The 144,179-nt window shown below is 46.9% G+C and overlaps 1 protein-coding gene across 15 annotated transcripts; it reads right to left on the minus strand.

Moving 5' to 3' along the window:
- Nucleotides 1–26,984: 26,984 nt before the first annotated feature.
- On the minus strand, nt 26,985–115,837 carry ZNF644 (zinc finger protein 644). Of its 15 annotated transcripts, none has more exons than XM_084759799.1 (7): nt 115,592–115,837; nt 74,956–75,016; nt 45,973–48,989; nt 45,199–45,804; nt 43,477–43,599; nt 29,794–29,896; nt 26,985–28,323 (listed from the first exon to the last, which is right to left on the minus strand). In XM_084759799.1, exons 2-7 carry the CDS (start codon nt 74,997–74,999, stop codon nt 28,131–28,133), a joined length of 4,086 nt encoding a protein of 1,361 aa, XP_084615925.1. In that variant the 5' UTR covers nt 75,000–75,016; nt 115,592–115,837; the 3' UTR covers nt 26,985–28,130. The 15 variants fall into 15 exon arrangements, with proteins under 15 accessions (XP_084615925.1, XP_084615922.1, XP_084615923.1 ...); XM_084759796.1 differs by lacking the exon at nt 115,592–115,837 and adding an exon at nt 110,338–110,590; XM_084759797.1 differs by lacking the exon at nt 115,592–115,837 and adding an exon at nt 109,982–110,316.
- Between the last annotated feature and the right edge of the window lie 28,342 nt (nt 115,838–144,179).

Consider the following 144,179-nt stretch of genomic DNA (forward strand, 5'->3'; position numbering starts at 1 on the left):
CAAATCCTAGGATTTCTTTTTCCCAGTTATCACCTGCCACACCCCACATTGCTTAAGCCAAGGTCAACTGGGACAGGGGAGAGGCCCTAGACCCCAAGGAACAGCCTTCTGGGAACAGGCCTAAGTGGAAGGCAGCATGGGCCAGAGGCCCTTGTCCCAGACACACAGCTCTGAGAGTGAAACGTGGCTTCCTAATGAACGTTAAATTACCACATCGCTAAACTCTCCCTTAATAGACTTGTAAAGATCTGCTCGCTACCTTCCCCCTTCATGTAGAATTTGTAATCAAGAGCCCAATTTTGTCATTTGGAAATACTAATTATCTAATCACGGCATGCCGCATAACGTACTTGTCTGCCCAATTAGCTAGGACAATTATTAAAATTCAGAGGCCTAATTATGTCTCAATTTAATGCTGGCAAACTTGCATACAGAGCAGTAATTAAAATCCTCTCTTTCCCTCTGCCTTTAGGGCACAGGATGATTAGGCCCTGTCAGGGGGTGTACTGAACCAAACCACTGAAGCGGATGGCGCCGCATGACCCTGCATTGTTAAGTGTGTCAACATATTAACCTGAATTCCCTTCAGCCCCCACATAATCACATTTGGTGCAGGAATAAAGGAGCTAAAACATGAAGCATTTTATTAAAAAAACATAAATTCTTTTTAATTAATGCTATGAGGGTTCTGGTGAATTCCGTGTTTCCTAGTGCTGGAAGACATGAGACTGGCTCATCTAATTACTAGCAAATTTGCTCTTGTTAAAACTCTTAAAAAAAAAAGAAAGAAAGAAAGAAAGGAAAGGAAAAACCTCATTTAATAAAAATTATTTTGGGGGGTTAGAATGTATTGGGGGGACCTAGTTAGTCAGCTTCCAGTAATACAGTTGGGTACTAGCTTTAATGAGAGAATCCAAGTAAATGTTGACTTCCAAATGGTTCAGCCCAAGACTGCAGGCACCGAGGCGCTATACTTTAATGCTTGAAAGATGTTAATAAGAGTGGAAAATTAAAAATCATAATATTGAAACAAATTCAAAATGTTTATCTTTGGAGCTCTTAAAGTTTGATATGAAAGCCAGCCAGCATAGGGGGGCTTCCTGTGACAGGCTGCGATGCCTCGGAGGCCCCTCGGGGTGCAGGACCCCGGACAGCACGGCCCTCCACTGCCTTTCCATCCTCTCCTCCGTGAATTAAGGAGCAGCACAAAGCCCGCGGAGACTTCCGGTTTCTAGGTATCATCCACGGTGGCCTTTTAAGCTCATTTGTATCTTAACCACCTGTTCTCAGCCTGGGACTCAGGACCACTTTGGGGGGTGAATGACCGCCTCACAGGGGTCTTCTTTCAGAGAGCCTGCATACCAGATATTTATACTACAACTCCTAACAGTAGCAAAACTATGGGTATGGAGTAGCAACAAAATAACTTTATGGCTGGGGCTACCACAACGCCGGGAACTGTATTTTTGTTTTGTTTTGGTTTTTGGTTTTTCCAGACAGGGTTTCTCTGTGTAGCTCTGGCTGTCCTGGACTCACTATGTAGACCAGGCTGGCCTCGAACTCACAGCGATCCGCCTGCCTCTGCCTCCCGAGGGCTGGGATTAAAGGTGTGCGCCACCACCTCCTCGTGAGGAACTGAAATAAAAGGGTTGCTGCATGAGGACGGTGGAGAACCAGTGTTTCAAATGAATGAAGGACAGTGATCAGTCTAGCTCCTAAATTCCTAATTTGCAACAAGATTTCTTTCAGTTGATTCCAAACCTTTCATCACAAGACAGCTTCTACAGAGTAACACACACAAGCATGCATGCACACACACACACACACACACACACACACACACACACTCACACACACAAATACACAGTCACTCACACACACAACTGTGGTGGGTTGAATGAGAAATGTCCCCCACCCCCATCCCCCTGTCGTCTCAGGCATCTGAACACTTGGGCCACCTTTGGGGTGCAGCCTTGAGGACGGGAGCACGTCACTGTCACTGAGAGCAGGTTCTGAGACTGAACGCCTCACAGGACTTCCAGTGCACGCTGCACACGCTGGTTGACGTGTGTGAGCTCTCAGCTTCCGGCTCCTGCCTCCATGCCTGCTCCTTGCTGCCACCCTTCCTTGGCTTGACAGACTCAGCCCAAGCTAACTTCTATAAGCTGCCTTTTTCACGGTATCACAGCCATGTAATTGTACCCAACATGCACACTAACCTTGCAGGGTCCTCTGACTCCATCTCAACTCTGCATCTCATGACAACCTTGTGACATGGTGGGCCAGGCTCTTAACATACTTGCCCCAGGATGGGCTCAGCACTCTGTGCCCCACTTGCCTGACCTAACGTTCACAGCCTGCACTGCTCCAGACAGAGGGCTGCAGAGAAGACATTGCACAGGGTGGCTTAGTTTGGTTAATGTCACACTGAGACCAAAGTGTGATGACATCATATTATTCAACAAGGTAGTGACCCTGTGCGGCACGCTAGGGGACCCGCTGTCCTCAATCCGTAACTCCTTTGCATCATATTTAATCAGGTTGGCCAGACTGCCCCGTTTTCTCCCTCTTTTACATTTTAAATACATTATGTGTATGCGTGTGGTGTGCGCTTGTGTATGTATTCGTGTGTGCACACATGTACATGCGCATGTGGAAGCCAGCCTTTGGGGGTCTTCTGTCACTCTCCACCCTATTTTTTGAGACAAGGTCTCATATTGAACCTGGCGATTTTGGATTCATCAAGAATAGCTTGGGGCTGGAGAGATGGCTCAGTGGTTAAGAGCTCTGGCTGCTCTTCCAGAGGTCATGAGTTCAATTCCAAGCAACCACATGGTGGCTCACAACCATCTGTAATGAGATCTGGTGCCCTCTTCTGCTGTGCAGGCACACATGCAGGCAGAACATGTAATATTTAATAAATGAATCTTTAAGAAGAATAGCTTGGGGCTGGAGAGATGGCTCAGTGGTTAAGAGCCCTGGCTGCTCTCGCAGAGGACCCACATTTGGCTCCCAGCGCCTACACGGCCGCTCACAAGCATCTGGACCTTCAGTTCTAGAGGCTCTACCACCACTTCCTGGGCTTCTTCAGTCTATGCACACATGAGGCGGAACACACAGGCACATGCAATAAAAGTAAATCAATCTTTATCAAGAAAGAGAGAGGGGCAGACAGACAGACAGCAAAGCTGGCCAGTGAGTTCCCAGGGCACTGCTGTCTTTGCCTCTCCAGCACTCACTAGAACTGCAGGTGTGCACCCCCATGCCTGGCAGGTGTGCACCCCTATGCCTGGCAGGTGTGCACCCCTATGCCTGGCAGGTGTGCACCCCCATGCCTGGCAGGTGTGCACCCCTATGCCTGGCAGGTGTGCACCCCTATGCCTGGCAGGTGTGCACCCCTATGCCTGGCAGGTGTGCACCCCCATGCCTGGCAGGTGTGCACCCCTATGCCTGGCAGGTGTGCACCCCACACCTGGCAGGTGTGCACCCCCATGCCTGGCAGGTGTGCACCCCCACGCCTGGCAGGTGTGCACTCCTATGCTTGGCAGGTGTGCACCCCATGCCTGGCAGGTGTGCACCCCCATGCCTGGCTGTTCACTGCAGCGCTGTAGCTTGTGGCCTCAGGCTTGCACAGTAAGCACTTCCTGTACCCACTAAGCCACTCCTCTTGCCTACTCCTTTCGGGTGTTTATATTCTGAAAATATGTCCAGTTCATCTGCAGCAGCAGTGGCAGGTTCCTCCCACCGGCCCTGCTCTGGACACCGTAAGTCCGCTTAGGGACAGCTCTGGCCAGTCCCCTCACCCGCTGGCACAGGGACAGACTACAGGGAAGTCACTATAGAAGCTGTTTGCCAGAGCCAGGCCAGGCCCTTAGGTGCTTGTGGGATGAAACCAGAGGGTTCAGCCTGCCCCGGACCTCCCAAGGAGTATGCCCTCTGTCTTGAAAATGGCCTTGCTCTGAATCTCCTCAGATGGCAGGGTGAAGTGCAAATCTGTGTTCTGACTTGTCCCGGTGCCTGTCAGCATGTTTTCCTCCTGTCAGCAGCAATTGACTGGTCAGGCTCACCCCTGCACAGCAATTGTAACAGCTCATTGGCAGACCAGTGACCCAGCTGGACCTGATAATGGAAAACTATTGATTTTCGTGGGTTCCACAAATCTCAAATGAACGGCCGATGTAATGTCATCAATTGTCTCAGGCTCTTGATAACCCAGGGGGAAAAGTTTCAGAGTTGCCTGGAATTTTTCTGACAATGGTGTTTCAAAACCTCACAGAGCGCCAGGAAGAAGCGGCCCATTTCCCCCCGTGGTTTCCTTAGGTGATCCCTATTAGCCCAGCAGAGCGCCCGCCCAAGGCCTACGGACACATTGTCAAAAGGGGGTTAGCGGTTAAGCAGCTGGGCCGAAACCTTATAGGATACTTAGTAAAGGAACCAGCAGTGCTCGTGTAGAACCCAGGGCCCCCGCTAGGTGGGCATCTTACAAATGAACTACGCCACCAGCCCCCCCCCCCCACCATTTGTTACAAACCTGACACAGGAAGAAACGAAGAGTTGAGAGAAACACAAAACATATCACCTCTCTAATGGTCCTGATGTGTGAAATCGTGACAGAACTGTTGCTTTGCTTGCCTTTGTTGATTTGCTTGAGGTAGAAAGGCCTTCTTGAAAAAAAGTGCATTTAGGTGCTTTGTACGGGGCATGGGAAACCACCATTTAGTTTTGATTTTCAAAACTTCCTTCTTTCATCATTAAAAAAAAAAAACATCAAACAGGGGCTGGAAAGATGCTTCAGCTGTGAAGAGCACTTGTTCTTCAAGAGGCTCCTTGTTCACTTCCCAGCGCGGTGACTCACGACCATCTGTACCCTCAGTTCCACAGGACCCCACGCCCTCCTCTGACCCCTCAGGCACCAGGCATGCACACAGCACACAGACACGCATTCAAGCAAAATGCTCATGCGCATAAAATTAAGTAAATCAATCTTTAAAAATTAAAAAAAAAAATAGAGTTAAAAAAATTCCATCAAACACTGCTCTGTGCATTTGGAAGAGTTTTTTTCTTTCAAGCCAAATTAGCAGTTTTTCCCAGTAGGAAAATGGAGAAAACTCCTTCTTTTATGCTGAGTTCTCACGGCTAGACAGTGCATTAAGGGCCTCTGTCAACAGAGCTCCCTTGACAGAGAGAGAGAGAGGAGAAGCTACTGGTCTTCAGTGCTGACCCAGTGCACTTAGTTCACAATCGCTTGTCGCAAGGAGACAATCGTCCCGCGGTTCTGATCAGACTCAGACACTGTGAGACGGTTCTCGGGGAGCAGATCAGAACATGCAGAGGTAAGCAGACTGGCCTCCCTGGCTGTGTGCTCAAAGCAGGCTGGAGACAGAAGTCTCAGCAGGGAAGCCAGAAAACACAGACCTCGGGGTGATGAGCCTGCCTGTGGCAGGGCCTGATTCACAAGGCTCTGCTGCCTTCACTCCCTCCCCTAAGGTCTCTGTATGGCCTGTGATTGCTTCTCCCTAGGTTACACTTGGGCCTCCAGCACCACCCAAGCCAACACTGCTCACTGCCTGTCGCTCTGTAAAGACATAAGAGGTGGCGGCCTAAAAGGAAGTTAGGGCAGGCTAAAGACAAATTCAGCAGCATCCATTATGTTTAGAAACCATACGGTACTCAGTGAAAAAGAGCTCACGGTGGTCCAGTGCTGCGTTGTAGCTTATGACAGTAGGTCGGAGATCGGAGCCACATGATCCAGGCTCTGCAGCTCTGTGGGGCCGTACAAAGTGTAGACAGTAGGATCCAAAGCAGGAAAGACCTTTTTAAAGTACTTATTTCTGTTGCATTTGCTCTTTGGCAATTTCACATGCACGCAAATGCATTCAGGCGCAGTCTTTTGATGGGCACCCTTTTTCCTTAAGTCTTTAGAAACTCTTTTCAAGAATCCCTCCTGACTTTACTCCCAGCTGTTATCTGCAGCTGTGCCTCAAGTCTACGCCTAAAGTAGTTTCCGGCAGAAGGAAAATTCTTGGTTTTGTGTGTCTGACTTGGTTATTGTGAATCCTCTGGAGATACATGCAGCCTCTACAGGGAACGCCACGCCTAAAGATCACCTACCATGGGGGACATGGGGGGGCTCTGTTAACAAGGAAGAAAACGGGGCCCATGAATTCAGAATACTGTGTGAGTCACAGTGGCTCATTGAAGCCACTAAGAAATTCAGGACACCATGTGATAAGCAAGCCTGGGCCACATGGAGAAGCACTGAGGCACCAGTGACAGCCTTGAGACCTGATTGGACTTCCCATCTCTGTTATAGACAGTGAAAGCCACAGTAAAAGACCAGACCTGCTTTTGTTGACCAAAGAGTCCTAAGAGATAACGCCGGATGTGGTGGCACATGCCTTTAGCCCCAGCACTTGTGAGTTAGAGGCCAATTCCAGCATAGCCAGGGCCATGTAGAAAGACCCTGTCTCAAAACAAACAAAACTAAACAAACAATAAAAAGGCTCTTAAGAGACAGACGGTTGTTTTAAGGCTATAAGGTTCTGAGTAGTTTATCACTTAGCAATAGACAACCAAAGCGTACTAAAATGTGAATCAAGGATCAAGACAATTTAAATATAAAGGCGCCAACAGGCTCAGCAAGAGTTTCCTAAATCTGTGATCCTTTGCTGCAGCAGTTCCTCACGGTCTGGTGACCCCCGACCATAGAGCTTTTTGTGTTTTACTTCACAACTGTAATCTTGCTACTGTCACAGGTTAACTACCTGATATGCAGACGGTCTTAGGGAACCCCTGTGAAAGGGACACTTGACCCCAAGTGGGTCTCAGCCCACAGGTTGAAGGTCACTGCTTTAGACTAAAAGATGGGAAAGTTAGATCATATCGACCGCAGCTGTGTGGCAAGTGGAGTTAGCAGATTAATGTCAGACTGAAATAAACTCAGACAAGCACGACTGTCACAGTAAAAGAACAATGTCTGCATAATAATAAAGGCTCTGTTCACCAGAAAGATTTTACAGGTGTGTATCAAAATTAGAGTTTCAAACTACACTGTGCAACAACTGCTACAACTAAAGAAAAACAGAACATTGAGGGGTTTAATTAGAGACTTAATACCCTCTCCCAAGTTGGCCTTGCCAAGCCATTCAGAATGCTGAGGGAATGAAGCTTGGCACACGGGCATTCACAGGACACTACGCCCAACAACAGCAGCTGCAAGGCTTTCAAGGTCACACAGAAAACCCTCGCACCATGAGGGTCACACAGAACACCCACGAGCCATGAGGGTCACACAGAGCACCCTCTCGCCATGAGGGTCACAGAGAATACCCTCTCGCCATGAGGGTCACACAGAACACCCTCTCGCCATGAGGGTCACAGAGAATACCCTCTCGCCATGAGGGTCACACAGAACACCCTCGCACCATGAGGGTCACACAGAGCACCCTCGCACCATGAGGGTCACACAGAGCACCCACCCGCCATGAGGGTCACACAGAGCACCCACCCGCCATGAGGGTCACACAGAGCACCCACCCGCCATGAGGGTCACACAGAGCACCCACCCGCCATGAGGGTCACACAGAGCACCCACCCGCCATGAGGGTCACACAGAGCACCCACCCGCCATGAGGGTCTGCCTGCTAGAGCATAAAGCACACCTCAATACATGCGAATAGAGTGAAACCATACAAAGTAACTTTCTTGAGTAAAATAAGAAATCTAGGACATTTTGTAACTGTCCCAATATTTAGCAGTTAAGTGACAAACAGCTGACCCTTTGTAGCCGGGTTTATGCATCTTGGATTCAATCAACTGAGGTTTAAAAAAAAAAAAACATCTGAAAGGACGTTGTGTCTGTGGTGACTGTACACAGGAGGGGCTGGGACTTAGCATCTGTGAAGCCGCTGGGTCTGTCCTTAGCACTCCGTACCCTGGGTGTGGTGGCATGGCACGGGTCTACAGTACCAGCCCCTGGATATCGGAGGAGACGGATCACAAGTTCTGAGTCATCATTACCTACACAGTGACTTTGAAGCCAGACTGGCTTACAGGAGACCCAATCTCAAAAACAAACAAACAAAAAAAGTATACAGGATGATGCACATATGTTACATGCAAACACTATGGCAGTCTCTATTCTGAGCAAATAAATGATGTAATGGTGCCAAGTGAAGCAGAGGTGGGGTGGTCCTTAGGGGCTGGCTTGTCACATGACACTGGGTAATTGGAACAAGACGGTAGTTTTAATTTGCATTTCCCTGACGACTGATACTGTTATTTTCCACATGACAATTGGCCCCGTTGAGTGTTCTCCGGTAAAGTAGCTATTCACATTTTTGCACATTTTAATTAAACACTATTTTTCAGTTAGTTGTAAGAGTTCTTTATCATTCTGGATTCACGTCATTTAAAAATATGTGACTGTCTCTAAGACTGTCCAGTTTTCTTCCTCCCTACCTGTCGTCTCTTTCTTTCTTTCTTTCTTTCTTTCTTTCTTTCTTTCTTTCTTTCTTTCTTTCTTTCTTCCTCTTCCCCCTCTTCCTTCTTCTTTGGGACAGGGCGTCACTATGTCACCGATGCTGGCTTCTGATTCCAGCCCTCCTCCTGACTCTGCCTTCACTGTGCTGAGATTACAGAAGCATGTTACCAAACTTGGCTTAGAACTCTTAATTCATTTATTCATATATTTAAAACTATCTTATAAAGTAACTGGTTTTAAACAGGCTTTTGTATCTATCTCATCTTAGCTGACTCTCCTCACCTCTCCCTGCTCCGCTTCCTGCCTTACGCTCTCATCTCCAGGCCCCCTCCCCTGCTTTGCTGTCTTCTCCCTCCCTCCCTACAGTCTCTTTTCTCCCATCTCATGGACCTCTTCCAGTTTTCTGGCCTCTATACGTGTTTTCTCCCACCTGGGTATTTAACAGTTAGAAGCTTGGACATTAGCACTTGTATTTCTGAGCACACATTACCTTTCTTAAAATACAGTTTTTCCGTTCCATGCACTAGCCCCATGTTTTAATAATTTCATTTCTTTACAGCTGAATAAGATTCCATTGCACACGTGTGCTGTGTCTTCAGTGTCCACTCATCCCTTGGTGAGCATCAGGCTGATTTCACTTTCTTGCTACTGTGAAAACAGCCAGGTGATGTTTAGCTGAGACTGTTGACACAAACGTAAAATCAGAGAATCTCAGCGTGGAACTTCCTAGATCAAGTTTGCCCGTGGGCGAATCCGTGGAGACCACATGGACCACGCTAACCGAAGCAGGAAGACCTGCCCAGGGTGGGAAGCCCCGTCCCCCACGCAGCGGACCCTGAATTGTGGAAGACTGGGGAAAGCAAGCGGTCACAAGCACGCGTGGCATCAGCCCGTTCCTCTTTGTTTGTGGCTGTGGGTGTGATGTCCTCTCACAGCCTTGTTACTCTGAGTTCTCTACTGCGTGAACTATAATCTGGAACTGTGAGCTAAAATGATCACTTTCTCCCTTAACTTGCTTTTCCTCAGGATATTTGAACATAGCAACAGGAAATGGAATTAAATAAGCATAGATAAACGTGGGCATGCAGCTGTATCTATAGCAGACTACAGGATCCTTCAGCCATATGCCCAGGGTTATATAGTGGAGTTACATGGTAATTTTTTCTCATTTTTAAAAAAAGAAACCTCCACAGATAGCACTAGCCTCTCCCTCCCCCCTCCCTCTCTCTCTCTCTCTCTCTCTCACACACACACACACACACACACACACACACACACGAGAGAGAGAGAGAGAGAGAGAGAGAGAGAGAGAGAGAGAGAGAGAGAGAGAGTTGCCTGCATTTTTATGTGAATACCATGTGTGTGCCTGGTGCTCGCAGAAGTCTGCAGAGGCCACTGCATCCCCTGGAGCTGGAATTAAGGTGGTAGAGAGCCACCATGTGCATGCTGGGAACCAAGTGCATGCTGGGAAGCAAACCTGGGCCCTCTGCAAGAGCAACTAGTGCTCTCCGCCTCTCCAGCCTGTGGTGGTTTTGTTGTTGTTGTTGTTATTTTGAGAAGCAGGGTCTTACTGTCTCTGTAACGCTGGCTGGCCTCAGCTTTACAGACCCACTAGCTTCTGGCTCTCGACTTTGGCATTAAAGGAGTGCGCACCACACCCTGTAAGCCCCGGGCTTACCTGGCCCTTTGTACTTGACGAAGTACTTTTCTTCACCCACTCCTTGATTTGGTGGAAGCACACACTTTAGCGTTCTTTTTCTACTTACCTCCTGATGTGTCGTCTGTGGCTTTCCTCCTGGGTGGCTAGTCTTCAGCAGCAGCCTGCCTGGATTTAGAGTGACGTGAAAACCCACCTCTGGATGATCCCAGAGAGGCTGATCCAGTTCTGAACAAAAAGGAGAAGTAAGCTCAGCACAAGCATTCGCTTCCCATGGCTTCCTGACTCTGGACATGTGACCAACTTCCCTCACAGTCCTGCTGCCCTTCAAACCCTGAGGCAGAATTAACCCTTCCTCCCTGAAGGTGCTATAGTCAAAGACTTCATCAAAACAAGGGAGTGATGATTACTAGACCATGTCAACTTAACGAGTCCTTCAGTCTCTTGGATAACCCAGCCGTGCTGCAGATGACACTTGCCAAGCAAACAATGACTTTATCCATCATTCGCCCTCAGAGCAAGCTGGCTGGCCACACTAGCCGGCGTTGGCAGGTTCCAGGTTGAATGAGCGGCCCTGCCTCAATAAGGCGGGCCTCTACACACACACACACACACACACACACACACACACACAGAGAGAGAGAGAGAGAGAGAGAGAGAGAGAGAGACAGAGACAGAGACAGAGACAGAGAGAGACAGAGGGACAGAGAGACAGAGAAAGAACATTTTTTTGTGAACTAAAATAAGAAATGCACATAGCACCACCTGGTAGTTCTACACCCAGCTACGGCCTCTATTTGTAAAACCTGGGATATTAGAAGCAGAGTTACAGCTCTGAATTTGGCTGTATCACATTTGGAAATTATATACCTACAATTATTTTTCCTGGCAGTGGCCCACCTGACCTTGTGTTCTAGAATTGAGGGAAACTGCTTGTTGTGGGATACCCTCAGGGAGGTAACGTGGTGTGTGTTTAAGAACTGACCTCGAGGACTCTGCAGAAGCAGTAAGCACTCTCAACCACTGAGCCATCTCTCCAGCCCATAGCTTGGCTTGATAGAACTCCTCGTAACAATATCCACTAAGGCTCAAGAGAGGACAAGTGCTGCAGAGACACCGGGGTTGTCAATACAACCCTTGGCGCCGAGGAGAGCCAGAGAGAGAGAGTAAAATCACCCAAGCCTAACAGCAAAACTGTACGTGGACCAGCATGTAAAGATCCGTCCTTCCAAGCTTTGTGGTTTTGAAATGGGGGTCTCCCTATGTTGCATAAACAGGCCTCATATTGTAGATTCAGGTGATCCCCCTGCCTCAGCCTCCTTTGCTTACTGCCTGTAAGCACCAGATCTTTTGATTTGTAAAGTGCAGCGGTTTCATTTTCCTCAGTCAGACACGGTAAAGATTGGGTGACATTACCACAAATGCTCACCCCACAACAGAGCTCGTAGGACGTCAGGACCCACAGGAGTCAGGCTTCTAGCTTGCATTTGCAGCTTTGTCACATGTGCGGAGGCCACTTGGTGTGGACAGGAGAGGCCACTTGGTGTGGACAAGAGCAGCAGCTGCTGACACCAGTGGACACACAAGAGGCCAGCCTGCACAACTTCCCAATGGGACAATGTACACCACTGAAACTGACACATGCTACAAAGCAGGAACCTGTAACCAGAGCAGATGGGAATCCACACATTTACTATTTACCAGCACATCACTGCACAGGGCCGGCCCCGGATACTCTCGGAAGTCTCTAATTATTGATTCTTAAGGTAGAAGGGGGCAATAAATTGCTTTCATGACACCCAAAATTTCTAACCTAACACAACACAAATACCTTCCTGGATCCACAGCAGCAGAAACTTGCCCCTCTTGGGCATCCCAGCTCTCGGGATCCAACGTCTTGAGGAAACCCAAGCCCTCAAAGCTACACCCCTGGCTCTAATACTCACAGGTCTTAGTGCTCAGGACTGTGATTTTTTACTGAGTCAGTGGGCATTCTGTGAAAGGTATACAGCCCAGGGGAATCCAGTAAAGAGAAACAAGGCTGGTAGCTAAGCCTTCTCTCAGCCTCCATTAACCCTTTACACAGAAGGCGGAGACCACCACTGAACAGCAGAGCTGGCCAGTTAACTGGCTAAATCCTAGAGCATGCCCAGTGGGCACATCCACAACACAATCCCTACACCCAAGGCTCAGAGAACCCCGTGGAAAGACTGTGGAAAGAGGCAGAGGATCGGATGCCTTCTGCACAACAATGTCACAAACAGGGAGAGGACTGCGCCCATGAAAACTGATGACACAGCTGCCCAAAACAGGACACAACCAGTCGACACGCCAGCATGGGTGGAGGGAAGAGATACCGGCAATTAATTGCTGACTGCTGAGAGGGGGAGACTCAGATCTCCTCAGGGATGAGTCCCCCCCTTAGTTACCCAATACTAGGTGGTGATCATCCCTAACATATACTCAAATGGGCAACACTCAGCAGGTGTTCACGTTTTTATACTCACATGTAACACTTATGAAAAGTTAACAAGCCGCAGATTTGCGAGGGCGTAGGGAACATACATAGAAGAGGAGGGAAGCAGCAATTCTCAAAACCAGATTCTATTGATGTCAAGTGTTTGCTTAGAAATATTCCACTGGAGGCAGCTCAGCGCTGTACAGAGAGGAGATCCCAGGGAGGACTAGATTTAATTCAAAACTGTGGCAACCAAGAAAGCCAAAAGTTAAGCTTCGGGTGCTCTCTAAAAGCACTTTCCCGGGAAGCTGCTTAGCTAAGGTCCCCTGCCTTCGCTCTCTTTTGGCGTCTGTACTGACGGTCCATGCCACAGACTTTCTAGTTCCTGTGTGACTTGTCCTGCTACAGGGTTCCCAGCCAAAGAAAGACTCTGACAGACTGAGTGTTTTTCAAAAAAGGTTTTGATAGAAACCTTAGTCACTCACTCTCATTCTTGGCCCAAATCCCTGGTACTAAGCACGCATCCAGATCTTACTGTTTGGAACTCGGGGGAGGCCAGTGACCAGCTGGGCCCCGTCCTCTTACCACGCCCTTCATATCTGTAACTGAGCAGGGGGTGAGAGGGGTTGGTTTACGCTCACAGCAGAAGTCCAGAGGCTAGTACTCATCTGGCCAAGGCTTTATTCAAAGTTGCTACCACCCAGCCCACTGCACTTGAACTTCTGCTCCCCACACCAATGTCAGTGGTTTTCCAAGGCCAAGAGATGACATCGTACGGAGACCCTCTCCTGCCGTCTCCACTCACCTCATCAGCTTTATCTTGTGGCTCCAGGTTTGTGGGTCAGTTCTGTCAGCACAGTACATGAGGCAAGTTATCCGTGGCTGTAGCTCCAAAAGCAGCCCAGCTCCTGAAGGCTTCCTCCTGGGTACCAGCCTACTTACTTCATCAGTCAGGGGCTCCACCGCTGCTGTGCCCTCATCAGCCATGCATACGAAGTAAACGACACCGAGCATCATTAATGGTTGTTTTCTCATCTGGTTCTTTGCCTCTCATGACAACTTTCTTTGAGTCTGACGTGCTTACAAAATACGGTTTATATTTTCCTTTGCTTCTGTTAATTGCAGCGCGGCTCCAGTGTTATACGGCCCTTCTACAAGAAGCTGGTCACTCTTGCCCCACAATGGGGTGGAGGAGCACTGCTGACCATCACAAGGCCTTCTAAGGGCTGACTGGGAATCTGTAGACTTGGGGTGCTTCCTAAGTAACAGAGGCAACGTAGCGTCATCCTTCCAGCGGTCAGTGAGATACTCAGCTGTCTGACAGGGGGAAAGGCCAAAGGAACGTTACTTTCCATGCAGCAAATCATACTGTTGCTTCTGAAATGTACAAGGAAAGCCAGAAGATCCATCTCAGGGCCTGAGAGACTGGGTCCTGTAGCCTTCACTGTGAGAGACACCTGAGGCCGGCTGAAAGTGCTGCAATAAAAGTGCGAATGAAGGTGTTTGGGACAGTCATGTCACTGTTCTCCCGAAGTTGTCAGGGTGAACCAAAAAGTGATTCTGGAGTTTTCTGCTTAAGCTCCGATGTGTAGAGTGTCAGACGCCTGGTCTAAAACAGTTTTACTAAACAGCGCTCTTTACATTATGCCTCATGAAGGACACATTTTTAAAGCACGTGTAAGACCAGTGGGCGTTAGGGCTGCCAGAAGTCTTTGTCAGTGTTGTTTTAGTAATTCCCCTAACAAAGTCTCCACAAAACTAGGGTGACAGTCAGACCCTGTAATGAGGGGAAGATGAGTCCCACTGGGGTACAGGCCACTCGGCAAGATGTGCCCCTTGAATCAGGGGACAGATGGTGGCCACAGTAGTCTTTTGCTGGAATACATTTTCATAGAGGATGATGTTGCATTCAACTCGGTGACCAGACTGACACTGGCTGCAACTCAGTCATGGTGTCTGAATCACACTGAGACTCTTTTGTTTATGGCTTCGTCTACCTGCCACTCTCCGTGCGGCGATTACAATGTGCTCATAGCTCTGCTCTTTATTTTTGCCAACATGAGCTCTGCACCTCTTCCACAAGTACCATGCCCCAAAACTTGTTATATAAACCAATTATAATTAAACATAAGTACGATTAGGCCTCAGTTTGGTGAAAAGATACCTTGCTTTTCAGAAGCCATTCTAAACACCCCTGATGCTGTTGTAATGGCCTAGTTTTGGGAAAGGCAGGAAAGGGGACATGCTGTGCAGTCACAGTCTGAGGGAAGCTCACAGCGGCGTGGGTTTCGGGCTGTCTGGCCAGCCCAGGAGCGACACAAGCCTATCAGCCAAGGATGACACCGGGTTGAGTGGTCTTCCTCTCCTGGCAGGCTTTCTCCCAGCAACCACATCCACAGACTTTGGACACATCAGCATCAGCACCACAGCCACTATCCCGCCATCTTCCTGCCATCAGCAGGACACCATCTCAAGTGCAAAGTAGAACCAACAAGGAGAGATTTTAAAAATTGATAAACAGATGAGAGTATTGGAAGGGGAAGGGGGAACAAGTGCGGGAAAGTTATTCACTAGGTAAAGGGAGACATTTTTACCTGAATTGAGAACAGTTTGAGTCTGCTCATTCAACTTCAGGCTAGGACACACCCAGACACACATACACACACACATACACACACATAGACACCACACACAGACACACACACATACCACATACACACACACACACACACACACACACACCACACACAGACACACACAGAGACACACACACACCACACACAGACACCATATACACACAGACATACACACAGACACACACACACACTACACACAGACACATACACACCACACACAGACACACACAGACACACACACCATATACACACAGACATACACACAGACACACACACACCACACACAGACACACACACACAGACACACATACACCATATACACAGATATACACACAGACACACACACACACCACAGACACATACACACCACACACACCACACACACACACACATATACACACAGACACATACACGCACACACACCCAGAGAAAGGTGGGCTGTGGGAGGAAGGGAGGGAGAGAGAGAGTAAGTTTGGTCAAGTCCCTGAATGCTAGGGACAAAAAGAAATCGTGTGTACACCCAGGAGGCAGTCAATTAAAGAAAAATGCCCGGCTGGCAATGCACAGCACCCACACAGCCTGAGGGAGGGTGCCTGCAAGAGTCTCCAACTCAGGCACCCAGTTCTTCACCTTGAAGCAAAAGGAAACGAGAAATGAAGCAGACAGAAATGCTGGAGAAATGGAAAGGACACTGATGTAGGGTTTCACCCTGCCGTGGTCAAGTGTTGATTCCCAGCACTCACGGGGGCGAGCAGAGCCTGGTCCACGTGGTTAAGTGTTGAGTCCCAGCAGTCATGGGGCGAGCAGAGCCTGGTCTAAATAGCAAGTTCCTGACCAGCCAGGAATAAAGAACCTGCTCAAAACAATGACGAGGACAGGAGGGAGGAAAAGGCAGCTTTTTCTTTTGGTATCTGAAACACCAAACAATCCACTGAGTACATTAAGTAGTTATGAACTTTCTATTTAAAATATAAAGAGCAAAGCTGGGCATGGGGAAAAGCTGGTCAATTGCACTAATACTGGGGTCCTAGCCAATCTTTCAGAATATAAGAGGGAAAGCAAAATTGTAGGCACAATACTGGTAATTTAATGGCTTCACTTAAATCTTGACTATGCACGACACAAATCACAAATAAAACACACATATTTTTACTGCTAGGATGTAGAACTATCCTTTGTGTGCCAGCATGTGTCTGTTTCTGTCTTTTATCTTGCCGAACTCTTGCATTTCTTTCACTTAATTTCCTTGGAATTTGCTGTCAGCCGTATCACCTGGAAAACTGTGACGTGCGCCTGCTGGTTTATAGTTTTCCGTTTCCTTGTCTTGTGCGTACGTTATCAAGGGGACAGCTCTGCTGCTCTCTGCCTCTGACTGCCACAGGCAGAACTTTGTGTCACCACGGTTCTTACTGGAGAAAGCTTTTGCTTTTTGTGGTGAAGAATCTACACGGGACTTGAGCAAGCGCTGCTTCCCCTTGATGAGACCGCCATGTGGGTTTTCTTTAATTTGCCCATGTCTCTAAATTTCTCCATGAGCTTGAGTTACATTTCCTTGAAATTTTTATGTTTTATGTTTATGGATAAATTCGATCTATACGTCAGTTTGTCTGAGTTTGTGGTAAACTAAGTTTGGCTTGCCTCAAAAGACGCTGTGCCATTTGGCATTATGCACACTGACAGTTCGCAGTGAGGGGGTCACTGCCTACCTGAGGATTTGGTTCTCACCCGTGAACTCCCTCCTACAGTTGTGGCTCACTAAACTTTTTTCTTAAAATCTACTTTTGTTAGTTTTCCAAGAAAACATGCCATTGATATTTTATTCATCAGCTCAACTTTCATCTTTTCTGGCCTTTTTTGATTCCTAGTAAATACCTGGGGCCTTGTTTCCTGTGCATATCCACCTGACGACACTGCAGACGGAGATTTATTAGAAGGGTTGTTGTTTCGTTTATCACTATAGTTAAGCATTGATTTCATTTTTAGCCCACCAGGCTCCTAGGCAAGACTGTAACTTCACCCAAATTACATCATCCCTCCCCGTGTGTCCTCGGGGTGTGGCACAGCCACCTGCCAAAGGCAGAACAAGGAGAAATGAATTTTAAAGTTCTTTAAATTTGCCTTTAAATATCTCATTTGCTTTATCGTTGAGCAAATGTTTTACTAGTTCCAAACTATATACCAGAGATCTCTGAAGAGAATGGAAGTGAAAAAGCATACAATGACCCCCAAATGTATAAGGATTTTAAAAATTGTTTATTATTTATACAGTATTCAGCCTGCATGCCAGAAGAGGACACCAGATCTCATTATAGATGGTTGTGAGCCACCATGTGGTTGCTGGGAACTGAATTCAGGACCTTTGGAAGAACAGACAGTGCTCTTAACCTCTGAGCCATCTCTCCAGCCCCCATAAGGACTTCTTAAAACACTGGGTTAATAGGGTCTGGAGAGACAGCATGTCCGTTAGGAGCACTGGTTCTTCCACAGGACCTGACCAGTTCCCAGAACATTTAAGTACTTGTAACTCCAGCTCCAGAGACTCCCACAGCCTCCTCTGGTCTTTAAGGGCACCCACTCTCAAGTGCACAGAAACAAAAATAAAGATTAAAAAAAAAAACTGGGTTAATAAACAAAAACTTCACATAAGCACTAAAAACAAGAAATATTGAACCAAAATCTAAAGAAGAGAAACCAACCAAGCCACCTGTAGCGAAACCTTTGCTTTTTCTCCGGTTAAGGGCTGAGGTGGAAGCGAGCTCTGAAACTAGGTTGCATCCGGATGATCGCAAGGTACCAATCAAAACCACGGGGTGCGTGAGTGAACCAGGTCCTACGACACAGATCTTCCTGTAAGTGAGCCAGGTCCTACGACACAGATCTTCCTGCCTACAGCGTGGGTGAGTGAGCCGGGTCCTGGAACAGAGATCTTCCTGCCTGCCTCTGAGCCATCTGCTTGGGCCAAATAAGCTCAAAACATAACTTGAGTTAAAGCATTACAAAGCAGCAGCACCCCAAACACTTAGCAGAAGTGAATACAAATCTTAGGCTAAGATGCTCCTGGGGGCGGGAGGATCAGAAAAATGGCTCAGTGGTCAGTGCCCGCACCGTTCTTGCAGGAGCTTCACGTATTAGTTCCCAGTGCTGACATGGTGGGTCACAACCACTCCTAACTCCAGCCACAGGGGATGTGCCACCCAGGCACACACATGTGGGGACACACACACACACACACACACACACACACACACACACACACACACCCTGTGGGGGAAACATTCAAACATACAAATAAATCTTTCTCTAAACGATGTTATCTTGAGTTGAAAGAGAGTTAAATAGTTTTCAAACATGGTGCTCGGCACCTAGGCAAGGATTCCAGCCCGATGCCGGGCATCTAGGCAAGCATCCGGCACAGCACCTGGCATCTAGGCAAGCATCTGGCACAGCACCTGGCATCTAGGCAAGCATCCGGCACAGCACCTGGCATCTAGGCAAGCATCCGGCACAGACAAGACCCCACAGCACAGAGCACGCAGCCTGGACAAGAGGCTAAAAAGGGCAACTAACAAAAGAGCCTGATTCACAATTATTTTAGACTCAAGACTTATCTGACCCAAAGGTTTCTGGGGTTTTTTGGGGGGGGGAGATGAGGGGGAGGGGGAAGGGGAAGGTGATGGTGAGAGGTACCTAAGACAGTAAAGTCTATCTGAAGAGAGAACCAACAGAAGCTCTAAACGTGAGTAACATTACGAAGTTAAGAGACAGCGGCGGGTGGGTCAACAGGAGGCCGAGAGAGAAAAACGACAAAAATGCAGCTAAGTGGGTAAAGGGAGCTGGGCCCACACGTAAGAAAACAGATTTCTGTAGGCTGTCCTTGGTGTTCCCAGTGTGTCACACAAAGATGCATATACAATAAAAAAAACAAGAGGTTATGCACAGTGAGGACTTAGCATGTGCTTAACTGAAACCTCAAAAGAGCAAGAAAGAACACCAAAAAGTTTAATGACAGGAAACTTCCAGACTTTAAAAGAAATCTCAAACTTAAAAAAAAAAAATCCCCACATACATATATTATAGGAAAGTGAAACAATTAACAGTATCTTAGAGGTGGTCAGGAAATTTAGACAAGATTTTGCTTTGTTTTGTTGTTTTTATTTTTGGGTTTTTTGAGACAGGGGTTCTCTATGTAGGCTTGCTATGTAGACCAGGATGGCCTCACCGAGAATCCTTGCCTCTGCCTTCCCAGCACTGGGATCAAACACATGGGCCACCATGCCTGGACTTACAGCTTATTTCAAAATGAGCATCAGCTGTCTTGGAAAAGGCAGGTGGGAAATGGTGCTGTAGCAAGTTCAACATAGAGTGCATGCTGACAGCCAATGTACAATCCCATACCCAGGAAACAGATTACTCAAGAGTTAAGCCGGTGGCGGTGGCACCCAGCACTCGGGAGGTAGAGACAGGCAGATCTCTGAGTTCTACCTCAGCCTGGTCTACACAGAGACCAACAAAACAAAACAAAGCCCCCAGCCAAACCACAACAAACAAGAACTGCATGGAGTGAGAGATGGCTCAGCAGGTATGAGCGCGTGCTGCTCTTCAAAGGCAACTTAAAACCCACCTCTAAGCCAGCTCCAGGGGACCAGGGGACTCTGGCTTCCCCAGACACCTGCATTCACATGCGCACAGCACACCTCCCCCTCCCGACCAACCACCACCACCACCACCAACAACAACAACAAATCTTTAAAAAAGAATTGTAAATAAAAGCATCATCAAAGGTCAAAGATAATTGACGCAAAGATTAACAAGATAAGACACAATGGCCCCATGGCCATGGCAACGTTCTACCCCTCTACTTTAGCGTTTTAAAAAAGATTTTTAAAATAGCATTTTAAAAAATATTTTTAAAATATGTATTTTTCCTGCACGCATGTGTGTGCACCGTGTGTGCCGTGGAGGCCAGAGAGGCTGTGCTGGAGTTACGGATGGTTATGAGGTGCCATGTGGGTGCAGGAAGCTGGTCTTGGCTCTTAGCCCATTTCCACCATATACACTTCGTCAGCATTTAAATTATTTTGTGGAACACCAATGTTTCCAGACTCCACATCACAGTGAAACAACTGGGGTACACTTTAACATTGTGGGTACTTTGTACTATTTAAGATATCTGGGGTGTTACACTAACATTAACCTTTGAACACAACTTACAACCAGTAGTGAACCCTGAGCTGTGATTACAAAGTAGATACTTTACTAAGTCAGATATGACACATTGAAATCCTTTCAAGAATTCAAGGTTAAACACATTGAGTTTATTATATTTATAAGAAGCATTTATGTACTTGTGATGCTTTTAAATCAGGGAGCTAGAGTTCTTGAAAAAGGGACCGAATGCCTTAGTAAATATGGCTTAACATATCTGTAAAATGCTTCATTGTAAATGAGAGTAAATTACACTGCAAAGCTCCTCTAGTATTTGCTAATTGTTGAACTCATCAACAAGAAAACAAAACAAAACCTTCCAAAGTGTGACCTTAAAAGCTTAAGAAATAGCGTTTAAATGTATAAACCATCTGTAAAGGCAAAAACACAGGAGGTTGGGCACGTGTTTTTGAGACAAGGTCTTCCTGGGTTGCTGGGGCCTGCGTGAACTCCTTCCTGGTTCTCTCTCCCAATCAAACAGGAAGCTTCATCCCAACATTGGCCAAAGCAGGGGTAAGAGCTGGGGGAGGAGCTGCCCCCTCACAGACTGCCAAGCTAAACACAGCAATCAGAGGGGGAACCCCCCCCCAAAGCACTCAGGTGGAGGCAGACCTGGCAGATGTCCTCTTGTCTTGTCTATTGTAGGCTCAAAAGTCAGCATTTAGGAAAGACGGAAGTCTCCAAGGCAACGAAAACCAGAAGGCTCCCATTTCCCGGGACCGGACACAAGGTGACAGGAGGGAACTGGGACTGCCTGGTGGAGCTGGGTGGTTATGGTCAAGACACACTGTTCACATGGATGAAAGCACCGGAGCATAAAAAGGTATTCCAGGAAAAGTCAAGGGACAGAACATCCATTGAAATAACAGCAGGCGCAAGAGGCGTCTAGATTGCCAAACAGACTTGGCCAGAGCAGTCTGTCCAATACTGACTGCGTCAACCTACAAGGCAAAAACATCATTTAGCAACACACCTCTTACTAGCAGTCCTAAGAGCCAGCAAACCTAGGAACGATCTATTTCAAGCCATGAAGGAAATAGTGACCAACAAAAATTGCCACATCCGGCAAAGCTAGCTCTTAGAATGGACAGAGAGACAAAGTCACTGCAAGACAGGTACAAACGAAGACAGCCGACAAACACCAAGCCAGTACTGCAGGCGCCCTTTGCTGCGGGACCATATATACATAGAAGGTAGCTGCAATCACATCAAAGCCTAAGTCCCTTGGAGGAGAGCTACAAGAACCCTATCATCCCCAGCACAGCAGACCGCACGCTCCGCGCACTAACAGGCGGGAAAGGAACGGCATTAATGGACGCACTCAGAAAAAAAAATTAGCAAGAGACACAGATGAGCTGACCGGATTAAAGTGAGTCAGTGACCAGTGAGCCGGCTCTATGGCTGCCCAGCGGGATGAGCTGAGTTAGGACCCTGGAGCCCACATGACGGAGACCTGACCTACAGAAGTTCTCCTCTTTACCATGGATGCTGTAGCACACACTGCCTCCACCCCATAACGTTAATTAGAAAAATGTCTTTAAAAAGTGAAACCTAACGAATCTGCTCTCTCCAAGAAAACACAACCGACAGATACGCATCCTGAGAATAAAAGTCAATGAAGGGAACAGAAGCTAAAAATAAGCTGATATCGCTATTCGTGTTTAATAAAGACGACTTTAAAAAATGTCAGGAGAACAAAGAGAACTCACACACCATACGCACCGAAAGCTTACACTTTGATAAGACAAACGTTAGTGGCTTGAAGGGTCTGACGGGTCCTCAAACAGTAATAGCTGGGTGTGGGGGTCTGAGGGAGGATGGGCCCACAGGCTCAGGTTTGAGTATTCAGTCACCAGGGAGTGGAACCGTTTGGGAAGGGTGAGGAGGTGTGTCGCTGGGGTTTAAAAAGGCATGCCCTGTGTCTCTCTACACTGCTAGATTGTCTGACCAATAGAAACTATTGTGCAGATCCAGAAGACTTCACCCAGGGAGGCACCCCCTCATGGGCAACCCCGTGATGCCAGAAGCCCTGAAGAGTCAGTGACTTCCAAAGTCCATCAATAAGAAAGTAAGACAAGAGCCGGGCGTGGTGGCGCACGCCTTTAATCCCAGCACTCGGGAGGCAGAGGCAGGCGGATCGCTGTGAGTTCGAGGCCAGCCTGGTCTACAAAGCGAGTCTAGGACAGCCAAGGCTACACAGAGAAACCTTGTCTCAAAAAAACCAAAAAAAAAAAAAAAAAAAAAAAAAAAAAAAAAGAAAGTAAGACAAGCCGGGCGGTGGGGGTGCACGCCTGTAATCCCAGCACTCGGGAGGCGGAGGCAGGCGGATCGAGGTCAACCTGGTCTACAAAGTGAGTCCAGGACAGCCAGGGCTAAACAGAGAAACCCTGTCTCGAAAAACCAAAAAGAAAATAAGACAGTGGATGACTTAGTGCACTATGTTCACCATTAGACAGATCATCTAAACTAAAAACCAACAAAGGAGCTTCAGGGTTAAACTACACGAGAGACCAAAGAGATATGGAGTACATTTTTCTTAGCAGCCATAGGACCACATTCTAAGTCACAAAACAGCAACCAAAATTATTCCTATTTTCTTAGCAGATCATGATGGTATAAAGCAGAAACCAATAGGAAGTAAAACCACACAAATGCTTGGGAAACTCAATATACTCCTTTAGAAAACATTTTTAAAAATATGTGCATCTATGCACGCCTTTGTGTGGGTAATTGTACATGAGTGCAGGTGCCTCTGAGGCCAGATGCATTCATCTCTTCTGCAGCTGGAGCTAAGGTGGTCGCGAGGCAGGCGATGCGGGCGCTGGTCTAAGGTGGTCTCGAGGCAGGCGATGCGGGCGCTGGTCTGAGGTGGTCGTGAGGCAGGCGATGCGGGCGCTGGTCTGAGGTGGTCGTGAGGCAGGCGATGCGGGCGCTGGTCTGAGGTGGTCGTGAGGCAGGCGATGCGGGCACTGGGAACTGAAATCAGGTCTTCTACATGTTTTCATCAAGCCATCTCTCCAGCCCTTCAACAATTCACTTTTAATTGATCAGTGAGTCAATGAAGCAAGCAAGGAAGTTGTTTAAAAAAAAATCTTAGAATCAAATGAAAATGAAAGCACAATCTGCTAAAACTTAGGACACAGCTAGGTCAATTCTAAGAAAAAATTAATAACTAAGTACTTATATTTAAAAAAAAAAAACTTAAGTAAAGAACCTACCTTCGGGCAAGGTAGGTCCTAGAAAACAAGAACAAGTAACCTCCAAAGAAGCAGGTGGCCAGAAAGAGTAAAAAGCAGGTCAGAAACTAATAGGTTAAAATGAGGACACCCTGTATCAAACAAGCAAAAAGTCCATTTACTAAAAAGACAAGACCAACTGAAAAATCCCCACCTAAACTAAGGAAGAGAGAGGACCTAAAATAGTAAGAGATAAAAAACGGGCTGTTAAAACAAACTCCAGCGAAATCCAGAGGGAAGAAGAGTACGGAAGACTTTTAAAGCAAATGTCAAAAATTAGAAAAATGCAGGGGGGTAAAAAAAAAAAAAGGATCACCTTCTAGACACACTTAAGACAGCAGCGTCAGATCAGACGTGAGCAACTCAGCCCCACAATGTGCATCAGGCAGAGGCAGCGTCAGATCAGACGTGAGCAACTCAGCCCCACAGTGCACATCAGGGCAGAGGCAGCGTCAGATCAGACGTGAGCAACTCAGCCCCACAGTGTGCATCAGGGCAGAGGCAGCGCCACAGCCTGGCCGTAAGGAAGCCCAGGGCCCACCGTGGCTCGCTGCTTGCTAGTCTCAGTGCAGCCTACAGAACGGAAGGGGAACCAGTAGTAAGCCCGTCCTGAGAGCAGAGCAGGAAGGACACGTCCATCTCTCCGATAAATGTAAGGGCATGTTAGTTTCCTTTCGTTGCTGTGGTAAGCACCATGGCCAAAAGCAACTTGAGGAGAAAAATGTTTTCCATCTTCCCAACTCTCACGTTACCACCGCAGGAGCTGACCCAGGAGGCAGAGGAACACTGCCATTCCGGGATTGCTTTCCCCAGCTTTCTTGAGCAGCGTGGGGCCCACCTGTTTAGGGGTGGTACTACCCACAGTGGGCTGGGACCTCGCTCTAACAATCAGCAATCAAGAAAGTGCCCCACTGACAAGCCCACGGGCCAAGCTGATGTGGGCAGTTCCTCACCTGAAGCTCCCTTTTTACAGGCGTGTACAGCTGACACTCAAGATAGCTATCACAGGAAGAAACAAGTCTCAATAGAGCCCATGCAAGCCGTTGGGTACTCAAGAGCACATCAGGAAGAGCAGGCACACGCCCTGACCAGCTTGACCCCATCCCAGGTGTGCATCAAGGCTGGTACAACATAAGCAAGTCGACGGCTGTTTACTACAACAGAGACTTAAAGGCAGCTATCACAGTTGGAGAAAACGGCCTTTGCCGGGGTTCAAGACCCTTTCTTGATCAATAAACCAGGCACAGAAGGAACATAACGAAGGGTGCTTACATACTTATGCCCAACATTATAAATACATACTGAAAAGATCAAAGTATGTCCTTCTGAACCAGGAGGCAAATGTGGCCATATGCATCGTTCTTATCCAACAGAAGGTTCAAAATCTTGGCTACAGCAATAAAACAACATCAAGAATGGGGGAGGGGGTGAGAGAGGCTCAGCAGAGGGCACTTGCTACATGGGGGGGGGTGAGAGATGGCTCAGCGGAGGGCACTTGCTACATGGGGGGGTGAGAGATGGCTCAGCGGAGGGCACTTGCTACATGGGGGGGGGTGAGAGATGGCTCAGCGGAGGGCACTTGCTACATGGGGGGGGTGAGAGATGGCTCAGCGGAGGGCACTTGCTACATGGGGGGGTGAGAGATGGCTCAGCGGAGGGCACTTGCTACATGGGGGGGGTGAGAGATGGCTCAGCGGAGGGCACTTGCTACATGGGGGGGGGGTGAGAGATGGCTCAGCGGAGGGCACTTGCTACATGGGGGAGTGAGAGGCTCAGTGGAGGGAACTTGCTACATGGGGGTGGGGGTGGGGTGAGAGATGGCTCAGCAGAGGGCACTTGCTACATGGGGGAGTGAGAGAGGCTCAGCGGAGGGAACTTGCTACATGGGGGTGGGGGGTGGGGTGAGAGATGGCTCAGCGGAGGGCACTTCCAACAAGGCAGACAACCCGAGTCTGACCTCTGAACCAAATGGTGCAAGAGGAGAAGCAACTCTACGAAGCACCCTCTAATGCCATGTGTGCTGTGCTCTCTGGACAGAAGGAAGGAAAGGAGGGAGGGAGGGAGGGAACAAAAGGAAAAGAAAGTCCACATATCCTCATTTGCAAATGACACAATTCTATACTATGCTGGAAGGTCCTCTGTTTAATTCTGAAATAGGTGTTTACACTCTTTCTACCCGCAGTCCCTCATTTTGATAGCTGCCATGGTAAGAAAAAAAAAAATCATAACTAAATCTAAGAGGCCTTAAGTTCCCAAGACTTCTCATTAGGAATTCTGTCATTTTTCTTCCCTAAACTTCCAAATTCTACTTGCTTTGATAGCATATGGTTCCATTTCAAAAACTATATTGAGTTAGGCACAGTGCTACACACTTGTGTGTAGTCTCAGGCAGGCCAGAGGCTAAGATGGAGGATTTTGAGTCTGAGGCCAGTCCAGGGAAATCATTTGAAACCCTCTCCATCAAACGAACAAACAGAATATATTACACACACACACACACACACACACACACACACACACACACACACACACACACACACACACACACACACGGAAAGTCAATGGAAGATCTGAAGGAGGAGGTAATCAGTATTAACACGGACTTGGTAGATTCTCAGTCAAAAGTGACAAAATGTGATGCTTTAGGTACACACCATCGCTTCAGACAGGTGCCAAGTGTCTTCTCAGGGAGTTCAAAAGTCCTTTTCCATTATCTCACACTTTACGGTCCAGGAGACCCTTGGCTGGGATAAAACAGTCCAACCTCTTGACTTCACACATTAAATAGCCCCAAATTAAAAGGTTCAATAACCATAACAGAGAAAGTTATTTTTTTTTTAGATACAATAATATTGACCAATGTAGTGTATCTAGAAAACAACAGTACCTTGGTAAGTAAATATAAACCATGCAAATAAGTGAAACAACCTCATGGACTATTTCCCATGATAAAAAGTAAGAAATGCTTCACATTAGAGGCACTGCAATTCTCCAAGTCTTTTTATTTAGCGATTTCTGGTAAGGAGATATACCATAGGAAAGTAATTTCACTGGCAGTGAGGTATGTGTATACTCTACCAAAATACTCCATCGTGTAACTGTTTGTAGCTTTATTTACAAATGACGGTGAGTGTCAATGCATATCCTTGGCTCAGCTCCATTAGCAACTGCATGAAATGCTGTGGGATGGTGCTTGCATAAAAACTGCTGTTTGTGAAGGACGCGGACCCTGGGCTAAAGGACTAAGTTGTTTTGGGAAAGTGTTTAAAAGATCGTCACAGTCACCATGACCAAGACACCGCACCGTACGTCCCATTCCTCACAGCACATTTATTTCAGTAATTCCATTATGTCGGTTCTTAGCATGAGCATAGTGTTACACAATTTTCATACATATAACCACATCCAAACAAGTTCTAAAATTGTAAACATTCTCATCATATGTAGAAATATTTTGTGTATTAATAGTTCTGTTAACTGATCAAATTTGGAAGATAATATAAACGAGAAAGCCTATTCTAACTTGTGTAGTGAGCCTTGTATATTAATTACATTTCTACAATGTTAAATAAAGAGACAACCCTGTCCTGTAAGCATGGCAAACTGTACGTAAAATGTTACAAAGAAACAAATCTGTTAACAAAAGTATGTCTTGCAATAAAGAACATTAGATTTTTAAAAATCTATTATGATACAAAAATGGGAAGGGTAACTAGCATCTTTGTTGACAAAGTAGGAGGTAGCTGGACGCACCGCTTCAGTGTCTGAGAGAAGCAACTGGAGCACAGAGTACTTCCTTAGCACGGATAATCTCCAGGGCTATGTACATATTTCTTTAGAAATACTTGTTTAAACAAATCGCCCTCCAACTTTTTAGTATAAAAAACAAAACAAAACAAAACCGTTCCATGTGATTTAAAAAAACAAAACAAAACAAAACACACATCTAGATAGAATAGTACTCTGCCCTATTTGGGTGAACAGTCTCAAACTATGAAGTACATGATCTTTAATGCCCTAAGTTGAGTAAATTTAGTTAGCCGTTCCTGGCATTATACAAAACACTACATACATACCAACAAAATATAGTATCTTATTTTTCTATGTAAGTGTGGGGAAAACCAGAGCCTTGATCATGATAACACCGCAGAACATGGCTTCTCAGCACACCTGTAAGGACCCATGTGCAACACTTTACAAGTGGCTCTAAGATGTGAGACCTTTGGCTGAGTCAGCTCAACCAACGACATAGTGGCCCCTAAGGACACATTCCCACCCTATATGAAATAGAGAGGCTGCTCACTGTCTGAAGGGCTAGCCTGCTCTCCTGTCACGATTCATGCTCCTCCGGTTTTCCTACTTTAGTATTTATAAATGGATACTTTCATGTGGCTTACAAAAAAAAGTTTTTAAGTTTACACCCAATTAAATTTGCTATTTAAAAGGATTCCTTGTTCTATGATGCTGCTTCTGCCATTAGTAAGGAAAATGAAGTTTCTGTAATAGAGGCAGGCTTTTTAAGTAGTGATGAGACTTCCACCATGCCAGCTCCAGTCCGTGGAAGATTAGCGTTTACAATGTGTCGCTGTAAGTGCTTAATCCAGTCTTCCTGCACAGACAGTGGTCCCCTAAAGACCAGGCCACAAAACCTGCAAAAGAAGCAGATAAAAATAGTTCTCTTAATATAGCTAATTCTACTTATAACCAACTCATATAAAGCCGGCAATGCCAGAATGAACCTGCCCGTACAGCACACAGAGCACCTGTTTGACCAGCTACACCGGCGGTTCTCAGCCAGTGGGCCAAGAGCACTCTGGGGTTCCAACAGTCTTTCACAGCAGCAGCTAGGACCGCGCTGCACATCAGGCATTTACACTGCAACTCATACAGTCGCAGAGTCACAGCTGTGCATTAGCAACGGGGATCATGTTGTGGTTGGGCAGCACAACGTGAGGAGCTGTGTTAAGGGTTGCACACAGCACTAGGAAGGCTGAGCACCGCTGCTCTAAATTAAGTTGAGCCAATCAAATTTACACCTTTACTAACAGATTTAATAAATGTCAACAATTTCTGCAGAGGTTGGAATATTATTTGAGTTAAAATTAATACACTTCTAAAAAAAAGATGTATGTGCAGTGATGGATGTTCTGCCTGCCTTTATGAGCTCCATATGCACATGCGTGGTGTCCGTGGAGACCAGAGAAGGGTATAGGGTCCCCAAGCTGGAGCCACAGATGGCTGCAAGCCATCATGTGTGTGGGAGCTGAGAGTCAAACAATGGGTCCTCTGGAAGGCAGCCGGTGCTCCCAGCTGCCTCGCCACTCCTCATGCCCAGTAAGTACTTTGATAACACCTAAGTTCATTTACAAGAATCCTTCCAGAGTGTCTCTCTCGAAAGGCCCTTCCTCAGCTCAGAAGCACACTGGTCTGCGCCTGGGAGGCTCTCAACAAGCAGGCACTTAAACCAGTACAAATAAATCAAATCAATTGATCAAGTATATAAAGCACACCAATTAATACATTTTATCGATTACAGTATAAAATGGCACGTGGCTAATGTACAGACCTAATTTTTTACTAGCTGTTGAAGCAACTAGCTGTTGAAGTATATGCTGAATTAAGATTCTAAGCCAAGTCGGGCAGTGGAGGTGCCCGCCTTTAATCCCAGCACTCGGGAGGCAGAGGCAGGAGGATGTCTCTGAGTTCAAGGCCAGCCTGGTCTACAAAGGGAGTCTAGGACAGCCAAAGCTACACAGAGAAACCCTGTCTCAAAAACAAAAAACAAAAAAACAAAAAACGTGCTGGAGGGATTGCTCAGTGGTTAAGAGTGCTGCCTGCTCTTCCAAAGGCTCCTGAGTTCAATTCCCAGCAATCACATGGTGGCGCGCAACCATCTACAATGTGAACTGGCCTGCAGAGGTACAAGCAGGCAGGGCACTGTATACATAATTAGATAGATAGATAGATAGATAGATAGATAGATAGATAGATAGATCGATCTTTAAAAAAAAAAACCAAACAAACAAAAGATTCTAAGCCTGCCACAAAATAAGAACGCCAGCTACTCCATCTGAAGGGCGTGTAAAGAAGGGACCACTCTCGGCCACGGAGGCACACACCTGCATCGAAGGATGTAAACCTCGTCAGCACCGTGAGGTAACGTTAGCATCTTCTTCTTGCTTCCAGATCTTGACCTTGATTTCTTTTGCTTACAATCTAAGGCTAAAAAAGGAAGAGAACAATTTAAAATTCCTCATTTGCATAACACATCCCTACACAACAGAGAGGTCACACCATCACATCGGCAAAGTCCAGGTCAGCTCCCTGCTTCGGGCATGCACTGACTCCTACAGCAGTGTAGTATCGGCACGCATTTGTTCTGTGCCACTGTTTTCAAATAAAGCTCTACCACATGCAAGTAAAACCAAGAAAATGTGGCTAAAGAACAGGGAGCTCGGTTGGTTAATAATTACACTAATGAGAACCTTTATTTTTAACATAATTTTAAACATCTTATTTGCAGAAAAATCACAACTCTGTAATGCGAATTAATTAAATTTGCATTTGATCACTACTCTTTTAGGTTAACCTAGCAAACTGAGCAATGGAATAAGAATGCAATTCAAAGCTCAATGAAAAATCAATGTCTGCTGAATTCAAGAGCAAACATAGCTCAGCTTGATGCTAACTTTTCTTTACAGCTTTTCACACTGTATTTTCTCCAGTAATTAATTTTTAAGATGTGATTTAAAAAGAAAGCTTTCTAAAAATTGTTTTAAAGGGTAGACCAAATATATTAGTGCTGGTTTTGACATTTTTCCATTACTGAAATTTCCCTTTAGTTATTTATTCCAAAAGTATGAATCAATGGAAGAAGAGATTTTTTTATTGGTTGATCTAGTAGGGAGGACACAATGTTCGGTGGTCCTTGGAACAAAGGGATGACAGTAATGGCGGACGCTGCTTGTCAAGTAGCAGGAAGAGAACAGAGAGTTCTTCCCTAGGGATCCGAGTGGGGGATCCGTGAAGCACAAGGATTACTGAGGTGGCTTCTCTCATCCACGAAGCAAGTCCAAGTAAGGGGACAGGGATGGGCTGCTCAGTGAGCCTGGGAAGTGGGCTGTTCCAAGTCCAGCTTCCAAGAGAAAAGGCGCTGCCATTACAGAGCCACAGAGCAGAGCTCCTCACAGCAGGCGCGCAGCGAGGCAGCACAGATGCACACGGCAACTCAAACCATAGGAAAAGTAAAAACTCCGTCATGATTTCCAGCTTTTTGTCTATTTAAAAGTGAAATCTCTAAGACTCGTGGGTGTTTTTCCTACTTATTATTAGAACAAGAGACTAGTAAGCAGAGGCCAGCCTGAAGTCAGGCGCTGAACAACAGCCAACTCAAAGGCAAGATGACCCAGCTCTGTCCATTTCTTTTCGAGTTGTCATTAGTTATCTCAGTCAAGAGTCTGGTACACGGCAGAGACTCAACAAGTGTTTCTGGAGCAAAAATAAAGCAAAACCTAATAATTTAACCATCATCGTTCAGATGGTGGAGGGATGGAAATCTGTTTTCACAGTGCAATATGGGCAACTCGCCTTCCTAGAACACGAATGCACCACTTGTCTAAATACCCAGGTGCAACCGTCAGTTCTGCACTATCTTAGGTATGCGTCACAGTCTAACTTGTGTGGGAACTAGGCTCTTCACCACAGCTAGTATGAATGAGTCAAACACCATATATTTAGTTTCCATAGCTAACCTGTGGTGAGCAATTTAAAATTTAAGTGACTTCTGCTAGCGATCAGTTACCCCTCCCCACACCTGCCTCTGGGATGTAGGACACAGCAAGGGTTAACTAGACCAAAGGTACAACCTTCCTCTCAAGGACTTACTGCTTGTCAAACTTGCTACATTACATTAAATAATAAATAAATAAAGTCCTTGTAGGATCCAAGTAAATTACAAAGTAGGATACAAATAGAATGCATCAACAATCCTACAAATCTTCCCAGAATGCTACTGTCAGCAAACAGGAAGAGAACCGTAAGAAAGGAGGCAAAGGATGTGTCATGAGCTACCATGCTCAGTGGTACAGATGTGCTGGGTACTTGAAACATGCGACCAGACAGCCTGCATCCATAAGACCAGAATATTTTACATGAACGAGGAAGAATGGCATTTTCTGAATTCTGATGCTGTACAGACTCTAGAAGCTGTTTGGTGAATGATCATCTTTAAATTGTAAATAAAACAAAAATTCCAGCATTAGCATTTGAAGGTGGCAGGACATCAGAAAACAGGGCCGCTGTCATTGTGCAGCTGGTACAGTCTGCTAAGCGGTTTCCAAGACATGTCACAGAAGTTCCTGCATTGAAAATTCCTTCGAAATTTATTCCTAAGAGTAAGATAATGAAAAGCTCAGACTCCTGGAAATAAAATGTATTAATAACATCACTATTTTAATATTCCTTAGTTCCCCAAACAGGGTTTAGCAGCTAAAATGAGTACACTGAACAAGAAGTTTGCTTAATCCTAGCGTCTACCCCACCCCTGTAACGCTGTGCACACGTTTAGAAAAGTCTGTAGAAATGAGTAACAAACACGTACACAAGGCAGACACTCGTGTGGCACCTGCTCCATCCGAGACAACGGACATGAGATGCTCCACGGAACACAAAGAACACTGCACAAGCACGTCCGCCACAGGTGAGTTCCAGATGGACCAACGTGCAACATCTCAGGTCTAACACTTCTTCTTCGAGTCCGCCGTGCGCTGGTGTCAGGAGCTTCTCGTCTCTGTGACTACGCCGCTGCTGTGGGCGGCAACAGGCCCTCCTGTGCCGCTCAGACTGCAGACAGTGCGCAGGGAACCAGTCATCCCGAGGACTGGGCTCAAAGTCTGTGAGGTTATCTGAGTGTAACGGAGGACCTCATGTGCTACGGCAAAATCAGCCACGCGCAAAGGCTTGACAACAGCGCTGTGTTTACTAAACGTGGAAGGCCCCACTGTGCTGCGCGCCGACGACAAGCACCCTGAGTCGAGTCTGTTTTCTCAACAAGCGCTCCGGTTTACACACAGAAGGAACAGGTTACTTGCGGCACTGACGTAATTACATGAAGCCTTTGCGCTTTCAGTTGTTCTGTACGTTGTATACAATAATTGCTTTGAAGAAGTTTTCTTTATTTTTTCTTCATTGTACAAACAACTTCAGAGGACGAGGACTCATTTGGTGTTACATGAAGGTTCTGTGGTCAAGAACTACACTCTGCCGACCTTAAAATTCCCCATTGACACTTTTAAGTGCTTGCACTCATCCCTGCCCAATCACTCAAGACCTAGGGCAACACCTGCTTCCTTAACTGGTCACGTCTATGCGTCTTAGTGCGCTGTCTGCTGCTGTCTCACAATACCATAGACGGGGTGGAGAAAACAACCCAAGTGTGTTTGGTTCACAGTCCCAGAGGCTGGGAAGTCCCTGCGTGCAGCACCGTCTTCTTGCTTGACAATACCAAGGCAGGAAGGTGGCTATGCACACAGAAAGCCGAGGGGACATTTGGTAGCCTCATCACTTTTGTCATTCCTGTTGTAACTAGCTCGTTTCCACAATAATGGCATTTAATCCCTTCAAGAGAAGAGCCCTGTAGCCTCTAATCATCTCTTAAGACTCTTTCAACAAACTTAAATATACATAACTACACACACACACACACACACACACACACACACACACACACACACACACACACACTTGTTAAAATTCCTCTGTTGGCAATAAAACTGAGTTTTATCTTCTATCCTCCTACAACTTACTATCTTCCTCAACACAGCAGGCACACGCATTTGGGACCAGATCAAGAGTCAAGTGAGTGGGTGAGAGTCGAGCCGTGGTATCTTGCCATAAGCTAGTCTGTGAAGTCACACAAGCTCTCCACTTCCACACACAGCACGAGGACAGACACACATTTCAAATGGCAAGAGCGACAAAGGAACCTGCTGCACATTCACCCACAAGCTGGTAAGAACAGCATCCAAGCTTACAGCTCAGCATGCGCCCCGGGACACACTCGAGAGTCCCGTCCCGCGGGCATCTGGGCAGCCCTCCTCCTACTGCTGCTTCCGCTCCCTTAGGTGGGAGTCTCGTGTCCCCACAGCCCTGGGGTCCTGGAGGAGTCTGATTCCAGCCCCTCCACGCTGCGCTACAATAGCTTCTGTGCAGCAGTTTGGTCCCTGACTCCTGTTTCTACTGGATGCTAAGTTACCCTCGTGGGGACACACTGTTCGGGCCCCGTGTAAGTTACGCTCCTGCAGTACTGAGGTTCTGGGGCTTGCAGATTTAATACCACTTTTGGAGCAGTGGGTCTGTTAGGTCACATGGGCCACGGAAGCCAGGGCTGCCACAGGCCCTCAATGTAAAACAACAGTGTCTGGCTTCCTCATATCTGAGACTCTTTTTAGCAAGGGGTCTCTTGACACATTCAGAATTTTCTCCCAAACACCCACCACTCCTTACTCTGGCTTGCCAGTCTTGCCATCCTATTGCTTTAATTGTAGTTTAGCTGCAGCTTTAGGCAGTGAGTGTCCTCTCACAGCGCACGCATGGCTGCCAGGGTGGACACTGCTGTGAGGAAGCGTCAGGCGCCAGACACCCTAGCTCTTCCTTCTGGGTTCTACATGTCCCCATGGCACACACAGCTCTGCCCGACTCTTCACAGTGTAAGGATGACCTCTACACTCGGGTTCCAGCACTTGCTCCTCACTTCTGCCTGAGCCATCAGCAGGATGGCCTCTTCCGTCCACATTCCGCCAATACTGCAGTCACAGCGCTCTTCTGACCCTCAGCGGAATGGCTCCGTGTCCCGCACACGGCAACAAGCTTGCTTGCTCCTCCAGCCTCCTCCACCCCTCATGTGGCTCCACAGGCGGCTCCACGTTTCTAGCATTTGTGACAACCGTCCTACTTCTTGGCAACAACTTAAGTCTCCCAATAAACAGTCACCACTCTGGAGGGAGGGAAGCCTAACACCTGGCGAGGCCTTCGAGTTAAACTGCAGCACGGCACCACAGTAAGGGAGCACGCGGGAGAGAGAGCACAGTGACCCTTCCTGTGAGAGGCAGCTGGTCTCTCCCTCCAGTCAGCCCCACAAGCGCACAGAGCTCCTCAAAGAGAAGGATGGGACAGCGCTGCAGGGGGAAGGAAGTGGCTCTTCTGTGCAGTTAGCGCGTTCAAGCAGAAGCAACTGTGAGCTTATTGGAAAGAGCAGCAGGAAGTAAGTCACGGAAAGCAGGTGACTGGGGTGGTGAGGGTGGCAGTGGCAGCTGAGAAGTGGGAAGGGTATGTGTCCCGAGGTGTCCTCAGTGTGAGTCTGAGAAACTCCCTTCTCTCTGCTCGAGCTGACTCCCAAGGCTCTTAAGACGCAAGCAGGTAAGTCTGTTCAAAGGAGCGGTTTATTTCTCTCTGCTTCAACTGAAAAAGAACTACATCTGCTTGGTGGGGGGGTTAGTGGGGGGTTTGGTGGGGGGGTTTGGTGGGGGTGGTTGGTGGGGGGTTAGTGGGGGGTTTGGTGGGGGGGTTGGTGGGGGTTATTGGGAGTGGTTGGTGGGGGTTATTGGGAGTGGTTGGTGGGGGGGTTACTGGGGGGGTTTGGTGGGGGGTTTGGTAGGGAGGTTGATGGGGGTGGTTGGTGAGGTTGGTTGGTGGGGGGGTTGGTGGGGTGGTTATCTTAAAGAGACACGCTAGCTGCTGTACGTCGGGAACTAAGGGAGGAGAGGCTTTCACTCAAAAGGCGGCCAATTCTTTCCCATACGCTTTCTGTAGCTTTACAGATAGATGTGCAGCGGCAGAGGCCTCCCACTGGGTTTAATGCTCCCTTGCTGCAGTCTGAAAACTTTTAGTGATTTCACACAAAGGCTGCCACAGACTCACTTTGCATGGGACTGCACAAATGTACCCAGTGCTGTAAGGAGGAGAGGTGGGCGTGGCATGCTCATGCCAGAGGAAGTCAGTGAGAGAGAAACAGTGCGCGGAGTCCACACATCACGCCCCAGCACCACAATCAGGCTTCTTGACTGCCAAGGTGAACTACGACTTAAGATTTCAAAAAGCAATTTCCTCCTGTCCAGGAACTAAACATAAAGACAGCCAGTGAAGTACCAACTTTTTTTTTTTTCTTTCCAGACATGGTTCCTCTGTGTAGCCCTGGCTGTCTGGGAACTTGCTCAGTAGACCAGGTTGACCCGGTGGTGACATGCACCTTTAATCCCAGCACTCGGGAGGCAGAGGCAGGAGGATCGCTGTGAGTTTGAAGCCAGCCTGGTCTACAGAGTGAGTCCAGGACAGCCAAGGCTACACAGAAAAATTGTGTCTTGAAAAAAAAACCAACCAACCAACCACTCCCCTCCCAAATTTACAACATATAAAAAGTAAATCCTAGAAAATTAACGAATAATAAAAATAGTAGGGTCACTAGACAAACTGACCAGACTGGAGACAGACGGGGGGGGGGGGGGGGGGGGGGGGGGGGGGGGGACACACACAATCAAATAGAATTAAGCTTTGTAACCAATGACAAGCAAAGCCAGGCACCACAGACCTCAAGTGTTTCCCTGGTGGTGGTAGACGGACAGCTTGAGAACAGCAGTGAAGAGAGACGGCAGTGCCTTCTGGTGGTTATTACAGTCAGAGACGGCAGTGCCTTCCGGTGGTTATTACAGTCAGAGACGGCAGTGCCTTCCAGTGGTTATTACAGACAGAGACGGCAGTGCCTTCCGGTGGTTATTACAGACAGAGACGGCAGTGCCTTCCGGTGGTTATTTACAGATGCACCGCCCTCCAGCCACCCGACTCCTGCCTCTCCTTCCTTTAACCCTAGCCCTCTGCCGCGCAGTTTATTTTCACCATACTAGCTGCCTATCCCTTGTTCCCCATTTCACAGTCCTATCGTCATTACTCTGAATGACTTATGTCTTAAAATTATTCTTAATGCCTTATGCTCTTAAAACTTCTCCTCCTAATCAAATCTTTTGTTTAAAAAAATAATTTCCAAAGCACCACTTAAGTCCTTTTAAGAAGGACTGAAATGGGTTTTGAGCCCAGCACAGAGGTGCACACCTTTAATCCTAGCACTCAGGAGCAGAAGCAGGCCGGCCTTGGAGTTACAGGCTGCCTGATCTACAGAGTGTGCTCCAGGAGAAAACCACATAGCAGAGACCCTGTCGAAAAAAACCACACCTCACCACACCCACACCTCACCTCAGCCACACCACACCTCACCTCAGCCACACCACACCCCACTCACACCTCACCTCAGCCACACCACACCCCACTCACACCTCACCTCAGCCACACCACACCTCACCTCAGCCACACCACACCCCACTCACACCTCACCTCAGCCACACCACACCTCACTCACACCTCACCTCAGCCACACCACACCTCACTCACACCTCACCCACACCTCACCCACACTCACACCTCACCCACACTCACACCTCACCCACACTCACACCCCACTCATACCTCACCCACACTCACACCTCACCCACACTCACACCCCACTCACACCTCACCCACACTCACACCTCACTCACACCTCACCTCAGCCACACCACACCTCACTCACACCTCACCCACACCTCACCCACACTCACACCTCACCCACACTCACACCTCACCCACACTCACACCCCACTCACACCTCACCCACACTCACACCTCACCCACACTCACACCTCACCCACACCTCACCCACACTCACACCCCACTCACACCTCACCCACACCTCACCCACACTCACACCTCACCCACACTCACACCTCACCCACACCTCACCCACACTCACACCTCACCCACACTCACACCTCACCCATACCTCACCCACACTCACACCTCACCCACACCTCACCCACACTCACACCTCACCCACACTCACACCCCACTCACACCTCACCCACACTCACACCTCACCCACACTCACACCTCACCCACACCTCACCCACACTCACACCCCACTCACACCTCACCCACACCTCACCCACACTCACACCTCACCCACACTCACACCTCACCCACACCTCACCCACACTCACACCTCACCCACACTCACACCTCAACCACACCTCACCCACACTCACACCTCACCCACACTCACACCTCACCCACACCTCACCCACACTCACACCCCACTCACACCTCACCCACACTCACACCTCACCCACACCCACACCTCACCCACGCTCACACCCCACTCACACCTCACCCACACTCACACCTCACCCACACCTCACCCACACCCACACCTCACCCACATCTCACCCACACTCACACCTCACCCACACCTCACCCACACCTACACCTCACCCACACCTCACCCACACTCACACCTCACCCACACCTCACCCACACCCACACCTCACCCACATCTCACCCACACTCACACCTCACCCACACCTCACCCACACTCACACCTCACCCACACCTCACCTACACCAAGGAATCTTGCTTCATTATAAATCCAGTTCCAACTTTTAATTAGCTTCCTACATCTTCTATTTAACTTACCTCACCTGTCTAACTTAATTCCTTACCTCCTGCTTCCTGGTTTTTTGTTTTTTGTTTTTAATAAACATTTAATTTTCCCACATTAATCCCTCTTTTTTCAAGTATTGTTCCTTTCCTCTCCGGACACCAACTTTCCATTCGAACCAAGTATCTTTGAGGCTCAAATAAACCAACTTATGCTGGGATTGGTACGTTTCTAGCATTAAACCAACCAAGCACTGGGTTCAAATTCCAGCACTTAGTGAGCCACTGACAAGATCAGCGGCTGCACACAAGTGCCATCTGAGAGCGCCTCCGCTGCTCTGAGCTCACGGGGCGCTCTCCCTCCTCTCTGTGCTCCACTGTGTTTCACACAGCTCTTCCGAGGCGTCTGCCTTAACGTCACAGTCATGTTCACGTGTTTCTACCATACATGAAAGCCGCTCTGCCTCTGCAGTACTCAGCACCGTGCCTGGACCACAGCAGGAGCTGGAGGGATGCGTGTAGTGGGCAAAACGCCTACACCTTTTCCTGGCATAATAAAACAATTACTGGTCCCCTTTGCAAGTTATTCTAAATAGTATAAAGTTACATTTACCCATCTGCTTCACAAGGCAAAAATGACATCAAAATAGTTAAGGGAGGAAAATCAAGTTTGGCATTAAAGAACTAATCTTAGAAAAATATACTCAACATTATCTGGCCACGTTTGAATGACACATCGCTGTGACATAAACATACATGTATGTTCTTATTCCATATATTGAGTCGTCCTGAGACAAGTCACAGCTAAGAAAACATGGACACTGTCTCATGAATAGCTTTTAAAAACAAGTTGGGGGCTAGAGAGATGGCTCAGAGGTTAAGAGCACTGTCTGTTCTTCCAAGGTCCCGAGTTCAATTCCCAGCAACCACACGGTGGCTCACAACCACCTATAATGAGATCTGGTGCCCTCTTCCCGCATGCAGGCACATATGGGGGCAGAACACTGCATAATAAATAAATAAATAAATAAATAGATCTAAAATAAACAAACAAGACCCCCCCCCCCAAAAAAAGACAAGTTGGAACACACACGTGCTCCTCCTTTGTGTGTGGGAAGCAAGAACAAACAAGTCCCCTTCATTCCTAAGTCTGCTCAAAAGGTGGCCCAGGCTACAAGAGCCACTGACCTGCTGTGACCCTTGTCATATGGCACTACGCTGGGTACTCATCTCCAACAGCTCCGGCTTCGGGGGGTCACCACTGCTGATGCCCCCCTGGCCTGTCTGACAGCAGAGACAGCTTCCTCACTCCAAAGCCAGCCCAGCCACGGGGAGTAAGCAAGGGACCCTACTTTGAGTTAGAGTTGCTTTAAGTAGCTTTAGGATCAGCATTTTCTGCTTGTACGCTATAGGCCTGAATCACAAGCCTGCAGCACTACAGGAACAGAAGACACTGTGACCACAAGCTTGGAGCACGCCCCACAGCTCGCCTACAGCGCAGGGGTCACTTTTCTAAGCTGTACCAGCCACTCAGCACCTTGCTGAGTTCGTTAGAACACCCAAGAGTTAAAGCTGAAAACAGAAGAGAAAATGCCCACTATTAAGATCCAGCCTACAATTACACTTTTAAAGTGGATGGTTTGAAAAGCAGGCGTAATGTGCGAGTGGTCTCACTAGAGGGCCAACTTTTACAGCCGCCGGCTCCTTTCTTTCACTACAGTGGGCTGGGCGCATCACATAATGAGTGTGTATTACTTCTACAACGCTGTGGGAAAATGTGCTCTGCAGAGAGACAAATAAGATCCTTTACCAAAGTACTTTCCGGATAAAAATTATTTTCCATTAATTTTAAATAAGTAACCAGTTTCCACTTTATGTTAGTATCTAGCTCAAAAAATAGTTGGTAAAAAAAAATAGTAGGTAAAAACAATTCGGCTGCTGCCACATAAGTACGGGTGTAAGGTGGTCCTATGGACGGCTGTAGTGCGGGTGTAAGGTGGTCCTATGGACGGCTGTAGTGCGGGTGTAAGGTGGTCCTATGGACGGCTGTAGTGCGGGTGTAAGGTGGTCCTATGGACGGCTGTAGTGCGGGTGTAAGGTGGTCCTATGGACGGCTGTAGTGCGGGTGTAAGGTGGTCCTATGGACGGCTGTAGTCCATACAAGCCCCCAAGCAGAGAGGAACTTTGGGCAGGAGGGCTCGAATGGTGAGTAGACCGATGTAATGAGTCATAATAAGCATTACTTTTTAATGAGAAAGAATAAAACGAAGTCTGGAGTGAATTAGATGAGCGAGTGACCAGGCACAGTGTGGGGCATAAATGGAGTTCACAGGTGGGACTCAAGATTTTTGTTTGTTTCTTTCTTTCTTTTGTTTTTTGAGACAGGGTCTCTCTGTGTAGCCCTGGCTGTCCTGCACTCACTTTGTAGACCAGGCTGGCCTCGAACTCACAGCGATCCACCTGCCTCCCGAGCCACCGCCGGGCCAGGTTGGGACTCAAGATGTTAGAACGAAGAGCCACCACATTACAACTACTTGAATTGTCACCAAATTGGTATTTTAGGAAGTCGAGGAGACTTTTCGGTCTAAGGCTAGCAGAAAAGACATCTCTGAAATACCACTGGACAGCACAGAAGACACCAGAGCTGATGGCTTCTACAAAGGCTTAGAAGCTCCTCCTACCACCGGTACCACCAGGTGTGTCAGTCTTGAGGATGTTTACACTTCCATGTTTGTGTTGTACGCACATGTGTGCATGTGTGGAGCGCAGAGGCTGATGTTGGCATGCTACTCCGGATTGCCTTTTTATCTTATTACTTGTTTATTTTAGATTTTTTTCTCTCTCTCACTGAACCTGAAGCTTGCAGCTTCAAGTAGGCAAGATGGCCAGTATTTCTCTACTTCCTGCCACTGGGCTGCAGATGGCTGTCCCCACTGGGCTGCAGATGAGTGTCCCCACAACCAGCTTATTCAACATGGACACCGAATCCCAGCTCTGGTCCTTGCATATGCAGAAAGCACTTTAACCATCAAGCCACTTTACCAGCCCTACTGAGGTTTTTTTCTTCAAGACTAAACACACAAGTAAAAAGCTACACGAACGAAAGCTGAGCTGGGACCGAACATGCTAGCGTCTCACAGAAGCTTCCTTCCTCCCCTTTCCTCTTTTCATTGTTCCAATTTTGTGATGTACTTGTATGAAATATGGTGTCTGTCTCTATGTACACATCCATGTACGTGTGCATGCATGTATACGTCCATCTGTCCATCCATCTGTCCATCCACCCCGTCTACTTATCTATCTCAAGGTTAAGCCTGTTACTCACATGGCCCAATGACCCTTGCAGGCCCCTGTGATACAGACCCTGGGGAGGGACAGGCGTGTGGACCTTATAGATACTGACAGAATTTTCTATCTGGGAAACAAAACAAAACAACAACAAAAGCTGAATAAAAAACTTCTTATTTGGCATGAGAAAGCAAGAAAGCTCACTTTAAATGGGGACACACTGTCCCGCTGTCTAAGGGAGGAAAGCAGGTGTTGGTTGTGGAGACGTCACCCGGGCCTTCCCTCGTGTTTGCGGTTTTCCTATCTTTATGCCTAGCACTGACACATACTTGATTTCCTAGCACTTCTGATATGTTGGTTAGTTTTAACTTGCAATATTCCTGTTTTCCTTGACGGCCTGGACTTCATCCAGTTCACTTTATATTCCTTTTCTTTCTAATAATGAAGTGTTCTGTTTGGGCTTGTTTTTGTTGCTTTATTGAAAGGTAGTATTGGTTATCAGTGCCTTAAACTACTATTGTGTTTTGAAAAGTTTTTCAAATGAGATGAAAGTATTTTTTAAATGGACCAACAGTCAAGTGGAGAAACACTTCACCCACTAAACATCAGAACAATTTGCTAAGTACTTAGGGAAATATTTTTACAAGCCCCTCCCCCAAAGTCTAAAGTAGGCCCAGTCAACGCTTGGGCTACTCCTGCTGTTCCTAATTAGACTCAAACCCAAGAAGAAGATCTCTCATAGAGAGAGAGACCAGTAACTCAGGTCACAAGCTTCATCTCCAGCTTTGCAGTCAAGTGCAGGCAAATGAGCAAAGCTCTGAGTACGACGTCCGTGCGTAACGGGAGGAGCCCGCGCTCTGCCCCGTGCATGTGGACGGCACAGCACAGCCTCCACAATGATCTGCCGGCTCCATGGCTGCTGCTTTCACTGCCTCCAGCTTCAGAGTCTACACAGCTGCGCAGCCAATCAAAGCACAGGTGCATGAAAACTGAGCCCCACAGTTAGAGCTGCGCATCAGTAAACTGGTGTTCCCTCCTTCTGTATGAACAGGGGTCCCCGCCATTTGTATGCCAAGCCAAGAGACAGAGTGAAGACGCAGAAGACAGACACCAATATGAATACAAGTTCGTCTTCAGCACAAGGACACAGTAGATGTTAAGTTTTAGGACATGAAGAAGAACAAAAGGCAAAAAACTACTCGAGAAAGCAGAAGGCGATGACCTCAAGAGGGCAAGAGAAATAAAAATATTAGAAAGAAGATCTTAATGGGAAAAAAGGGTTTGTGAGGTTCTCTTTAGAAATGAATATATTTTAAGATTTGAGAGAAATGGAATTGCTAAAGCAAGCAGTTTAAGAGAGTACAAATCAAAGAGCAAAGCCTTGTGCAAGGTGTAAGTGTATTTTATGAGTAAGCTGATAAATGCTCACAAAAAGGCAGTATGAAGAGACTATCTAAAGCTGGACTAGCCAACCAAAGACAACACAGAAATGTGTGTGTTAACATTTAAGTGGGCAGCAAGGTTTATTAATCCTACATGTAGTTGGGGGCACTAAGTTGTCAAAAAGGGCCATTATTCCGGCTTGCCCCGCCCCTTCAAGATTCAAATCAAAGACCAATGAATTATTCTACATATTTTAAATTTCCTTTCCTAATAAAGCACCTTTTCCCAAAGTAGCAGTACTATAATCTGTTTCATGTTTGTTAACAAAGAGGCATCTTTACTAGTATCTGTTCATTTAAAAAAAAAAAGCCTTCAAAGATCAAATACAGTATAATTTTTAAAAGAATGAATACAAACTCAAAGGTTCACTGGGCTGCTTTCCCTCAAATCAAAGCAGTATGGGCTAGATGAAAACACTCATTTATGGAATCTGACAGTTTACAAGTTGCTGAAAACTATCGTGGGTTCAGTTGCTGCTTATCATGTAATCTACAGGCCCCAGTCTGGTGAGGACGCTGTCAGACAGACTTGCCGCGACATCAGCTCAAACATACCTGCACCAGTCCAAAGTCCAGCACTCTTCTTTCGTGCACAAGCGCGGAAGTGGTTGGACAGGCTAACAGCACTTGTCAACGCCGTATTGCAGTGCACACATGTCCTAAGCTTCACAGGCATACCTAGCGTTCAAAAGAAAACTATGATCCAGCCCTCGCTTCACAGGGAGATTCTCTTAGCCTAACGTGTGTAGGAAAGATGGCTTTAGAGATGCCTGTTGCATCACCTCAGGTTAACAGAAGGAGGCCTTGGCATGGCGAAAGGGCCTGGCCTGGGCCTCCACGCTCCCCAGGGAACGCCTATCACCACTTTCCTGCAGATCTCATGTTCCTCGGGGCCATTAGACCTCCTACAACATCCCATCCTGTGAGCTGAACAGCACAGTTCTGTTGGGAAGGGCCAAAGCTTACAACATTACCAATAAAGAGAATTAAAAAGTCTGCTTGACAAAGTGGTAATTGAAGGCTAGATTCTAAATTAGGCTTCGCAATGAAGGCTGGGCGAAGTGGTAAAGCACACCGTCAACAGCTATGAGACACAGCGGTTCATTCAGGGCACTTCATGGTCATTACTCTAAATGACAATCAATAATGAAAGTTAATCATTTCAGGTTCTTTGCTAAAAAGCTTTGGTTGAGGTAAATGATCAACACGCCGTCACAGGAAAGGAAACATGCTGACAAGTAGGAAATCTTACAATTTTCCAGACCACCTCAGTCTCCAAAGCATGTCAACAGGTGTGGCCAACAGTGTGACGATGGCCACAAGCAACACTGCGTCACGGCCACACAGCCAACACGCCAACACTGCGTCACGGCCACACAGCCAACACGCCCTCTGAACTTCATCCTTCAAAGAACAGAGTAGTAACCAGCTCCAAGAGGCCCTCTCCATGGAACAAAGTGCCCCACCATCCAGAACCCTCAATCAGACTATTAGCATTCCCCTAAATCGAAATTTGCAATATAAATTATTTGAGATATTCAGTGCTTGCCAAGAAGCAAATCAGAATTACAGTAACCTGATTCTTTACTAATCCAATGGTCAATTTCTATTAGCTAAATACAGTCAACTTTTGCTCACATACATAAATCTTCAAAACTTTTAACTTTAAAATCAACCAACCAACCAATCCATCCACCCAAAACTCCCTTCCAGTGCCCGAGTCTAAGCCAGAGCTAAGAATACCAACACTAGGTTTTGTCACTTGCCCACCACCTCAGCACACTCACAACGTCCCTTCAACGCACAGAAACTCAGCGGACCAGTACCGAGGGAAGCACCTGCTCTGTTCAGGAGAACACAACCCAAAAGGCCAAGCAAACACGGGCATTCACTACAGTCTTCTAACCCTACACCATCCCATAATACAACAAGGCTTCAGGGACTCAGCAGCTCAGTTCTCAACACATCACTATGTAGCACTGGCAGAAACAGGCTAGAGGTCTTCCCTTTCAACAAACCAGCCTCTCATGGCCCTGCAACACTGCTTCCGTGGGCTTGGTGTAGGGGAGTGTGCGCATGGGGGGGGGGCGCGTGTGTATGTTTTGCTTTTGTTCTCAACTTACATTCAGACCAAGAAAGGAGGCAGAGACCCAGTACCGCTGGGCATCCACGGGGCAGCTGGAGCAGACCTCCATATGCTCTGCGGGGCAGCAGCACACGGGAAGTGCTCAGAGGCACCGCCCAGCTGCGTTCACAGACTCACAGGCAACCTCTTACCTGAGTGCATAGCCAAGTCCATTTTTTGTGGCTGATACATCAATGGACTGTCTTCATTTAATGGAAGAACACATTTCTGAACAAACCTCTTTCTTGCTGTCTGGTTATGGATCTTCTGAGGAGAAATAGCAGAGCTCCTTTCTTCTCCCATCCTTTTATTTTTAAGAAGTTCTATGAGGGTAAGAGACTGGCTCTTTTTCCCACTGGGCAGCTCAGGTTTTGTCTCGTCACATTCACTTAAGAAGCTCAGCCCTTCTTCCTCTGATGCTGACACTGAGAGAGCCTCTGTCTTTAGACCATTATGGTATTCATCAAGAGGTAAAACATTCTGAGACAGGAAGTCGTCACCTGCTGAGAGTTTCTGAGCTACAAACGGCCGGGGAACCGTGCGGCGACTGCTCAGGGCCTTTAGGATGCTCTCGCACTTGTCCTGGTTCTGCATCATCTCACTGAGCACACAGATGGGGGACTTGTGAGCGTCCCACTTGGTTTTCCCAAGTCTTTTCAGATGGCCTCTCACATGATTTGATAACCCAATCTTTGTGTCAAACCAACCACCACAGAGCTGACAAGTATGTTCGGAAGTAGTCTCAGACTTCTCTATAGCTAAAAAAAGATTTTTAAGAGTAGTATCAGACTCTTTACAAATCACCACAAACGATTAAACTCAGAAACAGAAAATTCTGTGATTCTAAGAAGGACCAAATTCAAACACCACTTCCAACTCGTCTGACCTGCACATGGCAGGCCCCACCTGGCCCCATGTGGACTTACCTTTTCTAACCCGCTTCACAGGCGTGCCTGTGCCAGCTCTTTTGAAATGCTGCATTTTGTCACTTGTGGCTATTTGTTCTGGTGACACAACGTGCCGCGCTTCATAGCTTAGCCCTGCTCTGTGAAGATGCCCGCGGACGTGGTTGGACAGCCCGACACCTGTTTCAAAGGTTGCTGGGCAATAAGGGCATGACTTCTTCTCTAGAGACAGATCAGTCCAGTGGAAAACAGAGCTGTGCTTTGACAGCGGTGCGTCCGCGGTTTCCAAGTGCTGAGGGTCATGCAGCTCGTGTAGAAAGCTGTTGGTGCCGCCATCCTCATAGTACTCAAAGTAAAAGCCGTCGTTTTGATCATAATGCAGGGTAGCACTGTCTCCGGGATCTTGACTTTCCATCTTGCTTTTAAACAGGGGCAGTAAGTTGACACGTTCTTGACTAAGATCACTGTAGGTTTCGTCTTCCATGGCCTGTGTCGTGTAGTCACTGAGTTCAACGTTATCCCAGGAACTGTCATCTTCCGTTTCATAACTGTCTTTCTTATCAGCAGAATTAAGCTTCTGCAAAACAACAACAGTCATTTTATGCAGGAAGTCGGGATAGCTGTCCAAGTCTTCCCCACCAGAGCTTTCCTTCTTTGAGGCCCTAACCACTCTCTTTACAGCTACACGCTTGTGGTCTTTCACGGTGTCTGGCCTTTTGGTGTCTGGGCTATGAGGGTCTGAAATAAAATTATTATGAGAATTACTTAATGATGAAAATAGATGCGAGGAGTTCAATGAATTCGCCTCTTTTTTGAAGGGAAGTGGGTAGGAGTCACCTGATTTTCTCATCAGCCTGTAGTTTTCATGCTTGTGTCTATATAAGTAACTGCTATTTGCCTTGGCATTAGATTTTTCTTTTGCTGCCTGATGGAAATACTTTGGTTTTTGGTCGGTGCTGCTTTTGACCATGGCATTCTTATGAGCCGAGCTGTCTGGACTGCACGCATTTACACCGGACTGGGCAACACTTTTCCGAGCTTTTTGTATCCTATGTGGTCGCTTATGAAATTTTGAAAAATTACTTGATTGTGAGCTTGATCCAAATGTTCGCTTGACGTCTTGTTTTAAAGCAGAGTTCTTTGGAAATGTGGCTGGCTGTGGCTTAACTAATGGTTTAGTGCTGTCGCTATCTACAGGCTCCTCAAGGGTGTCGCTTTCCCTCTTGTCAAGTCCAAGAGGATTAGCAAATGAGTCAGCACACGGTGGGGAATGCAAATACTCCGTGTGCTTCTTTAAAACACTTCTGGCTGAAGCAGTGAAGGGACACAGCTTACAGAGGTATGCAGCTGGTTTTTTGGATGACCCTATAACAGAGTCTTTTGTCAAAGCCTTTTTTTGTGTTTTTCTCTGAGATGCGTCTGAACTGACGGCAGGGCACTTCACTGCAGCTCCGTGGGCGATGCCTCGGTGGCATTCCAGTTCATTCTCTGTTACTGCCATGAAGTTACACTCTTCACAGCAGTAGTACCTTTTGTCTTTCTCGTGGGTTTTGGCGTGTTGCACAAACGTCTTAGGACAGTTGGTACCGAACACACACTGAGGGCACTGCAGCCGCGCGCTTCTCCCTTCATCCTGCAGCTCCTTCAGCTCACGGATTTCCTCCATCAGCTTCTGCCTCCTCTCCTGGTGGATGATCATGTGCTTCAGCAGCGAGTTGCGATCTCGAAACGTCCGTCCACACTCTCTGCAAGCGTAGGGCCTCGGGACGTCAAGGTGGCGGAAGTGACTACTGCCGTCCAGGTGGTACATCATGTGCCTGTGGAGATGCTTCTTCTCCCTGAAATTCACGTTGCACTTTGTACAGGGGTAGAAGGCCGGCTCTTCAGGACTGAAGGCAGCGGGCGGCTCGGGGTCACTCTCCTCACATTTCTTCTTTAAGGGATTTGAAACAAAAGTGCGAGTGTGAACAGGGGAGCTATCTTCTCCACACTTATCCGAGTTATAAACTAGACGCTGAAACGTGTCCGCAGACTCCAAGTCTTCTTCAGCTGACTCAGGCTTTACTTTTGATAATGTGTATTTCTGTGACTCTATTGCTCGCACCTCCTCAGTTTGCCCTAGAAAGTCAACTTCTACCATTTTTGATTTATTGGGGACACGGTTACACTCACCAAAACAGTCCTCTGTATAACGAGTTATTTTGCTTACGTCCATTTTCCGCTTTCTCTTCTTTTCCAGACCTACTACCTTAGGATGAACTGGAGGTTTCTCCACTGTTTCGTCATTAGTCATAAGGAACTGAATGAATTCTTTCTGGGGATCCCAGTTAGTGTCATTTTCTGACCTGAGTTCATCTGTCCCTGAGGACGCCCCTGTCACCGCACTGGCACAATCGTCTGTCACCAGCACGCCCTCCTTGTCCGCACCCACCTCCACTGGGCTGAGTAAAGTGCTCTCCGCCTTCACACTGTTCCCTACTGAGTTCTGAACGTCACAACCAACTAAAGCAGAGGTAGGTAGTTTTTTAATGGAATGGGTTGGGTTCTTAGTATGTGCTACATCTGATAACAAAAACAGGACTTGGTGTTGACTTGCTTTTTGTGGTGTAGACTCTAGCTCAAGGCCAGCTGCTGCCTTCCGAGTTGAACACGGCTGTGTTGCGGGCTGAGCCGCGGGCTGTCCGGTGGCTAAGGAAACACTATTCTCGTTCATACTGCAAGTTGTTGTCAAGCAGGAGCGTGAGGCTGGTGCATTAACAACAGCTCCTGCAGGCAAGGTAAAGTCTTCACTAGAAGCAGCAGGAGCACTGGCAGGGAGAAACAGAGCAGACTGGCCTCCAGTTAAGGCTTTTTCTGATGTGTCCTCTGACAGCTCCTCAGATAGCGTCAATGAACTGTTTCTTTGAAATGATGTCTGACAACCCTTTGGTTTATGAACTCCACTGCTGTCGTCCGGGAGTTCTTCTTTAGCACCAGTGATGTCAGGGTTTATCTTCAAATCGTCCATATTGTTGGCAAGATCATCTAACACACTTAGTCTAGAAAACGGAAAACAAAAATTTAAGTTTGCATAAAAGAAATGCTACTGGAACGTCTGGAAAGCTGGAAGTCTCTATTTTCATTGACTTAATCTTCTACTCTTTATATTGAGATACTAACAATTTTCTAAAAATTACTAAACACTTTAAAAATATTTTCAAAGAAAAGATTGCTGTTTGTGCTTTCAAAAATTTAGTATTTCACACACACACAAACTACCTAGGGAAATGAGGTATAACTCACAGACAATATAAATGAATGCATTACACACTGAAAAGTTTAAAATATCATGCATGAATTTATAATTAAAAAAATTATCTGGCTTAAGTAGATTTACTAAGGACAGTTGCTCCATACAGCAGAAGAACTGGAGTTATTAAATACTGTAAAGAAAAACTATTTTATCACCTGAAAGCTCATGCCTTGAGGAAGACTAACAAAAAACTACATAGTAAACAACTTGGGTCAAATATATTATTTGCAATCAACATCACTGACTTATGTATCAAACAGTGATTTTTTTTTTTTACTTCTAAAATGTTTAAAACTGCTTTGCTCAAGATAGTGTTCTGTCAAAATTCTGCCAACTATAAGGCTGCTTTTATGCAAGTTGTTCTTAACTACAAGTTACTAGTGCTACAACTAATCAAGTTTTATGCTGAAAGCTCATGCTCTGAGACCCTAAACTCTAGGCATTTCCTAAAAGCAATTATACCATTTACAATCTAACAGTAGTCTGGAGACCTAAAGCTCTTACAATGAGGTGTCATGAATAGTGTACTTCACACACAGTGTATATTAACACGGCAAAGTGCTTTTGATTGTATACTGAGCTGCTGTAAGGACACAGCAGCATCCTCGTGACTGTAGCCGACTGTCATATGCAGCTACCCCCCCCCCCCCCCGCCCCTCCTCAGAGGGCTCTCTCACACACCACAACTGACTGTCCTTAACTCTTGCAGAACCACATGGCTAGGCAGTGGTTGTTGAATAAATGATTAAGTGTTGAATAAGTAAAAAATGCAACTGCAAAATCAAAACCACAAGAAAAATCTATGAAATCTGGACAGTCCATTCAAACACAAGTCCTGGCATGGTTCTGGACTCGAGTCAGCAACTACAACAAGCCGAGAGTCGTGTGTAGCCTCCACAGGCGTAAGCACAGCACACTCACGCTCCGCACACCTACTGAGCACTTGCTGCGTGCCACGCACAGCTGTAGTACTAGGGCACAGTAGTAAACAGGACAGACTTGGTTTCTGCTCTGCAGATAAAAATAAATTCTTCACATTGTCTCTGCAGTGTTTTACATCTGTATAGTGAACAATACTATTTTAGGACAGCAAGGCTCTAAAATTCAACTCAGAAATTAAGATATTTCACTTGGAGTGCAAACTTCATGCTTTGTAAAACATTAACTCTAGCACAAGAATAAAAGATTTGTAATAACTCATTTCATAACTTACAAAGTACATTTTCTTTCAACAAAATGCTTATAAATGTATCAAAGATTACAAACAAGTTATGATAAATAGATTTCTTTGGCAATATTTATACCAACAATCATTATTCCTTCCCTCACACATTTTAGAATCCTGCTTTGAAACTGGCAACATTCCACAGTAATAAAAATAGACTTCCAATAAGATCATATTCAACAATATCACCCCAAAATGGTGCTAATGCAGCACCCAGCAGGAGTCTGCATCACAAACACTGAGGAAAAAGATGGGCACACACACACAAGTGTCACAGCAAAGCGGGGCTGGCGCTGCCCTGCCCGACACCGACCCTGGCCTTTCTCACCAAGTTTAGGAGAAAAGTAAAAATGCCTCAATATTAGCCACCTCATAAATCTGTAAAGAAAGACACTTTGTGTTTGTCCTAATCCCAGAGGTAGTCAAATATATGCTCAGTCAACTGGAAGCCTGTATTAGCTTTTCTCAACAGGAAGCAGCGTTGCTAACGAAGTGGTAAATTCAGTGTTAATGAGTGGCTTCACTGCTGCCACCTCAGAGGTACAGCCTTCCATGTTCCGTGCTCTCCCCATCTGTTCTGGTGTTAGAGGTTCAGGGACGGAACAGACGCCTTCCATTTAAAGCAACTTCCCTGGTCCCCTGAACAGCAGGCGACAAACGATGAGAACACCGTGTCGATCCTGCATCCTTGTTACCAGAATGGCTTAATAAGATCTCCTAACTGCACAGTCTCAGGACAGCAAGCCACTTCACTCAAACACATATTAAAAATACAAGTGAAAAATGTATTTGACCCACAAAACATATCTAGTAAAAAAGAAAAGAAAAGAAAACTAAGTTACACTGCTAAAACACAATCCAGTCTTTACCAGTCAGTTTTCTTCATGTCTACATAATGAAATATGGCGTCTAACTGTCTACACATTCATGCTCATCTCCATTCAGCAGAAATTATTTTTTAGTTAAGTGACAGCGCTTTCTTGGGTCACTGAAAAATGACAATTTATTTTTTCAACTGGAAAACATGCTGTAAGAAATGGAGTCTGCAAGCTGAGGTGCAAACAGGTAACATTTTTCTGGGTTTACTTTTTCCAATATATTCTGACTATAAAATGCATCAAATATTTTATACAACTTTCAGGACACGATGAAAACCAATGCGTCGTGACCTTCTGTCGCACTGAATGAAGGATCTGTAATTCTGACGTCTATGTCCTTGGATTCATGAGGACTGGGTTCCTCCAGGTAAGAAAGCATTTGACCTGTAAACTAATTTTACCCTTTTTCAAAGTCTTCAACTACCTTTATATGAACAAATGCATACAGCTCAGTCACTGGTACCATTTGTTACCATAACAAAGAAGAAGCACTTGAGGCCAAGCATTGCTCACTCAGTGTAAGGAAGCTACAGGGTCAGAGGGGCACCTCAGTGCGTGAGAGGAGCCAGGCTCAGTCCCCAGCACCCACATGGCGGCTCACAACTGCCCTTAACTCCAGTTCCAGGGGATCCGACACCTTTAAACAGAGAAACATGAAGGCAAAACCCAATGTGCATAAAAATAAATGATTAAAATATATTTAAAAATAAAAATAAAGGGAGCTAACAAATTTAAAACATACTATAATAGATTAACATTTAAAAGCCCTCAATATTTAAGAGAACTTAAATTTGATTAATTCAAAGTACCCCTTAAGATTCTTTTAAATGTTTAGATAGCACTACTAAAACCTGTCTGCAATAATAGAATCACAGAATCTTCCTCTTAACTGAATTTAAACATGTTCTTTAAAAAAAAAAAAATGCACGCACTTTTTAAAAGCTGCAGATGGGTTTAAATCTACATAAGATGCACGCTAGCTGCTAGAAGCATAGTGAGCCGTGCAGCTCAGCTATGGCTGCCTCCAGCCACACACTGTGAGCACTCAACAGCAGAGGTCAGCGCTGCCTTCAAGATGACACATCATCACTTACACGCCTCAAGCTACTCTTATTGTCTCAGAAATCTCAAACATCAGTATTTTTGCAAACTATCAGCACTTGCTATAACACCCTCACCACACTACATCTTGAGGTTACTACAGAAGAAATGAGGTGATAATTGCATATTAACATAATTATTCTGTAATCCCTCTGAGCAAGCTTCCTAGGTCACTCAGTAATTCAGATCAGATACAACCTTCCTGTCATCAAATCTATGCTGTCCACTTTCTGTTCATGAATAATTCTTTTCTGATAAAAATTAGCTTAACTTCATTCTCTTATGTACATTATTAATTGTATTTATTGCAAGTAGGCTAACATCTGTGGGAACTTACTACATAATGCCAACCTTTGTCATATAACCTCATCTCACATACAAAGTAGGATAATTTGCCCTCACTCTAAGTTAGTTCATTAGTAACTGCGTTTCACAGCTATAAATAAATCACAGCGCTGCCCACTAGCTGAGTCCCAGTCAGTTCTCATAAACTCAGTTCACTTACATTATCTTGGAACACAGGACAACTTCAACATTTAAGACTGAGTCAGAAGGAGAAACCATTCAAACTGTCGTCTTAATTGCAAAATAAATCCCAATTAACTACATTTAAATCACTATAGCATTTAAGCCTATAAGTACTATACACAATGTAACACAGAAACCTAATTCTCACCCAGATTCTACTAGAAACATTATATTACATAATCAAATAAACTAGGTAGCATCTTAATATGGGTGTCACACTGAATGGAAATACTCGAAAGATGATAAACAATACCTATACAAAAACAGAGGCTAATACTAACCACCATGCCATATAATAAAACAAAGTGTAGCTTCACAATGCATAGGGTTAATAACCTATTGAAATACTGAAAGGTTGTCACAGAAAGCAGGACATAGTCTGTATGTTCAGATTATAAGGATGGAATTTTACCTTAAGTGTAAGGAAAGCCAGGAACAGGACCCCTTGATGCTGAAGATGGCTGTCTTACACAGAAGCCAATTAAAATGCCTCAGCAGGTAACTGCTTTTTTAGAAGCACTTAACCCAACAACATGGCCTCTCTGATCACATCCAAAGACCTTCCAGGTCTGTGTGACCCACCTGGAATACAAAGCCACACCCCTTTAATCCCTCTGGTAGGAATACAGACCTGCCCTTAGTACACACCTTTAATCCCAAACACGAAAGGCTAGTTGAGGGACAGCCAAAATGACTGATCAGAGAAAGATTTAACACAACAACAGCACAGGAAACAGGAAACATAAGAGCACAGGAGAGCTGAGCTCAGCTCCTGGAGGTCAGGGCAGTTTCCCAAGCACAGCACTCCAGTGAGAAGCCTAGAGAAACCGAATAGAATCGCTCAGCTTGGAGAAGAGTTAGAGCCAGAACAGCTAAGTCGAAACAGCCGGCCAGAGCTCAGAAAGAACTAGAAAAGGGCCAGTTATTCTTCAGTAACCCACGGAGACAAATTCATTTGGCAAATAAAATACATGTCGGCAGGCAAGAAGAGAGCACCAGATCTCATTATAGATGGTTGTGAGCCACCATGTGGTTGCTGTGCATTGAACTCAGGACCTTTGGAAGAGCAGTGTCTAACCTCTGAGCCACCTCTCCAGCCCTAAGGTCCTTTCTAACATATACAAGACATGTTAATGTAACTGCATCAGTAACCTGCAACACCATGTGAAACTAGGAGGAGAATTCAACTACTGAACCTTATACACTCTGCAAATTCAAAACTGTTTGAAATGATCTTTTAATAATAACCTGTAACACACTGGCAGAATGACCCTCGGGCAATAAAACCGTGGCACTAAGTGACTAACACATTGATACCACAGAGCTATCTCCTACCATGAAAACTTTTAAGAATCCTAAGGCCAAATGACAAACACATGTAGATAACCACGAAAATGGTGAGGTACGATGAGGTGCAGGATGAAACAAAAGCAAATAATGTAGGAGAGAAAATTATATATAGTCTTTGTCTCATTAAAAATAGCCCAAGGCAAGATGTCAGTGTGTCTCTATCTCTGTGCTGCACTCAGACCCAACCAGAGAAGCTTCTCTGTGCACTGGATGACGGTTGACACCGAACTCACAACTGGTCACAGTGGCCACAGTGTGAGAACAAGCATCTGTGAGCACTCGGCCACAAACAGAGCACCTACATCACCCACAGCGCTTGGGCCGGGAGGATCCTGGCACAGCACCATCTTCTGGACAGGGGCGCTGTGCTCATGAGCTCGCTCTCGGCAGCTGCGGCTGCCCACACAGACCTGCACAAGCCACAGCAGGCAGCATTCAAGGGGGCTTCTGGGGCTGGAGAGATGGCTCAGCGGTTAAGAGCACTGACTGCACTTCCAGATGTCCTGAGTTCAATTCCCAGCAACCACATGGTGGCTCACAACCATCTATAATGAGATCTGATGCATACTGTATACATCATAAATAAATCTTTAAAAAAAAAAGGGGGGGGGGGCTTCTGTGACAAGGACAGACAACTTTCTTTAGGCAGGTGGCCCCAGGCAGGTGGGTAGGTCATGGTAAACGGATTTCCTTACACTCTTCAATATATGGGCCACACAGATCAAACTCAGTAGGGGGAGACCAATATGATCAAATGCATTACACACATGTATGAGAGTCTCAAATAACTATTAATATTTTTTAATTTTAAACACCCTAAAGGTTTTGTGGAAATGTTCCCATTCCAACTGAACTTCAATTCATATAATATTTCAAAGAGCCCTGAAGAGCAAAAGTAGTTAAAAAAACAAAAACAAACAAAAAAAACAAGTGAAGTCCTTCCTAATTTCAAGTTCCTATAAAGCAACAGATAGTAATGAGTGTTAGTGGCAAAAAGTAGGCGTACAGACTGATGGACTATATTTCAGAGTCCAGAGTCAATCAATCAATCAATCAACCAGCTATGGCAAACTAGTTTTCATCAGGGTATTAAGAACATTACACGTGAAAAGAACTGTCGTTTGAACCAGGTCAGATAATAAAACAAAATGTTCAACAGTCTGAATACCCGGCAGAGGCAGAGGCAGAGGCAGAGGCAGAGGCAGAGGCAGAGGCAGAGGCAGAGGCAGAGGCAGAGGCAGAGGCAGAGGCAGAGGCAGAGGGAGGAAGGCCTGAGTCTGAGGCCAGCCTAGTCTACAGAGTGATTTTCAAGCAAACAAGGCTATTTGGTGAGACCTTGTCTCTAAAAACAAAACAAAAGAACAAATAAACAAAAACCAACCTGAACAGAAGAGTTCAATTTTTAATACTCCTAGAAGATGGCATGAAATATGGATCCTTTTCTTTGGCATCAAAATAACAAGGGCATGGGAGAGAAACAAATAACACGTATTTTATCAAAATAAAGGACCTGTGCAGGGCATGGCGGCTCCCACCTTTAATCCCAGCACTTGGGAGGCAGGGACAGGAGGATCCGGAGGTCAAGGCCATGCAGAGAAACTCATCTTCAAAGCGAATGAATGAGAGGCCTGTGTATTAAGGAACATTGTTTAAATGCATTAGAGAAATATTAAATATTCAAGATATATAAACACGTCAACAAGGAAGACAACCGATTTGATCAATAGACAACTGACCTGTCTATTTAAAGAAGATCTGGAAATAGCCAACAAGCCAATGAAGACATGTTTCATTTTATGGTCACTAAGGAAATAAAAATCAAAGCCTCAAAAAGATACTCATGAGATCCTCAGAGCGGCACACAGGCCTGGCCCAGACAGAGCTACAGCTGGTATTTATAAAAGCCAGAAGATGGAAAACCCCAACTGGCCGGCAAGTGACAATTGAACAATGTGCCATAACCACACAATGGGGTGCTCCCCGGCCACAAACGCAAACCACCGCTGGGATCAAAGTGCCAAGTAAAAGCAGCGAATCACAAAAGGTCACTAGCTCTGAGCTTTCTTCACGTAACACACAGAATCAGTCCACTTGTCCACAGACAGACATCAACATTCCGGGTGACAGTGGAAGGGAAGAACAGGAAACGGCCATGTAACAGGGGTGACCAAATGGTTTAGATACTGTCCAGCTGGTGATTGCCCCAAAATATGAATACACTGCACATCAAAGAATCATACACTAAAAATGGTTAATTATATGTTGTATGAATTTCATTTTAATTTTTTTAAAGTAGAGCCTCCAACTCACAGCCATCCGCCTGCCTCTGTCTCCTGAGTGCTGGGATTAAAGGCGTGTGCCACCACTGCCCAGCTCATTTTAATTTTTAAAGAAAAGAGCAATCATAAAATGTGTATACTGTCAATATCCAATGCAGAAGAAACTTTTTACTTCCTAGATCTCTTCAAAAACTACCCAGCCAGACCCCAAGTCACATAATGGGTTCTCTGTAACGGTAAATTAACAAGGTACCCCCAGTGCATGGTTTTTCTTACTGGAACTAGTGAAAACCTTTCAACTGTATTTTGCCTCTCTGGTTGGAGAGCACTCCAGCCAACAGCAGCCAGGACAAAGGACTAATATCCTAGTTAAAATAAATGTCAGTAACAGTAGGACTAGGGGGCAGAGCTCAGGGGCAAAGTGCTGCTCCCCTCAGTTCCTGTGTCAGAAACTCCACCCTCACGCAGCAGCGCTAGGAGGCGGCAGGCAAGCCGGCTGCCCACCAGGGAGGGACGGCAGGACAGGACGGGGCGGGGCGGGGCGGGGGTAGGGCCTCCTCCTCCTGCTGCCCAAGTAAAGCTTGGGCTGCAGTCAACACAAGCAGGCAACCAAGTTGTGCCTCCTAATCTCTGTTGCCAGCAGATCTCCTTTCATGATAAATGAACCAGGCTGGAGAACTCTGTGACATCAGCACAACAATTCACTAAGACAACAGGTTAGTCCAAAAAACAAAAACAAAACAAACAAGCAAAAAACTCCACACAGGTAATAATGCTCCCGTGACGACTACAGCATTCGGGTTAAAACACGGCTGTGATGCAAACAAGCCAAGTGAAGGGGGAAAGGGCATAAATGGTACTACCCTATTTTACATCTCTTGCATTCTCTAAAAAGCTTTTAAAAACCTAATTAAATTAAAATCTTACAGACAAGAATGCAATTGTAATCCTCAAGGGTAAGTCTCAAAAGTGTGCTCTGAGGACCACTGGGGATCCCTGAGGCTCTGCACAGGACTCCTCAAAATTAAAGCAATTTTCATACTAACACCTTCCTTGCCTTTTTTCACTCTCATTCTCTCCTAAGTGGATAATGGAATTTTCCAGAGGCTATATGACTTGTGATATCCCAACATACTTTAAAAAAAAAAAAAGCAGAATACAAGTCTTCAAGAAAGTCATTTAAAATATTTTTCAAAATGTGAAATCATGCTATTTCCACTGAATTTCCATCTAGAAAGTGTACTTTATAAAACTGTACTATTTACGCTAACATGTTTTGAAATGCTATGTTTGCATGTTTATGTATCTTCTGCTCACATTCAAATATAATAACTATTACTCTCCAGGGCCTGGGGACATCCTAGACTATCACACTGGGTGAGCAGGGCGGGGCAGCTACGTCACCAAGCATTCTGTGAGGCACAATCCCTCAGGATACCTGGCCTGAAATGTCAACTATACCAAGGTGGAGAAATACTGACATAACCATAAAGACAAGACAAAACAAATCATTTGAGACTCACTGACATAAGCATAAATGACATTCATAAAAACAGAAAAACATAATACCATATCATGAAGATATCAATTATATTTCACAGTAAAGAATACATTTAATTTTATAAAGCCAATGATGTAAGCAAACACAAAGGGAAGAGAGCCCGTGCTTCCTGTAGACAGACTCGGGGTCACATGAAGTAGGGCACTGTGGCACTTACACCAGAGTAAGCCAACCAAGGTCAAACAGAGAGCCAAATATATGCGTGTATGTATAATCACCGTATTTGTGACAAAGTGACATGTATCAGTGACTACAGTCTTTTTAGTACATATAAAATGTATGTTCATATGAAAAAGTGACACCCGTGTGTAAGAATCAATTGTAGCCAAATAATAAAGCTGCTAGGACAGTTTCTCAGCCGTGCTGGTAATGGTGCTGGCCAGATGACTGTTCTGTGTATTGTAGGTGCTTAGCATTTGGCAGACTGTATGCTACTAGTAGTAGCATCCCTAACCCGATGCACAGATGCCAACATATATACCCATTCAGCTGTGAAAATGAAAAACATCTCCAAGAGAACAGCACATTAACATGCTCAGAACAGGAAAACAAGCCAACACACACAAGAAGCACTGTCCCACTGGGCTACAGTAAGACCGAGGCTCATAGGGATGACGGCTGCGCCTGCGCCTCGGGAGCTTACTAGCAGCCTCTATCTAGAAGGGAGCAAGCTCATGAAAGGGCTGGAAGGTCCTAAAGAGGAGAGAAGGGAAGACTGTACCCAGAGCACAAGCCAAGAGGAGCTGGAGAAGCGCGACTGTCAGGAGCACACAGCACCGCACGCGCAGCTCACAACTGTCTACTAACTAATTCCAGCTCCCGGGGATCCAACTACCTCTTCTGGCCTCCCTGGACACCTGGTGCATGCACACGCGCATGTACACACACGCACGCACACACACACACTCAGTCAGTGCCCCAATTGGGAGACGCTCTCCAGGAAGACCAGAATTAAAGAGGTCGGAGTGCTCAGCACTGGTAAGGACATGGAGGCACTAAAACAGCTGGTGAGATGGCACATTGAGAAACAACCCTTGTGTCAGTGTTTAATTCCAGCCTACACACACCAACGATCCCAGAAACACTACACGTGCACAGCATGTTTACAACAGTATCACTCAACCCAAAAGCTCTGTAGTAAAAAACAAACCATTAAGAACTACATGTGAACACGGCTACACCTGACAAAATTTACAGATCTCACAACACACTGCTGAGATAAAATACTGTATAACTCTATTGTCATGAAAGCTGTAAAGCCAGCCTAAAAAGGTGTGTCTATTCCCTGAAGTCAGGCGATACGACTCTAAAAGAAAGGTCTGGCGACCGAGAAGGAAAGCACGGGGTCCCCCAGGCTGCTAGCATCTGTCCCATGACCTGTGTTCATTAGGTGATTACTGCGTGGTAATCCAAGGAGCCGTGCGCCTAACATGTGTGCATCACATACACTGTGTGCTGACGAAGCAAGCTAGAAAACCATTCACTGCAAACCGCTGCTCTAGCTGCCCAACTCTTTTGTTGTGGGTAAAAGTATGTCTGAAAACGTAATTCACTTCTCACACTAAGTACACAACAAAGGAATAAAAATGAGTAAAAGGCTTCCGACGTAACTGCTGGAGCCCTCAATATGCCGTAGGAAGACAATTATAAATAAGAACATTTAACTGTCAGTTTTCCAAAAATGTTTACCTTGATCACCTCAAAATAACTGTTTCTTAGCTTCATAAGAAAATACAAAATGCTCACCTTGAAAACTAATAAAGAAAACGTGAGCGTGTTTTCTCATACAGCAAGACCATGAAGAGCATTACGGATAAACGACAGACAGAATCTGAACTAATGCAGGCTTCTCACAAAAGGCTGCAAACGCTGCTCCCACGCCCCAGCCTGGGCTTACATGTGAGCGTCTGTGGCACTTTCATAAAGCCTACTTTACAACACCAGCAATGATCTTATTTACAGACAAGAGTCAAACACACCATCAAGTTTCTCATCTTAATAGTTTTTTCCCTGAATGTACCCGTTCAGTGTACAGTAACATAACAACAACCTAATGCATTTTTAAGCCATGTAGTGCCACCAAGTGGCAGCACTTATTTTTTCTAAAGTACCTCAAGGAATTGGAGTTAATTGCAGTGTTTTATCAAAATGGGGGAGAGGGAGTCAGTGTTACAATTCTAGTTAAAGTTTAGAAATCAAACTGCCTTTTATTTCTAAAACAAAAGAGTGCATGGTGCCTTCCAGTGCTCTCGCATGACGGGAGAGCGCAGCTGACCACTGCAGCACTGACCGCTGCTGGCCGGCTTTGGCTCCATGAAGCGACAGCTTCCCCAGCAGTGTGCTACCCTGGTTAGGGATGGGGAAGCAGGATGAGCAACTTCTGCTCTAGTTGATGCCAGCGTTAGCTACTTAGGCTGGCTACAACCAGGTCTTACAGACCAGGCAGCATGAAAAGACAGATCGTGCGAGCCACAGACCTGGAGCCTACAGACGCAAAACAAGGGTTAAGAGGATCGCCTCCTTTTCCTGTGACTTCACATTGTGTAGCCAGACCTCACTTCATAACCCACAGGCACAGCTGGTCAGATCTCTAACTTTCCACCTGAAAAGGCCTTATCTCTGACTGAGGCCATGCGGGCTCTGGGGTGTGGGGAGTTTAATGTGTAGCCTTTAGAGGAAAACCACAATTCAATCCAAAAACACTACACCTTCTGCATTTGACTTTTTTGTTTTGTTTTGTTTTTCGAGACATGGTCTCTGTGTTTTAGGCTTGGCCGTCCTTGTCCTGGACTCGCTTTGTCGACCAGGCTGCCCTCAAACTCACAGCGATCCACCTGCCTCTGCCTCCCAAGTGCTGAAATGAAAGGTGTGTGCCACCATGCCCAGCCCGTGCGTTTAACTTCTTTTATGGGTATATTTTCTTACTTGAAAGAACAAAAAATACTTTAAATCTCAGAATACTATTTTAAATTATTAAATTTTTACCAACTTGTAACTTAAATAAATTTTAAGTTAACTGAAATTTGAGCATAAAGTCGTAAGCTACAGCAAAGCCGTGGCTATCATAAAGCTCATGCTCAGTTTAATTCTAACTTAGTAATGAACTTCAAACCACTTTCCCCATTATTCTTACTTTATTTAGCATTTCTGCAGTTCTTTAGGCATGCTCTGTGTATTGTGCCCTGTCTTAACTCAAGTTCTGCCCAAGTACACGTAAGGGTCACCGCTGTGCCTGCCTAGCGATCGCTAGCTTTTCCTAGAGCATCCTACGTGACGTACAGTAGCACACTTGGTAACTATCCTCTCTGCCAACACACAGTGCTCTTACACCGCGTTATCATATACTTGTGTCATCACTGTTTCCCTCCTCTGACCACAAAGCACACTGTGGAGAGCATACGTTTTCTGTCCGCTGATGGAAATGCCCCTGCATCTAACACAGTACCTACCATATGGCTACCCTTCATGTGTGCCTAATGGGAAAGAAGTCTGAGCAATACCTCAATTTTTCTTTTTGTTTTTTGAGACAGGGTTTCTGTGTCCTAGACTCACTTTGTAGACCAAGCTGGCCTCAAACTTACAGTGATCTGCCTGCCTCTGCCTCCCTAGTGCTGGGATTAAAGGTGTGCACCACCACACTGGGCCAGCATCTCAAATTTTACATGGAGCCCACTAGTCCTTTTTTCTGTGAGATGAGGTAGCACACGGCATCTGTCTGGCTCCTCGGCACTGAGGTGACAGGTACACGCCACCAAGCTCAGCCCTTTCCAGTTACTCCTCTCCTTGTGACAGCGCGAACCTTTTCATTCTTCACCTCTTCCTCCCCCTCGCCAGGGTGCCCTCCACTCTCCTCCCCTCAGCTCGCTCACACATGTCTAGTTGGCCTTACAGCGAGCTCCTCTCAGATGTCCAACTGACTCCTCTGTTATAACTTACCTGGAAAATCCAAGGGAGAGCTTCCCCATAGCTCAGAGCCTCTGTTGGATTCGTTCTGAGCCCTCAGATGGTGCTGGGCAGCACACATGGACACACTGGAGACTAAGCTGTCTACGGATGAACAGTAAGGGCCTGTCAGAATTAAACTTCTTTATTAACGTCAACTGCCGCCTGCTGCTGAGAAGCCCAAGCTCTCACTGTGCTCACAAAGATCCAGCTCTTCTGACAATCGCCGTGAACTGTATGGAAAGCGTGATGTGATGGTGCACATCTCTCAGGTCCACACTCAGCACATGCCTCAGAAGCAGCCTTCAGCTTCTCAATATACGATTTACTAAATTCCTAAGTATGAAATGATTCTGATATGCACTAAAAACTGAGAAGGCTATGTATGTAATACAATTTACAACATTGTCAAATAAAGACAAAAGACTGTACTGAGGGGAAAAAAAAGCAATTAACGCCAAGCTCCCAAATAAAAATTTCATTAACTGTCATAGTTTTTCTTTAGATAAAATGTTCTCTGATGTACTTAGCTTGGGGTGTGTCTCTTACTTTAATATAATTTATGAGAAACAAGTGGACTTTAGGCAATGGCTCTAATATTAACCATTACTATTTCTTGAGAAACAGCTTAAGTCTCTGTAGTATTCATGCTCATCAAAGGCATCCTAAATGACTGTCTCTAGTTTAAATTGTGGACTTCTGACAAACACTCCTAAGTCTTTTATCTTCTCTTCTGTCGCTACCATAAGAACGAAAAGCAGCTCAGGATGAGGGCACACGGCATGGGAGAAGGCATGCTTGAGCGACCCTGATCCAATCCCCATGCAGCACCTCCAACACCTGTCACAGACAGAGACAGGGCTTCTCTAGAGCCCCGCCTCAAATGGACAGCCTTGCTTCCCTCAGCTCTCTGGGTATACCTCCCAGACATTGGCAAGCAGATACAGATTTCATTGGGCATAATAAACCAAAAGTCACAAATCTGATCACTGTATTACATGTTGTCATCATATTCCAAAGTTAGGGCTAAATACATATCCTTACAGAGATCAAAGTTATTCTCTTCAGCAGACGGTTTTTTAGTAAGCAGTGGCTGATAAGAAATACCAAATAGCCGCACTTCCACACATACAATCATGCAGTCATACAGAACATTTTATGCACACATATTTTCTTACAAATCAGTGTCCACCCCAAGTTTACATGTTGAAACCCCGACCTCCAATAACTCAAGACAGTATCTGGAAATGGCCTTCAACGACTGATGATAAATCAGCAGGCAGGCTGCAACCCAGCCTGACACGACTCTTTCAGGGCAGACCAACACATATGAAGGGAGACCAAAGATGGGAAACGCAGCAAAGGTCCAAAACACAAAGCTAGACAACAGCGATGTACAAGGCACGGTGACAGGCCTCAGGAAAAGCTGCACCTGCGAATTTCTTGAGCTCAGACCACCTGTCTTTAGAAATGTGAGGGAGCATATTCCTGTTACTGAGGCTGTCGTGTCTATGGCATGTTCTTATGGTAGCCCAGTCATGCAAGCACATTTCAACATGTTTTCACACTTTACATGAATGTTCAAATATAAAGTAAAGTGATTTTTTTTCTTTTTTCTTTCCTTTTTCTCCAAGATGGTTTCTCTGTGTAGCTCTGGCTGTCTTGGCACTTGCTCTGTAGGCCAGGCTGGCCTTGAACTCACAGATCCCCTGCCTCTGCTGCCTGGGTGCTGGGATTAAAGGCATGCACCATCATGACCAGATTAATGATTTCTACCCTCTGAAGATACCACACTCAAGTCAGCTCTCCCACACTAAAGGTTGACATAAACAGAGTTCCTGCTGAACTCTATGAACTTATTTGCCCAAGAACAGTGGTGGTCCCTGCATATCCCAACAAACCCAAACAGCCGTGAAGCGAACACCAACATGGACAGGCACTCGCGTCAGCGTCCCCCTAACTGTGAGGAACAGCTAACTACATGTGACACAGAAGAATGAGAGGATCCATTCAGCCCATGTTACAGGAAACCTGCAGGAGACAGACTGTCTGTCCCCTGCCCTGAAGCCAACGCTGGGCATCCACACCGGCCTCCCACTTGGCTTCTCCAGCCTTCCCCCACGTGCTCAGATCACATGTCACAGCAATGTCGTGCCCAGCTCCGAGGTCATGAGTGTGCAGTCGGGGTCGCCTAGGTCAGCATGCGTAAGCACGCTGGTACGTGAAGACTTTTTTAAAAATACTGATACTCAGTCCTTCTCTAAAAGATCCCCATGTAAAGCACTCTCTGCTTTGTTTTTGTTTTTTGAGACAGGATCTCTCTGTGTAGCCTTAGATGTCCTAGAACTGGCTTTGTAGACCAGGCTGGTCTCCAACTCACAGAGACCCACCTGCCTCTGCCTTCCGGGTGCTGGGGTTTCAGCACCACCACTGAGCCTAAGTCACTCTCAATATAGTGTGAGTGTACATGCAGTGTTTGTGTGTAACCTCCTGTAACAAGCAGCTATGACATCTAAAATCTAGGTATCATGTAATTATCATGTGTTGTGATTAATGTGAGGTACCAACCATATAGTAGGTCTGTAAGGGAATGTTTATCAGAAAAAAACCTTATCACTTAATTCTGTCTCATGTATTTCCCTTAACAGTAAAGATTAGAGTAAAATATGGTCTGTGGGACAGCAGGATTCATTCCTACAATCATCTGTAAGCCTTTACTTACTCAGGTAGAAAGAAACTAAGAACCTGAAAGCCACTGACAAAGGAAATTTAGCATCAGATTAAACAGACTGCACAGTCTGACCAACTGGAATTTACTGTTGAAATTTAAGGATAGCTCAACATAAAAATTAACATTAACAACAAATAAAAAATAAAAAAGTAAAAAATAATAATGTTACCACATCACAATCAAGTTATTCAACATCCTTTTTCATGATAAAAATACTCAAGAAACCAGAGTGAACCTGAGAGAAGAGACAGCAGCTAACTTCATACTCAGCCGTGACAAGGCAAACACACCACTGCCACTTTAGCTCAAGGGAAAGGGGGGCAGCAGATGAGGAAGAACAGGAAGGGACAGAGGAAGGCTTACACGAAAGGAATCCAATTGGCAAAGTCACAAGTAAAATTATGTTTACACATGATATGATCTTATGTGTAGAAAACTCTAAAACATACCCAAAACTGGTTAGGATAAAAGAATTTAGCAGAGATCTACCACACGGGGCCGGGCGTGGTGGCACACGCCTTTAATCCCTGCACTTAGGAGGCAGAGACAGGTGGATCACTGTGAGTTCGAGTCCAGCGTGGTCTACAAAGTGAGTCCAGGACAGCCAAGGCTACACAGAGAAACCCTGTCTCGAAAAACCAAAACCAAACCAAACCAAAACAAAACAAAACCTACCACACAATACATAAAGACAAGCATTTCTACTAGAGACTAACAATGAGCAACACAAAGGAAATTAACACAACAATTCTGCTTTCTGTAGTGTCCCTGCGACAAAGCACTCAGGATCAACTTCACCAGGACGACAGATAGCTTGCAGACTTAAAACTACAAAACAATGCTGAAAGAAATCACAGACAAATCAACGAAAACAGACATATTAAGAAGTTGTATAAGGGCCAGGCTTGGTGGCGCATGCCTTTAATCCCAGCACTCGGGAGGCAGAGGCAGGCGGGTCGCTGTGAGTTCGAGGCCAGCCTGGTCTACAAAGCGAGTCCAGCACAGCCAGGGCTACACAGAGAGACCCTGTCTTGAAAAACAAAACAAGTTGTATAAGACAAGGTTCTCTAGAGGCCACAATCGCTAGAATGAATGTATGTAAATATATATGAATATACTGCATATATATGAATATGTGTATGTGTGTATATATATGAAGTGTGTACACACACACACACACACATGAATGATATTACTACAGTGGTTTTCGGGCTGTGCTCCAGCTAGCCCAGCAATGGCTGTCTCCCGACACAAAGTCCAAGGACCCAGTACCTGTTCAGTTCACAAGGCTGGCTGTGTGAACTCAGCTCGACTTCAACATACACCATAATCCTGAGGAAGTACCACAATCCTGAGGAAGTACCACAATCCTAAGGAAGTACCACAATCCTGAGGAAGTACCACAATCCTGAGGAAGTACCACAATCCTGAGGAAGTACCTCGGCTCCAACGCCAGTGAAGGAAGGGTCTTGCCAGAGAGTGAGGGCAAGCAGGCAGACAGCAAGAGCTTCCTTCTTCATGTCCTCACATAGGCTGCCAGCACAAGGTATGCCCAGACTAAAGACCTGCTCACATCAAATACTTGGAGTAAAAAAAATCTCTCACAAGCTTATCTAGGTTTAATTAATTCCAGGTATCTGACAGATAAGAAAAGCCACCACAGAAGTCAACATTATATAAAGAAACGCACAGACTCAATGCGGTTCTCCCCATCAGAATCCTAAGGACATTTTTGTCAGAACACAAAAACTCATCCTAAAATTCATATAAAAATTCCAATGGACAGGGGCTGGACAGACGGCACAGCGATTAAGAGCACTGGCTGCTCTTCCAGAGGATCCAGGTTCAATTCCCAGCACCTACATGGAAGCTCACAATTGTCTGCAACTCTAGTTCCAAGGAATCTGACACCTCAACACAGACACACACATGTACACAAGACACCAATGCCATAATATAAAAATAATTTTTAAAAATTCTCAACAGACACCAAACACTGAAGCAATTTTAAAAATGAATAAGGTCAAATATATAAAAACTAAAAACAGGGCTGAAGACGTAGTTCAGTTGGCAGAATGCCTCCCTAGCAGGGTCAAAGCCCTGGCTCAATCCCAAACACTGCTTAACCCAAGTGTTCACCAGGTGAGAGGCAGAAGGATTAACCACAAATTCAAGGTAAACATCAGCTACATCGCAGGCTCAAAACCATCCCAAACTAAAACTACAGAAGTCTTAGAAGAAAATAAGGGGAGGGCACCATGACATGGGTTTGGCAATAATTTCTTGGGTGTAATTCCCAAAACAGAAAAATATGGAAGTGGAGCGATTACATCATACTGTTATATTTCTCTCCAACGAAACAGTCAACACTGAGATAATCTTTGTGATGTGAGAAAACATTTTCAAGTCGCGCATGTGACAAGAGGTTTATACCCAAAATATATAAAGAACTTTCACAACCCAGAAGCAACATTCAGCAAGGAATGTGAACAGACACAGATGCAAACCCCCGCCCCCCCACACACAGATGCAAATCCAGCACGCACATGGGAGGGTGCACACCATCGTTATCACCAGCCAAGCCTGCAGTAAGCTCTGCCCCTGCCGCCCAGCAGCCCAGAGACTATAGCACAATCACTTGACCCAGGAGGACGAGGCCAGCTTGAAATCACAGCAAGGCTCCACCACAGAGAAACAAACTGCCTCCTCACTACCAGCAGGACAGCAGTGAGCAAAAGCAGCACCTCACAGACTCGCAGAGCAAAGAAGCATGCGTGTGCTGCCGAGGGAGCTAGTGTGCACACCCATGTGCTCACCCATGTGCACACCTATGTGCACTGCTCCCCAGCTGTAGGCTGAAGAAACAGATGTGTCCACCAATGGATAAGCTGATAAAATGGGGTATGCATACACGAGAGCCTTAAAAAGGAGTTTGGCAGAACACCACAATGTAGATAAACCCTAAGTACAAAGTCAAATAAGTCAGTTATAAAAAGGAAAATATTTAATGATTCTATTTAAATAATTATAATCAGTACAAAAAAATGACCAATTTAGGTGTGTGGAAACTAATTAACATATCTTTGTTTAAAAAAAAACTGAGGGACGTGCATAATCATTTATACAGGATTAACATAGGATTTCAGTTGTGTATGGTTTTTGTGTTGCTTGTTTTCTGTTGAGTCTAGGTCTTGCTATTTAGTCCTGCCTGACCTGAAACTCACTCTGTAGACCAGGCTGGCCTTGAGCTCACAGAGATCTGTCTGCCTCTGCTTCCCAAGTGCTGGAGTTAAAGGTATGTAACACCAAGCCAACCCCATTCTTAATATCTTATTTCACATCTATTTTACTGTTAAAAGAGTAGTGTCACAAGTTCCATCTTGTTAGTTACAAAATAAATACTGCATTATTACTTACAAAATATTAGTAACAATGCTTGTTATTGAATAAATGTTAAATAAAATAAGCCTGGGTATCATGATTTTGGCTAAACCAGGCAAAAGAAATATAAAAAATGTAAAAAGAACAAATAGTTTATAATTTCTGTTAGACAAGTAAATCTGGGGACACAATGGCACATACCCTTCATTTGGGGAGTCAAGAGACAGGTGGACCTGTCTGGTATATGTAGCAAGTGCCATGCTAGCCTGGGTTATACAGTGAGATGCTGTCTCAAAATATAAAGTAAAAATAACTCTACGGGCTGAAGAGATGGCACAACAGTCACGAGCCCTGGCTGCTCTCGCAGAGGACAAAGCACCCACATGGTGACTCACAAACACCCGTAACATTGTTCCAGGGGATCCCGCGCCTTCTCCTGGCCTCTGTGGGCACCAGGCATGCATGTGGTATGTGGTATGCAGACATAAATTCAAGAAAAACGCTTATACATACATACATACATACATACATACATACATACATACATACATACAATCGTCTTTAAAATAGTAAATCTAAGCTTACAACAGTCTTACCTTAAAAAAAAAAAAACAACCACAAAACAAGGCTTTTCTGTGTAGCCTTGGCTGTGCTGGCCTAGCTCAGTAGACCAGGATGGCCCTGAACTCACAGAGATCCTCCTGCCTCTGCCTCCCAAGTGCTAGGATTACAGGTGTGCGTCACCCCGCTGGCACAGTCTTACTTTTTAGTCAGAGAATCCCAAATATAAAAGCTTGTGCGGAGACACAAGGTGTTACAGGAGGTGTCCGTGCTCTGCGCCTGTTCTCCTGCCGTGTGCTGGTCACTGTGGCACTGCTGTGAAGGGACACCGCGGCCACAGCAGCTCCTACAGAGCACAGCGTTTAACGAGAGCGTGCCTACAGTCTCAGCAGCCATGGTGTGCGAGGTCCACATCTAGACGTGCAGACAGCAGGAAGGGAGGCACCAGGTTTGGCTCTCAGTGACAGCCGTCCTCCAACAAGGCCACACCCCTTGATCCTTCTCAAGTACTGCCACCCCCAATGACTACATGTCCAAATAGATGAGCCTCTGGGGCTACACTTCTTCAAACCATCATCCCATGCTCTTAAGTCTTTTAGCTAATCAGCAGCTTGGTACCACAAATGTGAGAAAGTGATTTCCTAGGAACAGGATGCAAGAGATTCTACCCTCGTGAGCATCCTGACATTCCAAAAGTAGAAGCAGCCTTGACGTTGGGAAGAAGAAACGTCACAAGAAACTCAGAGTCTAGCCAGGGCTACATCTAGGCCTGTCTCCACACACAAGGGTGTGTGTCTGTGCAGAAGGCTAATAAGAACAGGAGCAAATCTGTTTTCAACAATCTTTAGGTCAACCAGAAATGAACACAAGTGAATGTGAAAGGGGGGACAGTGAGGACTCTCAGATCTCAGACCTGCGTGCCACCTAGCACGTCAGCTCACACGGCTCGGCCTGCTTCAAGCCCCACATAACTAAAGCTTAGTTCGTGTTTGTTGCAAACACTCGCCTTCCCTGTGGCTCCACACTGTGAACGCTGCTCCGCTGCTGAAGCTAGAAACTTCCCTAGCCCCAGCTCTAGTGTAAGTAAAAACCACAGCTCATCTACTCTGCTGTTAAAATCTCTCAAGTCCAACCACACCTCTATGACTGCACCGTCACCCTGCAAGGTCAGTCCACACCTCTATGACCACACCGTCACCCTGCAAGGTCAGTCCACACCTCTATGACTGCACCGTCACCCTGCAAGGTCAGTCCACACCTCTATGACTGCACCGTCACCCTGCAAGGTCAGTCCACACCTCTATGACCGCACCGTCACCCTGCAAGGTCAGTCCACACCTCTATGACCGCACCGTCACCCTGCAAGGTCAGTCCACACCTCTATGACTGCACCGTCACCCTGCAAGGTCAGTCCACACCTCTATGACCGCACCGTCACCCTGCAAGGTCAGTCCACACCTCTATGACCACACCCTCACCCTGCAAGGTCAGTCCACACCTCTATGACCGCACCGTCACCCTGCAAGGTCAGTCCACACCTCTATGACCGCACCGTTACCCTGCAAGGTCAGTCCACACCTCTATGACCGCACCGTCACCCTGCAAGGTCAGTCCACACCTCTATGACCGCACCGTCACCCTGTAAGGTCAGTCTACACCTCTACGACGGCACTGTCATCCTGCAAGGTCAGTCCACACCTCTACGACCACACTGTCACCCTGTAAGGTCAGTCCACACCTCTACGACGGCACTGTCATCCTGCAAGGTCAGTCCACACCTCTACGACCACACTGTCACCCTGTAAGGTCAGTCCACACCTCTACGACGGCACTGTCATCCTGCAAGGTCAGTCCACACCTCTACGACCACACTGTCACCCTGTAAGGTCAGTCCACACCTCTACGACGGCACTGTCACCCTGTAAGGTCAGTCCACACCTCTACGACCACACTGTCACCCTGTAAGGTCAGTCCACACCTCTACGACCACACTGTCACCCTGTAAGGTCAGTCCATACCTCTACGACTACACTGTCACCCTGCAAGGTCAGTCCACACCTCTGTGACTACACTGTCACCCTTTAAGGTCAGTCCACACCTCTGTGACTGCACTGTCACCCTGCAAAGTCAGTCCATACCTCTATGATTGCACTGTCACCCTTTAAGGTCAGTCCACATCTCTGTGACTGCACTGTCACCCTGTAAGGTCAGTCCACACTTGTATGACCGCACCGTCACCCTGTAAGGTCATTCTGGTACCTCTGTGACAGTCCTCCCTGAATGCAATCCAGCACTCCTGTGACCTGTTTTGTACTTTGCCAGTAGGTTCTTTGCCAGATATGTTTCAGGTAGAGTATAGCATAAGCCCTGGGGTCAAAACCAGAACAAGGGGCCCTCGGATGGGACCACATCACTCCTCACACAGAAGCTCCCTCGCTGTTCACCTAAGCTCTGTGAACGGTTCTGACTGTAACGCAGTGACCCCAGCCACCGTGCATCCCTCCCGTCCATTTCTCAGCATGGGCTCTACAGTCAGAGATCTGTCTCTTGCTCCCACAAACTTTCCTTTTCCTTACCTTCTTCTGCTGCCTCTTCTGCTAACCGCCCTCCAAAGGTTATCTAGATAAATCTCCAGCTTCTCAACATTTCCACTTGTGACTTCTGTGGGGGCCCTGTAGTACTAATTCCACTTAGTCTGAGTCAGATGCAGACTAATCCCAGAATTTACACGCTAGGACAGGTGGCCCTGAACTCAGGGTCAGCCTGCGTATATACAGTCAAGTCCAGGCCAGCCTGGATTTGGGGACAAGACCATCTTAAAACAACAACAACAAAACAAACAAACAAACAAGACAAAAAACCCAAATGGGTGAGATATCTATATTGAATGCTTGAATATAAATACAAGTGCATAAATCCCACCTCCTCTGGTTTTCAGGACTCAGGACGGTATCACAATTCATCGCACAGGACTCTAACTACATATCCAGTCACCTTTCTCCCTGAGTTTAGTAACTATTATCAAGGATAGACTAAAAGCAATTTAACTGCAATAACAAATTCAGATATACTATAGGGGACGGGTGTGAAAGGCCACCTCTGAGCAGGGACAAAAGAGAAAGGGAGAGACAGAGGGAGCGTATGTTATGGTGAAGGGTTTTATGTGACTCGAGACCACAGTGCAAATTTGTCATATTTGGCAGCTGGTGATGACGTGGCTGAAGGAAGGCTATGTTCCTAACAATGATGTCACCTATAAAGCTGAAATAATAACACAGCAGTATGAAGACTTTTACCACATTATTTTTTGATGAGTTGAAAGTCAGGCTTGTTTAAACAATTAAAGAACAATTAACCTTTCAAATAATTCCTATGTTTAGTACAACATAAACACACATAAGCGCGCGTGAGTAGACAGGTGCTGTGGAGCATGCCTGTAACCCCGCACTCAGACAGCTGAGACACAAGAGTGCCCCATGAGTGAAGCCATCCTAAGACATGCAGTGAGGCCTTACCTCAAAACTACAAAGAAATAAACTGCCAGTGATATTGGCACAATGAATATCAGGTTAAATGAAACCTTTACACAAATCACTTCTGAAATCACAATTCTAGTGCAAGCCCCCTCTGCCCGTCATTTCCCGCCTCCCACCAAGGAAAAGAGCTGCATCCCAACCGAAGCACCTGGAAAGGAGATACAACTAGAGGCCTCTGAAAGCAAAATCCAGTCTAAAATCTGTAGATGTGTAAACAAGGAGTTAGAGAGACCCGCTCACTCGCACCCAGAGGGAAGCACAAGTTCATCACGGTCATCTGTTCAACAACACAATAAAAATCCTTCCAGAAGAAACAACAGCAGGAGAGGGGTCCGTCCCCAAGTCTGAACTCAGGCTTTACTGCCACAGCCGCAGTGAGACACAGACCCATACTGGCCGCCTCCGGGAACAGCTGCTCCTGCCGTGGACTCGCTACGAGGCCGTCCAGCTCCAGCACCAACCCCCAGGTGACAGACTGCAGCAGCCAGCCCAGCCAGCCAAGTACAAATATGAAGGAGAAAATAAAACCTGCCAAAAATACCTTAACTTTTAAAATAAATCATTAATTCAATCACTAATAAATCATTATGTATTTGTATATTTGCATGCATATACATGTATGTATATAACATGTTCATAGTGACAAAAAAATGTTTCTGTCAAGCTGCCTAAGCTTCAGTAATCATGGACTGGCCTCAAATTCACGGAGGCCCGCCTGCCTCTGGCTCTGGCTCGCCGAGTGAATGCCGGGGTCACAGGTCACCGGGGTCAAATGTCACAGTGCTCACGCTCACGCACTGCCTTGGTTCTGCTGTTGCTTCACAGCAATAAAAACAACGCAGACTACAACCTCCTGCACGCGGCCTAACTCCTGCTTTATGAGACGACACAAGAAAAGCTGAGTACTGCAGAAGAAAGCTGTAACTTGTGGGAGAATACTGGCAAATGAAGTCCTCTGGGCACGGGGCACAGCTGAGTAATAGCGATCTTACATTTTCTTCTGCTAGTGAGGAGACCGATAAAAGCGGCAGGAGTCTACGGGGTAGAGGGGAAGAGCTGGCAGCTAAGAGCACAGGGTTACAGAACATACAAACAATGTTAATATTCACACAAGATAGATAACGGGATTCTTACAACATAAAGGAAACAAAAACATCAAAATAAGACTTTTAAAAAAGGTACAAACTATATAACTCTACATAAACTAAGTTCAAAAACCGCTAAAACTAACCCAGGCGAATGGCACTTAACAGGGCTGACCGCAGGGGAGGCTACTGGATTGAAAGAAAGCAGTTGAAGAACTTTTCAAGAATGTCTGTATCTTTATCTCCGTGAGTAAGTCAATGTAGATTACAATACAGTCATTCAATTCTGTACTTTAAAGTTCACCCAACATTAAAAGTTAATAATAATATGACAAAGAAGAAAAGTGAATATCTCAGTGCTGCAGAATTCCAAAGAAGCCAAACCCCTGTCACCCCAGACCTGCAGGCCGATGGGGAAGGTCTGACAAGCATTGCATGTTTGCCCAGCAACTGAGGTACCCACAGGCCCTCCTTCAAGGACAGTGCAAGCAAGACACTCCGCAACTTCACCATGTGCTCTCCTTTTTTACTCTATATTCGAGGCCACGCTAACTTATTGATAATGTATTTTCACCATTTCAAAAGCTTACAATTTTAAAAAACATTCTTTCACATATCAGACACAAAACACCAAAATGAAGATTTTAAAAGTCAACAGTCTTAGCCAAGCATGATAGCACACACCTGTAATCCCAGCACTCAGGAGACAGAGGCACGCGGATCTCGGTGAGTTCAAGGGCAGCCTGGTCTACAGATTGAGTTCCAAAACAGCCAAGGCTACACAGAGAAACCCCGTCTGGGGGTAGGGTGGGGGGCCAGTCAGAACGCTACATCAGAAAAGTCAGTCATGGACTGGGAAGGAGACGGCTAGGTAGAGGAAGTGCTTGCTGTGCACGTGTGAAGACCCGGATCCCAGCACCCACACAGAAGCTGGCATGGGGGCCTGCCTGCAACCCCAGCGCCCAGAAGGCAGAGACAGGAGGACCCCTGTAGGCAAGCAGGCTAGCTGGACAAGGCCAAGGGAGAGCTTTTCCTCAGTAAACGAAGTGCAGAGGAACGAAGGAAGACAAGGCTGCTGTCAACCTCTGGCCTCCAAAACACATGTGTACATGTGAGCAAACATGCCAGTTCTGAACATTAGACAGAAAGAAGGCATGTATTACAAGATTTATAAGGAAATAAAGTAAAGTTCATAGGAGGATACTCTATTCTCTGCACTAGAGAAAGTAACAGTCAACACATCATGAGAGGTCAGCAGCAGTGGCCAAAGCACCACCAACCAGCCTCTCTCACAAGTTACAAGGCTAAGACACTGGGAGCCTTGGAAGACTCAGCACTAAAGAAAGAAAACTAAGATTGTTTCTCCACTCTACCTATGGCTGCTTGTTTACTATTATGAAATCAACAGAACTCACTGGTCAACAGTTAATACAGCATATTGCAAACTTTTATTGAAATTCTTTAATTCTAGACTTGTAAGCACAGTTTCAAAATAAAAACTCTTCTTATCATTACTACTTTGATATGCAACATTTAGTAAAGTGTTCTACTTACCTAAATTTTGGCTTATTAACATCTTGATGCAAGAATAATCTCATCCAAAATTAAATCAAGCCTGAAACAAATACATGTAAAAACCACTGTTTAGTTTTTTTTATTTCATTTCAGGTAGAAAAAACTGTATCTATGATACACTATTTGAAATTAAAAAGTATAAATTTATTTTCTTCATAAACATCTAAAATTATTCGACAACTAGCATGATGATTTAAGTCTCACTAAGCTCCTAAGTACCTTCTCAAGGAAGCAATAATCTATCCCTGCAAGAAACTTAACAGTTTAGGGGCAGGAGAAATGGCTCAGTGACTCAGGTACAGGATGCTCTAAGGAGGACCAAGGTTCAGTTCCCAGCACCCATAAGGTAGCAATAACTGTAACTCCAGCACCTCTGGTGCCCTCTTCTGACCTCTGTGGGCACCGTACACATACATACATGTATATTCATGCTATAAAAACATTAAGAGAAACATAACTTGAAGTTCTTAAAAAATTTCTATGTAACTTACTTTCATCTATTTTAACAACATAACTAGAATAAGACTTGTCCTCAGACTCATCAATTTTAATAACATAACAAGGGTAGTACTAGTCCTCAGACTATGGGCAATTAGTTCTAAACTCCTACAAGGATATTAAAATCTGCATACGGTCAGATCCCTTTATAAAACAGCATAGTATTTGGGTGCAACCTGTGTGCGCTCTTCCTGTGCTGTAAAACTCACTGCTACAGCTCTTCCAAAACTGATACAATGTCAGTGCTGTGGACGCCAATTCAACATTTTATAGAGATGGACAGTGATAAAAGGACAAGGGTGCACATGCTTGGTACAAACACATTTTCCTCCAAATAGTTCTAGGACAGGGTTTGCTAAATTTATGGATGCAGAACCCAGATATGAGGAGAGCTGAGTATTTATTAATAAACATATTTCCAGAGCAGGTCAGTGTTTATCTAATATTGTGCCCATACCAAAACGACGGATACATTAATAGTATAATCAGTAACAACAATAACAGCTCACAGCAACTAAGTATACAAGCACCAACCAGTATGCTTCCTCAACTTAACAGGTAACACTTTTACTCTTAATAATCCACTAAAAATGGGTTTACCAAATCTGTTTCCACCAATTCTGAAAACTGAGTATTGTCTTACCCAAAATTCTATGATCTCCTCTCTCTACCTAATACTATTTTAAATTTAATATTCTCAATGGCGAGGGGGGCACCACCACACTTACTCCAATTCTTAACCAAGATTATTCTGTCCATTTTCAGACTTACCAGCTTCTAATTCTGCCCTTCCCAGAACTGAATCATCATTTTACACTGGTTATCCTAAACACATACCCCATTCCCAATTGGTCCATGCATAGCCCATCCTAAACGTCTCCAGTTCCCAGGATAGAACCCCAGCTCTCAGCTGTCAGGCTTTTCCACATGCTGACTCTCTGCCTCCACCTGCCTTCCTCTCCAACTCTGCCTCCACCTGCCTTCCTCTCAACTCTGCCAATGCCTTTTTATTTGGCAGCTGTATCAAACAGGGCTGTATCAATTATTCCACTGAACTGTGAAGTCTGTATGATTTTAAAGCAGTGAATGGCTTCCGTCTGCGTGTATGTTTTCTGACCTACAGTGTGAACAAACTGGAGACATAAACTCCCTTCAGTTTAGTACCTCAACTGGCTGGCAGTTTTTTGTTTTGTTTTGTTTTTATTAGGTTTTAGATTGGTTTGGTTTTCCAAAACAGGGTCTCTCTATGTAGCCCTGGCTGTCGTAAAACTCATCTGTAGATCAGGCTGACCTTAAACTCACAGAGATCCACTTGCCTCTTCATCCCAAGTGCTGGGACTAAAGGCGTGCACCATCATGCCTGACGGGCACAGTCTTACAACTGTAGCAATGCAGGCTGAGTAAGAGATTCGAATTTTGGAATCCCAAGATGTATTAGATATAAAACAACCAAGTAAAAGTCAGGCTAATGAGCTTAGTTCACATTTCCAAGAAATAAGAAAAACTTTACTTGCATTTCTGGATACATCAACACTAACCACATCTATTCACAGTGACAGCTGTCAATAATGAGCCCAGCGCCATCTTCTGTTGAGTCAGTCGAGTCGTGGAGGACCAGGGTTTAGGCACTAAGGGGTCCTATCCCTACAGAAAGTTTGTGAACCAGAAATCCTAACCTGGTGTTAGTATTCAGCAGGAAAGACTGGAGAAGCCAACACACACAGTCTGGGCACAAATGATGCCAGTACTTTAGAAAAGTGGGTCTGACTCTGCACCCAGGGACCACCTGGAGATGTCCTGCATAGACTATGCAGCTCAGCCACTGTCCTTCCTACTTTTGTAGGGTCTATACTGAGAGTCCTTCTGAGAAGGGGTGTATTTTCTGAGGTGATGCTGTTCTGGAAACCACACTGGGGGAAAAAAGAAACCACTTGTGCTTTCCTGCAACGTCTACATAAGAACACTCTGTAGAACTGCACACCATGACCTGTCACAAACAAAACGTAATAGTATTCAAAGTCCACATAAGTCTCCACATGGAGGCTAGCGCATAGCTCCACAGAAGTACCTGACAACACACACAGCTAAGGCACTGCCATCTACCTTATGGCATCCCATAGTAAGCCGCACTTCCTGTTGTGACTTGAGCATGTAGATTTGAAGATGTATGGCAGAGATAGCAACACATGTCTAGTTCCAGACGCACAGGGTCATGGGAATGACTTCCATATGCTGTGGTGTAGTTTGAAAACCACTCCGTTTGGGGTGGGGGAGGCGGCTGATGGACTCTCTGAGCCCTAAGTGAAAGTACACATGCCTGTGTAGGTAGGTAGGTAGGTAGGTAGGTAGGTAGGAAGGAAGGAAGGAAGGAAGGAAGGAAGGAAGGACGGACGGACGGACAGACGATAGGGAAGTGCGTGGCACAGAGATTTGACAATGCTGGCCTTGACAGCTGGGAGTATGGCCAGAGATGGACACTGAGAAGAGTCACCAAAAACACTGTCCCAAAGTAGACCTCTGACAAAGACTGCAGACCTCTTTTGCCTCTGCAACAACTAGGCAGTGAACACACACACACACACACACACACAGAACCTACAACTTCACTGATAGAGCAAGTACTCTGAGCTACATTCCCAGCTGGTTTGGGTTTTCTGTTGGTCCTACTCCCTCCTGCCCACCCCCAGCTTTTCAGACAAGAATCTCCAGAGTTCCTCAGGCTGGCGATAGACTCATGTTGAGCTCAGCCAGGCCTGGACCCCGCCATCTTGGCCCCCAGCCTCCTGAAAAAGCTGTAATGCAGACTCAGCCTCCACAACTGGCCATCTATTCTTCCCTCCAAATGTCCTATGAGGGAGCCCTGACCCCAGTGTGTGGGGAAGAGAATTTCAGGAGGCAAATAATGAGCGAGGGCCCTGAGGACGAGTCCGTAACTAGGACGATGAGTGTCCTTACAAGTAGAGACCCCACCGTGCACAAGAGGGAAAAGGCTCAGTAGGGAAACGCCCATACACTGATTGTCATCTTCCAGCTTCCATCACTGTGGGTGGGCATTTCATCATGGCAGTCGAAACAGATTGATAACATAAAAGGATACATATGGTCATACAATATGGTAAATTTGCTTAACTATACGTTAAAATCTTTTGTTGTTGTTGTTGTTGTTTGTTTGTTTGTCTTTTGAGACAGGGTTTCTCTGTGTAGCCTTGGCTGTCCTAGACTCGCTTTGTAGACCAGGCTGGCCTGGAATTCACAGTGATCCACCTGCCTCTGCCTCCCAAGTGCTGGGATTAAAGGCGTATACCACTACGCCTGGTATTAAATTTTGTCATATACATGTACCACAATAAAAAAAAGTAAAAGGTCTCAATACAAATGAAGTAACTCCTGCTATTGTTTTATCTTGTTCTGTTCAAAATCAAGAGATGGGCTAGAGAGCTGGTTCAGTGGTTAAGAGTGCTGTCTGCTCTGCCAGAGGTCCTGAGTTCAATTCCAGCAACCACATAGTGGCTCACAACCATCTCTAATGTGATCTGATGCCCTCTTCTGGCCTATAGGTGTACCTGTAGGCAAAGCACTATACACATAATAATGAATAAATAATTTTTTTTTACATCAGGAAAAAACAAACAAAAACCTTTCCAAATGCATCTGTTCACCCAAAATCACACCATTTTAGAATCACAGCATTTTAGAAACATTATGCTTTTAAACTTATTTTAGTTAACAAATAATAGTTGTACATATTACTGCCAGGCAGTGGTGGCACACACCTTTTATCCTAGCCCTTGAGAGGCAGAGGGAGGGAAATCTCTTGAGTCTGAGGCCAGCCTGGTCTACAGAGTGAGTTCAGGACAGCCAAGGCTATGCAGAGAAACTCTGTCTTGGAAAAAAACAAAAACTAAACAAAACAAACAGAAATCATACCTATAGCTGATAGAATAAATGTCATGTTTTGACTAGGTTTACACTGTCAGGTGGTTAAATTATACTAATAAATCACCACAGGCTTAGGTTTAGTGGTGAAATGGTTAATCTACTCTTAGAAATTCTAAAATACACACGGCACTACTCTCATTCCCCCATCAGTGTAACGCTCTCTGTCTCCCTCTGTCTCTCTCCCCCCCTTCTCTCCCCCTCTCCCCCCTCCCTCTCTCTCTGTCTCTCTCTCCCTCTCCCCCCTTCTCTCCCCCTCTCCCTCTCCCTCCCCCCCCCATGCTAACATGGTTTCATGCTCTTTAATCGACATTCAGTGTTTTCCCGCCCCACCTACACCCAGTCCACAGAATAGCCTATTCTACTCCGAGTGAGCTTCCTGAGGCTCCTCATACGCTGAGGTCACGTGGTGCTGTCTTCTCGGGGGCTCATTTCACTTAGCATGGAGTCCTGCACATGCGTCCACTGTCTCAGGTGGCACGGCTCACTGAGCACTAGTCCATCCTGTATGGACACATTTCCTTGCCTACTCAGCTGTATGCTGATGAGCAACTGGCTTTCATCCATACATCCAACTACTCTAATCAGCACTACAAGACGCTTGGGAGCACAGAGAGCTCTCTGCATATTTATTTCAACTCCTGTGGAAACACATGCAGAAGTGGGGCTGCTGGCTGTAGTGATAATTCTGTTCTCCATAAAGTCTCTGTCAAACCACACTGCCGCTGCTGTCCATAAGCATCCCTTGCCAAAACCAACACCAGTTACCTTGACCTGCTCCTACTGTTCTGAAAGGACCGTGTGAGGAGTCTGATGGCGGCACTTTCACGGTTACACCTGACCGGAAACAGAAGACCCCTACTGCAGCACTAGGGAAAGGATACAGCCGAGAGGCCAGCAAGAGCGGGCAACATGGCTACTTACCCCACTCAGCAGGGTTTGAGAAAGGACTCAAAACCGTCAAATACATCTTCCTAATACCCCACATTATAGTTTAATCAATAGAAAAATAAATTCCAACAGATCTTCTAAAGTAGCTAACCAATACTTCTCAAAAGTGTTAAGGTCATTACAAACATGCCACGAGGAGTTAACGGAAACATGACCACCAAATGTCAGGTGCTACACTGAACGGAAAAAGGAGTAATAGGAGAGAGAAAAAAAAAAAGTCCTGAAGAACAGGGGAGGGGCGAGAAAGGTCTTTAGTTAATAGTATGCGACAATATTGGTTCAGTAATTATAACAAAAGTGCCATAATAACATCTGATCTGAAAAGGGAAAATATGCTGAAGAAACAAATGTATTTTAGAAAATGGTATTTCAGGAAAGTATTCAGATGCTCAGATACACATAAGCTACAAAACAAGTGTCAAGAACTAAGAACAAAAGCATCTGTCTGACTTTAATATGATGACACTAAAGCCAACAGCCAAAGGGAAGCAGCAAATGTATCCATCTGTGGAAAGTAAGCAGTGCGTTGTAGTATTCTATGAAGGTACATCTGAGACAAGACCGAGATATGTATGTAGCCCAGGCTACCTCAAGTCATAGAATTTACAGGCATTTGCTGTACCATTGAACGAAAACCTCACTCTTAATCAATCAGTGCATCAAAATAGACATCACTGGGAAATTTAGAAATTAAGCCTCAAAAAACTAGAAAAAGAACTAAAGCTCAAACAAGTTAGAAAGAAGGACATCAAAAATATTATGACATAAATAAATGAAAAACAAATCCGTAAAACTGAGAACCAAGAAAAGATTCCACTAGAAACAGAAATAAAAGAGGGCGCTGGGAAGAAACTAGTGCTGGGAGACCATCGAAGACTGTTAGGAGCCGCAGTGACCAGCAGGCCGGAACCCAGAAGTGAACACACACAAAAACAGAACTACTTGGGACGACAGCGTGAAATTAACAGAACTTGCTGCTTTGCCACAGGACCCAAGTTCAATTCCTGGCACCCAGTCAGGGTGACTCACAACCTCCAACTCCAGCTCTAGGGGGTACAACGCCCTCTTCTGGACTGTATAGGCACCTATAATCACAAAATCACATACCCATGCATAGACACAGTATATATGCATAGTTAAAAATAAATCATACACACACACACACATACACACAACAAAACTTGGATCACAAAAAAAGTAAAATAGTTAATCCATAACTATTAAAAGAAGATTGGATGCTGTTGTGGCTTGGTGTGAAGTGTGTCCCAGGTGCTGGTGCTGAGCCTTGGTCCCCATCTAGTGACAGACTTTAAAGGCTGTGGAGCCCTTATTGTGTGGAGCCTACCTGTCAGAAACAGCTCAGGAGGGGTGGGCGGGCCTTTGAAAACTTATAGGTCCCTAGTTCCTGCAACAAACTGCACCTCCATGGACCGAGCCTACACTTAAAAACCCTCTAAAATCCTGCGCCATGGTAACGCTGCCTCCCTACAGCTGTGCATGGTAACCCTGCCTCCCTACAGCTGTCCATGGTAACCCTGCCTCCCCCTACAGCTGTCCATGGGAATGCTGCCTCCCCCTACAGCTGTCCATGGGAACGCTGCCTCCCCCTACAGCTGTCCATGGGAACGCTGCCTCCCCCTACAGCTGTCCATGGTAACCCTGCCTCCCTACAGCTGTCCATGGTAACCCTGCCTCCCTACAGCTGTCCATGGTAACCCTGCCTCCCTACAGCTGTCCATGGTAACCCTGCCTCCCTACAGCTGTCCATGGTAACCCTGCCTCCCTACAGCTGTCCATGGTAACGCTGCCTCCCTACAGCTGTCCATGGTAACCCTGCCTCCCTACAGCTGTCCATGGTAACCCTGCCTCCCTACAGCTGTCCATGGTAACCCTGCCTCCCTACAGCTGTCCATGGTAACGCTGCCTCCCTACAGCTGTCCATGGTAACCCTGCCTCCCTACAGCTGTCCATGGTAACCCTGCCTCCCTACAGCTGTCCATGGTAACCCTGCCTCCCTACAGCTGTCCATGGTAACCCTGCCTCCCTACAGCTGTCCATGGTAACCCTGCCTCCCTACAGCTGTGCATGGTAACCCTGCCTCCCTACAGCTGTCCATGGTAACCCTGCCTCCCTACAGCTGTCCATGGTAACCCTGCCTCCCTACAGCTGTCCATGGTAACCCTGCCTCCCTACAGCTGTCCATGGTAACCCTGCCTCCCTACAGCTGTCCATGGTAACCCTGCCTCCCTACAGCTGTCCATGGTAACCCTGCCTCCCTACAGCTGTCCATGGTAACGCTGCCTCCCTACAGCTGTCCATGGTAACCCTGCCTCCCTACAGCTGTCCATGGTAACCCTGCCTCCCTACAGTTGTTGTCAAGTGCTTTGGTCCACAGATGCAGTTATTAAGACTTTTCACTAAAGGCTAGAGAGATGGATCAGTGATTCAAAGCCCACAGGTAACACACACAAGAGTTAAAGACTAAAGAGTTTTAAGATCAGAAACAAAACTTCCTGTTTTTACCATTCCCATCCAACACAGCACCAGAAATTCCTATGTGCAATTAGGCAAATAATGAAAATCAGATAGAAAAGGGAAAGCTTTCTGTGTGGAGAGATGAGACTACATGAAGACTAAAGAGTCCAAAATAAGGTCCTGTTGCTACTAATTAACAAAGTGAGGAGTGTAGCAGAATACAAAATCAACGCATAAAAACAACCATTATTTATACACACAGTGATCAATAAAAAACTGAGAAAATAATTTCATCTAAAACAGCATCAAAAATATTTAAGAATCAACAAGAAAAGAAATTATACTATGAAAATCAGAATACTAATATTAAAGACATGATTAAACATATAAGGTTAAAATCACCTAAAGCAATCTACAATCAATGCAATCCCTGCCAAAAGTCTCATGACAGTTTCGTAGAAACAGAAACTGCCACCTGAACGCAGTCCAAGACCCCGAGAGCCACAGCAACCCTGAACAGAGCAATGAGCTTGCAAAGTTTCTGATTACAAAGCGTGGCCAAGACCAGTATTATGAACAGACTAGGGACGAAGTAGAGACAGACCTATGAAACCCAGTGAGCAAAGCAGCCCAGAGAGAAGCCCGTGTAACACAGAGCTGGGGGTTCCCACACAACAGGGAAAAACGTTTTTTCAAAAAATGATCCTGGTAAAACCCAATATCCACATGCAAAACAAAGACAGACAATTCACATCACATATAAAAATTAACTCAAAATGGATTAAAATCAAACATACAATGTAAAAACATGAAACTCTGAGAACAACACTAGATAAAAAGCTTCAGGTCACAGCTACGATTCCTTGATTCAACACCAAACGGCAAAAGAAGTCAACCCTGGCGGACAGGACTTCATCTAACTCACTGCCAACAGTAAGGTAGCAGGAGAACAGGGAGTTACAAACCACACAGAGAATTTACAACAACAAGTAACAAATGACTTAACTTTTTTAATGAGTAAAGGATTTGAAAAACTAATTCTCTAAAGACAAATAAAAAAGGCCACAAAAGATGTTCAGCATCACTTGTTACAGAGAATCACAGATCAAAACCATATTGAGATGTTACTGGTCAGTAGGATGGCTACTACAAAACAGAAACAGAAAGCAGCCATGTAAAAAGGTGTGGCCCAGCACTCGGGAGGCAGAGGCAGGCGGATCGCTGTGAGTTCGAGACCAGCCTGGTCTACAAAGTGAGTCCAGGCCAGCCAAGGCTACACAGAGAAACCCTGTCTCGAAAAACCAAAAAAAAAAAAAAAAAAAAAAGAAAAAGAAAAAGAAAAAAAGAAAAAAAGAAAAAAAAAGGTGTGGCCATTGTGGTCAACAATAGCAATACCGGCCAGGCACGGTGGTGCATGCCTGTGATCCCAGCGCTTGGGAAGTGATCTCTGTAAGTTCAAGGCCAGCCTGGTCTACAAAGCTAGTCCAGAATAGCCAAAGCTATACAGAGAAACCCTGTCTCGAAAAATAAAAAATAAAAAAAAGAAGCAATGCCTAAAAAATTAGTCATATATACTTATAATTTTAATAAAATTAGCATGTAATTAGCAAGTACATAGGTAAAAAAAATTCAAAGCAGAACTTCATGTATTTGTATAACGATATCTATAGTCACATTATCCACAATATTCATACTATGGAAGCAACTTAATGGTCCATTAATGGATAAATGAATAATGATTATATATTATTAGCCAGGCGTAGTAGTGCACGTCTTTAACCCCAGCACTCAGGAGGCAGAGGCAGGAGGATCGCCAGCCTGGTCTACAAAGCTACACAGAGAAACCTTGTCTCCAGAAAAAAATATATATATATTATTACATATAATAAAATAATGTAGAGTCTTCAAAGTTACATACACAAGTTGTATATAAGAACACGGGTGAGACTTGGGGGCGTCATGCTAACTGAAACATGACAATTAGAAGCGTTAATGCCCTATGACTCTGCTCCTGTGGAACAGCTAGTAAAAACCACAGTAACAGAAAGATGGCTCTCAAAATCCACGTGGAGAATGGACACACACACACAGAATCAGAACGTCAGTTCTCTAGTACTGAACAGTTGAAGAGCTCTGCTCCTGCGGTGACTAACCTCAGCGAACTGTGCCCAGGAACAGGCAGGGCGTGTTTGCCATAGTGTTCGCTCTACGCCCCTGGCGCTGGAGCCATGGCTCAGGAGTTAAGAAAGAGCGCTTGTCCTTGCAGAGGACCCAGGTTTGGTTCGCAGCACCAACATGGTGGCTCACAACCACATGTAAATTAAACACCCTCTTCTGCTCTCCTTGGGAGCCAAATACACACACAGTGCACAGACATCCATACAGACAAAATACTCACACACAGAATAAGTAAATCTTTAAGAAGAAAGCTGGGACAGAATACATGCAACACCCTTCTGCTGAACAACCCTGAGGGATCCCCCACCCCACCGCACCCCCAAAATAACAGCCCAACAGTCTTGAGGGGTGCCTAAAGGGAAACAAATGAGGCAGCTATGCAATGCCTGAGGAGACAGAGCCTCAGGCACAGAGCACAGACCCAGAGAACGTGGTCTCTGGCAAGGCCAAACACACAACTCAGGGCAAAGCATGGAAGAAATGAAGAGTCAGAGCAGCTGTGTCTAGCCACCAGCTAGCACGGTGCCTTGAGATGGTCAGACGAAACCTATCAAGCCTGACAGTCATCCCGAAAGAAGAGAAGACCGCCCTCGACTCAGAAAGAACCAGAAACCATACTTATTCCCACCAGACACAATAGAAAATATCGTAATTTATCTAACACTCAGTAAAAAGGGAATCCTGATTCAGGAGAAAAAGAAAGTAACACTAAATTGCAGGCTGTTTAAAAAACAGAATAAAAGGGGGAGTGAGAAAGAGAAGGGAAGAATTTCAGAGACTTACAGGGCACGTATCTTGGAGGGCACTCAGCACTCAGTTGGCACCAGGTATTAAGTCACCAACAGGTCAGACAATAGAGGAGGATGTGCCTAATGCTAATACACATCACTTCAGGTAAGACACTTGAACACCATGTATTTTAGAGACTTGCAGGGTCTAGAAATCAGCCCTCCATGAACATAAGTGTGTGCTTTATTGCCTCTTAGTACACTTTCAATAACAAAATAGCCCTATTACAAAATAGACAGAAGATTTGAAGTAGCTGTTACTTCACTCATGAATGACTAAGTGTATGAAAAGATACGTGTTATCCTTTGCCCCTAGCTAGTGAGACATCACTACACTACACACAGTAAGAGCAATCATACTGAGTGGTGGTGAAGTCAATGGCTCAATTTCAAAATACCTATGCTCTTTGAAAAGCTCCATGCAAAGGAACTCTGATTTTACTTAATAATGAAAGTTATTAAAAATCTGAACATGCAAACTATCCCATAAATGACAAAATGCAATCAGTGAGCTCCTGGACACAGGACAAGCACAACAGGAAAGGATTACTGTGACGGGACATAAGAATTATCCTGAAAGCAAAGGGCATGCTCCTTAGCATCATACAGTGATAACTTCATGGGTGTCTAAAGCTAGCAAATCTATTCAAGCTAAATTTTAAATGTATGATTTGACAGTTATTTCTCCAAACTTAAAACAGTCACAACAGGCCAAATTTTGATTTAAGGAAACTTCCAATTTCAAATAAGGAAGTTAAAATGGTAATAAATTAACTAAAAAGGATACTGTAATTGACAACCAAAAGGGTGAAATGCCAATGAGTTATCTCTCATAATTTGTGATACAACTAGGAGAGATTGTATTTCAGTGTATAAACAATGCTTCCAAAATCTAACATTTTATTAAATGAACATAGTGTAATCATCTGTGCTATTAAATGGACAACATAAAATTCCTGTTAAAGTGCAATAAAAATTAACCTACTTTTTAATAATTTATTTATTTTTAGAGCATTATTGGTGTTTTACCTGCATGTGTGTCTGTGTGAGGGTGTCAGGTACCCTGGAATTGGAGTTGCAGACAGTTTGAGCTATTGTGGGTGCTGGGATTTGAACCTGGGACCTCTAGAAGAGCATCCAGTGCTCACCGTGGCTGAGCCATCTCTCCAGCCCCAAGTAACCTACTTTTACAGCTGAATCAAAGCACAAGTCAGGAGCTGAAGAGAAAGCTCATCAATTAAGAAGACTGGGCTGGCCTCCCCAGAGACTCCGTTCCCCGGAACTGACCAGAACATCCCCTTTGAGGACTAGCTCTCCATGCTACTAGGAAGCACCAGGCAAGCTTCCAGAGGAGGCAGATAACAACAGCCACGACGCCTACGAACCATGTCACCAACCAGCAGGGTACAGTAACACTAAGGGCACAGTAAAGGCTCGCACATCTTGGCAATGACCAACAACTCTCTAATAGAACTTAAGACCCACTCAACAAGAGGGAAACATGCCTAGTAGTGGCACTAGCCAGCTACAGTGCTAGTGAACTCAGTTGCTCAGCTACAGTGCTAGTGAACTCAGTTGCTCAGCTACAGTGCTAGTGAACTCAGTTGCTCAGCCACAGTGCTAGTGAACTCAGTTGCTCAGTCACAGTGCTAGTGAACTCGGTTGCTCAGCCACAGTGCTAGTGAACTCGGTTACTCAGCCGCAGTGCTAGTGAACTCGGTTGCTCAGCCGCAGTGCTAGTGAACTCGGTTGCTCAGCTGCAGTGCTAGTGAACTCGGTTGCTCAGCCACAGTGCTAGTGAACTCGGTTACTCAGCCGCAGTGCTAGTGAACTCGGTTGCTCAGCTGCAGTGCTAGTGAACTCGGTTGCTCAGCTGCAGTGCTAGTAAACTCAGTTACTCAGCTACAGTGTTAGTGAACTCAGTTACTCAGCTGCAGTGCTAGTGAACTCAGTTACTCAGCCACAGTGCTAGTGAACTCAGTTACTCAGCTACAGTGCTAGTGAACTCAGTTACTACTCTGCTGCAGTGCTAGTGAACTCAGTTGCTCAGCTACAGTGCTAGTGAACTCAGTTGCTCAGCTACAGTGCTAGTGAACTCAGTTGCTCAGCCACAGTGCTAGTGAACTCAGTTGCTCAGTCACAGTGCTAGTGAACTCGGTTGCTCAGCCACAGTGCTAGTGAACTCGGTTACTCAGCCGCAGTGCTAGTGAACTCGGTTGCTCAGCCGCAGTGCTAGTGAACTCGGTTGCTCAGCTGCAGTGCTAGTGAACTCGGTTGCTCAGCCACAGTGCTAGTGAACTCGGTTACTCAGCCGCAGTGCTAGTGAACTCGGTTGCTCAGCTGCAGTGCTAGTGAACTCGGTTGCTCAGCTGCAGTGCTAGTAAACTCAGTTACTCAGCTACAGTGTTAGTGAACTCAGTTACTCAGCTGCAGTGCTAGTGAACTCAGTTACTCAGCCACAGTGCTAGTGAACTCAGTTACTCAGCTACAGTGCTAGTGAACTCAGTTACTACTCTGCTGCAGTGCTAGTGAACTCAGTTGCTCAGCTACAGTGCTAGTGAACTCAGTTGCTCAGCCACAGTGCTAGTGAACTCAGTTGCTCAGCCACAGTGCTAGTGAACTCGGTTGCTCAGCCGCAGTGCTAGTGAACTCGGTTACTCAGCCGCAGTGCTAGTGAACTCGGTTGCTCAGCCGCAGTGCTAGTGAACTCGGTTGCTCAGCCACAGTGCTAGTGAACTCGGTTACTCAGCCGCAGTGCTAGTGAACTCGGTTGCTCAGCTGCAGTGCTAGTGAACTCAGTTACTCAGCTACAGTGCTAGTGAACTCAGTTACTCAGCTGCAGTGCTAGTGAACTCAGTTACTCAGCCACAGTGCTAATGAACTCAGTTACTCAGCCACAGTGCTAGTGAACTCAGTTACTCAGCTACAGTGCTAGTGAACTCAGTTACTACTCTGCTGCAGTGCTAGTGAACTCAGTTACTCAGCTACAGTGCTAGTGAACTCAGTTACTACTCTGCTGCAGTGCTAGTGAACTCAGTTACTACTCTGCTGCAGTGCTAGTGAACTCAGTTACTACTCTGCTGCAGTGCTAGTGAACTGAGTTACTGGAGGGGAGTCTACAGTCCCTGACTTGTTAAGCCAGCATAACCACTAGCTATTTGTAACTCTTTCTCCTTACTCTCACAGGCAAGTGTGGTCCTTGCCCCTCATCACAGAAACTTGACTCTGCAACAGAGACCACTACAGAGATCACAACCACAGTATAGAGCTGTGGAGTCAGGACCTAGCAGACAAATCTACCGAACATCCTGTGCCTAAGGCCTAGGGAACACCTCAGAAGAGGGGACAGAAAAACTTTAAGGGCCAGAGGATCAGGGAGTTTACTGTGAGGTTCTGTCTACTGGTAACATCAGAAGCTACATCCGTAAGTCTCACCAGAATGTGAGCTGACCTAGGATGACAGGCACAGGCATGCCAAAGTGGACGGGGAAAGCCCAACTCTACAAAGAGAACGACAGGCAACTGAGGAAAGCTGGACAGGAGCTTTCCTCCTGAAGGAAAGCTGACCCGCCTGAAGAAAGCACACCATCGGTTGTCCAATGCCAAACGGTCAGCCCTGAGACACACAGACAAGCAGCAGCATACAGACTGAATAAATTGTATTTAGGAATATATGTGTGTATAATATGCAATAACAATTAGTGAAATAAGAAATCACGAATTACAACAGGGAAGGGTATACATAAGGGTTGGATGGGAGGAAAGGAAGGGAGAAATATAATTACAGTCTTAAAAATTAGGTTAAAAAAAAGACTGGCTGCTCTTCCAAAGGACCTGGGTTCTATTTCACTCACCCACCTACATGGCAACTCAGAGCCATTTGTTACTCTAGTCCTGGGAGGGGGGGCCAATGCCCTCTTGTGGCCCCCAAGGGTACTGCATGCAGAATACACAGACATACAGGCAAGCAAAACATGCATACACATACACATACAAATGAAATAAAGTAACAATATGACTACAAAACCCAGCCTGTATTGTGTACCACACAATCATCCATCAAGATGCTGTCAGTGAAGCCCACAAGAGGTGTCTTTTCTCCAACTGCAACAGTTCTTGAACTGACCTTGCAGTGTCACAGGACATACAGCAGAATCCTGCTGCTACCACGGAAACACTTGACTGAAATACGGCAGGATGTCTCAGCTGGCTCCCCTAACCCCAAAGAAGGTACAGCCAAGAAACTCCGTGAATCACAAGAGAAAAGCTAGTCAGAAGCCACAGAGCCAGTTGCCTTCCTGACCTGCTGCTAAATGCAGACTCATGAGCAAGCCTTGGCCAAAGCCAGAACCCTGCCAGGCTGGCTGACACACTCACTCTAACAGCACACACTTCAGTTTTCTCAGCCACCAAGTTCCTTCACAGTCATACCTGATCTAAGCCTCTTTATTGTCACATAGCCTCGATACAAGGATGACATGCAAACTGTAAAACTTTCCTATTTAAAAAAAGAACACACACTGCCAGATATAAGAAATCTGAATAGACCTACCAGAAAAAGGCTCAGCTGAGTTGTCTAGTGAAGTCTACATCTACTCCAAATGAAGAATTAGCATCACTTTTCAAACTTTCAAAGAACTAGAACATTCCCTAATCTCTCAGGAAATACTAGTCGCATAACAAAAGCAACTCCTAAGGGAATTCCAAATACCCCTGACAGACCTAAGTCACAACAGCTCACTCTACAAGCACCCCTAACTCAAAAACTGAAACCTAAAGCCTACTGGTAAATTCCACTTAAATATTCAGAACACAAAAAAACTCTAAAATATGCATAAGCTCTGGTTCCAGGGTCTCAAGAGAAGGCTCAGGAGATGGAAACACTTGCTGCTCTCCCAGAAGACCAAAGCTCAATCTCCAACATTCGTAGTGTGTGGCTCACAACTATCTCTAATTCCAGCTGTAGGAGTACCTAAGTGTGTGCACATACACTTAAAAAAAAAAAAAAAAAACTAAGTTCTGGTTATAAGCATTCTAGGGTTCTGTTTTCCCGTGGACCTCATCCTCCTCCCCGCTCCTGGGTCCTCTTCAAACGCTGCAGCCCTGGCTCTCCCTCCTCCTCCACTCCAGGCACCCTGTGCCCACGCAGCACGGGCTCATCCCTCCCAGTAACTCATCCAACCCAGCCTCTGTCACCTGAGGCACACTGCACCTCAAGTAAAAACTCTAGCCAGCTTTTGCCTTTTACACCTGCCCCACACTTAACAAGAGTGCAAAATGAGTAACTTAGAACTGTGCCTCAGAATTCTGAAAGACTATCCCATCATCAGTTATTTCCCAATGCCGACTCAGAGTCCTTTTTATGAGCATTAATGCCCTCCCCTTTATTTCTGGTGTCTAACACTTCAACATGGTCATGCTTTCAACACTATGTGAACACTCTGTAGGGCCATGTGTCTTCCTTGGGAGGGACGAAGCCTTGGCCATGCCAGGCAAGTGCTCTACCCCTGACCCGACCCCTCTGCGCCCAGCCCCTTTCTTTGTACTTTTGAGAATTGTCTTGCTATACTACCCAAGTTGAACTTGAACTACTGTATTTTCCAGCGTATAGACAACCCCCACCGACTTCAACTTTTCCAGTTAAAACAGTTTGGAATATACTTGCTTTGTAAGACTTCCAACATACACCCCGTGTCGCAGGCTCGGGCTGCAAACTCTGTTATGTTAACTGGGGAAGTTAAAGTTCGGGTCGTCTTATATACCGGAAAACACGCAGTTCCACGCCGCCGGCCTGCCATCTGCCACCCTGCTTCCTCAAACCCTCGTTATGTAAAACTCAACTCTTGCTCGATCACTTATTTGACTCATTTCCTTAGTCTGTAATTGTTTTTCCCATGTTGAACCTCCAAATGTGTTGAACTTATTTTTCCCACTATATCCCTTTTTACCCTTTATGAAAAGCCGTATCGTCTAAGCTTCTATTAACATTCTGAACTCCCAACTCTTCTATTAAACATTGAGTGTCCTGAACATTACAGCCTATTATTTCATATTCTAAATTTCTGTGGTTCATATTTTCTAAATGCTGCCTTTTTATAGTTTTCCAAAGACATTGTTAACCCTCTATGGTTTTCTTACAGTGTTTCTACTTCCTCCTCTGTCATTTTGGGCTTATTCTCAAACATTTGGTGCATGGTACTTTTTAAAAAGTTGCTTAGAAGGCTGGCGCGACAGCTCAGCACTGGCTGCTCTTCCAGAGGTCCTGAGTGCAATTCTGGACAACCACATGGTGGCTCACAGCCATCTATACTGGGATCTGATGCCTTCTTCTGTACATGCAAGTAGAACACTCATACACACAAATCTTTTTTTTTTTTTGAAGTTGCTTAGAAAGGGGTAGGTGTCACTACCATCAAGTTGAGTCATTTACATGAGTCTTCTGTTATCAACTGAGTTTGTTTTTCTTTTCTCACGTCAGTTTGCTGTGAAAGTATCAATTTTCCAGTCTTGCACCTGGAAGTTTAGGTCCACAACCCCGCAGCCTACTTGTTCTTGTCTACCCAGATCTCCCAGCTCAGCGTTAAGAAAAGAAATGTGAAGCTAAGAAATGCCATGATTTACAGATTCTTACCAAACGCAGAAGCCACCGATTCACGACCAATTGTAGGCCCTTCACTGAGTGTTAGCAGATTTTCCTGCAAAGTCACTACTTGTTGCCAGGTTTGACTTTAGTCTCACTCTCTTCATCCTCTATTTCAATTATAGGGGGAAGTTGATAATAAATGGCTCTTTAATCTACCATGCTCAAATAAAGGCTAATCTTACATTTCAAGTTCGAGCAAGGCAAAGAGGCATGTCTCAGTAGTTACTCTAGTTACTGTATTAGAGTAAAACAACATGACCTATAGATTTTTTCTCTTGTATAAAAATTTAACCCCTCAGTTGGGAGTGGTAGCGCACGCCTGTGATCCCAGCACTCAGGGAGGCAGAAGCAGGCGGATCCCTGTGAATTAGATGCCAGTCTGGTCTATACAGCTAGTTCAAGACAGCTAAGGCTACACAGAGAAACCTTGTCTCAGAAAAAAAAAATTAAACCCTCTTTGAGGCTAACACAAGACCTTCTTTAAAAGATTTATATGCAGGAGCACAAGTGCTCACAACCCATGGGTCATCACTCCAGCCTCCAATGTACAACTTTCTTTACCCCAATAAACAACTTTTAAAAACATCTAATTTTAATAAAACAAAGAATTGCAGGAATTTGAGAAAATATGTACTCTCCTGGAAACGTTAGGAAGTTTATTAAATAAAACGGTCTAGTCTTTAGTTATGGTTTATTTGATATATAAAATTCTAAAAGGTGGGCTGGAGAGATAGCTCAGAGGTTAGAAGCGCCACCTGCTCTTCCTAAAGGTCCTGAGTTCAATTCCCAGCAACGGATGGTGGCTCACAACCATCTGTCATGAGATCTGGTGCCCTCTTCTCGTGTGCAGGTGTACATGGAGGCAGAGCACTGTATAATAATAATAATAAATAAATAAATCTTTTTTTAAAAATTCTAAAAGGTGAATTAAAATGCAAAACTAGGGTTATCAACTATTTTGAGAAAGGCTATTGCATATGTCTCAAAGCTATTTTTTTTAAAGATTTATTTATTTATTACATACAGTGTTCAGCCTGCATGTACACCTGCACTCCAGAAGAGGGCACCAGATCTCATTATAGATGGTTGTGAGCCACCATGTGGTTGCTGGGAATTGAACTCAGGACCTCTGGAAGAGCAGGCAGTGCTCTTAACCTCTGAGCCATCTCTCCAGCCCCTCAAAGTTAAGCCTAATACTGGGACTTATACACTAAACTTTTTAATGAAACAATTCCTTTTCCACTCAATCATTTTAGCATAGAAGTGTGATTTGTTTGCTTTAATGTTTTAGGTTTTGTTTTTGTTTTTTACCATTTTTTGTTTTTATCATTTGTTTAAAAAAACACAGCAAGGCCAGGCAGAGTGACACAAGCCTTTAATTCCAGCTCAGGAGGCAGGTGAATCTACTTGAGTTTGCAGCCAGGCCAGGCTAGTTTATACAGAGTGAGATCCTGTCTTGAAACAAACAAACAAACAAAAACAAACAGCACATTTTTAATGACTAAGGAGCAGAAATCAATTCTGATTAAGTCTCAGGTAATAGTGAAAGGAAAACTGGTGAATGAGGCCTGGAAGACAAGACAGCCAGGGGGCAGCAGACAGACCGCCCACCCACACGGCCACCCAGGGGACAGCAGACAGACCGCCCACCCACACGGCCACCCAGGGGACAGCAGACAGACCGCCCACCCACACAGCCACCCAGGGGACAGCAGACAGACCGCCCACCCACACGGCCACCCAGGGGACAGCAGACAGACCGCCCACCCACACGGCCACCCAGGGGACAGCAGACAGACCGCCCACCCACACAGCCACCCAGGGGACAGCAGACAGACCGCCCACCCACACGGCCACCCAGGGGACAGCAGACAGACCGCCCACCCACACGGCCACCCAGGGGACAGCAGACAGACCGCCCACCCACACGGCCACCCAGGGGACAGCAGACAGACCGCCTACCCACACGGCCACCCAGGGGACAGCAGACAGACCGCCCACCCACACAGCCACCCAGGGGACAGCAGACAGACCGCCCACCCACACAGCCACCCAGGGGACAGCAGACAGACCGCCCACCCACACAGCCACCCAGGGGACAGCAGACAGACCGCCCACCCACACAGCCACCCAGGGGACAGCAGACAGACCGCCTACCCACACGGCCACCCAGGGGACAGCAGACAGACCGCCCACCCACACAGCCACCCAGGGGACAGCAGACAGACCGCCTACCCACACAGCCACCCAGGGGACAGCAGACAGACCGCCCACCCACACAGCCACCCAGGGGACAGCAGACAGACCGCCCACCCACACAGCCACCCAGGGGGCAGCAGACAGACCGCCCACCCACACAGCCACCCAGGGGACAGCAGACAGACCGCCCACCCACACAGCCACCCAGGGGACAGCAGACAGACCGCCCACCCACACAGCCACGCAGGGGACAGCAGACAGACCGCCCACCCACACGGCCACCCAGGGGACAGCAGACAGACCGCCCACCCACACAGCCACCCAGGGGACAGCAGACAGACCGCCCACCCACACAGCCACCCAGGGGGCAGCAGACAGACCGCCCACCCACACAGCCACCCAGGGGACAGCAGACAGACCGCCCACCCACACAGCCACCCAGGGGACAGCAGACAGACCGCCCACCCACACAGCCACGCAGGGGACAGCAGACAGACCGCCCACCCACACGGCCACCCAGGGGACAGCAGACAGACCGCCCACCCACACAGCCACGCAGGGGACAGCAGACAGACCGCCCACCCACACAGCCACCCAGGGGACAGCAGACAGACCGCCCACCCACGCCTACCCACACAGCCACCCAGGGGACAGCAGACAGACCGCCCACCCACACGGCCACCCAGGGGGCAGCAGACAGACCGCCCACCCACACAGCCACCCAGGGGACAGCAGACAGACCGCCCACCCACACGGCCACCCAGGGGACAGCAGACAGACCGCCCACCCACACGGCCACCCAGGGGACAGCAGACAGACCGCCCACCCACACGGCCACCCAGGGGACAGCAGACAGACCGCCCACCCACACGGCCACCCAGGGGACAGCAGACAGACCGCCCACCCACACGGCCACCCAGGGGACAGCAGACAGACCGCCCACCCACACGGCCACCCAGGGGACAGCAGACAGACCGCCCACCCACACGGCCACCCAGGGGACAGCAGACAGACCGCCCACCCACACGGCCACCCAGGGGACAGCAGACAGACCGCCCACCCACACGGCCACCCAGGGGACAGCAGACAGACCGCCCACCCACACGGCCACCCAGGGGACAGCAGACAGACCGCCCACCCACACGGCCACCCAGGGGACAGCAGACAGACCGCCCACCCACACGGCCACCCAGGGGACAGCAGACAGACCGCCCACCCACACGGCCACCCAGGGGACAGCAGACAGACCGCCCACCCACACGGCCACCCAGGGGACAGCAGACAGACCGCCCACCCACACGGCCACCCAGGGGACAGCAGACAGACCGCCCACCCACACGGCCACCCAGGGGACAGCAGACAGACCGCCCACCCACACGGCCACCCAGGGGACAGCAGACAGACCGCCCACCCACACGGCCACCCAGGGGACAGCAGACAGACCGCCCACCCACACGGCCACCCAGGGGACAGCAGACAGACCGCCCACCCACACGGCCACCCAGGGGACAGCAGACAGACCGCCCACCCACACGGCCACCCAGGGGACAGCAGACAGACCGCCCACCCACACGGCCACCCAGGGGACAGCAGACAGACCGCCCACCCACACGGCCACCCAGGGGACAGCAGACAGACCGCCCACCCACACGGCCACCCAGGGGACAGCAGACAGACCGCCCACCCACACAGCCACCCAGGGGACAGCAGACAGACCGCCCACCCACACAGCCACCCAGGGGACAGCAGACAGACCGCCCACCCACACGGCCACCTCTACCACAGCTGAGAGCACCGCTACATGAGACGTTCACCTCAGTAGCCAGGACTTCTGAGATGGGGAGTGTCCGCAATCAGCTCAGTGTCCTGGTGGCCTCTGCTCCCGCATGTAGCTGTTTGTCATTACTGTTCAACTCACAGGTGTCCACGGGCAGAGTGAGCGCACAGGGACCCTACCCCACAGCTCAGGAACCACATGCGAGGAGAGTGGGGCGGCAGCAAAGCTTTGCTTCCTGTGCCCACACAACCCAGAGTCGCTCTCTGGTGTCCCTCCTTGTCACTCATCCCTTCTACATAGGCTCCGGGTCTGAGAAATACAGACGAAACCTCCAGCTCCCACTTGACAGCTGGTTTGGGGGAAAATAGCCAAATTTAACAATTTACCCATGTTTCTAAAAGCTATTACTATGTTTCTATAAGCTAATCCTGTTATTATGGTAAAAATGTACATTTATTTCAAAACTAACACATTACTACCTTAAAACTGTAAGACTCCATTTAATCTGAAATGTTACTGTTTTTTGAAAGCAAAAAAAATTTAAATTTTATTATTGCTGTAATTTTCATGGTTTTCCTAATTCTATTTCAAGAATGATCATCTACACATACGCTTCTAGACATTATAAAACGTAACATACACTCAACTAAGCTGCTCTTAGAAATCCTAGGAAAGGCCAGGCATGGTGGAACTCGCCTTTAACCCCACACTCCGCAGGCAGAGGCAGGAGGATCTCTGTGTATACTACCATGGTCTGCAAAGCCAGGACAGCCAGAGCTACACAGGAAAAAACAAAACAAAAACTGTCTCAAAACACCACAAAGAAAAGAAATACTGTAAAGATCAATTAGACTGTAAAATGTGTACAAGGCAGGGAATTAAGTCTCCCAGCACTTCCGCTAACGCTGAGCACAAGGCGCAGCTCAGAGGCAGGGCACCTGGCGGCCCAGCACAGCCTGCTTTCCTTCCATCTCCAGTGAGAGGACAGCGTCCCCCTCCCAGGGCTAAAGTCTCCAAAGCAAGCGCCTACTTAACAACAGAGAAGCTGATAGCCCGGATCATTAACTTTAATTATTGCTGGTTTTTATATCAGCTCTTCTATCAACTATCTCTTAGACAATGACTAACATGTACTATTTTAATTAGGATGCAACATCACATTCCATTGAACTCAACTATTTCATTCAAAATCCAACCATGACAGTATAACTTTCTTGGATTTTAATGTGCTTTTGTTTAGTTGGTTGGCTGGTTTTTTGAGAAAGGTCTCTTTTTTCAGGAGGGGGGGGGATTGTTTTGCCTTTTTTTTTTTTTTTTTTTGAGACAGGGTCTCTCTGTGTAGCCTTGGCTGTCCTGGACTCGCTTTGTAGACCAAACTGGCCTGGAACTCACAGCGATCCGCCTGCCCCTGCCTCCCCAGTGCTGGGATTAAAGGCGTGCGCCACCACACCCGGAGAGAAAGGTTTCTCTGTAGCCCTGTCCCAGAACTTACTTTGTGGACCAGGCTGGTCTCAAGTATTCTTACACCAAACTTAACCAAAACTCAAGTTAGAGTCTTTTATGGAAAAAGAGGTATGTATCTAAAGATTTATAACTCAAATGTAAACTTTATCACTGACTAAACTGTTGAATAGCAGAAGACAGTAGCCCTGCTGCACTTTGATATGACGTCCCAGAGCGTGTCACCTCAGCCACACTGACCTGAGGGGGGGCCACAGATCCCCCCCCTCAGCCTTCCTCCCCTCATCCCACTCCGCCCCACGAGGAGTAACCTGAGGTCACAGACACACGAACCTGTCCTCAGCGTTTATCAAACTCACGCTCTCACACGCGTGTGCTGCCCGCTGAGCTGTCCCTCTAGCACCCAGTGCTTCCGCTTTTGAGCGCCAGCATTTCATACTTCACAGTATCTTTTTTTTCCCCTTAACAAAGTCCATCTTCTGCTCACTGTGCCCTTGGAGCAGAGACAAGGAGACCCCTAAGTGCAGGTCGGCTTCATCTAAGCTTGACAGTTAGGTCTGAGGGCAACACTCTGAACACCTGTCTCAGAACAGCAGCATCACTTCCGCTCCGCTTGGCACTTCCTCCCCACCAGTACTTAGCTCCACCTGACCCTTCCTTTCAGTCACTTCCCCAAGCAAACTCCAGCTGCAGTTCTTCCCACTTCCTCATGGAATTCTGGCCAAAGATCAGTAAAAGCTTTCACTTCAAATTTCCAAGGCAAACTTCCCACCCCTCAAGCTCAGGCTATGATGTCACCACGCTTATTTGCGTTACTGTTGCTTTAACACTGAGCACCTGCATCCTCCAGCTCTCTCCCACAAGGATGCTCTCCCAACAGCCATTTCTCCCTGGTAATAGCGGCTCTGCTTTTCCACCAGTTTATCTATTCATAGCATGTCTTCAAATTTAGGTAAAACATTATTTTACAAAGCAGCTTCACTAAATAACCCACTTGCATCATTCATCCGATTTTATGCCAGCCCACTATATACTTAAGTGGCCTCCAAGTCGTAGGAGCATTCCCAAGAGACACTAAACTGTACATGCCAGCCAGGCAAAGCAAGGGCAGGGCAACTTTAGCATGGATGTGTTTTCTGGTTTTGTTAATTAGTTCAGGGTTTTTGGGTTGTTTTTTTGGTTTCGAGACAGGGTTTCTCTGTGTAGCCTTGGCTGTCCTGGACTCACTTTGTAGAGCAGGCTGGCCTCGAACTCACAACGATCCGCCTGCCTCTGCCTCCCGAGTGCTGGGACTAAAGGCGTGCGCCACTACCGCCCAGCATTATTTTAGGTTTTTAACAAACAGTTCAGGGATTTACCCTAGAGAACATTTTTTTAGTCTGGCTTTCCACCTTGCTTGGATTTTTTTTTTTTAAAGTATGAGCACAGACTGACAATTCCACTTGATGTAAACAAAACTTTTAAACCTATTGTATATAACAACCTACCACGCCAGGTTCAGAAACATGTGGCAGGGAGATGTCACCTACAAGCCATATTGCTTTTACTGATAATTGTAATTTTCAACTCTACAGTGTTCACAAATGTACATTTAGTCTGCCTGGCTCCTTCCCTGATTTCTCTGTGGGTCTCCCTGCCTGCTGTCAGGCTCATGGACAATCCAAAATGCGACAAACTTCAGTTTCAATAGAAAATGGAGCATATCACATACTGCAGTGAAAAGTATTTTTGCAGATTTTTTAAATAAGAAATTTCAAAAAGCTTAATAGACACAAAAGAAAGTGTGCATGCAATCACAGAAACAAGATGTTTCTGAAAACAAAATAAATTTTATCAAAACCAAATTCACAAATGGTTATCGAACAACATGGTAACAAAGGCACACATGCTCTTCAGGTTTCCTACACAGGCTCCGTTCCGAAGCCTCAACAGCAGTCTAACTACCTTGTCAGTTCCTAAATCCAGTACAAAAAAAGCAGGAGCCCACTTTTTATAAAATCTTAACATTTTAAAGTCACAACATGTACTTTTTTCAATGTCTAACCTCAGCCCTAGTCAAGTACCCTAAGGGAATCCAGCAGATAGTTAGCCACCTCTAAAGACTAACTATATAAATTCTCAAGAGAAGCAATATTTAAGTACATTTATTCAAAAACAATATCACATGGAATACAAATTTTTATTTTTTAGCTCAAACACATTCATCATCTAAATGCTAATAATCAGGTGTTTTTATGGCAATTTCTACAGAATATCCATTCTTCAAAACTAGGTATAATAAAACATAAGCTACATATTTTCTTTACTATATACTTTTATAATCCTAAGTCCTGTAAACCTCGGGGGAAAGCCAGGTCTCTGCACTGCACCACTCAACACCCAACTGTAACGAGCCGCCACTGCGCAACATGGAGGAGTAACAGTGATGCGACTGTCGTTTCCAACTTAAGGTTTCTAAAATTCATTTAAAAGTTACTTAAAGTAAAAATCATGATGGGGGCAGGAGCAATGGCTCAGCGGTTAAGAGCACTGTCTGCTCTTCTAGAGGTCCTGAGTTCAGTTCCCAGCAACCACATGGTGGCTCACAGCCATCTATAATGTGATCTGATGCCCTCTTCTGGCGTGCAGGCACACATACAGGCAAAACACTGTATACATAATAAATCTTTTTTTAAAAAATCATGATCAACAATTATTTTTCTCCATTTCTTTATTCTTTCTGTAGAGAAGAGGAGTAGGGCTGAGGCAGGCCCGCGTAGCCCAGGCTGGCCTCACTGACCTCTAGCTCCCACTGCCCACATGCTAGGCTACGAGGCCGCCATCTCCCCTGGGCGGCCAGCATCCCACTTTCAGTTGGCAAGGCCGCCCTTCCTGGGTCAGCTACTCAGGTTCACATGCAGCAGCCCACAGGGTGACACACCAGCTACTCACAGCTTAACAGCAGCCAGAGCTCTTCTCCTTGAGAGGTGGATACGTGGAAGGCTCCGGAAGGCACCCATGCAAGGGGACGCTGCCATACTTCTTGTACATACGCATAAGTAATGCTACGGTGAGAAGACAGCTGTCATCCAGGAAGGCAATACAATCTCTATATTCCAAATCAACTCCTGGTCAGACTCTAAGCACTAACGGTCCTATCTGGGAATCCTCCCCAGGCTCGGCATAAACCACAATGTGTGGGGGAGGGGCTGTGGTCACCAGACCAACTATCACGTGACTTACCTCTAACTTGCAAACAAAGACACAAGGCTCATTAACTCTTCCCATCCTTGGAAAAACATAGTTATGCCATCAACAAATCCAGAAAGAAACTAACCCAAGGTAGTAAGAGGTCAAAACACTGGCTACACATGTCTGATAGGGAATTAATACAAGGCAACACAGAACACCTTTTGCAGTGTAGAAAATGTTCTTTATTATTTTTTGAAATACAAAGTTTCAATGTGTAGTCTAGGCTAGCCTTGAACCCACAGAGATATGCCTGCCTTTAGAGGAATGCTGGAATTGGGGGTTAAGGGTAGGGAGGGGTTGTAAAGATTGTGTATATGAGTGTGTGCTCAGTGTGTGTGTGTGTGCCATGTGAGTGCCCTACTCACAGATTCCAGAAGGGGGCCCAGTCCCCTGGAGCCTGTGTGTGTCCATGTGCCATGTGACTGCAGTACCCACAGAGTCCAGAGAGGGCATAGTCCCCTGGAGCCTACGTCAGACAGCTGTGCACCTCCTGATGTGGGCTCTGGGAACTGAACTCAAGTCCTCTGGAAGAACAGCAAGCCATCTTAATCACAGAGCCACCCCCACCCCCACCCCAAAATGTTCATTATCGTGATCTAGATTCTAGGGAAAAGCTACCCGTGTGCACTCTTTGGTACTCAACAGATCAGCATTACATCTGTGCTGAGCTTTGCCTACATACAGCATTTAAAAACAAGTCACTAACATTCCTCAACGTTCACTCTTCCTGATGAATCACCATCACACTGCAAACAAACAATACCCTCCTATAGGGAAACTCTTGAAAGAGCCGTAAGCCTTTGATATTTTTTTTTCAGCATTTTTCTTACTCTGCGTGATATTAATTTTCCTAAATCTGTTCAATATTCATAAAGTACTAATAAATTATGCACATACATATTCCACTACAAAATTATCAGGGCTGTGTTTCTTTATCTCTCACATCCCAACCCCAAATTCCAATCTGTCATTTGCACTCAATGTATATCTGATTTAAGTTCCATCAAATTTTTAAAGGAATATTGTTCTCGGGCATTTCTTTTTCTCAACCATCAATTAATTAAATTTTAAACTATATACTCTCTCCAAAATCCTAAAAAGGCTTTTTTCCGTTTTGTTTTGGTTTTGATTTTTTGGTTTTTTGAGACAGGGTTTCTCTGTGTAGCCTTGGACTGGACTGCCTTTGTAGACCAGGCTGGGCTTGAACTCACAGCAATCTGCCTGCCTCTGCCTCCCAAGTGCTGGGATTAAAGGCGTGCGCTACCACATCCAGCTCTAAAAAGGCCTTTCCATACCTGCACTGCCTAATTCAGTAACTGTATATGTCTAGTCTAAATTGAACTAACTGCTTTATGTCTGTAGTAGCATGGGATTTTAAAGATTCAATATAGATAATGTAAATGTTTCAGTTATATTCATATATTAAAATGAGCATTTTAGATATAGAGGGCAGTGGTGGCGCACGCCTCTAATCCCAGCACTCTGGTAGGCAGAGGCAGGAGGATCTCTGTGAGCCAGAGGCCAGCCTGGTCTACAGAGTGATTCCAGGACAGCCAAGGCTACACAGAGAAACCTTGTCTCAAAAAAAAAACCGGAAAGGAGGAGGAAGAAAAGAAAAAGCAGCCTCAAATTAGGCCAACACCATGGTACCAATGTCCAGCTACTGAGACAAAGAGCCTTTATACAACGGCCAGGACCAACATGAGCAAGAAGATACTACTTAAAACAATAGGAGGCAGAAAATGCCTTTTAGACTGCGGAGTTCTGAACCAAGAGATAAGAACTGTACAAGAGGGTAAAACAGACACACAGGAAGCCAAGAAGACAAAGTAAGAAGGTCTCATCTCTAGGCTCAAGCTCACACCTGGTGATCACTTGACTGCAATGCTTTAAGTCTGAGGTATTTCCTCGTATGTTAAATGGAAATAAATGCCTTGTTAGCATTATAGAAATGCATAATAGACAATTTATATTAATGCCATTACTACATTACAGTGCTACGATCAGGGGCAACCTTTCAAGCAAGCAATGATGCAAGCCTGTATTCCCAGCACTTGGAAGATAGCAGGAAGATCAAGATCACCCTCAGCTATATAATGTGCTGGACTACATAAGACTATACTCGCTGGGTGCTGTGGCACACATCTATAATCCCGGCACTTGGGAGACAGAGGCAGGCAGATCTTTGTGAGTTCAAGGCCAGCCTGGTCTACAAAGTGAGTCCAGGACAGCCAACACAGGGAAAAGCAAAAACAAACAAAAGACCATGTCTCAAAAGAGAAAAAAAAAAAAAGGAGGGGGTGACTTTGCCGATTTTGCGGTATTTTTTTAACTTGCTGAAAACAATTTTTAAACATAAATGAAACAAAGTATTTCATCTTTACCTATCTCCTTGTGTGAAATAAAATGTACTAGCTTATACAATTTTGTTTAGCTTAAGAATTTGGGCTTGTGTTAGGGGAAAGAGCAGAATATTAAAGAGGGGGAATAACATTATATCAAATATATGCATGTGGACACACAGGAAAAAAAGGGGAAACAGGCAAAGAAAATGCTCTATTCAGAGAAATTAAAAGTCCTAAAAGATCACATTTCCCGCCTCACCTGTTTGCTCATTTGTTTTAGGGGTGCTGTTATACGCCTGTCTAGAGACAAGAGCTCAGCGTCATGTCCCCAACAGCTTTCCACCTTTACTTTTTGAGACAGGGTCTCTCACTGCATGAAAGAATGACTAAAGAAACCGTGGCACATTTACACAATGGAACACGATTCAGCTATCAAAAACAAGAACATCTTGAAATTTGCGGGCAATTGGATGGAACCTGAAAAGACCATCCTGAGTGAGGTGACCCAGTCCCAGAAAGACACGCATGGTATATACTCAGTTGTAAGTAGATATTAGCCCAGCATAGAAGTCCTCTGAGAAACTCCACCCCGTGGGAGTTACAGTCAGATAACTGGGACTGGTAGCTGGACCTTGGCGGAGAGCTGAAAGCCGTGTGGAAGAGATGGGGGGGCACCTAGAGGGGTCAGGAGCTCCACAGGGAGACCTCTAAGGCCAGTGCATCTGGACAGAGGGGCCTGCTCAAACTGATGCACCCACCAAGGACAAGCATGCAGAGAGCCTGGACCGCTGCTGAGATGTAGCTGGTGGACAGCTCCTGCTCCATGTGTGGGGAGCAGGGACAGAGGGGAGAGAGGGGGCCACCTCTGACAGGAACTCTGGTGCCTCCAATTTCATCACTGCCCCTTGCCAGGGCAGCCCTGGGAGCACACAGAGGAAGGGCTGCAGGCTACCCTGATGAGACCTGACAGGCTGTGGTCAATGGGGGGAGAGGCCCCCATCAGAGGTCTAGGGGAGGGGATAGAGCAGAAGAGGGAAGGAGGGTGGGAACCCGAAGATAAGAGCGAGGGGATAGCAGTAGGGATGTACTGTGAATAAATTACATAAAAATAAATACAAAACTCAAGCTCCACAGCTTCAGGGATTCCCCCTTTATACCAGCCTGGTATGGGCTGGCTCACAGACACACGCCTCAGCTGGCTCGCACATCACAGTTAGCGCAGGGACCCTCACTCTTACCTTGGTAAGAGCTTGAATATAAAACGTATTACACTCAACACACATAACCAACTCCCCCTCTTCTCTCCTCTAATGGTCACGGCCACATGATCAACGTTATAGAAGACAGCAGCGCTCTCAGGGCACCAAGACCTCAGGGTACTGTACAGAGGGCGCTGACTGGCACTCACTGCCAAGCACAGCTGCCTATCCTCTTTCAGTCATCAAGTGACGTACATCACTCTTAACCTGGCCACAGGTATTACTCTATAACCAAAGGTACACTTTTATCTGCTCTAACATTCTTTGTAACTTTTTCATTTTGTAGATACAGCCTAAAACAGCCTAAAAACGAGACATTTACAAAAGCCAACAATTCTTAAACTACTACTGGTGAAAATTTTGAGTCATTGTAGGAGCAAACAATGACAATAACTACTATTTATTAGGCAACACTTACTCAGAATTATGAGCCAGAAAGCTACCTTTACCTGAAGTCTAGACCGCCAAGATGGTATTGTTGTTTAATCCACGTACTGCTCACATTGCTAAATTTGAATATTGCCAGTTTCACCTGACGGCTCACATTTCTAACTTATCTCTTCTTGCCTCAGCTGTGACTCTGTATGCAAGCTAACACACACTCTGTAGCCGCTGTATGCACGCTAACACACACTCAGTAGCCGCTGTATGCAAGCTAACACACACTCCGTAGCCGCTGTATGCACGCTAACACACACTCCGTAGCCGCTGTATGCACGCTAACACACACTCCGTAGCCGCTGTATGCACGCTAACACACACTCCGTAGCCGCTGTATGCACGCTAACACACACTCCGTAGCCGCTGTATGCACGCTAACACACACTCCGTAGCCGCTGTATGCACGCTAACACACACTCCGTAGCCGCTGTATGCACGCTAACACACACTCCGTAGCCGCTGTATGCACGCTAACACACACTCCGTAGCCGCTGTATGCACGCTAACACACACTCCGTAGCCGCAGGACTAACAATGTCATCAGTCCAGGTCCAGCAAGGTCTCCTCTACCTTCATCAACCATGCGCGAACAGAGAGGCCCCTCTCCAGTTGAGGGCGGTCTGAAAGTACCAACTACCTCCAACACTGCTGGGAGGTTGAATTTTAAACATACATAGGTATGTGTGCTTGCAAATAAAGGACACCATGGAGGAAGATTAAGATAGCAGCCTTTAAAAAATTAGAAGAGCCGGGCGTGCTCGTGCACGCCTTCAATCCCAGCACTCGGGAGGCAGATCACTGTGAGTTCGAGGCCAGCCTGGTCTACAAAGTGAGTCCAAGATGGTCAAGGATACACAGAGAGACCCGGTCTCGGAGGAAAAAAAGAAAAAGGAAGTAACTGAGCAAGGAATGGTATCGTGCACCCCGAGTCCCGGGCAGAGGCTGCTGGATCTCTGAGTTCTGGCCAGCCTGGTTTACATACTGAGTTACAGGACAGGCAGTCTATGTAGAGAACAAAAATAGAACAAAAAAATTCATCAGTAACTGACAGAATACAGGTAAGCATGCTTGGTAAACGGTCGTTTAACCCCAGGACCCTCCCACCTCAGGCGTCTCTAATGATGTGTACGTACGCTAGGACCAGCACAGTACACAAGATCTGCACGCACCACACGAGTCAGCTGCAATTCCACCACACTCTAAACTAAGAATTAAGTTTCAGGGGATAAATCTCTTATCTATAAATTTACTTACAAACCTAAAGGATTCCCTACAGATAAGGCAAGTCTGTCAAAGACGAGCAGAGAGGCAGTTTCAAGACAAGGTAGCCTTGACCCGGCCTCCCTGCCCAGCCTCCCTCCCTGCCCAGCCTCAAGAAAGCCACGTTTCCTCCTGAAATCTCAGCATTTCTTCTGCAGAGTTACAGCTGGCTACCTCACAGGACTTCTTTTTCTACTTAATATCACTCAACTGGGAGAGGATATTGGGGGGAGGGGAAGACACTGGAGGGGCCCAGAGTCACCCTCTACCTATGACCCACATAGGCCCCCAATTGATAATCTGCCTTAGCTACAACAGTGAGAGCATTACTAGCGTGGGCTTCCAGGCCTGACAAGTCTCTAATCTCAAGAGCTCCTCCACTGAAAAACACAGACGCATGCAAACCTCAAAATCACCCAAGAAGTCCAGGTTAAGTTCGCACAAGCACCCTCACAGGTCTACTTTGGAGAGCTGAGAAAAACCAAAGAGTGGATAAACTGAACCCTTCAGAAACAAGAAAACACCCTTTCGCACAGACACTATTCCCTAATGAAAAACCCAACTAAATGTGGTGTTCTTCGGTCTAGATCTTTATGAGGTGCTCCTTGTGTAAGAGAGAAGAGAGATACTTTGGCCAACCAGCAGGGTGAGCTAGTGCCAGAATCAGTCGTTTTCAGAACCTGCACAATTCAACGGCATAAACAGCACTATTAAAGCAGCTATCTCCTAACCAACCTCCACCACAACAGCACCTTCGGACTACACCTCATCAGCCGCTCAATGTCTGCAGACTGCTGTGTCCAAAACACATCTCCACAGCAGACACATGCAGGAAAACGTTAAGACCTCATGAACAGCCAAGTTACAACGCCACCACTCACTCCCATGCTTGGTTTACAAGTCACCAGCTTAAGGTTTTTCTTTTTAGTTTTCTAAAAGGACTGCTAAGAACTCAGAGTGCCCTGCAACGCAGACTGCATGGCTTGACAAGCGACTTCCACACTTCCGGCATGCCAAGTCCTTCCCTGTGTGGCTGGTCACTCTTAGCAGATAACACTTCTCCTCCCAGAAAGAGTCCACATTATTAATCCTACACAATTAATGGTGTCCTTGCCATGGCAGACACTCCACCATTTTGTCTCTCAGGAGTTTTTCTTTAGTCCTTTTGCCACGCAAACTCTCCTAGAACTTGAACAAACTAAAAAACCTGGGAAGCATTTAAGGCACGCAGGTGACATTCACTTTATAATTATGAAGACCTCAAAGTAACCCTAATTACCACAAAACTGTGTGTAATTAAATCTACTCAGGGTTGCACATTACCAACTAGCCTTTCAACCCTTTTTGAAAGAAATCAGTACTTTTAAAAGCACGTTAAATAGCCAATACAAGACTCCCAGGCACCGCTGTGACCTCCCGCCTCAGGTGACTTTACCATTTGTTGCGTTTCCTAAGACATGTACCAGTAGCCACTGGGCTTAAAGTCATTTTAAACTGTAGTCTAAGGGGCGTATTTATGTATCCAACCAAACAACATTAAAAAAAAAAAAAAACAAAGGTACTAGCATAGTTTTCAACACCTATTTTGCCTCTTAGCCTTTTCTAGCAATAATGACAGTTATCTAGAACTTTCCCATATTACTTATCAAGCACATGTGTTTTGTTTTTAATTTTTACATTTCTGTATCAAGTCTGCTTTGGGGGAAAAAATCTCAAAATTCATACATAAGCAACATTGCTAAAAAATTATATAATATTAAACTTCCTGTCACAGGTCTCACTAATGACACTATTTAATTAATGGGTAAACTCAGTAATACCCTTTGTTTTAAAAACAAGTGCCAGCTGCTAACAGAACTAGGAACAGAGCAGGATAGGGGTTGAAAGACCATCTTCCGTTATACCACTAAGTTGCTCACACTCAATATACTGCTAAGAGAGTGGGTAACAAGTTCTTTAGCAATCTTCCTTTGTAAAACTGTACGATCCACACAGTTAGCACACCTCCTGCCTGCTTATACAAAACTGCTCTGCATTTGAAATACAATAGGGAAATACATACCTAGAAAGAAACATGGGAAACTAAAGGTTTAAATAATGTTTTAGAGTTCATAGTTAACAATCTAAGTGTGTTGCAATATTCCTTCATTTTATTATATTAATGGCAAATACAAGGCCATCAGCTCTTTTGAAATTCACACTTCAGTGTTAGTTATTTGCTATACAATGCATGGTTGTAAAAGCAGTATGAAGTGTTTCAAACTTACAGCTGTATTTCTAACAGCAATATGCAAACCATGGCATTAGTACCAGTCAGGCATTCGGCTTTCATCAAAGTAAACGTCTACACTGAGTTATAATCTCATTATGGAGTCTTCATTTCATTTCTTACCAAACCTACCCGAAATACAGCATTGCTGGCATCAGGTCCCTAGACACTTACACACGGCACTGAAGCAGGCTTCCTTGCTTTGGGTAACTTTAGTTGTTTAGTTTCTGAAAAACTTTCCTTCGTGGGACCAAAATTAACTAAACTACGACTCGACGCAGACAAGCCTAACACATTCCCCCACATGCAGTACGCTTGGCACCAATCAGAACTGGCCAGAACTGATGATGGTGTTTGGATATGGCTTTGGAAATTAGCTTGTACACAGAACAGGACCATCATTTTGGGGGCCCCAAGGCGTGGGTATCCTTCCTCGCTGAATTTATCACATAAAATCTGGAATCTAATATAAAGGTTCTATAACATCTATATTTAAGTCAGTATCACTTAAAACAGTTAAAGAAAACTTTTTCCACTAAGGTCGCTACACCATGGATGGATCCCAACACGAGAGTCGTCTGTGGAAGTCTCGCAACAAGAAACCACCTAAGTTTCCAAGGACGGGGAAGGGTCTGGGGCAACTCATCTTCACGCTCTTGGGAGAAGTGGACGGAGCACACCTGTTTTCCTCTGGCAGAGATGAAGCTCCCAGGGACACAAAGGCCATGGAATCAGACTTGGAGAGGCAAAAAGCTTTAGCTGGGTACCCACCAAACCCCTGGCAACCCAAACACTTCGAGTGATTTTTCCTTTTTTTTTTTTTCTTTTTTTTTTTTTCTCTTTTTCCTAGCCTCTTGGAGTTACTTCCCAGGCACTTAGCGGCGCAAGACGTTGCAGACCAGTGGGGAGAAGGGGAGGCTATGCGGTCTAGTCCCAAAGTCAGGGGAGGGGTGTGGACAGTTACCGCCGCCGGAGCTCCAGGCCGGGACGGACTGCTGCTCAGACCGCCCCGTTACTCGGGGCATTACAATGGCGACCGCGGGGCTCCCCCCCTACCCCACCCTCACGACCTCCGGATCTCGGCCCCCTTCACCCCCTACCGCTCACTGGCTGCTGCGCTGCATGTGACTAAACAAAACCCCCCAAGTCCGGAGCCCGGCTCGGCCCCTTTGTGTCCGCCACCGGATCCGCTGCCGCTGCCGCCGCCGCCGCCGCCGCCGGAGCGGAAAGGGTTCCCCCCCCCTCCCGCCCGTCCGCCGCCGAGTCCCGCCCCGCGGCGGCCGCCGCCGCTCACCTAAGGTTCCGCGGCCCCCCGCGGCCGCCGCCTCCCGGACCCCGCGGCCCGGGCTCCTTGTGCAGCAGCAGCAACTCCGCCTCCTCGGCAGCCGCCGCCGCCATCTTAGCCTGTGCGGCAAAACGCGTCCTTTTGGATGGTTGGGAGCCAGCCTAGGGCGTAGCTTTCCCCGGGCCCGAGCGCCGCGGGCCGGGTCCCCCCCGCAACTTCTTCCGCCACCCTCAAGTCCTGCCACCGCCTCAGCCCGGGGGTGTGGGGTGGGGGGGACACGCGCGGAACCCAGCCGCGGGTGGGGGGAGAGGGGGCGCGGGGAGCCCTCGGCGCCGCCGACGGGAATGAGACCCCCCGAAACTCACAGTTTGGTGCCGTGTGCGTCAAACCGGGGCGACGTTGGGAGCGCGCGGCGTCCCCGCGTCACACGCCGCTCTGTACGCTACTCGGCTCCGCGGCCCCCTCCGCTCCCCGCTTCTCGCCTCCGGCCGCGGTTCCCACGGCGCAGGCGCGCGGCTTTCCCGCCTCTTGCCTGGGCCCGCGGGCCGCCCGGGGAGAGGCCGGCGTGGAGCGGAGCGCCCGTGCCGTCGGGCTTGCCCGGTGCCCGGTGAGGCCCGCGGCGGGGGCTGGGGGTGGGAGGCGGCGGCGGCAGCAAACACTGCACCGCTGTTCTCGGGTGCCGGGGGGGGGGGGACCCAAACAAGGTCACCTCCCCCCAGCGGTGACCTAATCAACTCCCAAGGAGGTTCCCGCCCCGATGTTGTAGGCACGCTCCAAATATGGTGGCGGCCAAAACTCTGCAAGACCCAAGAGCTAGGAATGCCTAGGCCCCTTGAAGGTGGAATGGACGCCGTCTTCGGTGTCTGCAGTCACCGGTTGGCCAAAACCCCGTGTCTTTTCCTACGACGGAAGGAGCCGGCCCTGACCGTGGAGTGCTGGCAGAGAAAGGCCAATTGGAAGGTGCCCGGTGGCCAGCCTAAGCATCAGGTGTGGCGAATCAATTACCCAGTCTAAGCACCCTGAAAGAAGCCCAGGATTTGAGCTACTTTGGACGCTGCGTTGTGGGAGATGCCTCTCTGTTGTCCAAAATTGGAGTCACACAAAGAAATGTGTTGAGATAGTGGTTAGCTCTTCAGGTAGTCAACAGGTCCCCCTGAGGGTCTTCTAAATCTCCCTTTTAACAAGCACTGAGCCATAGGCTTCTGAGGGACGAACAACACTAATTAGAGGCATTCACTTTGCTTTTGAACTGAGCCAACAAGTTCCTAACCTGTTGAAGGTGAACTCAACGTTATAGACTGTTCTGTGAGGCCTGCCTTACTAAACTGTTTAAAAGTTTTTATTAGTTAAGCAGTAATTGCGAACTGTGCACCTCCAAACCTTCAAGATATTTTTGGCATTCGCGGGGATGCACCGTAATTGCATTTATTTGGCAAGAGTGAGAGTACCTTTTCTGGAAAATGGTGCCTTCAGCAGCGGCAAATGTATTCCAAATAACAGATATCCTGCTATCCACGCTAATTATTTAACTCAGTAATAACCACTGACACTAGCGTGCTTACTGTGTGTGCATCAGGCATTAGTGTAACCTGTTCAAGTTGGTTACAACCTAAAGTGGCAAAAAGAGATTAGACTTGCTTTTTCAAAACCACACGACTCTTTGGGCTGTTTCAAAACATTAAGCCTGCCTTCATGTACACGAATAGATAAGCAAAATATAAACATGTGAATATTTTCAGGCAACTGGCTGGCAGAGATGCACTTTAAAAGTTTGCTTAATTTTTATCTCATGAGTATGGTTGTTTTGCCTGGATGTGTGGCTCTGCGCCACATGCTTCACGCCTGCCGTCAAGGAGTCCAGATGAGAGCCTCGGGAGCTGTGCAAACTGGAGCCACTGAGGTGGAAGGTGAGGCCTGAGCCTGGGTCCTGTGCAGCAGCATCAAGTGCTCTCAACCAACGAGCCATCTCTCTAGACCCAAGTGATCCATCCATTAACCTGCAGAATGCAAAGGCCCATCACCTGGAAGCAAGCCTTTTACACATGAGTCTGCAGGGCACATTTCATATAGAGAGATATATGGATTTTTTAAAAATCAACTCTCAATTTAGTAGGGAATGAGGGAGATGAATAAAGATTTTTTAAAATTACTAACAAAAGCTCTTGAGAGCCATGCATGGTGGTGAATACGTTTAATCCTAGCACTCTGGAGGCAGAAGCAGGCAGATCTCTGATTTGAGGCCAGCCTATTCTATAAAGAGAGAGCCAGGATAGCTAAGGCTACACCGAGAAACCCTGTCGAGAAATAAATGACTGAATAACCTCATAAAACACAGTAGAAAGTAGATCCATTACACAAACACTAAGATGACTTCTAACATTTAACGTGAGTCAAGGAAAAAACCCAGAGGCAAAGCGTACACTGCGCAGTGGGAAGCCTGGATGGAGTTCAGATCCCAGATCACGTGTAAACGCTGGGCGGGCCCACATGGCGTCAAGTCTGTAACTCCAGCCCATGAGAGGTAGAGACTGGATCCCTGAAGCAAGCTGGCTAGCCAAGTGTTCAAGCTCCAGGCTCAGCAACAAGACCCCGCTGCATCTGTGAGATAGCAAGCATCAACCTCAGGACTCCACATGCATGCATCCAGATGCATCCCTCTGCATGTGTGCAATTACTCACTCAAACATGGAAAGAAGGAACACGTTTACTGTTTACCATCCCAGAAGCAAAGTACAATCATGGGCGCCTGCTAAGAAAGGAAACACTGGGCCAAGTAACCGTACACATAAAATATTTAAGGAGCGAGTAGAGAAGTTAGTTTTGAATCACTCAAAATACCTTAGAGAAACAACTTAAAAGAGAAAAGAATTTTTTTTAAGCTCACACTGTTAGTTTATGGTTATCTGGCTCCAATACCGGATCAGAGGAAGGGAGAGGCACACAATGGAAGGTCACTGGTCACAGCCAGAGAGCAGAAAGAATGAGAAAATGGGGCCAGAGCGAAGACACACTCTTCCAAGGCACAGCTCAGTCACCTACCTCATCCACCGAGGCCCTGTCACCCCTGAACAGCACCTTCAAACTGAATGCGTCAATGGGGTTGATCCGCCGATGACGTTAATCCTGATCCAGCCATGTCCAAAGCCCCACTGGCTGGTGGCCAAGCCTCTAATACATGAGCCATCGGGGCACAGTACATGTCCAGAGCATGAGACAGCACAGGAAAATAAGCAAAGGGCGTATAGGACAGACCAGGCAAGAGAGGAGCCACAGGAACAAACAAAGTACGGGCAACGGCTCGCTGTTGTGACAACTGGCCCCAAGTATCAGTGGGGTGACAACAGTAGCTCGCTCGTGTCATTCTCCACTGCCGTTGGAAGGGGAGAGGCGGGAAGTAGTGCATACATCATGCACTGGCAGCAAACACTTCTCAGTTCCCAGTAGTCAGCAATCCAGGCCCGGGGCCCCACTTACTGCACAGACAGCCTGGAGAATGTAGCTTACTTACACTCCGCGGAGTAAGCGGAAGAAAGAAAAGGCTGAGTCCCTACGGAAATGTGGCAAAGCGGGTATGAGAGACAGGAGTTGTATGTGTAAGATCACTAGTGACTGCAGTGAGTTCAACATGAGTGACGCGTTCTAGTGCAGTGGTTCTGGTAATAATAGAGAGAGAGAGAGTCAGAGAGAAACTGGGCTGTCAATTACAGAAAGGAGATTCGATGGTTTGAATAAGAATGCTCCCCCCACCCCACCCCACCCCATATATTTGAATGTTTAGTCATCAAGAAGTGGCACTACTTGAGAAGGATTAGGAGGTGTGGCCCTGTGGGTGGGGGTGTGGCCTTGTGGGTGGGAGTGTGGCCTTGTTGATGGGTGTGGCCTTGTGGGCGGGGTGTGGCCTTGTTGCTGGGGGTGTGGCCTTGTTGGTGGGGTATGGCCTTGTTGCTGGGGGTGTGGCCTTGTTGCTGGGGGTGTGGCCTTGTTAGAGGAAGTGTGTCACTGGGTGTGGGCTTTGGGGTTTCAAAAACCAGAGCCAGTCACAGTGTCCCTCTCTTCCTAGTGCCTGTACATCTGGAAGTGGAACTCTCAGCTCCTTCTCCAGCACCACGTCTGCCTGCACGCTGCCATGTTTCCCACCGTGACGATAATGGACTAAGCCTTGGAAATTATAAGCAAGGCCCCGTTAAATGCTTTCTTTTTTAAGAGCTTCCATGGTCATAGTGACCAAGACAGCTGATATGAACAAGCAATTGACTCACACAATTGAGAGACAAATAGCACGTTAGAGGTAAACACCACCACACAGAGGTCCGCCATAACTAACGGGCAGGGTTCTTCTGGTAAGAGACACCCCCACTATACTTTCATCAAAATTCCAACAGCACAAAACTTAACATATTTCTTTGTTGTTCATTTTTTTCCAAAGATTCCAAATATTCTATAATATTTTCTTGACATCCATCAAAGAAAAGGAGACATCTGTAATTTCAGCTATCTCATCTGCTTTATTAAGGAGAAAGAGTGTAAAGTAGTGTGCTAGTGATTTAGATCACATGTACTGGGTTTTTTTCTTGTCATCACAAATGGGAAGAAAACACTGAACAAATGTATTCCTTCAACTTCAATAACCAATACAATTCCTCTAATAACCTGAGGTTGGATGATTTTAATATAGATGAAACTAAATCACTTCCAAAGAAGCATGAATTCTCCAACAATCATTTTTATGTTTGTTTTTGGACACAGGGTCTTGTAAGTCCAGAGTGGTCTCTAAGTCCCTTTATAGCCAAGGATGACCTCAAACGTCAGATCTTTGTGCTCTACCTCTAAGTGCTAGGATCGTATCGTTTGCCACTGCTTGTTTATGCAGTGCGGAGGCTTGAACTCCATGCTAGGGGCTTTGTGCGTGCTAGGCAAACAGCTAAGTTACATTTCTAGCCCTCTAACAAACATTATTTAATTAAAATTCTACAGCTGTGTGGGAAGAAAGGAATGAGTGATAGTTGTAAGCTTTTGTCTTAGTCAGGGATACCCACTGCTGGGATGAAATGCCATGACCAAAGCAGCCTGGGGGGGAAAGGGTTAATCTGGCTTACACTCCCACATCTTACTCCATCTTTGAAAAGAGTCAGGACAGAACACAAGCAGGGCAGGAACCTGGAGGCAGGAGCAGAGGCCACGAGGGGTGCTGCTTACTGGCTTGCTCCCCACGGCTTCCTCAGCCTGCTTTCTGATAAAACCCAGGACCCCCAGTCCAGGGATAGCAGTGCCCACAACGGGCTGGGTCCTCCTACATCAATCACTAATTAAGAAAATACCGTAGAGGCTTGCCTACAACCCGATTTTATGCAGACATTTCCTTAACTAAGTTTCCCCCATCCTGGATGACTTTAGCTTCTGCCAAGTTGACCTAAAACTAACTAGCGCAACTGACCCCTTGTCCGCTTGACACACAAATACATCACCGCTAAGCCATGACCTTTCCTTTCTTGTTCATCCCCAAGAATCACACATTAATAAAGACATCACATATAAAGCATTTTGCAAACTTAAAAATTCCCACAGCCTTTAAAAATTCAAATACTTAAAAATTCAGTGTTAGCAAAACCAAACTCCCACCGTGTAAACAACTCGATGCCCAGTGTCTGGGACCCACGCATGATCTTCTGCGCTGCTCCACAGGGTTTGCACCACTTCTCTGGCTCCGCCCTCTGCAGCACACATGTCTTCCAGGCTCAGGCCAGCTCCACTCCACGGCTGCTGCTGTTCTTGGTGGTCAGCCCATGGTACTGGCATCCCCACAATGCTGGGGGTCCCTTCCTGCAACCAAGAGCCTCTCCTGAGCTGTCTTCACGGACTCCAAGCCCTGCCACACAGTGCCAGACCTCAGCTGCTTTCCATGACCTCTTGATACCTTCAAAACCAGAACCACCTGGGTGACCCACGTTCAGCTGCCAACATGAGGTACAACCGTGACTATTCCTGGAACATACTCCATGTGCTGACACTAAGGAAACACTTTACAGAAGATTTACCTCGGTGATGAGGGTCTCTTCTTAATCACCACCAAATTCACAACTCCTGCTGACCAGAACTAATTGTCCCAATAACCCAAACATTTTACATCCATGTTTCTGGTCTCTTGTCAATCACAGCTGATTCCTCAGCCCCAGCTGACCAGAACCACAGAATCTTAATTCAAAATAGCAAACAGCCCTGAAAGAGCCTTAAACTTCCTCTGTGCCTCACAAGCCGGGTCTCCATCATCTGCGCTGCTCTCAGCATTCTGATCCTCCAAGCTCCCACAGAGCATCCCACTGAGCTCTCAACACTCAGCGGCTTCAGCTTTTCTAGCCCAGAGTTCCAAAGCCCTTCCACAGTCCTCCCAAAACCATGGTCAGGTCTGTCAATCAATGCCCTCCTTCTGGTATCAAAATCAGTACTAGCCCGGGTTCTCGAAAGCAACAGAACTTATAGAATGGTTATTTATTATATATAATTTATTATGTTATATATTTATTACAATGACTTGCAGGCCGTGGTCCAGCTAACCCAACAATGGCTGCCTATGAGCAGGAGGTCCAAGAGTCCGATAGATGCTCAGTCCTCGAGGCTGGAAGTCTGAACTGCTCTTCAGTAGATGCTGGAATCCTGAAGAAGTGGCTCTAACGCCAGCGAGAGCAAGACCCACGCTGCCCTTTATGTAGTAGGCTTCCGGAAGAAGGTGTGGCCCAGGTTACGGGTAGGTGTGTCTTCCTCCATCCTCAAAGGTCGGCCTTGGAAGTGGATCTTCCCACCACAAATGATGTAATTAAGCAGCAATCCCTCAGGGGTGCCCAGCCATTTGGGGGTTTAGTTAATTTCAGATGTGGTCAACTCAACAACCAAAACAGCCATCACACCCATGAAAAATAGATTTAGGAGCCTGGTGTGGAGGTGCACGCCTTTAATTCCAGCACTCCGGAGGCAGAGGCAGGTGGATTTCTGTGAGTTTGAGGCCAGACTTGTCTACAAAGCAAGCCCAAGACAGCCAAGACTACACAGAGAAACCCTGTCTCGAAAAACCCTTGAAAAACCAAGAAAAGAAAAATAGATTTAGGAAGTGTGGTCAGAAATGGAAAGACAGGTCTAAGATGCTGTATGTGATGTTGGCTTTTTTTTTTTACATCCGTTTCTCTTTTTATTTCAGAATATTAAAATTCCTCCTACAAACTATCAAATATTTTCCTGATTGCCTAATTATTTCATCTTGCGTGACACGGCCCCTGTACAGCTGATGAACTGACTCTACTCTGCCCTGTACTGTCTGTCTGCTAGTACTCCATGCCTGCGAAGCTGCGCACACCTCAGCACTCCAACGCTATAGGAAAGACTAGATCGCGAACCATAGCCTTAAAACACCGTCTGCGTCTGCGTAGGCCGGGTGGTGGTGGCGCATGCCTTTAAATCCCAGCACAAGGGAGGCAGGGGTAGGTGGATGGCTGTGAGTTTGAGACCAGCCTGGTCTACAAAGCGAGTCCAGGACAGCCAGGGCTATACAGAGAAACTCTGTCTCAAAAAACCAAAACCAAAACAAACAAACAAACCAACCAAAAAAACAAAAACACCATCTGCGTGTTAAAGGTAACAGATCGGCGTGCGATATATAAACAGCAGCTCGCCTGATGTTACAGTTTGGATATTGAGTGTTTCCCAAACGTCTCGTGTGTGGAAGACTTTAGCCCAAATGTTGAGAGCTGGTCCAAGCAAAAAGAGCAGTGCCCAGTGAGGACTCTTTCTGGTATTTAGAGCCTGTGCCCTTAAAAAGGCGGAGGTGGGATCTCAGATTCTCTTCCTCTCTCCCCTTGTCTGGTGTCCTGCTCCAGGGCCCCACAGCAGGAGAATCAGCCCATGACCTCCCTCGCCTCCTTTAAGTCGATTGGCCCACATGTTACCTTACAGCATCAACCAGCCGAGTGACACATCTGGTGAGAACGTCCGGAGCCAGTCTCCTCCAGGATCTGAATCACTTCAATCAGAACCTATCAAGCTTTGGGGAGATAGGAACCATAAGGGGGTAATGCGTAAATCGCATGCCAAACGGTATGAATTTATGGAAAGAGTTTTTGCTGCCAAGCACAGTGAAATACTCCACTAGACTGATCAAAATATTTCCTACCTTTAGAGAAGAGTATTATACCAGGGGTACACAGTGTTTTAGTCAGGGTTCCCTAGAGGAACAGGACAGATTGAACTAATATGCTAACGGGATACAGTCTGGGTATTCCACGGCGCTGCCTGCGCAAGGCTGGAGCATCTCCGCAGTCCCAGTCTGGTAGCTCAGGCTGGGAGGAGTCCTGCGGAGCCCCTAACCCTTAGTCCTCATGGAAACCTGAAGCCAGCTCCTCACAGCCACAGAGGGATGCAGCGTCCGGGACAACAAAAGTGAGTGAACCTGCCGTGGAGAGTGGCAGCAAGCAGACGAATCCGGGCTGTCGCCAGAAGGCGATTTTGGGTGAACCTTCTCACTTCAAATAACCTGGAGAAAAATCTCTCATGGGAGTACCCAGTAGCCTATCTGCTTGATCCCAGATCCAGTCAGGTTAATATCCAAGATGGGTGCAAGGACCCATCCTTGCTTGGGTGCTTGAACTAGCTGAATATGATTTTAGTTCATGAAATTTAAAAAAATGTTTTGGGGTACCTAGGCATGGTGTGGCACATGCCTGTAATCCCAGCACTCGGGAGGCTGGGCCTTTGAGTTCGAAGCCAGCCCAGCCTAGTTCCAGGACAGCCAAGGCTACACAGAGAAACCCTGTCTTAAAAACAAATAAACAATTGCTCTAGTTGTTTTTAATTTCTTATGTGTGTGAGTGTTTTGCATGCACGTATGTGTGCATATAACATCCACGCCTGGTGCCTGTGAGGGCCAGAGGAAGGGAGTCAAAGTCGGGTGTTGATCTCCTGGAACTAGTTACGATGGTTGTGAGCAGTCGTGTGTGCTCACAGGACACCCTTGCAAGCACAAGTGCCCTTGGCTGCTGAGCCATCTTGTTAGCTTCACGGTTTCTGAAGTGTTGGTAGCAAACTGTGCTCTGCCATGAGCTTCATCCACTAATCTGCTCTCACTAGGAAAATGATTTTTATTCCCCTTAAAGATTTGTAATAATATATAAACAATACATCATAAAGTACAAAAATGAAATATGGCCATTGTATGCTAAAGTCTATATTTTTTCAATTTTATAATACTTGTTCAATGTTGTGACATCTTTACAAGTTACCTAAAAAAAATAGTTTGTAACTGGCATTTTTTTTTTCTTTCAAAGGAGTTCAGGGGGGAAAAGCACATCTTGCAACCATCAATATCTTGGAATCAATCAAATAGAATAACTGTTTGGTACTCGCAGGAAATCCCTTATGTTATGGTGAACTGAATTTTGTGAACTTCGCCTGACTGTGTCATTACTTAAGACCATCACAGTTCAAAAGTTACGTCAAGCTCAAGTCATCAGGCATCATCACACAGGTGAGACACGGACACTTCAGCTACACGTGTATCTTTGCTTCTACAGGAAGCCAGGCTTCACTGAAGTGGGCCTTTTTTTTCAGTGCTGAATAAAGTTTGTTAGAGGTTTTTTTTTTAAATGTAGCCATAAAGACACTAGGTTCTGTAAGCTCAATTTTCTTAACCAATATATTTTATTAACAACTTAGTGACCGAGCATACGTCCCTTATAACCCGACTAACCAAAACAATAGGAAATGAGGATTAATAGACGCAATAACAATACCTTAAGGATATCAGTTCCAAGGAACGATTCTCCTGGCACAATCAGCAGGATTTCTTCTGCTGGAACCTGGAGTAACCAGAACCCAGAACCTCAGCAGGAGCCGGAGCCCCACAACCTTCCCTCGAGCGGTTCTCTCTAGGAGGGTCTCGAAGTGCAGAGATGAACAGCCTAAACTATTCCAAGTCTCCAAAAAGCCCCGCCTCCAGTTCTGAGCTCATTTACATATCTCCTCCCAGAGTCTGTTCACGGGATCTTTTCAGCTGGCAACAATTAAGCTCCTGCACGAGGTGGTTGCTCTTCTAGTGAATTAACCTCACCTGTTCTCTCATGAGACCATTCCGATCCCACACTTGGAATCCTAAAAAACAGGTTTATCTCTCCTTAAAGGTTCTATCAGATTTATTTACCTTTGTGTGTGTGTGTACACACACACACATATATATGCATATACATATATACATATATACATATATGTGTGTATATACATGCATGTATGTATATGTATATGTATGTTTCTCTGCATGTCTGTCTGTGTACCACACGCATGCCTGGTACCTGTGGAGGCCAGAAGGGGGTGCTGGATCCCCGGAACTGGAGTTAGAGATCACTTTGAGGCACAGTGTGGTTGCTGGGAACTAAAGCTGGGTCCTCTGCAAGTTCAGCACGTGCTGCGAGTTGATGAGTCAGCTCTCCAGCCCCTCCCCCCATTTGTGATACAGGATCTCATGTATCCCTCACTGTGTAGCCAAGGGTGACCTTGAACTCCTTATCCTCTTGCTTCTACCTCTGGTTCTGAGATTAGAGGCACACCCTCCCACAACCACATACACACACCTACCTACATACACACACACCTACACACATACACACACCTACCTACATACACACACACCTACACACATACACACACCTACCTACATACACACACACCTACACACATACCTACATACACACACACACACCTACACACACACACCTACATGGTGCTGAAGATCCAGTCCAGGACGCCATGCACACCAGGACAGCAGGATGCCAACTGAGCTATATCCTCAGAACCGGGACATTTTGTTTTTGCCCTAAAAAATAAGTCTTCCACCTGACAAATTAATAAACCAAGATTCATTAATCGGGAACCTTTCCCAAAGTTTCACAATGTAGGCTCAAGCAGGGAATTCTGACACAGCAGGCCATTTCTCCTAAGGCATCTTATATTTAAGACTCTATAAATATCTCAACTTTAAGTGGCGAGACACAAGCGATGCAGCAAGACCAGAAAGTCTGGGCAAGCCTGTCAGGTGACTTCATGGGGGGTTCTTGAGGCAAGGGCATCAGAAACACAGAGCGGCTGAGCATGACCTCAGAGGAGGGAGAAAGGAGATCGGTCCCCAAAGGGGCGGTGGGAGAAAGAAACAAGTCTCCGCCCTATACGAGCTGCCTAGGATGAAGCAACACAGAGGTGCTGCACACAGCGGGCGATGCAGGAGCTAACAGGGCCAAACCCTTGCCTTGTCTGTGTTAAAAATACTCCTCACCTCCTCTCAGGCGCCTTTCTGTTGCTGTCTGCCTGCAGCACTACCAGACGGAATGATTACACCAGCCAGCCCCGGCAGCTCAGGTACGACTGGTGAAATGTGCTGAGGACAGCCTGTCTGTGTCTCAAATCATGGGCTTTAAACCAGCTGGGCTGCTAGAGACGGCAACCTGATTACCAGCGGTGTGAGCGCCCACATGGGGTGGGGGCTGGGAGACTCTGCATCCTCGGTGTGCTCTCCACTTCCATTGTATACCATCTCTCTCTCTATCATCTGTCTGTCTGTCTGTCTGTCTATATCTATCATCCATGTATCTACCGTCTATCTTATCTATCATCTATCTATCTATCTGTCTGTCTGTCTGTCTGTCTATCTGTCTGTCTGTCTATCATCCATGTATCTGCCGTCTACCTTATCTATCATCTATCTATCTATTATCTATCTATGTATCTATCATCTAGGTATCTACCATCTATCTACCTATCATCTATCTGTCTGTCTGTCTATCTATCTGTCTATCTGTCTATCCTATCCACCTTTTTTTCTCTCTCTACCCAGGACCTTATGTACAGTAGGCAAGTGTTTCATCACCGAGTTACATCCCACCTTTTAATTTTATTTTTAAATGGCATGTGAAAAACTTAAAAACTATATATATCAGTAGAGTGTCATATGATGTTTTGATACATGGATACATCCTATGACACTTAAATCAATTCAATCCTGTCAGGGCTAGTGATGACTTAACAGTTCAGAGTGCTTGCTTCTCACTCCTGAGGACCAGAGTTCAGATACCACCACCACCACCACCCACCCAACACCACCCACCCAACACCACCCCTCCCACCACACCCATCTAGCAACCCATCACCACTGCCACCCCTGCCACCACCACCACCCACCATCGCCACCATCATCACCACCACCACCACCACCATCACTACCACCATCACCATCACTACCACCATCACCATCACCACCATCACCACTATCACCACCATCATCACCATCACCACCACCACCACCCACCATCACCACCATCATCACCACCGCCACCACCACCCCTCCCACCACCACCGCTGCCACCCCTACCATCACCACCCCCCCACTATCACCACCACCGCCCCCCCCCCACCGCCCCTTTAACAGGCTGGGCACCTAACTCATGCCTTTAACCGTAGCTCCCATGGCTCCAGAGGAATTGCTGGGATTTGCTAACCTAGCTTAGAAATATGTAAACTCCAGGTTTAGGAAGGGACCCTGACTCGAAGGACTAAGTGAAGAGTTATTGTGGGGGACCCCTGACACCCACTTCTTGTCTCTGTGTGAGCACAGGCGCACATGTGTGCACATACTGTCACACAGAGACCCCTGCAGGCATGCTCATCAATAGGTAAAGTCCGTATCTAACTCCTTAAGCATTATCATTTCTTTACAGCGGAAACAACATTCTTTCTTAGAGCTCTTTGGAACACACAGCGCATCGCTATCTGCCATCGTCTTACTGTGTACTGTGTGCACATCAGAGCGTCTCACCCCTCAGTTAGTGTCTATTCATCAACCTTTCCCGTGGCTCCTATCTCACTCCTCCATCTCAGATGATCCCCTGGACCACAGCCTGCTCTCCCCATCTGTGGCATCAGCTCATTTTTATTCCCTTATCAGTTAGACTGTGCAATACCTGTCTTTCCGGGCCTGGCTGGAACTCGGGAGTGCAGATGTTTCTTCAATATTTCCAATTCTTTTTTTGTCATAGTTCAGATCTGAGAGATCATGGAAACGTTAGGAGATGGGGCTTTCCAAAAGATGTGGATTACTGGGGGGCAGGAACTTGAGGGCTATCTTAGGACCCCAGGCTAGACTTTTGCTTTCCGTCATGAGATAAGCACTGTCTTCTTCCATCTGCTCCCGCCATGGCATGCGATGCCCGCTACTAAGCTGGGCCACCATAGACTGAGAACTCTGAAGCCACTGGCCAAAATAATTCTCTCCTTTGTATGTCTTTCTTGTTTTGTTTATGAACAGTTTATTGAAAATACTGTAAAAAAGCAGGGAACGTGGCAGCAACAAGGACATTACCTGCAGCCACTCCTTTCTGTGCCGGGTGTGGTGGCAGAGGCAGGCGGATCACTGTGAGTTCGAGGCCAGCCTGGTCTACAAAGTGAGTCCAGGACAGCCAAGGCTACACAGAGAAACCCTGTCTCAAAAAACAAACAAACAAACAAACCAAATTATTTTCTTAGGCATTTTGTCAATGTCCTTCTGATCTATAATCAATATATTACTGAAAACTTTCTGTGGTTCCACACAAACATTAGTCCTTGTGAAAGGTTGGTGTTTTAGTGGGAAACCGCACTGCCAGCGTCGACATTGCTGGGTCATCCCACCTTCCCCTCCCAAGAGTCGGGTCCACCATGTCTGTTTTTCATTGTTCTTTGTTTTTGTTTTGTTTTGCTGTGAGATAGGGTCTCAGTATGTAAACCCTGTCTGCCTGGAGACTCTCTGCTTGTGCCTCTCGAGTCCTGGCAGGAAAGGTACGTTCTGCCATGCCCAGCTTCTATTGATTTGTGTTTGTCTTTGTTTGTTTGAGACAGGGTTTCTCTGTGTGTGTGCAATCCTGGCTGTCCTGGAACTCACTCTGTAGACCAAGCTGGCCTCAGACTCATAGAGCTCAGCCTGCCTCAGCCTCCCGAGGGCTGGGATTAAAGGCGTGCCATGCGCAGCCTCTTTAGACTCCATTTTTTAACTCTAGGGACTTAAAACCCCTTTGAGTCTCTTGACGCAGCAGAAACAAGTCCTGTTAGTTACCTTACCCCACGCCCCCACTTGGCAGGCTGCATGCAGTGGCCACTGTGAGCCTCCACCAGAACTGACTCTTGATGCTCCTACACGGTGCCATCACTGTTTGCAGGAACCTGCACAGCCTCAGGTCATGGCCCGGAGTTCACATGTTCCCAAGCGGCACTGGGGCCCAAGTCCGAGCACTTGTTTTCATACACTATTCTATAAATATTTGCCTGTGAGGTATTAGGGCCGATCATTTCCCTCTGCCTCACACTTACGCAGCATTCTATGCCTCCTGTTGCACCTACTTACCTTATCTGACTTTAAATCCCACCACACTTGAAAAAAAGGGGGGGGGGCTCCAGGAATTCAGTTTTAGAAAGTACCAAGTCATTTTATTGTGAGATTAACGAAGTGGTCAGAGGAAGCCTCTCGCAGCTGCAAACTGTCTTCTGCATGCTATGCATATATCCATAGACAAAGCAGCTCCCAGCCCCGTCAGCGAGCCCTCTAACAGTAACAGCGGTGAGTTCAGAGGCTCATGGCTGCCTATAGCAGACAAGTGATTGATGCGGGCCCGCGAGCAAGCAACTCACGCCTCCTCCTGCAAGGCTCAGGGAACCCGGTAGAAGAGAGGCAGGAGACAGAGTTTGGAATATCATTGTCTAAATTCCAAACAGCTGAGATCACAGATGCATATCAAGTGTAGTCATCTGCCCTACACACGAACGCGCGCGCGCGCACACACACACACACACACACACACGCACGAACGCACGCACGCACGCACGTGCACACACACACACAGTCACAAAAGGGCCTTGGGTACACGGAGCCCTTCCCTTCACAGCTGCGCTATTAACAACCATAGAGTCTAGGAAGCAGGGAATTACTGTCTTTAGTTGTGTGCCCTCCGAGGGGCCCACCAGGCTCCAAAACCCCCAATTACGCAACTGGGCCTGGCTCACCTTAGGGGAGAGGTGGTGACAGAATGAAACACACAGACACACGTGGACCAGAGAGTCAGTATGCAAGGTGTACATGTGTGAAATTGTAAAATTTTAAAAAAGTTTTTTTTTCAAATTAAAAGTGGATTTTACAAATTAAAGTGAAACTTACGTTAAAAAAAAAAAAAGGTTGCCCAGGCTGGCCTTGAACCCCTGAGGCAGCACGCCTGGCTTGGGTGTGCTGAGGGCTGAATCCAGCCAGGGCTCTGTGCATCCTAGACAGGTGCTGTACCAACCAAGCCACATCACTAACCTTTGGCTACCAACGGATTTGACGGCTGGAGAGACGGCTCAGTGGTTAGGAGCTCACACTGCTCTTGCCGAGGACCAGAGTTCAATCCTCAGTGCATGTGTCAGGTGACTCACAACCGCTGTAACCCGGGGGACCTACTCCCTTCTTCTGGCTTCTGAAGGCACTGCACGTACATGTACAAACTCACATTCAGACAAATACATGTGCAAATAATTTTTTAAATGCTATTTTTTAAAATCACACATACAGTTTGGAGAACAGATTGCTAGCAAGTCTTTGCATATTACATAATTCAATATTATGCATTGGATGGAAGTGACAGGTTAAATTACCCCTTTATCTTCTCAAAGGAGGGATGTCAGAGGCTGAAACTATAGTTTAGTGGTACTCGGCTACTAAAGTTTCTGAGTTCGGTCCCCATGACAGTGACAGAGGAAGACCAAATGCAGCGTGTACTCAGAGCACAGGGATGGCGACTCCAGGCAGGAACCTAGTGTCCTGTGGTCATCTAGTTGACTGTCAGTTTGCTGTCCATGAAGGCACACCAGAAGTGACTAGAAGCAACCACACACAAAGATGTATGTTCATATTTGATATGCGGGCCTGTCCTCCGGCAGCACAACCTCCATCTTCGCAAATTTCGCCGAGCCTGCTTTTAAATGATCAGCACCTCGGGTCTTGTTGGCTGTGCTCTCATACACACAAGGCCACAGTCATGTTGGCCATGCTCTCAAACACGCAAGGCCACGGCCATGTTAGCTGTTCTCTCATACACACAAGGCCATGGTCATGTTGGCTGTGCTCTCAAACACGCAAGGCCACGGTCATGTTGGCCATGCTCTCATACATGCAAGGCCATGGCCATGTTGGCTGTGCTCTCAAACATGCAAAGCCACGGCCATGTTGGCTGTGCTCTCATACATGCAAGGCCACAGTCATTCTGCCCCGACTGCAGGGTGGCCTGGCAGCCTTAGGGAAAGGCCAGAGTACATAGGACAGGGAAGAGTAAAGGGAACTCTATCTCTGCAGCCACAAGGAAGCCACCATCCATGCTGGGTGCTCGCATACTCTGCCCTCCTGCCATAACTGTGCAGCTGTTCACCACGAAACTTACCTACACACACACACACACACACACACACACACACACACACACACACACACACACACACACCACTGAGACAGGGTTTCTCTGTGTGGCCCTGGCTGTCCAGGACTCACTCTGTAGACCAGGCTGTTGGGAGATGGTCTTATGTATTTTGATGCTAATTACTGCTTGCTGTCTCTGTAACCCACCTTTTGATTAATAAAAAGCCATCCCACTTGGGCAGTGCAGAAGAGATAGAGGTGTGGCTAAGACTCCCTGAGCTGAGAGAGAGAGAGGAGGCGGGGAATTCTGGGAAGAAGAAGAAAGACCGCCACAAGGAGGAAGGAGAGAGACCCGAAGGGAAGAGAGGAGGCCGCCATGGGTTAGCTGGAGGAGAAGCACATGGCCGGCGTGGATGGAGAATCCAGCCCAGATGAAGAACATTAACAAATATGTGGGATTATGGATGAGAGGTAGCTTGATAGACGTTACTAGAAGCAGATGGCATGGGATTGAGGCAGAGATCCCATACCTGCCCTAAACTACTAAGGGAAGTAGTTTAGAGGATTAATGTCTGCCCTGTCCCAGGTTAACTAAGGCTATTTTAAAATATAACAAGTGTCTGTGTCTTAATTGATTGCTAGCTGGTAATACTAATGATAATCCAGATAATTTAAAAACAATACCAGACTGGCCTCGAATTTACCAAGATGTGCCTGCCTCAGCCTCGGGTGTTGGAATTACAGGTGTGCGCCACCACGCCTGGCTTGTTGTTAGGATCTTAAAAGAGGGAGATAATCATTGCTTACTTAGTCTCCTCCTACCCCACCCGTAGTCCAGAGGAAATTCTTGAAATAATCTTTCCTCTTCAGTTATTAGCAAAAAGAAAGAAAGAAAGAAAGAAAGAAAGAAAGAAAGAAAGAAAGAAAGAAAGAGGAAAAAGAAAGAAAAGAAAAAGGGGGGGCGATTCTTTTGGTAAGGAGGGAAGCAAGGCTCCCTCAGGGTTGGGAGCAGAAATTGATGAGTCTGGCAGAAGGCTTTGGAAACGAGTCTGACTAACAGGAGAAGAATGTCTCAGGGACCCAAGAAAAGCAACATCGTTTCTGGATTGCTTAGAAGCAAAGAGGTCTTGTGACAGCTCTGCTGCAGGCAGGCTTTTACTAAGAAGACAAAAGCCTTAAGAGAGGCAACTGCAGGGCTGAGAGGAGAAAAGGCCGGGGCTCTCCACCTTTCCTGCCGCTGGGACCCTCTGACACAGCTCTGTTTTCTGATGGCCTTGGGCCACCCGGTGAAAGGGTCCTTGGACCCCTCAAGACCTCATGACCCACAGGTTGAGACTGCTGAAATAGAATATCAATCTCTATGGAGTAATAGTGATCACTGCTTAATAGTAAAAGTGACAATGTATCAGAGTATCAGAGAGCTGCCTGAGGCAGGCCAGTGCAGTTTCCCTTTCACCAAGAAAAGTCACCCGGCCAAAACCTCCAGGTAGCTCCCCATCCAAAACTAAGTAAATGTTAAGTGTGAAATACAACCCTGGGCTGGAGAGATGGCTCATCGGTTAAGAGCACTGACTGCTCTTCCAGAGGTCATGAGTTCAATTCCCAGCAACCACATGGTGGCTCACAACCATCTGGCCTCCCTCCTCTGGCCTGCAGGTATACATGCAGGAAGAGCTCTGTATACATAATAATAAATAAGTAAATCTTTTAAAAAAAGAAAAAAAGAAAAAAAAAAAAAAGAAAGAAATACAACCCTAACAGCACTGCCCAGCTTGCAGATAGGGGTGCCAGGAGAAACAGCTGAAATAGTGACAGAAAATAAGCAAGGCTCCCTGAGTCGGCCCTTTAAAGGTGGTAAAGAAAGCGGTGCTGGGATTCCTGCTTTTCTCCAGCTGCGTGGAATGTCTTTAAATGTTTTTAAGATGTGAGATCTAGGACCAGGGTGGCGCTCAAGGTCTGGGAACTTCTCTAGAGTGCCTGGGACCCCGAGTTCATCCCTGCCACAGAAGGAAGGGAGAAGGGGTGGGAAGGAGGGGGGAAGCGGAGAGGGAGGAGGGAGGGCGGGGGGGGGGGGTGTCTCACGTGTAGACTAGGCTCTTCCCCTTCAGCCTAGCTGGGACCACTATACCAGCTGGGACCTTAACTGCCGAGACAGGAAATATTTTCCATATTCTAAGTGTGCTCTTGGCGGGTTTTCTGTGTAGATAATAGGACACACACTGACACAAACGACTAAATTCCTCAAGAAGTTTGTTTTGTGACTTATCTGTGGTGAGCCGTGAACAGTGTGGCCCTTACCCGCCACGCCCAGCGGCACCTTGGCTTCCTCTCTTCACAGGAGGATGGGTGACATCTTGAAGGACTGGCCTACCAGGTATTTCAGGCTATCTTCGTAAAAACCGAGCTTCTCTGGCGAGCTTCTGCCATGGCTCTGGTAAGCGAGGGTTGAGTTTTACTCTCCCTGTGCTGTGAGTTTGGGACTGCAGCTTACTCTCTTAGTCAGCACCCTGGGAAACACACTGTTCAACACTGTCCTAAAGCAGATCCACGCCGTCCTGACGGAGCCTCCAGGTGAGCTGGCCAAGGGTGTAGCAGCACACTTGGTGTTGATAAACCACTGTGGGCACCTGAAATCAAGGAGGCAGACTCTGGAGAGGCCCTGCCAGGCACAGAACAAAGCATTCTTGGAATGAAAGCAGGCTGCTCCACGAATGCTATAATTTGAGATAAATTGGGAAAGATGCCAATTCAAAAAAAAAAAAAAAGTCTCCACCAATGTCTGGAAAAGTGTGAGCATTTACTTCCTTGGGGCGAGCCGGTGGTTGGAAGCCTGGGCTCTGCAGTCAGGCTGCCTGCCGCTCAGCTCCCTGCCCTTCGCTGGAAGAGTGACTTTGCTCCACCAGCTCCAGTTTCATCATCTCGGCTTCTAGTTTTTGTTTTAAAGGTGTCATCAGAGGCTGAAGAGATGGACAGATCCCAGCACCCACACTGTGGCTCACAGCCAGCTGTAACCCCAGTTCCAGAGGTTCCAGTGCCGTCTTCCGGCCTCCTACGGCAATGTGCATGAAGCCAGAACACCCATACACATACAGTGAAAATAAGGAAATCTGAAGGGGGGAGGGGGAAGAGGAGGAGGAAGAGGAGGAAGAGGAGGGGGAGGAGCAAGAGGAGGGGGAGGAGGAAGAGGAGAGGGAGGAGTGAGAGGGAGAGGAGGAAGAGGAGGGGGAGGAGGAAGAGGGAGAGGAGGAAGAGGAGGGGGAGGAGGAAGAGGAGGGGGAGGAGGAGGGTTTCTTCTATCAGGGATTAGGGAGTCTGTTCAGTGGACCAAGACTTTGCTGCTTGAGCCTGAGGACATGAGTTCGAGCCTCATTTCTCACATGAAAGCCTGCTGCGGCAGCCCACATCTGCAGCCCCAGTGCTGGGAGGTGGAGATGGGCAGTCTCCAGGGCTAACTGGCCAGGCAGTCTAGACCTCACCTCAAAAAAATAAAGTCTCCCAACAAGGAGGGAAGAGCAGTCGCCATCAAGCCTGATACCTACACAGTGGAAGGACAGGACTTCTGACCGTTGTCCTCTGGGCTCCACATGTGCGCTGTGTGTGCGTATGTATACATCAAAAAAAAAAAAAAAAAAAAGTAAGGTAGACTGGCTGAAGCACGGGCTGCTCTTGCAGAGGACCCAGGTCCAGTCCCCAGCACCCATGGCCGCCCACATCCATCTATAACTCTACTTCCGGGGACCTGATGCCCACCATAAGAGGAAACGCCTCCTGAATGCCTGAGCTCCTGGACGGCACCGCAGGGGTCTGCTTTTCTTGTGCTCCACAGTGAGCCCTGCTTCTCTCCCAGGATACGCTGGGGTTCCTTAGGACCAAGTGTGGGGCTTCCCTTCCCCCACGTTCTCCTCTAGGCAGGGCGCTGCATACCGTTGATTCCAGCACGCTAGAGGCAGCGGCAGGCAGACCTCTGCAAGTTTGAGGCCAGCCTGGTCTACATAATGAGTTCCAGGACAGCCAGGGACGCCATACAGAGAAGCCCCGTCTTGAAAACCAAAACCAAAACAACGAGTTGCAAAGGCTGGAAATGTGACCCCATGCCTGGCTAGACTCTGGGCTTGGTCCGCAGCACACACAAACTGCGTGTGATGTTACTCACCTGCAATCCTAGCCCTTAGGAGGTGGACACAGGAGGAAGAACAGGAGTTTAAGGCCAACTTGGACTACGTGAGGCCCTGTCTCAAGAGTTTGAAGTAGGAAATGACATACATAGGTCCTTCGGCCAGAGAGGGGGAGCCAGGACAACTGGCAGTCAAGGACAAAGGGACAGCTACTAAAATAAGGCTCTGCAGAAGCAGATAGGGCAGGCTTTACAAAGAACCTGGGTCCTGATGCCAAAAGCCATGGTTAAGAAAAAAAAAAAAGGTAGGTAAAAAGTATGCCCTAAGATTTGTACCCTGAAAACATCCCTGTGGATGGCATGTGGTCAGGTGACTAAAGGAGGCGAGAACAGATGTTGCCAGTGGTTGAAACAGTGAGAGGCACAAGGGGAGATGATGTCAGCATGGATCTGGGAGGTAGCACAGAGACAAGGCAATGCTGTCCAGGAGATTCCGGACATAACACCAACAGTCTGTGATCCCGCACTGTGTTTGGGGGGTGGGGGGGCATTTTCCTAAGATGGAATTTTCTTTACATGTCCCTAGCTTTGCCAGGCATGATATCACATGCCTGTAATCCTTGCACTCCTGAGGCAGATGATGACTATGAGCCCCAGGCCCAGCCAGGGCCACAGAGTGAAAGAGGCTCCAAACCCAGCCGAGCGTTGCTAGCTTCACTCTACCAGTCCCTCCCTGGGGTGACTGATGAGTTTGGGAGAGAGCTGGGGTTGCAGAGCTTACCCTCCCTGCCTTCTTAGAAGGGCCTGTCTGCAGGGAGCACACTTTGTTGGGCTGCAAAGGGCCTAAGATTTTAAAGAACAGCCTGTATTTGGGAAAAGAGAGCTTCAGCCTGGGACTTTGTGCCTGCTGAGCAAGCACTCCACAGAGCGGACGGCATCCCTGGCCTGGATAGGTGAATCCTCCAAAGCTGAGGTCCAAAGTTAGCACACCGATATTCCCCACACACCTCAAGCACATCCTTAGACCTGGGTTTCATTGGCAGGAAACCTGACATGCGATGCCTACGTTGATTCATCCGCTACTTCGTGTATTAGATCTCAGGGGAGGCAGGGAAAAGAAAGTCATAACTACTCCTGTGCCTCTCTGGTTCTACTTCTGGGTGGGCTAATGGCCGTCTTATCTTCTTTCTTTTTGTTTTTTAGATGGGACTCACACATTCAGTCTGGGGCAAGCTGGACTGGAGAAGATGTTAAGGTCTGGCATGGAAATACCAAGTGGGCAACTGTGTGTCCAGGTCTGCGGCTCTAGGGAGGGGGTGGGCAAAATGTTGGGCACTGTTAGCCCATAGACAGTACCCACAGATGTGGCTGACGCTTGCACTCAGGGGCTGGAGGGCTAGGGAGGGAGCTAGGGAGGGTGGGTGGGTGAGGGGAGGCCGATTTGCCCGTAGACAGGTAGCTCAGGACGGTAAAGAAGAAGGGCCTGGAAGACGAGTGGCAGAGGAGAGATTATCCTGAGGAGGCAGCAAAGGAAACAGTGATGGAAGGAGGTTGGGGACAGCAGAGCCCGTGTCAAGGCGACTGACTAACGCAAGTGCCTTCAGACAAGGCCACTTTTGTTTATTTTGTTTTGTTGTTTTTTTTGGGAGACAGGGTTTCTTCTATTTAGTCCTGGCTGTCCTGGACTCACTCTGTAGACCAGGCTGGCCTCGAACTCAGAGATCTGCCTGCCTCTGCCTCCTGAGGGCTGAGATTAAAGGTGTACACCACCACCACCACCTCAAAGCTTTTAATTATTCAATAATTTGTAGTGATTTATTTATAATAGAAATGCCTCCTTCTCCCTCCAGAAAAGAATATATATATACATGTTACGTTTCAAACCCAGGACAGATGGCTGAGGTGACTATTTAACATATCAAAGCAGACCTGGCTACAGGTTCTCCCATCATGCCCTACGCCCCACCTGTTACAGGGTATGTGTGGCTGGCATACTCTGCCCTCTCTACTAAACTTCTCCAGGCGAGAGGCTGAACTACATAACCCAGACATTTTGGCTACCCACACCTTTGGCCTCTTGGCAGTTGCACCTGCCCGCCCCCCTTTTCTCTCTCCCTTCCCCTCCCCCTCTCCGCACATGGCCTAATCTGGTCATGTCCACACGGACTCTCCCCATGTGCCTGCCTCTGGCTGTGCTCTCCCACACATCCATAATCAACTCTCTCCTCTGCCAAGCCCAGGAGCAGTCACGTTCTTTCCTTTTTCCCTTTCTATTTCTTTTTTTCCACACCCCAGTTCAGTAAGGTGTGTTGCTTCTTGGCCACACTAAACTCCCAGTCACAGCAGCACAATTCCTTCAACTGAGTGAAGAGTCAACTTAGTTTGTGTAGAGGGGTCTCCCGAGCGTCAGGAGCTGAGGACCACCCTGAGCTCCATCTCCTCCTGCTGGGCTACAGGCACATGCGGCCATGCCTGCTTCCCACCATGCTGGGACCACAGCCAGGCCCTGAGCACACTGCTGACCTACATCCCAGCCGAGACTCATTTTTCCTGAGACTCCATCTCTAACTGATCTGTAAAGAGACCTGAGAAAAAGAAGCCTGGCAGCATTTTTCAGGTTAGTACTAATTATAGACCCAGAGAGAAGATGGTGGTGCTGAGAAGAGCCGTGTTGGCTTTTGGAGGAGCAGAAGCACTCCTTCTTCAAGGCAGAGTTCCTGTTTGGTGTTACAGCTAAAAGCCTGATTTCATGGACCTCTTATCAAACAAGTCAAAACATGGTCCCGCCCCCTAAAGCATTTCTGGCTTTAAAAAATGATCATTGCCGGGTGCGGTGGCACACGCCTTTAATCCCAGCACTTGGGAGGCAGAGGCAGGCAGATCGCTGTGAGTTCGAGGCCAGCCTGGTCTACAAAGAGAGTCCAGGACAGCCAAGGCTACACAGAGAGACCCTGTCTCGGAAAAAAAACAAAAAACAAAACAAAAAAACCGATCATCGTTCTGACTCTGTTAGAAGATGCATTAGAGCGAGTCCAGGACAGCCAAGATTAAACAGAGAAACCCTGTCTCGAAAAACAAAACAAAGCAAAAAAAACTTTATGGAAGTGTAATTTATATAGTACAAAACTTACCCATGTTAAGAATAAATTTAATGAGTCTAATAATTTTGTTGTTCTTGTTGTTTGGTTTTTTTGAGACATTTCTCGTGTAATGTAGGCTGCTTGGATTCCCTTTCTAGGCAAGGATAGCCCTGAGTTCCTGACCTTCCTGCCTTTACCAACTAGAGCTGAGATCACAGGCGTGCACCGCCGCACCTGGAAATCACAGTTGTGCAAACTTCAGTACAGTCAAGCTCCAGAACACTCTTCTCCTCTTGACGTGTTCCCGCATGTCTGCTTACATCTCTCTCTTCTATCCTCACCCCGGGAACGTGTGCTCCGTCTACACTCTGTGTCTGTTCTAAACCCCATGTCAGCACATCCCTCAGGCTGGGGCTCCATGCACAGCTTCCCACCCCAAGCATGAGGCCAGTGAGGTCCAGCTACAGTGGTCCGTGTGGAAGAGCTCTGCTTCTTTCCTTTGTTCTTCACGTGAATGAAGCAGCATTTCCCAAGCCCTCAGGCAACTAATCAGTTGTCCCCAAGTTTTGTCTCTTAGGAGTGATGCCATTGTGAGGGGTTTTTATAGATGTATTTTAATTTCTCATGAGTAAGTATATAGAAACGGGTTGCTGGGTTTACATACTAATGGTAATTGGTTAATCAGTTACACGCATGTTTGTGGTGTACACATGTTCATGTGGATACAGGGGGCAGGGGGCAATCTTGGGTGTCATCTCACAGCCATTAACCTCTCCTAATCAGGCCAGGCTGGCTGGTCGGCACCTCAGCATCCACCTGCCTCCACCTCTCCAGTGCTGGGATTGCCCACAAGGTGGGCCATTTGCCTGCTGACTGAGCCCCACCTTTTCTTCTTACTGAAAGTTGTTCAGGAGGTCAAAGGCTTGGGCTGCTCTTGCCCTGACTCTGATGCCCAGCACCAATGCCAGGTGGCTCACAGCTGCCTGTAGCTCCAAGTCAGAGGACCCAACATCCTCCTCAGAACTCCTCTGGCACCTCTGTTACGTATGTGTGTGCCTGCACGCACACACATACACACACAGGAGTGCACACATGCACACAGGTACACATACACATGCATGTACACACATGTGTTTAATCCTAGCACTCAGGAGGCAGAGGCAGGTGGATCTCTGTGAGTTTGAGGCCAGCCTGGTCTACAAAGTGGGCCCAGGAAAACCAAGGCTACAAGAGAAACCCTGTCTCAAAAAACCGAAAGAAGAAAAAGAAAGAAAGAAAGGCTCAGAAAGTTAAGTTAGTCTTTTCCCATCAATATTGAATATATTACTTTATAGAAAATAAGGATCTTAGCATTGCCGGGCGTGGTGGAGCACGCCTTTAATCCCAGCACTTAGGAGGCAGAGGCAGGCAGATTGCTGTGAGTTTGAGGCCAGCCTGGTCTACAAAGTGAGTCCAGGACAGCCGAGGCTAGACAGAGAAACCCTGTCTGGAAAAAACAAAATAATAATAATAATAATAATAATAATAATAATAATAATAATAATAATAATAATAATACAAAAAACCTACGGCCTATGGCTGAGGCAGGAAATAGGTGGGATATCCAGCAGGCCAAAGGGGTTCTGGGATAGAGCCACACAGAGAGATTCAGCCTCCAAGACACGAAGAAGATGGACACGTGGTGCCTGAGCTCAGGTCACCAACCGTGGGGCAGAATGTAGCTTAGAATAAATGGATTGTTCTAAGTTATGAGCTGGTCAGAGAAGAGCCTGGAGCTATACAGCCTAGGTATTTGTAAAATAATAATTGAGTCTCACAAGTTATCATTCTGGGAGCTTGGAGGAGAGAGGGAAGCCCTCCTAGTACATCTCCCCGCCAGTCCCCTGCTTCTGGTCCTCCAGGGGCACAGCCAACAGAGGTGAGCTTCACGCTGTCCCCTGAGCACCACTGTCAGGCCCGGCCGCTCTCCCTCCTTTCCTGAAGAGGCCTGCAGGACCCGAGGTACAGTCTGGTCCATCTGGGGGCACAGCCAGCAGAGGTGAGCCATGTGCTGTCCCCTGAGCCCCAATCGTCAGGCCCACGGCTCTGCCTGCCTCCCACAGAGGCCTGCCAGCACCAGGAACATCCAGCCAACACCAAGGTCAACCAGATGGCTAAAGGCCAGCAAAGGAACACAATCAACAACAGCCAGGGCAACATGGCACCACCAGAGCCCAGCTACCCTAGGGCAGCAAGCCCTGGGTATCCTAACACGGCCAAAGCACAAGATGACGACCTTAAATCCAACCTTATAGAGACTACATAGGCCTTTAAAGTTGAAATGAGTGAGTCCCTTAAAGAAATACAATTAATTAAAAAAAAAAAAAAACAGGTGAAGGAAATGAATAAAGCCTGAATTTTTTTTTCCTGTAAGTTTACTTTGTTTGTGAAGGGGCAATGCCATGCTTGTATGTGTGTCGGGGGTGGGGGCATTCACTGACTCTAAACAGAGTCTCTAACCACCTAATACATATTTACTCCTGTGTGTTTTTAGGCTTTCACTAATTCCATCTACAAAGCATTCTGAAATATCCAATCCAGTTTTGTAATGATCATGTTATTACATACCATAAATAACATATGTTACATGCACAAGGTGAAACATTAAGAGAAAAAAACACTGAAAAACAATAACATTATAACGTTTGGAAATAAATTAATCCTGTCTAAATTTTTTGTTTTTACAAACTATCTGAACGGTAGGCTTAAAAAAAAAGTCCATAAAGAGCCTCATGCAAACATCAGAACCTCTGAGATCTACCTTAGCTGACACTTTGCAGACATTAACAGTCTTAGGATGGGAAGGTTTTCCCAAGCACCCAAGTGTCCTTAGTCACGCTGCACCCAGAGGAAGGCCCCGGCATGGGAGAAGCAGGGGGTTGGAGAGATGTTGCCCCAGATGGACACAGGAAAGGTTAGAACCCGCTGGACACGGGAGCCACTAGAGCTGCGAAAGGAAAGCGACTCCCGTTGGCACCTCCAAAGGGAAACAGCAGAACCAGGACGAGGAGGAGGCGGCGGTGAGGGAAGGGGGAGAGGGAGAAAGGGGGTAGGGAGGGGGGAAGGGCAGGGGAGGGAAAGAGGAGGGAGGGAGGGGGAGGGAGGGAGGACCGGAAGGAGAGGAGGCAGGGGGCTATGCTCGGGATGTAAAGTAAGTAAGTAAATAAATAAATAAATAGGATAGTTGTTTTGCTTTAGGCCACTGTGGATGTGGTAACTATCCATCCGCAGGCGACATGGGGCGCTAGCGTAATCGCATGCAAATCTAGGGCTTGTATCATAACTAGCACAGGGCAAGTTTAGAATCCAGGTGTGGAATGGTTTCCTGAGCACTTCGTTGTGGGAGAAAATGGTGTCGGCTCTCAGCAGGCAGATCTTTCATGCAAGGGTGTGGGCGCTGGTGGGCAAGGAGGCTGATGGGAAAAAACAACGCGGCTCCGGAGAAACTGAGGCCTCACACCCAAAGGCACACGGGCTTCACCAAGGATGTACCCCAGGTACATATTAGGAGACGTTAGTAAGTCTAATGCAGAGGCGGTCCTCGGCAGTTCCGTGTTAGGAAGGTGTAACGGAAACGTTTGAGTGGAATCCCAGAGGCCAAGGGTCAGGTGAGTGCCCAGGCTGAGCAAGCAGCGGCCCTCAGGCTGAGATGTGCAGTCTAATACGGGGCGGCTAGTGATAGGTGACTGATTATTTAGGTTTCTTGTCACAAATTTGGTTATAAGAACTTCAAGGATAAAACAGCGCTGAAAGTATTACAGTGCCCTGTACACACTGATTCCAGGACACGCCAGACACGTTATCACACACCTGTTTCCAAATACTCCGACAAGAAAGCAGCACACACTACTGAGGACCCTGAAGATGCTAATAAATTACTTTTATGTGTTATTTCCAAACTTGGACTTGCAATAAAACTATTAATTATATGAATATATATTCACAAATATGTGTGTATGTATGTGTGGTGTATGTGTATATATATGTATGTGTTTATCTGTATGTGTGTGGTGTACGTGTGTGTGTGGTGTTTGTGCGGTGTATGTATGTGTGTGTTTGTGTGGTGTATGTGCGTGTGTGGAGTATATGTAGTGATATGTGTGTATGTGTGTGGTGTATGTGTGTGTGTGTGTTATATGTGTGGTGTATGTATGTATGTGTGTGTGTGGTATATGTATGTATATATGTGTGTGTGGTGTGTGTGTGTGTGGTGTATGTATGTATATATGTATGTGTTTGTATGTGGTGTGTGTGTGTGTGGTGTATATATGTATGTGTTTGTGTGTGTGTGTGGTGTGTATGTGTATGTAATATTGGAAATGGAGCCTAGGCTTCAAGCATGCTCTACCAGTGAGCCTCACCTCCAGCCCCCAAAGATACTTTCACAGCACCCACAACTATCAGATACCACCCTCTATCACGAACTAATTGTTTACTTTCTTTACTTTGTTCTAAAAACTGTGTGTTTCTGCTGATTAAGGGATATTGCATTTGTAATTTAAATTATATTTGGCAGTTTAAATTCCCCCATCCACCTGGTAATTGGACTTCCAGTTTCTGGGTTTTTATGAAGGTTAGGCTGTCAAGCATTCTTAGGGTTTTTTAAAGTTTTATGCACTCTTTATGGAAATTTAAGTATGCAAGTAAGGCTGTCATGAATATGTATTATAACTATGAGGCAACCAGTAAGATGCCATGGGAATACGAGCTTGCTCTTATAGCCGAGCACCCTGCTGGTGAGGATCCCAGTGAGGAGGCTTTAGAAAAGAGGCATTTCTGGGAATATGCAAAATCTAATTTAGGGCCACACCTTAGTTTGGTTTCCCCAAACGTTTCTCATAAGAATTACCTTCAAAGCTTATAACAATAAACAATGCATGATTTGATCTCTAACACGCCACTTGCTGATCTGAGGGTGGGGCTCCAAAATCTGTATTTCTGGCAAAGGATGAAGGCAGGCTGTGCAAATCCTCATCGCACGGTACTCAATGTGTTTAAACTATCTCCCTAGTTCATTTGTGCCAGGTCTGAGAAAGCTTTTATCAATAATATGTCTCACCTCTGTGATCAAGAAAGACAGCGTAATTCTTCTCAAACAAATATGTATTAAGAACCAACTAGGGCTTAGGAGATGCTCTGCTGCTACTGTGCTTGTAGAGCAAGGAGAACTGGATCCCAGAGCCCACACTGACGTGTGTGTGTGTGTGTGTGTGTGTGTGTGTGTGTGTGTGTGTGTGTGTGTTTGGTGGTGCTTCATAGCTAGTCCACTTGGCAAGCTCCAGGCCAGTGAGACACCTTGTCGTCAGCAAAATGAAAACAAAGAAACAAGAAACAACATAGAGAGCACCTGAGGGGTGACACCTCCAGCTGATTGTCCGTCCTCACATACATGCAAATACATTTGAGTGTGCACGGGCATACATGTGCCCAAGCGCATGCACTCTTCTCTCCCTCTCTGTCTCTCTGTCTCCCTCTGTCCCTCCCTCCCTCCCTCCCTTCCCTCCCCACCCCTCTTCTCCCTCCCCTCCCTCTCCCCTGTCTCTCTTGACTGATTCATGGAAACCATGTTAACTGCAGATTTGGTTCTGTTGATCCCGCAGGTGTGTATCTGACAGACGCTCCACCATTCTAACAAGCTGTGAGGGCCAAGCACTACAATCAGTAAAAGAAGAGGGTGCCGGGGGTGGGAGATAACGTAAGGGGTTGTAGGCAGGTAAGGGATGCTATTCGCTGGTACACTGCTGTGGTGCTTCGAATGAAAACGGGCCCCACAGGCTCGTACATTTGGATACTTGGTCCCCAGTTGATAAACAGTTTGGGAAGCATTAGGAGGTGTGGCCTTGTTGGAGGAAGGCTACTGCTCCGGCACCATGCTTGTCTGCTCCCCACCATGATGATCATGGACTAATCCTTGGGAACCGTGTAAGCAAGCCCCAATTAGATGCTGTGTTTTGTAAGAGTTAACCTTTGTCACGGTGTCTCTTCACAGCAATGGAATGGTGACTAAGCCCCTGTGACTGGCCACTAGGCAGGCAGACATTGGCAGGCACCCAGGCATACATGCAGACCGGCACATGGTCCGAATAGGCAAATGTGAAGACGACGCATGCCTCTGACCTCGAGGCTGTATTCATATAAAATCTCTGTAAAAGTGACATCCTGCCAGGAATAGTGATATACTTTCACATCACTGTTTGTGGGTGCTGCTAGAGAGGTTGAGGTCTGACGTATCTGGATAGCCAACCCCTTTCTCAGTGGGATTCTCTCTTCACCTGATCTGGGAGCCCCCAGACCCCCTAAGGAGCCTCACATAGCCCTCAGGGAAGATTACAGGCCTGACCCTTTCCTGATAAGAAAACTGTGTGGGCACCTGGGGATTACCCCACCCTGTGCTAAGGAGACCCTAGCCTTCAGCAAATGACCTTTAGTCGTACCTAGAAGTTCTTCCCCCACCCATAGGATCATTAAGTACTGTGTTTCCCTTCGTGTGACAGAACCCCACGCTACCGCGTGCAAATGAGGTACTGCACCTCTGAATGCAGATTAAGTATCCTGGCACCCCTAGCCCCAACAAAACAGACTCATTCACCCACAAGCCCCGCCACACTGCTCAAGGCCGGCTGGCTTTCTCAGGCGGTCCGCATTCCTCCCCATCACCATCTGAGACTCCATCTATTCTGAGGGCAGAATGGCCGCTGGATGCCTAGGACCAGGCAGTGATGGCAGAGCTGCCCTGGCATCCGGTGAAGCCCGCTCCATCACCGACCGACCGCTGGTGATGCACCGCCAGGCCCGAGTCTCACCAGATCTTCCTGCCAGCCGGCTTCATACATCCACCTGCTTCCTGTGCTTAGCACAGCGGCTGGACACAGGGCTGTACCACTCTGCTATCCTCACGGGCTTGTGCAGCTCCTGAGTCTCCACTGCTGTCTGATACCAGCAATCGCGGTCCAAAAGAACTAAACTGTTAACACCTCCTCCCTGCCCCCAATAAGGCCAGGAACCCAGCCTAGCACCTGGGCCTCAGGCCTTGCCCTAAAGCACCCTAGCATTTCCTGAGAGAAGCTGGGGGAGGGGAGGATCTTTGATCTCAAGGTCTGTCCTGGAAGCAAGCAGCGCCTGCCTGGGTGGGTGGACGGGAACCCAGGCCACCCACCAGAAGCTGCCTGGTAACTGTTTACTTTCGGGTTCCCCAGACATGTGGCATCAGGAATGTTTCAGCTGAGGCATATTCATATCAGCACCAGTTGTCTAAGCACAAACTGGCCCACTTAGACTCCGGTCCCCTTCACAAGCTCTCAGGTACTGCCTGGGTTGCTGCTGTGAAGGTCTGAGAGGTGCTGAGAGAAATCCTTCCCTAGGCAGACACGCCCTGTGCACTCCCCCTTGTATGGCTCCGACCACAAACCAAAGTGCAGTTCCGTCTAAGTTCACCCTGGGGAAGCAGTGGGTTTATTGTGTTTACGTACAGAGCGCGGACGAGTGGCTACAGGACCACGGGAAACAGGTCAAGAAGTGTCCGCCTAGTATGGATGACGCCTTCCCCATAGCCGCATGGGTGGGGTCTCTCTTCCCTTAACCCTCTCCAGACTCCGCGCTTGACCACCTCCCACGACTCTGAGGCCACGCGCGGACAGGGCAGAATTGGATACAAGGTGCTGGGGGACACCTGGAATCTCGGCTGAGGATCCAATGGCCTTCCTCCTCCCCGCCTCCTCCTCCTCCCCGCCTCCTCCTCCTCCCCGCCTCCTCCTCCTCCCCGCCTCCTCCTCCTCCCCCTCTCCTCCTCTTCTTCCTCCTCCTCATCCTCATCCTCAGAAGGAAGCTGAGCTCCTGGGGCATTTAGAGATACAAGGTTTCAACACAGTCTATCACGACTTCTGACTCACGATGCCCACACTATCTTTATTACTGCCGTTTGTCATGTGGCCCCAAATCATACATCACGGAAGAAGGCAGAAGGCAGCTCAACCCAAAGGCTGCCAGAGAGCGCACCCTCCCCATTAGTGACATTTGCTTCCCCACTTTCCCTTTTGTTATGAAAGATGCTCAGGCACTGGCTCCAGCAGGAGAGATGATCAGGTCCACTCTCTGCCTTTGGCTCCTTAGCTCAACTTGTTGCCCAGGAATTTGCTGATTAGAAGCTTACTTCTCATAGAGAAAGGTCCATAGGTTTGGAACGTGTCAGTGAGTGCATGCCGGAGTCTCAACAGTCACACAGACAGGGAGGGGCGGTTAAGATGGTGTGAGTCGTGTCTGCTTCTGAGTGTGACATGAATGGAGCTCTGTCTTCAGAGCTGAGGCCTTACCCTGGCCTGCGATGTTCTCTGACGCCGGTTATACTGGAAAGTCTTGCCCAGAGGTCACCCTGTGTGGGGATCAGGTTCTTGTCGTGGGCACAGCCAGGTCAAGGACCCCAGAGCGTCAGACCCAAGGGAATGGCAAGGCCTTCCCCTGACCCCAGTATGAACGGCAAGTCGGCTATCAACTTCAGCTTCCTCCTCGGGGACTCCTGCATCCTGGACTGCCCCGACACAGACTCGCTGAGCTCGCTAAACCTGCCTCCCCGTTAGCTGTGCACAACACCGCTGCCTTCTCAACTCAGATGTATAGAATGAGTCTCCAGGCTGCTGGTATACCTCCATCCGAGCATGTGGCCCATGCAGTCCCAGCTTTTCTTTTCTGTTTTTTTTTTTGGGGGGGGAGGGGGAGTGGTTCGAGACAGGGTCTCTCTGTGTAGCCTTGGCTGTCCCGGACTCACTTTGTAGACCAGGCTGGCCTCGAACTCACAGTGATCTGCCTGCTTCTGCCTCCCGAGTGCTGGGATTAAAAGCATGCGCCACCACGCCCAGCTTGTCCCAGCTTTTCTACTGTGTGTCTGTCATGTCTCATGCCCTCACAAGTCCAGTGAAGTCAAATCCAGTGCCAAGCAGATCACTGTGGGACATTTCCCCTGTAAGTCATCATCCTTAAGGGATGCGCTCTCTCTCTCTCTCTCTTTCTCTCTCTCTCTCTCTCTCTCTCTCTCTCTCTCTCTCTCATTTCCTGTTGCTGTAAAAAGATAGTGTTACAAAAGCCACTTTGAGGAGAAAGGGCTTATGCTCTGCTCACAATTCCATTACAGTCCGTTGTTGCAGGGAGGTCACAGCCAGAAAGCAACACGATCTTGAAGCAGCTGGTTGTTAACACATATGCAGCAACAGCAGAGGGCAGAGGGGGCTAGGAGGTGGGGGTGGGGGATGGGGGGGAGGTTTGCAGGTCTCAGCTCGTTTTCTTGTCTTTTATTTATTTAATTTTATTTTTATTTTGTGTGCATTGGCGTTTTGCCTGCACGCATGTTCTGTGTGAGGGTGTCAGATTCCCTGGAACTGGAGTTGCATACAGTTGTGTGCCGCCATGTGGTGCCTGGAATTGAACCCAGGCCCTCTGGAAGAGAAGCCAGTGTCTTAACTGCTGAGCCATCTCTCCAGCCCCTCACTTTCTCAGTTTTAACACTCGCTCCGAAACACAGTTAAAGGAACGTGCCGCCCACTCTCAGGGTCTCCTGCCCAGTGGGCGGAGTCGAGGCAGCTCACCGCAGACGCGTCCAGCCTGATCTAACCCTCGCTGAGATTCCCTTCCCAGGTGAGTTTATGTTGTGTTGACAATTAAAAGTAATCACCACAGAGCCCCGAGTATATCCCACTGAGTCCCAATGGGCCAGCTGCTGTCTCGGAAGAGCCTTATCGAGGACCCCAAAGAGGCGGGGTTACATTTTATCTCTTCCACTCGTTAGCTCGGTGGTTGCAGGTGGCTAGATAATCCCGTCACCTGCAAAAATGATGCTGATAATATTTCCCTCAGCGCACTCACTAAGATTAGATGAAGTACCGTGTGTAACATGTGTCTAACAGACTGCCTGGCGTCTCATAAGAAACGTCAGTACGCGTAAGTTTCCTTCCTGGCTTCCACTTCCAGCTCCAGCAGACACATGCTGGAGTTCTTCCCTGGGGCGCTCAGGGCTGGCTGCCCGGGTACCACAGATGCGAACCCTTGTATGGACCGCAGAGACAGAATTAGCGCCGCCCCTCATCAAGGACATCTGGCGCCCACGTTCTTTTCTCTTGGAGAGAAAAACGGAAAGCGAACACAGACTGAGGAGTCGTCGACGTCGTTGTCACAGACTCGTGGGAAAACTCAGCAAAGGGTGACGTCCCAAGGGCCGATGCAAGGGAAAACAAACAAACAAAAAACAAAAAAACACCTCACTTGCAAATGACAGTGTCCAATCACAAATGTCAAAATGTCAGACTTCTCCGAGGGCTGGGAGTTGAGACACTGAAGAGAAATCAAGCAAACCAGAGCGTTTATTGGACTTAGGGACTCCAAGGACATGGGTGGCTTTAGCAAGGTCCTTCAGTGCAGCCAGTGGGAGGAGTGGGGAGAAGGGGGCGCAGGCGGAACACCATGCACAGCATTCTCAAGTTTGACTAACAGAGGAAGGAAAGGTGTAGTGCAGTCCCTGGCAGACACAGGGTTGAGAAAGTCACCTGGGGA

This window comes from Acomys minous, assembly GCF_964271855.1.
Source record: "Acomys minous genome assembly, chromosome: 15".
Lineage (NCBI taxonomy): Eukaryota > Metazoa > Chordata > Mammalia > Rodentia > Muridae > Acomys > Acomys minous.

Bases quoted from the DNA above. Each gene is read 5' to 3' on its own strand.
- ZNF644 (XM_084759789.1), bottom strand. From the start codon at position 110,085: ATGGCGGCGGCGGCTGCCGAGGAGGCGGAGTTGCTGCTGCTGCACAAG. The intron at 45,805-45,972 runs GTAAGTCCACAT...ATCTTTTTTTAG, and splicing joins TGTGAAGCGGGTTAGAAAAG to CTATAGAGAAGTCTGAGACT. The intron at 29,897-43,476 runs GTATGTTTGAGC...TTCCTTTTTTAG, and splicing joins TGGACTTTGGACTGGTGCAG to CCTTAGATTGTAAGCAAAAG.